The 144,179-nt window shown below is 39.6% G+C and overlaps 1 long non-coding RNA gene across 1 annotated transcript; it reads right to left on the reverse strand.

Annotated features, from left to right (window-relative positions):
- Positions 1-4,632: 4,632 nt before the first annotated feature.
- On the reverse strand, positions 4,633-78,512 carry LOC137097074 (uncharacterized). Its single transcript, XR_010909956.1, has 3 exons — positions 78,447-78,512; positions 37,792-37,844; positions 4,633-4,661 (listed from the first exon to the last, which is right to left on the reverse strand). It is a non-coding gene; the product is annotated as an uncharacterized lncRNA (long non-coding RNA).
- Between the last annotated feature and the right edge of the window lie 65,667 nt (positions 78,513-144,179).

A 144,179-nucleotide genomic window follows, 5' to 3' on the forward strand; every position in this document is an offset into this window, starting at 1 on the left:
TGCCTTCAGTTGGTCCAGAAGTTCAGTGTAATACCTTGCACTGATGCTGGAACCATTCTGAAGGTAGTCCACTAGCAGCACACCCTCCTTGTCCCAGAACACAGATGCCATCCTCTTGGTGACTGATTTCTGCACCCTGAAATCACCTTGAACTTCTTTGGACTAGGAGAACCACTGTGCCTCCACTCTTTTGACTGTGCCTTGGCTTCAGGGTCGTGCAAATAAATCCAGGTCTCATCCATAATGACTGGTCAATCCAGGAAGTTCTTATCAGTCTGGAAACACTGACAAATGGACTGGGAAGTTTACACTTGCATGCTTTTCTGATCTATTGTCAAATATTTGGGTACCCACTTTGCAGAGAGCTGCTTCATGTTCAAATGCTCATGAATAATGACATGAACACATTCACGAGAAATCCCCATGACATCTGCTATTTCTTTAGCTGAAATTCACCGATTCTCCAGTATGAGGTTGTGCACAGTATCAATGATCTCCAGAACAACAACCACTCTCGGTCATCCAGGACATTCCTCATCATTGGTGCTGAAGTGGCCCATTTTAAATTTGGCAACCCAGTTCTTAATTGTAGAATATGAAGGGCAGTGACCCCCCAATGTCTGCGACATATCACCATGAATATCCTTCGCGGACTTTCCTTGCAGAAACAAGAATTTTATCACTCCTCTGCTCTCATTTGCTGTGAATATCGCCTTAGATGCTGCCATTGTGTTTTCCCACATACCTAGATCACTGTTTCCATAAGTTACAAACACAATATTTTGCAAACATATATGAGACACATAAGGCTTTCATGTGATGTAACATTCAGTACACAAAGAACACAAAGCCAAGGACTTATCAGTAGCCCCTCATATAAGAAGGTCCTCCATTGTGCATGTGGCAGGGCTCAGTCTGCATTGTAATAGGTGGCCTGTGTTTTGCTCTTCTCCACACTCGCATGTCATGGACTCCACTTTGTAGACCCATTTCTTAAGGTTGACTCTGCATCTTGTGGTACCAGAGCACAGTCCTTTAGCACCTTCCAAGTCACCCAGTCTTCTATGTGCCCAGTGGGGAATCTCTCATTTGGTATCAGCCATAGGTTCTGGGATTTACCCTGCGACTTTTGGACTCTTGCTTGCTGAGGGGTTCCTGTGAGTATCTTAGAGAGCTATTTCTTGATTTAAGGCATTGGTATGTTGGCTGATATCCAAACAGAGAATGGGCTGGACATGTTACTGCCTTGGTCTTTTCATTATTGGCTTCCACTTCCCGTCGGATGTCACTGGCTTAACAGTGTAATTTCTCCAGTGGTGTTGGGCATAATGTGATAATGTGGCATGTCTCAATAAGAGCCACATCCACTGTTTTAACATGGTGAGATGTGTTCCACACTGGGCATGCATACTTAGCAGCAGAGTAGCAAAGTGAAGGCCATATGTCTTCACTGTGTCTGGTTTTGATCCCCAGGTTGTGTCAGTCAGCTTTCGTATGTAATTATTTCTAGAGTCCAATTTTTGCTTGATAGACAAGCAGTGTTCCTTGTAAGTCAGAGCACAGTCCAAAATAACTCCCAGGTATTTTGGTGTTCTGCAATGCTAAAGTGGGATTCCAACTTGTAACCAGAATTCTAATAATCTATATAAATAAAAAGGTAGTGTTCATTTGTGGGATTAACATAACTCAAAAACCACTGGACGAATTGACACCAAATTTGGACATAATACACCTATCAGGCAAACAAGTGACCATCACTCAAAAAAACACTGAAAAACACAGTGGAAGAGATTTAAAAAGCCAAAAAATAAAAAAACACATTATAACACATGCGCAAAACCACATATATACACATATACACAAATATATATACACACGTATACACATATATACACACACAAAACACATATACACAGACTGGGCTACAGCAACACATGGCAGGTGACGGCTAGTACAATATATCAAGATATAAAGAGCAAAGAACCACAGAGACACACTTTTTAAAAAGTAACATAAAAATTAATACACCACTTTTCTTTCTTTTCGTTTTTTCATGTATGTCCCAGGTTCACAGGATTCTGCACACACTCCACTACTAAAATACCCTAGATCTACCAGTGAACCCCATTTTCAATAATGATCTATGTCAAGGAGCAGAAGAAATGTTGAGCTCCTCCCTGGGGCCCTAGGCATCATCTTGCATTTGTGGTGAGACAGTTGATGTGCTGATATGTCCCTGTTGTTCGTGATGAATAGTTGCCATGTGGGCAGAATAACTGGCATAATTCCAGGTTAATAGGCAACAACAATGTGTTTCCATGGAGCACATATTTTATGTTTATTTTTTCCTCACCTACTGTGCTGAACTCTCTTATAGAGATTAGTTCCTATATGATGCAACATCTGTGCTGCCAGCATAGGAATGTCTCCAATTTCTTGCCCAATTACAGCAAAGGACTGCTCCACCCAAAATACATTAATGAAGGTTTTCTTGAAGTTTATGCAAACAACAAGAACAACCCTCTTGACAATAAGACTTATAAATTATTCAGTACCCTCAATAAATATTGTTTGAATTGCCATTTCCTTCTTGAAGATTTTTTTCACAAATTGTGGGTTCAATTGTTTTTACTTCTCAATGTTTAACATTACTTTCAGGCAGGTGCACTTTCAGATCCATTCTGCATTTCTTTCATAGAAAATTGAAACCAACTTGTAGTTTACTATGTTGACGACTGGGAAAAACCAAATGTTCAATTCTAAATGTCTTTCATTTTAGTCATTTGCATCTCTTAATATGTGCATATATCCTCAAAGACTTTGAACTCAGTAAAGGTGCTTTTGAATAAACATACTTAAGATCGTGCTGTATATATTAACCTGAAGCTATGTTATCAGTCATTAACTATGTTTCTTTTCATTTAAAACTTAGGGGTTTTAAGATATATGCTAGAATATGGCAAAGTAGAATGCCTCTCTTGAATACAGACCAAGGGTATAGTGGGTACTTGGTATCCTGGTTTGTTCCAGGACCCCCTGGAATGATCAAGTCCCATTATATGACAAAGTAAAATGACATCCCTTATATACAATGACAATATCAGGATTCCCTTTTTGTTCTTTTTTGGGAATATTTTCAAGTAATTAATGGTTGGAACTGTGAATGCTGAATCTGTGGATACAGAGGAAAGACTGAACTTGAATCAAAATAGCAATCAAAGTATAAGTCATACCCATGTATAAATCAAGGACTGGTTTGGGGGCCAAAATTATGGATTTTTATGACCCATTGATAGGCCAAGGATCATTCCAACGGGAGGGGAAAGCACCAATGCCATCTCTGGGGGCCAGACTTCCCTGGAATATGCCACCATTTCTCCATCCAGGCACTCCATAAGACATTCAAGAAGCTGCATCATGATGGAGAGCCTGGAGGGGTTGGTTCTCCTAGGATGGACTAAGATCTTGTCTTTTGCTACACTACTCAGAGGAGGGGATGGTTCTTTCTATCCAAGTGTCAGTCCAGGTAGATGCAATTGTCAAGAATGCTTAGTACCAGCTTCAGCTAATCTGCCAGCTGCACCCCTTCCTAGATTTGAAGGACCTAAAGATGGTAGGGCATGCTCTAGTAATGTCAAGGCTGAACTTCTACAATGTGCTTTACATTGGGTTACCTTTGTGTCAAGTTCATAAACTCCAGCTGGTTCAAAATATGGCAGCCAGATTGGTTACAGGAACATCCAGAAGTGAGCATATTACACTTATCCTAAAGTAATTCCACTAGCTGCCAGTTAGTTTCTGGGCCTTTAAAGCTCTGCATTTAGTCCACATTACATAACAGGAACACCTTCTCCCCTACAATCTACCCCAAACACTACGGTCCTCGGGGGGGGGGGGGGGGGATGGGTTATTTCACCTGCCACAACTCGACTGGCGGCTGTCACCCAGGGGACCTTTTCATCAGCCACCCCAAGACTGTGGAGCAAACTACCGGAACAGCTCCAACAACTTAATGAGCTGTTGTAATTTTAAAACCATCTAAAGACGTATCTTTTCTGGCAGGCCTACCCAGCCAGATTTAAGCATGAATTTTAAACTCATGTCCTGTGTGTAATCTATGTTCTGTGTATTTTAATATATATTTTCTAGAAATACATGTTAATATGTATCACTTATATGAATACATTTTAATCTATGTATCTGTGGAATTTTTAAAATGTTTATGTGTTTTAATTATTCTGTAGCCAGCCTTAAGCCATGAGAAGAGGCAGGTAAGATATAAAATTATTAATATTAGTATTAATATTTAGGGTAGATATGAAATAAGGAACTAGTATGAACTTCAGAAAAGGATCTAGGAACTAACTGTAATCTCATATACCAGTAGTTTGTTGCTTGGCAACTCAATTTTCATGTGATTTTGCTAAAAAGTGTTATCTTGCAATAGAACCTAGCTATTCTTTGAATATCATGCCCCCCACCAGAGATTAACAATGCTGCTTCCTGTGTTCCTCTCTTGAAAATTCTGCCAGTTGTTCACTTTATCTTTCCTTCTAACCTCCTATGTTTACAAACTTCTGCATATTTCAAAATGATTTCGGTAGCATACCTGTACCTCCTAAAGACTTCATTGTGTGTTGCTCTTTTGTCTCCTGTCTTGTCTGAAGGGCAAAGGACACAAATAATCATAATTTTACATATAAATATTTTACTGTTCATTGATTTCTGCCTTTAAAAATATGGGGAAAGGGATATTAATAAAAAAGAGGATATAACTCAAGTCTGATTATCACACAGTAATTAACTTCCAACTATTTTAAAATAGAAAAATGTACAGCAATTGTGAAACTGGATCTCCTGCTGTATTTACTGTAAAAGCTATGGACAGTTGTTCAACTGCAATAGTAGAGAATAATTCCAAATAAGTTGAGTTTGTTCTACTTTTGATAGATCCATTACTTATTGGGTTAAAACCTTTGTCTGAAAAAGAGCTTTATTTAAATCAGCATGCTGGGTCCTAGCAAAGTCATTCCAAAGTTGCTTGCTTGTAAAACATGTTGTTATACCAGCTCACAACGGATTGCTTTTGATGTAGAAATACTTCACATTCATCAGAACTATCATAAAGGCACAAAGCCTGAAGAAAGACACGAAACACATCCCTCAAGTCCAGCTTGTAAACACTACCACACTAGGCAGTGTTTGAACCTTATACATTGAATTCATTTCACTATATGCTCTTAAAAGTGTATTGAAATGTTTTATTATAAACAATGAAGAGTCATACAAAACTGAAAATTAATAGATTCATAGTGGCAGGAACAGCTCCAAAATAGAAAACAATGTATTTTCTTTGGTTTGCAATCTACACATACATATACAAACCGATGGCTACCCATCACTGTAGAGCTGGAAGAGCATGAAACGTTTTTTTAAAAAAGCATTAATAGATGTTTCTAAATGAGCCTTTACTGTGCAATTATTCTGTCTTACACTGGTTTGAGTGATTGATTAATTGATTGGATTTATATCCCACCTTTCTCCCAAGATCAAATTATAGTTGGATCTGATGCAGGACCTCTTTATGGGTATCTTTTTTTTTTTGTGGCAGCAGCTGGATTTTTGAGGTTCATCCATGGAGCCAAATGGCTCCCATCACACCCTGGATAACTAATTCCAGAGCAGCTCTGTGGCTGAAGTGCTGCTGCCGCTGAAAAAATTGTGACGATGGACAACAGCAGGCTCCTCGTCCTTCCATAGGAAAAATTGGTCTAGCCACTGAAAAAAAGCTTCCCTCATGTGTGAGTGGGGTGACAGGTTCCCATGCTCCTTGCACAACTGCTGCTGGGACGCAGCGATCCACAACATATTCAGCGGCATGTCTAACAAGGTCTGTAGTCTTCTTGTTTCCCACTCATGTATTTTCACATTTTTTCATGCTTCAGGGACTTCATTAAGGAGGAATTGTTTGTTGAGTCATAGAGTCTATTGAATGTTAAGACACAGTGTAGTATAGTGGTTTAATTGTTGGACTATGATTCTGAAGACAGGTTCAAATTCCCATTTGGCCATGGTATCCCACTGGGTGACTTTGGGCAAGTTGCACTCTCTCCAGCTCAGGGGAAAACAAATCTTCCAAAAAAACCAAACCACTTCACAATAGGTGGGGTGGTTTTTCTGTAAGTATGAAATGACCTAAATCACAAAACAACACATTGAAAGACACACAGAGCTGGCTACCTGAAACACCGAGATTTAATAACTCTACGGAATTGCATTTTACTTTACAAAAGCTTATGCTGCAATAAGCACACCAGTTTGTTTTTGATTTCTGGATAGAGTTCAAACAATTATATATATATATAAAAATACACACACACACAGAGTAGGCAAAAACACAACAATTGTTGGCAGATATTAGAAATATTACAAAGAAGTCAGATTTGTCCATCAAGTAGAGTTCAAAACCTAAAGATACAATTAGAAACAACTTATGATATATTTTCAGAGACATTCACATCATGGTGGTAGAATATAGACTTGTCTATTTTTATTTATACATGTTGTATAGAGCTGCCAGATCTTATAGAAAGCATCAAGTGTTCTGCATTTCTCATCGTTTTAACTTGTTGCATCTGTTTTTCCCCATTAATGCAAGATGCCAGAACTTGCTTCTTCTTACTTGTTCAGTTGAAATTTTTGACCCCTTTTTCTAGGGTCAATTTCAAAGCTTTCAGACAGCCAAATAAAGAAAGCAATGTTTTATGTTGCCGTCCACTAATGCTTCCCAAATAGAGAGAGAATAAACCTATCTTTGGAGCAATTTGTACATCTTGTTTCTGCTTGTTGAAGAAAAAAATCTTACCAGAATAGTTATACATATAACACTGCTGTCATATATATAGTCCAGTGCCCTATAGCTGTGCAGAACTATGGGTGTGCAGAACTATTTATATAAATGAAATTTTAAAAAACCACACTGGAATGAAATGCCAACTTTGAATTAATTTAAGGCAGTTTCAAGTCATTCCTGACATGAAAAAACTTTCCAATTGCCCAGTAAAACTGAATTACTGTGTTGCAAAATGATGCACGTCTACATTGTGTATCAACAAATGAAATGTTTTGAAAGGTCTGTTCTATAGGATAGAATAATGGCAGTTAAAGTGATATCAAACCACTATAACTGTGGACAACCTAATGGTGACTGGCCCAGAGTCACCCAATAAATTTTATAGATGAACGGTGATTGGAACCTAAAGATTGGAACTACACTGCAAGTACAGCAGTTCTTGGAATTCTCTGCCAGAGTATTATAGTTTTCTTCACTAAACCACATCACTATGGCTCTAAAGAAAATAATTCCAAGTATGGTATCTCACCAAATTACAGTCCCTAGGTTTTCACTGGCCAATGCTATAATTGTATAGCATGGACACAGCTCCTTCACAGAATTGTTATGAGGATAAAATTGTTGGCTTTGATCTCCTTTGGGAGGAAATATGGGATGTAAATCAGTACCTTAAACAAACATGTTCCTGTACAAATTTACATAGAAGTAAGCTCTGGAGGGCTTTCATAACATTTGTCAGATTCTGTTGTTTGTACTGCCATTTAGCCCCAGTTTAAAGGGGCAATGGATTTCTCTGTTCACGACTTAACCTTGGAGGTTGTTTGTTGTGTGGTGACTAATTGCTAACACTCTGGATAAATATTCATGCATTCCACAGGCTACTTGTGAACTGTCTGGAAAGGAAAAAAAGACTTTGTTTCTTTGCTTTAAGCATGCTGCCTGCGAATGTAATTGGAAGTTTTGTAGTTCCAGACCTATAACCTGTGAGTGGATAAACAAATGTTCTGTATTTACTTTTGCCACACCGTTCAAAATCTTACTTGTTTCTCCCCTCCAGTCATTTCCTTTCTATATTGGCTAATTTTAGTGGTTTTAATCTCTCATCATATGCAAATTGCCTCATATTTTCCCTTTTAATTACCTTCTCCACTTAGGGGAATCAAGGCTATACGAAGCATTTGATTAAATCAGGACTTTTTCAGTTTTTTCACCCTCAGTCTTCCAAAGACACTTTAAACATGGAGTGAACCTTTTGAAGTATAATGATAGACAAGACTTATAGACCAAATACTTGGAATTAATATCTTGGATTAATTTTATTGTTGTTAAATTAAAAGCAAATAACCCTGAATCAAACCACAACAGTGAGCCAGTTCATAGAAGCAACACACCAAGAAAAGAGACCGTTAAACATAAATTCTTCCTTGTTTAACTCGTGTTATATTTTCAGAAAATAAACAATTTGCAATATGGCATCTCATCCTTAAACAAAGGGAAGAGAACCTGCTGCCGCTTTAAAGTAGATAAGTGTGATTTGGCTAATATTTCCTATGTCTCATGAAATCACTTGTATCTGTCTTAAATCATTACCACAGTAGATTATTAAAGCCTTTGGGATCTAATTATTTTTAGTTTACATGTAGATGATTCTAACTTGTTTTTAATACGTTAGATAGCTTGATAGGATTTTTACACTGTATATTATCTTTTGCAAAATATTTTTTACACTGTATATTATCTTTTACAATATAATATTATTTGGATTGATATTATTCTGCACTCTGCTGAGAATTTTTGTTGCAGGAAAGGATATAAACATTTCAATAATTTTAAAGATAAAAATAAAGATGGCTATAATATATATAACATATTTTCTTGTTGACGTTTTTCATTATGAAGGCATATGCCAAAAGAAACTCACAATTTTCTAGAACCAACAACATGTTTCTCCCCAGAGAGCTGTATGGCAATCATAGGCTTCTGCAAATAACAGGAAAAGCCAATTTACCTAGAATCCACATTGCCATATAATCCAGTTTCCAAATCCAGATTATCTGCTTTAGATTACATGGCAGTGTAGACTCATATAATCCAATACAAAGCAGATAATATGGATTCAAAAATGGGTTTATGTGGCAATGTAAATGGGACATGGGACAAGACTCCCCAGTGTGAAGGCTAAAAGAGGTCACCTGGAGTAAACTTCCTAGTTGTCTCTCCAGGCAGTCTATCTTTGATGGGTTTTCCCATATCTCTTCCCTTAATCTTAGCTATAAATATTAGGCATGGGCAATTCATAATTCTAAATAGTTCTAAAGTACTTACAAAACTAGAGGGCATTGATGCTTTGCTTCTAAAGTGTTGCTAAAGTTCTGGTGGTGAAAATTTCAGAACTCTAACAAAACTTTCAAAAATTCATTATTGGCAATTTTTATGACAGATCCAATTAGGAACTGCCATTTATAACAAAATTTTGAAAGTTTTGTTAGAGTTCTGAAATTTTCACCACCAGAACTTTAGAAACACTTTAGAAGCAAATCACTAACACCCTCTAGTTTTGTAATTACTTTAGAACCATTTAGAACCATGGATTGTCCATGCCTAAATATGGATTTCTGCATAGTCAAGTGTTACTGATTTTAGCATGTGGATGTTTTTCCTTATCAGAATTTTTGAGGTGGTGGTTTGGGAACTTGCCTGAATCTATTTTGGGGAAAATCGAGAACCCATGTCCTGCACTGCATGATTTAAAGAGACTCCCATCCCATTGGGGGAAGCACTGATGACCATCCACTCCCCATTGCTGGTAAGGCAACACAGGAAGGCTTCCATGTTGACATGACAGTGGCATACGCCGTTTGCTCTCTTCTTTCTGGATGGAGCCTAACTAGAAGTACACATGTGTCATGTACTGGGCTCCATCCTGAAATGGGAGAACAAGCAGCATACGACAAGCAAAGTACCCTATCTGATGAGGCAGGAGATAAGCTCCTGAAATGTAAAGATACATCACTGAATATCAAAGTCAGGATCATCCATGCCATAGAACTCTAGTGTCTATACATGAATGTGAAAGCTGGACAGCGAAGAAAAATGATAGGAGGGAGGAGTGGGAAAACCTCTTTTGAAATATGATGCTGGAGAAGAATTAAATAGATTTTCGAAAAGACAATTGTGTCCTAAAAAAAAGCAAGTTTTCGACCTCTTCCACACAGTTGTATAAAATTCACATTGATCAGGATTATGTGGCAGTGTGGACTCAGATATTCAAGGTCAAATCAGATATTGTGGATTTTCTGCATTGATATTCTGAGTTATATGGCTGTGTGGAAGGGCCCTTCATCTTGTTAGAAACCAAAATGGCTAAACAGAGGCTGTCATATCTGTATATATCTTGAGATAGCATGAGTTGTTGGAAAATATTATAATGCTCAGTAAAGTGATAGCAGGAGGAAAAGGTTGGATCTACATTGCCATATAATTCAGTTGAACTGCATTATATGGCTCTACTCTGACCATAGAGGAGGACCATGAGTCAACTGGCCCAATTATGACAGAGAGTTTGCTACACCTGAACAAGGTTAATAGCTGGATCTCTGGGTCCTTCTACACTGTCATATAATCCAGATTATTAAAGCAGATAATCTACATTATCTACATTGAATTGGATTATATGAGTCTACACTACCATATAATCCAGTTCAAAATAGATAATCTGGATTTTGTATAACAGTGAAGAAGTGGCCTCCTAGAAGCCTCCCATTCATCACATTGCCATAAATCAAAGCCATCTTGACAGCACATAACTACAACAAGAAGACCTGCTACAGTTTAACCTTGTCGGTTAAACTGTATTCAAGCAAATATAGGAGGCAACCATAAACATGAAAGTAGTTTCTGTTTTATCTCTGGTCATATTTAGAATTGGCATTAAACTGAGACACTAGGAAAATAAGGATACTGAAGGATTTATAACCTGTCAGACAGGCACAGATTATGTCTTTTAACAACAAGCATGATCTTCAAAGAAAAGAAAGTAAGCAGTGCGCATTCCAGAAAGTCAGTAGATGTTAGTCAGTAGGTGGCACTTACATCACTGCTAATGGGCTGAGCCTTTGCAAGCAATTTCTTTTGTGGCTTTTGTTCTCTAAATCCACTCCAGACCAAATTCTCTGCTTCAGTGTTTACATGGGATGCTGCTTCAAAGAATGACTGAAAACAGTTTTCATAACTAACTGATTTGCAAAATCTTTTCAATACAGCAAAATCCAGATTCGTTTGGGGAATGTGAAATGTCATTCCAAGATAAAGGTATTCCAAAGTGGGGAAAAAGCCAGAGGGAGGTAGGGTCACAAAGGAGATTGTTAAGTGACTTGACTGATACGAGCTCAGGGAGAGGAGACAGCGAGTTATAATTGTGTATATGTATGTATGCCTTCAAGTCACCTTTCCCCGTGAATTTTATAGGGTTTTCTTAGGCATGGAATAGTCAGAGGTTGTTTTGCCAGTTCCTTCCACTGAGGGTGGTTCCAGACAGCACCAAATCATGTGCTTTAATCAGGGGCAAAATAACCCAGGATTTGAGAAGATGTCCAGATACAGACCTATTGCTCCTGGGATTTCTGCCTCCGTTGTCCACACTTGCTGCTTTGTTGTGGGATTTTGCAGCCTCCAAAATGGCTGCCATGGAACTTCTGCTGGAAATTTCATTTTTTAAAAAAATTAAGATCCAAAGATGAGAATCATTGTGTAAGTTATGTTCCTGGGTTATATAAGCTGCAAGGCCATCTGTGCAGACATGGAGTTGTTCCTGGGTTATACATGTCTGTTCCTGATTGCTCTTATTGTGAAAAGATGTACAACATTGACTAGATGGCCACAACTTTGTCTTGGCTAGAGAAATTGTGCCAATCAGGAACAGAAATCTAAAACCCAAGAACAAACCCAGATAAAAAATATGATTTCTGATTGCAGGGACATACAGACACTCAAATATGCAGATTTTTAGCTCAGAACCGGGATATTCTAGAACCTGCGACCAGTTCTCAAACCACAGCATCATATTGTCTTTCATCCAAGCAACTGAAGCTATTATTATTAGGTAAAAAGCAATCCAGGAGTGAGAGTACATCCAGATGAACACATGGTCCAGCTGCAGTGACTTTTGGAATATGTCTCAGTCTTTTAATCAGGCATCCCTCTCAGGGAAAAATTACAGGCATCCTTCTCTGGGCAAAATTAAAGCAAATATTGGAGCTTCTGGTGCAATTTATGGGCAGGTTCCCATTCCATGCACACCATTCATCTTTGTTACACCACTTCTTGCTGGTGCACTCCACTAGACTCTAGGCCAGTGATTCTCAATCTTTGGGTCCTCGGGTGTTTTGGCTTAAAACTCCCAGAAATCCCAGACACTTTACCAGCTGTTAGGATTTCTGGGAGTTGAAGACCAAAACGTCTGGGGACCCACAGGTTGAGAATAACTGCTCCAGGAAAAGCCCAACATTTGGCTCAGAAATCATCTTCTTCATTGTATCCACTCTCTTGAAGGCCCTGCAGGAATAGGACAAAATATGGCATCTTTAGTGTGATATTGAGGTGCAGTGTACTGAACTAACAATAGAGATTACAAGAAACAACTAATATTGTAACAGACAAGGAAATTGAAATAATGAGTAGGCTATGAACTCCGACAGTGAGTAGCCCATGGATTGAAATTCTTTATATTCTCAAGTGAATTTTGCCATAAAAGGAGAGCTCATGATAATATGTATTTACGCTTTTCAAATTATAATTCAGGATAGTCTATTATTAAACTGAGTTTGCAATTTTTAGGCTATTGTATGTTTGAATTCCATTACGGATAATATCCTTTTCTGCAAATTTGTCAATGAAGTGCATATAAATTGCAGCCGTTAACCACAGCGAATAGACACAGTTAAACATAATAACTTCTATACATGAAAAATCCCACTCAGTTATTTTAAGTTTCTAACAATTGTGACGTGTTTTATTATATTATTCCATCCACCTAGTTTCAAGTTGTCCCCTTCCTGACAAGCAATAGTCATCTGATAAATGCTTTGAATAAGGATTTGATTTTTCCATTCTCACCTTTCTAGACTGAAAAAAAAAATAGATAAGATTTTCTGCTCATGCATGTGGCATGAAAATCTATCAATGTCATTCGTGCTGTATTTTTAATAATGTCAACGGACTCTTGGCCCATCCAAATTCTATACCATATTGCAAGACACCCCCATCCGCCACTACCCAAATATTGTAGTATACACTTTCCTCACAAACACGTTTTAATACAATTTTCTTCCTCATGTGCCAAGCAACTGACTCAGCTTTGGGTAGTTTAATATGTATCTCTATGTGGGGGAGGCACCATTCCCTCTTCAAGCTCAGGCAGCAAAATGGCTTAAGTTGAGCCTTCCTCAGAACCTTGCTCTCTTATGTTGTTTCATATGTTTTTCTTTCTTTGCAAGCATTTTTCAAGTCTTATCTACTCTTGAAAAAAAAATTGTTGCTATTTTGCTGGCACGAACAGTCAGGGAATACTCTGTGATTATTTCAGTGTTGGAAAACAAAACTCAAGTGTAGGTTGCTATGATTTGTTCACTGAGCATCTCAAACTTCTTTCCCATGAACATGTCAGATGGTCCCATGATGGTAATTTGCCCTTAACAATTGTTTCCTTATTTTAAAAAAAAAATTGAGCATACTTTGGTGTTTGGCCTTCTCTTGTGGGAAAAGTGTATCCTGTAGACTCCTTTTGTAACATCCAAGGAACATATTCCATTTTTTCCAACAATTTATTTATCCCCAGATGCCCTTTATAGGGAATGGAAGCATTTTCCCATAGGTTCCCCCCCCCCCCCCGATCATTTTAAGCTTGGAGGAGCATTTTCTAAAACAGCAAGCACTCAGGATTTCTTGTAGTTAAAAGGACTTGTTCACTGGGTCTGAAATGGCCCAGTCACACAAAAACATGGCGAAATACCTGCTTACTCCCTAGAATATGCCCTTGGGGCTGAGAACTTACATTGCTGATGTATGACCACAACTCACTCGCCAAATTCAGCATCTTAGGACACTTCCAGCCTGTTTGGGAATGAAGCCCCATGTTGGCCATCACACAACATTGTGTGACTTTTGGCAGAGGCCAAAAGTCACACAATTGGGGTGGAAGTATCATTGGATGCTTCCCTTACAACACAGGATTGTGCTGGCTCCAATGGAACCAGCAAGGATCCTCCCCAAAAGGGCAATGCTCCCCATGTGTGATGAGAGAAGCATCACAAAGAGGGAGCTATGCATGAGGCGATGGATTCACCCCACTGCCCTTCTCTTTCTTCCATGAAGTTAAGTGAAGTGAGACACTTTGCCTGGCCTTTGTGATAAGGTCATTAATTACAAAAGCATAAATAAAGCACAGTCTCCTGAACTGGCCCTGCAATAATCAAAATCTGTTGTCTGGATGCAGCAGGATAATATTTGCAGCCCCTTCCAACCAACAATTTACAATGGAATGAAGAATTGCAAACTTCATGCTATTGTACATTTACATGGAACCGCTTGGAGATGTCATCCAAAATTTTGGGGTATGGTGTCATTTATATGCAAATGACACCAGTTCTACTATTCCTTTCCATCCAAAGCCAAGAAGGCTGCCCAGCTCCTAAACCAGTCTCTGTCATTAGTAATTGAGTGGGTAAGGACAAACAAATGAAAACTTGCTCCAGACAAAGCAGGGGTGCTCCCAGTCAGTTGGAAGGCAAACCAGGTATAAGGATTCAGCCTGTGTTGAATGAGTTACACTCTCCCTAAAGACACCAATCCACAGATTGGGAATACTCACCGCACCTTTGAACCTGACGGCCCAGGCTTCTGTAGTGAACAGGAGTGCCTTCACACATTTAAATCTTAAGTGCTAGCTTCACCTGTGCCTTGAGAGGGCTGGCATGTCTTCCTGTTGTACTCACTAGGAGAACCAAATTCTGTCATTCAGAGTGGCTAGGGTTTGAGATGGAGTTTTGGACATATTCAGAGTTATGGCAATAGTAGCACAATTGTGAATACATACTATAACTAAATGCAGAGTAGTTGTAGAGTTGTGACCACAGGATACAAATTCATAACTGCAGTGCAAGCCGCAATTTTCAGTAAATACGCAAATAAAGGTACAATTCAGCTAAGACTAAACATTTTTAAGATCCATTGATTGCACTGGAAATATTTGCTTGAGTCTCTCAGCTGGAATCAAAGGAGAAGTACTTAAGCTTACTGATTCATCTTTTACTCAATGAGTTATAAAGCTAATAAGCGGCATTTCTTATGCAAAAGAGAAATTCCCTAGGTGAGTTATACAATTTTTAGTCTCATGTAGGTATGCATGGTTTGAGCATATCTGAGGGTTTTTTTTTTGTTTTGAGTTTTTGTAAAATTAACTCTCCATGCCATCATACTTCCCAAATATCCTCTAAATACATGATTCTGAGTGGCAAGAAAAAAAAATCAAAGGCAATCTAATAGCCCTTTTGTTACAGAAACTAGGCAATCATTTTTGTAAAACTAGAATTCATGTAGAACATTTATTGGATGATTTCTTCTGGTGTCAAGTGGAAAAAAATGTTTTCAATTATATATTTCTTGAAAAGTACACGGCTAATGCACCAGCCAACAGAGGATTAACTAATGTCAACTTAATGATTAAGAGACTGAAGGAGAAGCTGAAAGCCTCCTGAGCACATGACTTATGAGCCATATGCTAATGAAATCTGAGAAGGAATTGTGCATTTCCTTATAATCCTCATTCATACCTAAGATATCAAGGAAAATACGTTGATACTCAGTTTTCTTGGAAGATGAGATCTCTGGGAGGATGAGAAATACGTTTATTTGAAAGCAAAGCTATATGATCATATCAGAAATTGTACTGTTGACAAGCTGACAGCTAAGTCAGGTGCAAACACTGTCAGGATGATTTTTGAAAATCTTGGCATCCCCACTATTTATATTCATCGTGTCAAGAAGATGGAAACCTTAAAGTAAGCTTTCGAGAAGGGGCTTGAATCCTAATGTATTTAGGAGAAGGGTGCCCCCTAGTGATTCCTACTAATTTCTCTTTAGTAGAAGATGACAGTAACAAGATGTAATTAAAACATGGCCTTACATTACAATGCTTAGAATATGTTTATACTGGGAAGAAGGTAACTCATTCCTATTTATACATTTTACATATTAGATGTTTAGCAGGTATACTGGAATTTGAAGGCACCTCAAAATTTAGCAATCTGGCATTTTCTATCTGTATGCACTTTTCTTTGCGAACAGAAAGCTTTTGTATATATAAGTTATACAGTTATTCACTAACTGTGAAAAAAGCCAGTGATCTCCAGGGATATGCTGAAGAGTTTATTTATTCAACCATACCTGTATTAAAAGTTTTTATTAAAAAAACTTGGTTGGAAGATCACAATTAAAGCTATCTCATGTTAATTCACACTCCACAAGCCAAGCAATTGGAAGCTAAGACTGATGCCTTCACACAGGCATCCATGCTGTGATTGATAATTATTTTGTGCACTCGCACAAATCGTGCTTGCATACAATGTACCCTCCATGTGTCTGCATTTTGTTTTCATCTTTTATGTCTGAATCCAGATAGAGATGATGGAATGCTGTTGATTTGCTAGATAACAGGCATCCAACTCATTGAGATTACAGGGCCAAAAGCTGAGTCCAGGGCTGGATATTTGTGATAACACAAGGCAGATAAGGATTGAAAAATTGAAATAGACATGAGAGCAATTAGGGAAATTGAGTCCTTCTGGATTAGACAAGGACAGGAAGACAATTCAGAAAAGAAAATGCAGAATTTGAATTAAGCTTGGAAAATAATATGGCAACATGGAGTCAGCTGGTGGGGAAGGGATTGCTGGAAAAATACAACCCTTATGCATCTGACTAAGGGCCCTTCCAGATAGGTCCTATATCCCAGTATCTGATCCCAGATTTTCTGTTTATCCCAGATTATCTGGCAGTGGGGACTCATATAATCCATTTTAAAGCAGAAAACCTGGGATCAGATCCTGGGATATAGGTCTGGAAGGACCCTAAGTCTGATGGGAAAGACATGACTGTCCCATGCTGCTCTTCCTCTTCATTCACAATTCTGTCCAAATTACTTCCCCCCCCCCTTTTTTTTAACTCAATTTGCACCAATTAAAGTAAGTCAAGAACAAAGGGGGGGAAAGTGAAAGAAGAGAGAAACTGAGATATTCAAACAAGAGATTGAGCATGCGATAGCAAAAGATGAGCCAGAAATGGCCTGCAAAATCAGGAGAGCTGGTGGGTATGAGATTGTACAGCTCTTCAGTTGCTGCTGAGATAGGAATGAAGAGGAGATCTGAAGGTTGTGATAAGCAAAAAGGAATTCTTCCAGTGGGGTAGTTAGCAGGTTTCCTACAGACAAAAATTAGATTATTTTTTTTAAAAAAAGCAAAATTAATTGGTAGTAGTAGAAAGAGTGCATCTTGTGTCCACATAATTTTACTTTTGTATTTATTGCTGCTGCTGCTGTTGTTGTTGCTTCATCAGACTACTAAAAAGATGTGCCTCTTATTAAAATTAATGCTTCATTTCTGATTAAAAGAAACCAACCATAATACCATTATTTAAAAAGTTAAGAAGGAAAAACAAAAAGTTCCATCCTCATCTTCTTGAACGACCCTGAGGGTGCTCCCTGGCCTCACCACAATTAGCTACCTCCACTCACAAAACCAATATTACTCCTTTTCCAGTGCTGCTTATTCTAAACATCTATTTCTCTCCCTAAGACGCAGAGACGTTTAGCCAGAACCCATCTTTAAGTTGTTTCAGCTTGTTCTGTATTTCTAAGGAAGCATCTGAGCCATAATGCTTTGTTATCCACAACCCCCGCTTCAGGTTCTACTTAGGTAAAGGTAAAGGTTTTCCTCTGACATTAGGTCCGACTCTGTGGGTTGGTGCTCAACTCCGTATCTAAGCTGAAGAGCTGGGGTTGGTGCTCATCTCCATGTCTAAGCCAAAGAGCCGGTGTTGTCCATAGACACCTCCAAGATCATGCTTTGTTAAGGAAATCCTCCTTTAAATTGAGTCATGCCTGTTATGCCTTGCATGATGTAGCTAGCACAATGGGTTCACCACCTTTCACTTTAGGATTGTTTCTCCATATGCTTTTCCCCCACAGGAAAAGCCTTGAAGAATATAGTTGCATATGCTAATGGCAGTGAAAAGTAAAGAGTATATCCTACAACTGTGGTGAGAGTCTGGGCAATGGCATGAATGTACTCTAACTGTACAATTCCAGGCATATTAAATTAAGAATGCTTGGAATGTTTTAAGGGTAAAGGAATAATATCCCTCCCCCAATAGCACAAGGTCCCTCTCCATTTCATAGTTTTTTTCTCAATACTTATTGCATTGTATTTGATTATGGGCTTTTTTTTTACCCAGCTGATATAGCTTGCCAAGCTTTTGAGTCCTCTTTGTTATTTTCTGTCAAGCCAGTCTACTTGATTGATGGCAATTATCTCCCCTGTGCTCTCTGCCCCTTTGTATGGTCAAGAAATCCAAAGTTACTCAATTATTTATAAGCATTGATTTGCTCCTTAATGCTTACAAAATATTCTGAGTACAGTTCAAACAATATAATCAGTACTGTACACACAAAGCCTCTCTGTATGTCCACTAGCAGCCACTCCTAGGCAACGCATCTTCCTCCCTCTAGAATAATGGACATCTTTCCTTGTGCTTATGAGGAGAAATGTTTGATCTAACTTTCAGAGTAACTTGTAATAATATGCATCCAAGGCTAAAAGGGGGTGTGATAATGAGTTATTATATGTAGCCAATCCAGGGATCAAGAATTTGAAGAGACACAGGAATATGAAGAGCATAGTTAGTGAGGTTGACTGGTTGCTAACAGCAAGGATTCCCATTAGATTTATAGGTGACTCTTTCTGGGTTGTTTAACAGACAGTGCCTATGACATTTCTTTTTCTTGCTTTCTTTGTCATGAAAGGGTAGAGGAATCTCTTTAGCATCTATCAAGTTCTGCTGAGTGTGATCCCTTTAGCTGTTTCAGCCATCAGCTTCTTTCATTCTGAGTGGGATCTTTCTGAAGCACCAAACTCATTGCTATCCAACTCCTCTGCAAGGCATTCCATGGATTCCAGAGGTTGAGTTATGACAACCAGTACTGATTCTTGAATCAGTGGCTGTCATTTTCTAGTAAGCTGTCAAAAAATAAATAATTGTTGCTAATAGGTAGAAATGTATTAGTCAATGGTACAATGTAGGAAAATAATTACCAGTATACCACATTGGGCAGCTTCCTATTATTATCCAATTTCCTATTATGTGCCACATATAGCTTCCCTCTTGCCCTCCCAAACAAAAACAATGAGTGCGAAAAAGTTATCCAATCTAATGCTTTTTGTCATTGGGTTAGTTTTTGTCAATGAAAAATATTGAGACACAACAAAAAGGGTCACATTCTGTTGTTCAGCAAACCACAATGCCAAAAAGAAAATGATATATGCAGTTGTTATGATAGATAGCTGGATGGTAGATCCCACTGCATTTTAGAAATTTTATAATTTTCAAATTTTTATAATTTTATTAATGAGATTTTTATGCACTATTATTATATTTATGTAATTTTATTTATACTTATGTATTGTTGTCTGCATGTGGCACTTGGAGTGCTTCTGTGAGCTCTCCCAAATCCCTTTGGGGAGATGTTGGTGGAGTACAAATAAAGATTATTAGTTGTTGTATTTGTAATTAAGAGTGTAATATTCTTGTTTTTCCTGTAGTCACTGAATATTAAACTCTCAACTATGAATGTAATGTTAACATTACCACTAACTCTTATACAGTAGAATTCCAGTGGGATGAGAAAATATTCCAGAATATTCCAGCTGCACCAGGGCTGTGGCGCAGCTGGCTAGGAGTCAACTGCATTAGATCACTACTGATCGAAAGGTCATGAGTTCGAAGCCAGCCCAGATCAGAGTGAGCTTCTGACCATTGTGTAGCTTTCTGTAGACCTTTGCAGCCTGAAAGACAGTTGCATCTGTCAAGTAGGAAATTTAGGTACTGCTTATGCGAGGAGGCTAATTTAACTAATTTCCAACACCATAAAAATCTCCAGCAAGCATGCAAAGAATGATGAAGTACTCCATCAGTGTCACAAAGGGTCAGTGAAGCAAGAGCTCCCCTGGTGGCCAGAATACCTTCATGAAGCTGGAATGTTAAATGGCCTCTGTGTGTCTGTCTATATATGTTGTGTGTCTATGGCATTGAATGTTTGCCATGTACATGTACATTGTAATCTGCCCCGAGTCCCCTGCGGGGTGAGAAGGGCAGAATATAAATACTGTAAATAAATAAATAAGTTACTTAACAAAAGTATTTTTGCTTATTTTCATCCTGGTCCATAGGGGTTAAACTAATAGTGAAAGTCCACTCATTAAAATATCATTTTCCTTAGAGTATGAATATTGCAATGCTTTCTCTGTAAAATAATTAACACAGCTACGTACTCACTCATACAACTAGTTAAGACCCAACTGTATAATGATAGTTCCTATAATTAGAAGTCTATGTTGAAAATCAATAACAACTTTAGGTTACCAGCCTGTAATGATCATTGCAAAAATGTGAGCATGCAAACTGGTATGTGCCATTTTCTGTTTTCTCATTTCTTTTGAGATTTGTAACCAATTCTCATTTATATCTGTGATCTTATTACTTTCCCCCCTGCGGAGTCAACATGCTGGAATACTTGTAGCACTAATTCTGAGTTTCCATTATTATGTAACCAGGAAAATCACAACAGAAAATGAAAGATACCTATTAATTGCATGTTACCTGTTCATGCAGACAAAAGGAGCCTTTCAGCAACAGAAGAAAAATTTCAGTAGAAAGCTCTTATACTTTTCTGTTTCTTTTTCCCACTGTTATATGACTTTTCTTGGTATTCCCCACCTTCTGATGAGCAAAAATAGGTTGCTCATTATTCTTGGGAAACATTAGACAAAACTGCCATGGATTGAGATCAGGATTTCCCACTACCCCCATAAGGTCTCATATTCAGTGAAAATTATTGTTATTTCCCTTTAACTCTTGTTTAAGATATCCTTTCAAATGAAATAGAATGGGGTTGTACAGCACACAGCACAAAAATAAAACTCCTTGCTTATTTTGGAGGGCGTTTAGGGGCCAAACCACAACATCTAGCAAATTATATATATGGTATATTCTTGCACCTTTCAAGGCACTGATCTTACACAGACATTTCTCCCCTTTGACTGAAGAAGAACTTTGAAATCCTGAGAGCTCGCACACCAAACTGGCAGTTGTTAATTAATGCAAAGATAAATATCAGTTGGATTTTCTAACTTCTTTGCTTTGCGCATATCTTTTCTTGGAAGTTGATTAGATGTTTTCTGATCATTCCTGGGTCTTGATTTGTGCTTGTCTTTGCTGGAGCATTTTTAGAATACTACTGGAACACAGGTTGCCCATGTGTGGATTTTTGGGATACATTTTAGACACATATATAACTTCTGGAACTTTGGGGGGGAGGGGGGAGATGAGTGTCCTTGTCAAACTGACTTCCCTACACTGCTGAATAGAAAAATAGCAATCAATATTAATGCTAGAATATATGCAATCAAGATTAGGGGTGCCTTTTCGTTTCCCCCCACTGTACTAGAGCCATATATCAAAGCATTTTGGGAGGTTTAAATGCCACCCATCATCCAAATCCAATTGTCTGTCTTAGGGAAGGATGCAGAAACATGACAGATATCAGTGTGATAGGCCCTAGGCTATAAGGATGAATAAGCCACCCTCCCTTCCCTCCCCAATGCACACTGCAGCAGAATGCCCCTTGCATAAATGTAACACAAAATCTACAAATAACAAACCACTTTCCATCAGATAACATTTAACTGCTGAAAAAGCAAGTTGTTATATGGTGAAACATTGATAGACACAAATTCCGTTGCAAGAACATAATTCTAAAATATTTTGACTTATGCTTTTTGTGGATAGTAAGTCAAGTTGAGGGTATATAATGGCTTTAAAAATGAGCCTTTCTTGCTTACACAATGAAATAGTTGAACGAATGGAGAAAATACTGCCAAGAATACAGCACTGAAAGTTCATTTTTTAAACAAAATCTGAGAAATGGCAGCATAAAACTGATTTGCCAGGCCTTGAGGCATCTGGCCAATGAATGCTTTTTTCTTCTTACATTAGGGTTTTCTTTTTAAAAATTTGATCTGCCTGAAATATTTTAAATTCAATATGTTATTTCTGTCTTGAATATTCTGAGTGCAAAGCAATTCTTCTTGGTAGAGGGAGATGAGATCTGGTGGCAGAGCAACATACTATGTTCTGTGCCATCCTATTTTGCTGGAAACACAACCTGATCTTGTGGCTGTGGCAACAACTACACCAGTAATGTGACCTGGTGTCATTTTTTTTAAAAAAAAAATTACAACAGCAAAACAACAGAGAGGAAACAAACAAGGACACCTAATCACCTCTCAACAAAAGATTGTCCCAGGCACTGCCAGGCCATCAAATGCTAATCAAGGTGGTCTGTTGAAACATTCACACCTAGCTCCAACAGACAAGAGTCCTTTGTCCCACCCTGGTCATTCCACAGATATATAAACCCTTTTTCCTATTTCCAACAGACCTCACTACCTCTGAAGATGCTTGCCAAAGATGCAGGCGAAATGTCAGGAGAGAATGTCTCTAGGACATGGCCATATAGCCCGAAAAAACCCACAACAACCCAATGGAACAACTGATATCAACAGTATATTTCTCATTTGATGAGCATTATTTTTTCACTAATAAAAATAATCTTTTGTTTGTGTGGTCTGAGTCTGTAACCATCACATTTAAAGTGGAATCACTGCACTATAATTGTTGCAGTTTGTCGATATCCTTCTTGAATAGTGGTGCCCCGAACGGGACACAGTATTCCAGGTGAAGTCTCACCAAAGCAGAATAGAGTGGGATTATGACTTCCTTCGATCTAGACAATATACTCCTATACTTCTGCAGCCTAGAGTCACATTGGCATGTACTACTTTTTTTAGTTTGGTATCAGAGCAAAACAATAGAAAAAGAAAAAAGTGCTAAACCACCCTAAGGCATTTTCTAATTCGGAAACATGTATTTTTAGATATTTAAGAAAACATTGTGGAAAGGAAGATTGGATGCAAGGGCCATTTGAGAAATACATAGACCACACACAGATCATGGTTAGAGATGGCAAGGCCTGGAAAAAAACTGGAAAAATTGGAGGGGGGGGGGGGGGAACGGGACAACAGTTTTTCCCTTGTATTTTTCCAAACTTATTTTTTCCTAGAAAAATTGAAAAGTATGTAGAATATGTTCTTTTCCTATGATAAATAATATATCTCTGACATAGCATTCAAACTATATAACATGAAGATCTTAATGAAAGATTTCTGGGACTTTTTGTTTCTACACACTTTTTTTTCAATTTTTCCAGAAAAAAATGTCTGGAAAATGGGTAAAAATGTGTTTCCCCCCTCCCCCAATTTTTCCCATTTTTCCTAGGCCTTCCCATTTCTAGTCAAGGTCGAAGTGTTTTCCACTCATGTCATAGTAGATAATCCAGACCTTTTAGTCAGAAATGGACAAAATAATCTATTGCTGGACTGTGCCGCTTCTTGTGTTTGTAGTGATTGCTTATGATGTTCTATGCTTAGTTTATAGGTTACCAGGTTTTAAAGTATATTTCATTGATAGAGGTTTTATTGCTGTTTTATGTGTAATGGGATTAATTTTATTGTTATTAATTTTGTCTTTTTGTATTTTGTTGTATTTGTATTGTGTTGCACTATTGAGAGCATTCTGTGAGCCGTCCCAAGTCCCTCCGGGGAGATGATGGTGGGATACAAAGTATTATTGTTTTTATTATTATGCTTTCAAATTCATGTGACTTATCCAAGATTATCCAGTGGAGTTTAATGACCAAATAAAGATTTGAACCCTCCTCTCCCAGTCCTAGGATATGTTGGCTCTCTTTCTCATGTTGTTTACTCCTCTCTCTACACATATTTCTAAACGTATTTCCTTCAAAATGAGCCAAAATGAAATGAATGTTGGTATTTTCTTAAAGGCCAAGAATGATACCATAATATTCAGGAAGTTCAAATAACGATTTTCTAATCCACACATTCATCTGGAGAGGAAGATCACATCAGTTCATGTGGGTATGCACAAAGTTCAAATTCATGCAGCATCTCCACTCTTAATATAATCTAATGTATTTCAACAATAAATTGCAGTAAATTGCTCCAGAAGTGATGACACATGAGAAGACCTTGAGATTGTCCAACTGATTCAGGGGGAGTCAGCTTCCAATTTACATTGTGTAGTCAGAAACACCTGCTATAATTAATAGGAAACCGTCAACATTCCTAGAATGGTCTAGTGTTTCCAAAACAGTTGACAAACTTTCACAGCAAAGGGAAATGGCCTAGCACATTCCAGCAGAATCATATACAGAGTGTTTCAAAATGAGAGATCAAATTTCAAAGCAGCATATCTCACAATGGCAACACCAAGGGTTATGAATGGTTTAATGAGTTATCAAGTTTGGCTATGCATTTTGAGCCAGAAACAAATCTCAAAAAATTACCCAGCAATTTGAGAATATTGTGGAACACCCTCCCTGTTGACATCAGACAGGCGCCCTCCCTTATGTCTTTCCATAAGAGCCTAAAGACATGGCTATTTGAGAAGGCATTCAACTGAGTGCTACATTAACTGGTAACGACAACTGGAACGGAATATGAATTGCGAGATTGGTTATGACTCTACGATAAGGCGGAGCGGATTATTTAGTGTAATTTATATTATTGTGTATTAGTGATGATTGCTTTATTGTAAATTGTTTTTTATATGTTGTACACCGCCGTGAGTCGCCCTAAAGGGCTGAGAACGGCGGTCAACAAATGCAGCAAATAAAATAAATAAATAAATAAATATCTCATTAGGTGTTATGTTGGGGCGGTCATCATCTTGCAAATGCCTTAGGGGCTGCTTGTGCACCAGTGACAATAACTTGAAACTTTATGCTTCAACCTTTCAAGTGGTGAGGTCTTCATTTATGGGCGTTCATCATTTGCAGATGTATAGTGATTTACTCATTAAAATATAGAGTTTGGAAAAAATTTGACTCAAAGTCTCAAAATCCCCAGCCATTCTGGGAGCTGTAGTCTAAAAACAAAAAATCAAAATCCTAAACCAATTATTGTTTTTTTAGATTTATCTTTTAAAATCAAGTCTCAAAATATCAATCTGAAAACTTGAATTTGTGTGAAAAATTTGTCTATGGCATTTACAGTATCTCTTTTTTTTTCTCCTTAAAAGCATACTGAAATATATTGTCGAAGGCTTTCATGGCTGGAATCACTAGGTTCTTGTGGGTTTTTTTGGGCTATAGAGCCATGTTCTAGAGGCATTTCTCCTGACGTTTCGCCTGCATCTGAGGAAGCTTGCCATAGATGCAGGCGAAACGTCAGGAGAAATGCCTCTAGAACATGGCTCTATAGCCCGAAAAAACCCACAAGAACCATACTGAAATAGATTCCATCAAAAGACTGGAGTTCTTGATGAGCTGATCTTGTCCTTTTTTCTTGTCATACTTACATATTATCTTACAAATTGAGCCCCCGGTGGCGCAATGGGTTAAATCCTTGTGCTGACAGGACCGCTGACCAACAAGTTGGCAATTTGAATCTGGGGAGTGGGGGGAGCGCCCATCTCAGCTCTAGCTTCCCATGCAGGGACAAGAGAGAAGCCTCCCATGGGATGGTAAAACATCAAACATCAAGGCATGCCCTAGGCAACATCATTACAGACAGTCAATTCTCTCACACCAGTAGCAACTTGCAGTTTCTCAAGTTGCTCCTGACATGAAAAAAATCCTACAAATATTAGCACGCAGTTGTAGCATGTTATGCCTTTAATTTTTATATGATATAAGAGTGTTTTTCCACCTTAATGTAGATATTCTGAGCCATAGTAAGTCCTCTGATTTCTCAGCTTGCAAATTATCATCTTACCATTATGCCGCAGAAACCTGCAGAGGGCAAAATTGCAGAAACTTTTTGATGACTGGTGCTCCTAGGGAACTGTAAACGATGAGAGAGTATCCCAGTGGGACATTGCATGAAATTACACAGTACAAAAGAATCTAGTTTGGTGAAAATTACAGCTAGGTTTCTTAGGGATATGTCCTATCATTGTCAAGTCACCTTGTGTCTGTTCTACAAGATTGCATTTCAATCGTCTGAAAATGTTGTGTTTTCTTATTCCGCTGCTTAATTAGAATCGCCATCTTGATTCATTCAGTTTGTGATCTCATTGTTATGCCCCCAAACATCAAATAACTTAGTCTCGCTCTTTTCCTCTCAATTTCTCTCTCTCTCCTGCCTTACTTTATGTCATATAGACAATAAACATAAAACATGTTCATATTTGAGCAAATTGTGTCATGGGGATCAGATGTAACTGCAGGCAATAGAATTTTCAAAGCTTTCCCCAACTGGGATGGTTATGTCCTTCTGATAGAACAATTGTGGACTTCATGGATTCACTTTCAGTTGTGGTGTGGGCATTTTTGACTTCACAGTACTGTTACCAAGGCTCACAGAAGGTAAGAGAAAAAATTAGATTTATTATTACAACTTAGCTGGAATTCCTAATATCCCTTTGAGTTTTTCTATTTCTCATTTTGAGTATCTACTATCATCTTTACTTCCAAGATGTATAATCATATAGTGTGAACATTCAAAAAAAGCATACTTCACATTGATGCTTAAATAAATCATACTGCATCATTCAAATAAATTTGGAAATGAATCAGGGCTGCAACAAGGACAACCCAGATTAACAGAAAATACTGGAGATCACCTCCTGAACATTCTCCCTCAATGCTTTCAAGTAGTCATCTTCTTGATGTTCAAGTGAACATCTTCAGGTATTGTAGAGTGCTACTCTTTCACGTCCAGCTAACATAGTTGATAAAGAGATCATAGTACTGACTTCCCAAAACTTCTGGTAGTCAGAACATGGAAGCTGAAAGGTGAGAATGCAAGTACATGATACAGTGTAATAAATGTTTAGTTTAATATAAATATTATATTGTGATCGATTTTTGGTCTCATCTTTTACACAGTAACCTTCGAATTTGCAGTCCTCAATTAATAAAGCACTGTAGCAATATAGCTCAATGGCAGGCAATTATACAATTATACAATTTTGAAAACAGGCTTCTTACCTAGCTTGATTCTGGCATTCATCTGAGTAAACAGGGGGCTAAAACTGAAGAAGGGAATTCAAGTATGCTCTTAAAGCTCCATCCTAAATGTCACTGAGCATCTTGTGGTTAGGAGCACCTTCATACAACAAATGTGAAGATCTGAATACATTGGTTATCACTCCCAACTAAACTCCCTTGATCAGGAACCAGCTTCTGGAAAGAGAAGCAAATCTTCACTTTTATCAGTATTGCATAAAGAATTTGAAAGGTTTTTCTCCTCACACTGGATGAAATCAGAAGAGATTTTGTACTTTTTTCCTTTTTATAATTTCAGAACTTTCTTGGGAAAATTTAACTTCTGCAAATATGTTGTTTGATTACACAGACCTGTGTGTTTTCTGCAAAACATGCTGTATTTTGCCTAAAACATTGTTGAATGTCTGTAAGAAATATATGATGAAGTTTTCTGAGCAAGTCATCTCTTCCCCATTCCAAAAAACCAGGTCCACAAATGGAAAAAAATCTTGTTGAGTACAGCAAAAATTACAAATATTTTTACAGACCTACTTTAGCACATTGACTTAGAGTCAGCCTTTAGGATTATTTTATTTTGAGTTAGCAAAACCAAAACAGAACAACTAGTGATAAAGGTAACAAATTAGAGAACAACACCGCAAATTTCTTTGCAGGAAATCTATTTAAGATTCATTTTAAAAGAAACTAAATAAGCACATATACAATAATAAGAAATTTTACCTTTCTTCTTGCTCCTTTAATGCACTGTTTTATTGTCAAAACTTCAGAAACATTTCAGGCAACCAGAGAAAACAAGTGGTTTTAAAAAGCTTTGCATCTCATTATCCTACAAAAGTAAGCTTGCTTTGTTTTAGACATTTTGTGAGGAAAATTATAGGAATCCACTTCAAAACCATATGAAGTGAGAGCAATTGTAAAACATAAGCTCTTGAGGGAATTATCGTATTTCCTGGAATTAATTTTGGCCAACAGCATTTGTTATCAGACTGTTATCATGCAGTCTGAATCTTTGAACAAGGAGGATTAGAAGTGGTACACACATCCCAAATTGTATTTCATTTTTCAAAGGAAACACTCACTGTGTGTGCATGTTCCTGCATATCAAGAATAGCAGAAGATTGCAATTGCTTCTATTTTTTGTGAAACCCACCATGGACTCCAATGTCTCATGTGAGCTTTTTACAAATTCTCTTATTTGCCTCATCGAATGGAAACCAGGAAATCGGATATGACTGCAGCAGATACTCAATGATAAGGGACAGCAATTCTGACCTCCTTGGTATTTCTCTGGACATTTGAGTTGTTCACCAGAGATTGGAGAACCTAGCAGAATGTGTCACACAACCCCTCTTGCTTCAGTTGACCATCCAGCTAATTTTGGGATGTACAGTAGTGTCTTGCTTATCCAACATAAACGGGCCGGCGGAACGTTGGATAAGCAAAAATGTTGGATAATAAGGAGGGATTAAGAAGAAGCCTATTAAATGTCCAATTATGTTATGATTTTACAAATTAAGCACCAAACATCATGATTTGCAACAAATCAACAGAAAAAGCAGTTCAATTTCATGGTAACGTTATGTAGTAATTACTGTATTTATGAATGTATCACTAAAACAGACAAGGCTTCTTTCTTTCTCCCACCCTGAACTGCACTGGATAATCCAGAACAGTGGATAAGTGAAGGTTGGATAAGTGAGACTCTAATACTTATTGAAAATGTGTTCTATAGGAAAGAATGACTATTTACTCATTGTAAGAAAGTCCTTAAAATATTTTGAAGACATTATTACAGAAGTGAGAGTGTCTCTCCCTGGCTCAGACTGATTATTTCCTTGTAAGTCTGGATATGACCATGTGATGTTTGGATAAGGGCAGAGACTAGTGAAAGTCATCCAGTTATGTTTTGATATCCTGCACACAAAGATGTCAGCATCCCTGGGATCTACCAGAAATTTGAGAGGATGCCTCTTTGTACACAGGTGACCAGAACATAGCTGGATCCCATCTTCCCCAAGCTGATACATGTCCATGTTGAGGAGGCAAGGGGCAATCAAGAATCATTCAGCTATATTTTGATGGCCAATGTTAAACAATGGATTAAAACATACACACACACAGTCTATCTTTAACAGGAAAGGAGCTAACCACATATCCACATATCCTCAATGATGAAGATCAATCAGTGAGGAGCTAATGCTAATGTTCTTCATACCCACTAATAAAATTGTTGCTTACAGTAGGCAAATGAGCAGCTGATCTTTAAGTTCAGGCAATATTGTATAAGTCTTTGAGTAGTTTGAGATCCATTAAACACAGCCAAAGCACTATATTCAAATGCATCTCTCCTTATGAACCTTCCAGGACTTTAAGATCATCTGGGGAGGCCCTGCTCTCGGTCCTGCCTTTGTCACAAGCACAGCTGGCAGGGATGAGAGACAGGCCTTCTCGGTGGTGGCCCCTCGGCTATGGAATGCCCTCCCTAAGGACATCATATCGGCCCCCTCCCATTTAACATTTCGGAAGAGAGCTAAAACTTGGCCTTTTGAGCAGGCATTTGAAAATACAGTGTAACAGACATAAGAAAATGTAATGGTTTGATGATGTGATTGGATGATGTTTTTAACGAGGAGACCCTAATGATACACGTTTTTATTGATTTTATTGATTCTGTTATGGTTTTATTATTCAATTGTTTTATTATATTGAAATTGTATTTTATGGTCTTGGTACCAACTGTAAACCATCTCGAGTCACCTGCAGGCTGAGAGGGATGGTATATAAATGCAGTAAAAATAAATAAATAAATAAATAAATATTTCATTTTAACCGCCTTGGCTGCATCCATGACAGAATTCCCTGGTTCAAATGTTTAAAAGCTCTTCCTGTATTGCCAATGCCAGAATTCCATAGTATATTGCTACAAACGTTGGAGTAGATGCATAGCACTGCAGTTGTGTTTTACCTTCTGGTCTCACAGAGGTAATCTATGTATAATCACAGTCACCAGCCCTAACTAATAAATACTTTTTCTATTGTGGACAAAATGTCATTTTCCTTTATTGTGCTTTTCTTTGAGAAATCAGTGGAGACACATGAACAAGAAAGGCATCTTCCCTACACAACTGCCATTGGCGCTAGATATAGAAAAGCAAAATGTGCAGAAAAGAACCATGTGATCTAAAAGACTACCTAGGGATTGATCTTAAAATTAGGAAGGTATGGAAAGCTGAGCACTAGGGAGCACCTAGCCATAATATTATCATTCAGTGTGAAGGATTCAAATCCTCATGAGTGTAAGTACCACTGTAAACAGCACAACATTGTTTTATTTTATTGCACCTGGATTTGAGAGGATACAAACCACCTGGAGGAAATGTGACCGGAATTCTTTTCTACAGCAAGAATCCAACAGAGCAAAGAACAAGGCTCTTGAAGAAATGCAAAGATTCATTGATATTGATCCAAGTTAAGCCTATACAGGAGCAGAGCACTAGAGCCATTAACTGTTATTATGTGGGGATTTAGAAGAGTAAAAGCAAATGAACAACACAGAGCATTAACAAAAATCAGTTGAGGATGAATTAGATGGGAGGCAATTGAGCAGGGATATCTACCTTAAATACATTATACATTCAAATGAACAGCACCATCAGCTGCAATGGATACAAAATTATTTAGATAGTTTGTTTAGATAGCTGCATATTTTGGTTCACAGCTAGAAAAGTCCCTTCACTGTGATTCATAAGATAAAATTTAAAATGGGCAACCATCAAATACAACATTCACAATAACCAGCTAGAAAAACTTCAAAATTAGTAGTAAAATAGCAGCTGTATTAGAAATTGCAACTTAAGAGCACAAAACCGCATAGTTTTCTATTACATCTAGATATAAATGACCACTTTGAAATCCTCTAAAGGAGTGGTTTTCAGCTGTTGGCCCTTTAAAAAAAATTAGACTTCAACTTTCAGAAGCCTAGCCAGCAGGGTCAGTGGTAAAAGAGATGATGTCCAAAATATCTCTAAGGTTAAACATTGCTTTAAATATTTTTAAATGACTCCTTTAGAATCCTAATTTGACAGAACAGACAAGACAATGGTGAAACTCCTAGTTTGCTTATCAGAAACTCTGGGTTTTCATCCAAACTAAAAGATATCCAATTTGCTGAACCCTGTCCTCAGAGTAGGCTCAGCACCTTGGATAGCTCAAATTCAGAGTAAAATAAAAGCTGATTCACTATTCCATTGACATAGAAACTATCAACCAACAACACCCAGACCAACCACTGAGACAGTCCTGTTGTTTGTTTGTTTGTTTATAATATCAGGAGCAAACCGAGTATACAGTTGTGATGTATTTTAAAACACAAAGTTTAAAAACTTGGCATTATATTAAATGTCCTTTGACCAGTAGCTGGCCATGTGGAGTGCCCCTAGTGTTGTTATAAGAAGGTCCTCCATTGTGCATGTGGCAGGGCGCAGACTGCATTGTAGTAGATGGTCTGTGGTTTGCTATTTCCCACACGCACATGTCATGGACTCACTTTGCGGCCCCATTTCTTAAGGTTGGCTCTGCATCTCAAAGTGCTAGAGCACAGTCTTCCAAGTCCCTCAGTTTTCTCTGTGCCCAGGAGGGAGTTTCTCATTTGGTATCAGCCATGGGTTGAGGTTCCGGGTTTTAGCCTACCACTTTTGGACTCTCGCTTACGGAGGCGTTCCTGCGAGTATCTCTGTAGATCTTAAAGAACTCTTTCTTGATTTAAGGCGTTGGCTTGCTGGCTGATATCTGATCAGGAGGTGGGCCGGAGATGTCACTATCTTGGTCATTTCATTATTGGCTGCTACTTCCCAACCAATGTCAGGTGGTGCAATACCAGCTAAACAATGTAATTTCTCTAGTGATGTATGGTGCAGACATCCTGTGAAATTGTGGCATGTCTCATTAAAAGCCACATCCATTATTCTAACAAATGATTGTTGGTGAGTTTTATTTATTGCTGCTTCTTGAATCATTAAAAAAACAGTGAAAATATTCTCACCCAAAGCCAGAATAGAAAGCGTTATATGCAGACTACCCTACCTTATTTATTATTTATTTATTTATGGTATTTATATCCCGCCATTCTCAGCCCAAAGGCGACTCAAGGCGGCTTACAGTTGGCAGCAATTTGATGCCCCACTAAACATAGAATACAGTTTAAAAGCATTTGGCATATAATATAAAACCATACAAAAACCAATAAAAATATAAATCATCAGTGTCTCCTTACTAAAATCATTTTCCAGTCGCATCATCAAGCCATTCTGTAATTCCATAATACCTAGTACATTGCATTTGTGAAAGTTTGTATCACCCATCTTCATCTTGAACACTTTATAAAATTTCCATTGTAGTCAATAGGACTTTTAAAGTACCCATGACAGAATAAAAACTTCAAGAAGTATATTACTTTATGTCTTTCTGAAATGAAGGTACCATTATGTTCTAGAAGCAACATGTACGTGTAAAAAGAAAGAAATCAATATTTTTTTGAGAACAGATTCTATTGCAAAATATCCTTAGGTGCTAGATTGAAATTGCCACCATATTAATGGAGGATAAATGAAGGCAGCCATTTATTTTAAAAATAGCTTTATGCCAGCTTCTCTCGTGACACACTGAATGGGATCAGCAGAAGTGGCAGGGTGCTAATTACTCTAGTAATGTGATCCATTTTTCCAAATGGTGCAAACATCAATAATTCATCTGAAGTGGCTGCTAAAAAATTTAATGTCTGACAATCAAAGCCTGGCAAATCCAGAGGATAATCTTTTGTGCCTACTAGTTGGCATTCAGAGACTCCCTTTTCATGATAAAATATAAATGCATTGCTCCTACTTGAGGCAGTTTAGATTATAAAAATGGCAGATGTATAATGTGTCTAGCTTTGATTGTTTGAGGTAGCAAGGCAGAACCCAGCAGAGAGAAATGCAGATGTTGCATATTCAATGACTAAAGCTTGAATGATACTCCTGATAGGAACAGTCCAATTATGCAAATAGGTAGAGGCAATGAAAAGATTTGAAAAATATGGTCAAAGTTAGTCATTGCAGTCACTGATTGTTATTTGAAAAATCTCCTTTAGTAGGGAAGCATCTTGATATACTCACACCGCCATTTCTTGCAAAGAATTTTAATTCCTAGCAAAGGAGAAAACAATCCCGTATCCAAAATGTCACACATGTTTATATGGATTCTTGACATTTTGTGATAATGTCAACAGGAACACAACATTATTTTATATCATAGCGCTAGAAGATGAGTATAAGTTTATGAAACTTTGTGTGTGGTCAGGATTCACCCTTTCACCCTCTATGTTAGACATTTTGTCTACAACACACACACTCCAACATTTATAAGCTCTGAATGTACAGTTTGTGCCTTTTACTCCCAAGGGAACATACTGTGCTATAAACTCTGGATGATGACATAGTACTTTGGAGATTGACACATTACCTGGAGGATGGCTCATTGATGATAGGCCTACTAGACATGAGACAAAATCCACATTTATATTTGCACATGCAAAAACCATCTACATAGAGTTCATGAGAAATGTAATTCATTATTTGTAAAAATTAGATGAAACATTTACAATTTGTGGACCAATAAGGCAAACATGGCCCATTAGCCATATATTGTAGCCTATAAGAAGGTAGTTCTTACTATTTCTGCAAATTATGAAGCAGAAAAAATACAGGAGGTTTTTTTCTTCATGTCAGGGGCAACTTGAGAAACTGCAAGTCACTTCTGGTGTGAGAGAATTAGCCATCTGCAAGGATGTTGCTCAGGGGATGCCCGGATGTTTTGATGTTTTACCATCCATGTGGGAGGCTTCTCTCATGTCCCCGTACGGAGAGATGGACCTGCCAGAAGGAGCTCATCCACGCTCTCCCCAGATTCGAACCTGCAACCTGTTCAGTCCTCAGTCCTGCCTGCACAAGGATTTATTCCACTGTGCCACCGGGAGCTCCAATATAAGAGGTATATCAAACCAATAAAGCTCAGCTGCCATGGTCACACATGTGTGTGATCAATTATGTGTTGCACATCACTGAATTAAAGTGATATAGGATGCTTCTACACAGCCATTTAAACCAAGTGAACTAGTGAATTAAAGACAATTGGTTCACTATAGAGCGCCTTCACAAACTCCCCAGGAATGAGTTAGAGATTGGAATAGTGCCACAAAGGTCCACTGATTGTGGATTGATTTGAATACAGGATTATTATTTTTTCTGGAATCAACACTAAACCAAGGCAGGGCATATGAAATGGAGATAAAGGGACGAACAGTGAGTATTCCCATGGGAATGCTGTGGTTTCTGGGAGCTGAGCTGTATTTCCAGGTTTTTTCAAATGCATCAACACTATCCCTATCCTGACGAGCATTCCACATTTCTTGTTCAATTCCAGCCCTGCATGTAATTTGCTGACAAACCAGAGGAATAGCCTAAAAACCTGGCTGTTCTGGTGTACCTTCAATGAATGAACAATAATCCCTGAGGTTGTTGTAGGTTTTTTTCTTCTGGAGATAGGTGTGAATGTTTCAACTGATCCTTGATTAGCATTTGATTGCCTGGCAGTGCCTGGAGCAATCTTTTGTTGAGAGGTGATTAGATGTCCTTGTTTGTTTCCTCTCTGTTGTTGTGCTGTTGTAATTTTAGAGTTTTTTAATACTGGTAGCCAGATTTTGTTCATTTTCATGGTTTCCTCCTTTCTGTTGAAATTGTCCACATGCTTGTGTATTTCAATGGCTTCTCTGTATAGTCTGACATGGTGGTTGTGAGAGTGGTCCAGCATTTCTGTGCTCTCAAATAAAATGCTGAGTCCAGGTTGGTTCATCAAGTGCTCTGCTATAGCTGACTTCTCAGGTTGAAGTAGTCTGCAGTGCCTTTCATGTTCCTTGATTCGTGTTTGGGCAATGCTGCGTTTGGTGGTCCCTGTGTTGACTTGTCCACAGGAGGGGGGAATAATATATCTCAGCTATAATTCCTTTTAGAATATGTATATTCCACTCTTCAGCCACAAAGACTCTCAGAGCAGCTTACAAACTGTTGACAGTTCCATGCTCTTAGGCATATGATCTAAATAAGACACAGCACACAAGGAAAAGAGAATGGGAGTGTGGGAGGGGATTAAGTCCAGCAGATACTGTTGGTTCTTTTCTCCTTGTCTTTCTGGCCTAGATTTGAGAATGCTAATATTAGAAACATATCAAATACATTGGTCATAAGTAGCTGATAAACAAAATATTCAGACATGTAAGAAGTTATGTAGTACAATTTGTTCAGTATCCTAAAGCATTAATGGGAAATTAGTCAGTTGGCATTCTTTACCAGTATTCAGTTATCTCTAAAATAAAATGTGCATTTATATAGAAGTATATAAAAGTACATTACCACATTAATTTGTAATTTAACAAGTTATTATAGGACTGCTTTACATTGATCCTTTATCTTGGGGCCAAAGCATCGGCTATGGGAGATTTACAGTCCAAAAAAATACCTGGAAAGATGTAGTTGCCCATCCTGATATATAGGCTATTAAATATTGAAATATATGAAAGATGAAAAATATGAAACCTATTGATGAAAATAAACATTTTTGGAACTTAGGGAAAAATGAAAATTTCATCCAAATAAAATTGCAACTCATTTGGTTTATTTATAGCAAATTCCCAGGTGGGATATAAATTCTTAACTACTCAAGCACAGTTTTAATAAAGATCAGTGATAGAAAGAAATGTAAACCTGAAACTACTAAGTCCTTAAATCATGAGTATTTTAATCTTCTTGTTCCCACACAAGATAAGAGCACTTAATTGTTTTGCAGGTCTCTTGTGTATTTCTTCATTAAAAGTTAAGGCTGAGCACTAAAGACAGTATCATATTCTAGAATTTAATTTATTTTATTGCAATAACATGTGTGAGAGATTTGAATGATGAACATGTGCTCATACCCATCACCTCAAAAATTGTGAAAGTTTCTTTTGTATTCCTCTCTTTTTAAAAAGCAAGGAAGATATTTCCAAATATTTCATGTCAGGAGCAACTTGAGAAAGTGCAAGTCGCTTCTGGTGTGAGAGAATTGGCCATCTGCGAGGACGATGGGACTTGCAAGACCTGCACTCCCCTCCTGAGACCATTACAACTGCCAACAATGATGGATCAGGACCACAATTCACACAGAGAGCCCATATGACCCACTCTATATCCTAGTGCAGTTTGGAAGAATTTGGAGATAGATGATGGGACTTACAGTAACTTCACTCACTTCGTGAGACCACTGACACCCTTGCCAATGAGTGATCAAGACCAAGCTTGGCACACAGAGCCCCCATGACACACTCTACATCCTGATGTTGAGGAGGACAGACAGTGGATGATAGAACTTCAAGTACCTCCGCTCACTTCCCAAGACTGCTGCAACCCTTATCCAATGACCAATAAAGACCAAACTTGGCACACAGAGCCCCCATGAGCCACTCTACATCCTGCTGTGCTTGGAGGAGGGTGGACGATGGATGATGGGACTTCCAGTACCTTCACTCACTTCCTGAAACCACAGCGACACTCATCCAAATACCAAGAAAGACCAAACTTGGCACAGAGAGCTCACATGGCCAACTCAACATTCTGGTGAGGTTTGGGGAGAACAGACTATGGATGATGGGACTTGCAGTACCTTAACTCACTTTCTGAGACCACTGCGAGCCATATAAATAACTGATAAAGACCAACCTTCATACACAATTCCTTTCTCAAATGACCTAGGCAGTGCCGGGTCCCCAAGCTAGTATAACTATAAATTAAACCATTAAAATCATATTAAACATAGAACATAAAAAGGCATTTAAACACTTAAAACATAGAATTAAAAATATCTTAATATAAGATCAGAATCACATAGTTCAGAATTGTAATCTGAAGACATTCCTATGTCAATTGCATTTATTTCTTATTCATTTCTTGTACTGCATTACTTTACTGCCTGAAGGCTTGATCCCATAGCCATGTCTTTACGTTTTTTCTGATGCCAGGAGGGAGGGTGGCTGACCTAATTTCACTGGGGAGGGACTTCCGGAGCCGAGGAGACACCACTGAGAAGGCCCTATCTCTCGTCCCTACCAACCCTGCCTGCATAGGAAGCGAAACTGAGAGCAGGGCCTCCCCAGAAGATCTTAATCTCCAAGATTGTTCATAGGGGGAGATGTGTTTGGACAGATAAGCTGCTTTTAAAAAGCAGACACTGTCAGTGAATATGTGCTGGAATCCTTTTATGGATTTAATCCCAAGTACATGACTAAAATATCAATAACATTTTTGTAAAAACCTTTTTCATTGTCAGCTGTTCAAATTCAGATAGCATGACTAACTTTTGAATTAAACAACAGTTATGTAGTAAGACTGTTAGAGATAAATTATTCCCACATATTTACGTTGAAAACCCAATCTAATTTTTACATTGCAGTTGTTCCTACCTCCAGATAGAAGCTGTGAGATAATATTCCTGCCATCATTTGAAGTTCTTTGCCTGCAGAAAAATAAATCATTTTTGAGATTTCCCTGTGCAATGACTGATTAAGAGAGTAGTCATAAGGTCGGATAGATGATGTGGAAAGATTAGTTGGATGACATAAAGAGATTGGTTTATCTGTAGTGAGGAAGGTCCTTTGTCAAATCTTTCAGAGGAAGGCATTGGCAAAAACACATCTGAGATTCTCTTTCCCAAAGAAAATCCTATAAAATTTAAGGGATTGTCATAGGTTGACAGGAAATCTGAAGGCTTACACACACACACAACTGTTGTTTATGTTCCTGAATGCAGTATTACCCTAAATCTTTTTGTTGCTGGTTGGAAAAGAGTTTCACACTATCCTCGATATGCATATTTTTCCCATCATTTGAAATGTGGTTAAGTAGTGATGTTCAGATGTTTCCCTCCATCCTATTTTCACAGTCTCCATGTACTTAATACCTACCCTTGTTTGCTTCTTCTCCAGCATACCCACCCCAGGAGCCCCCGGTGGCGCAGTGGGTTAAAGCACTGTGCCAGCAGGACTGAAGACCGACAGGTTGCAGGTTCGAATCCGGGGAGAGGCGGATGAGCTCCCTCTATTAGCTCCAGCTCCTCATGCGGGGACATGAGAGAAGCCTCCCACAAGGATGATAAAACATCAAAAATCATCCAGGCGTCCCCTGGGCAACGTCCTTGCAGATGGCCAATTCTCTCACAACAGGAGCAGTTGCTCCTGACACGACAAAAAAAAATCCCCATATTCCCTTATTTAACGTATTTATTTGTTTCAATTGTTGCAATTTATTTTAATTCTTATAAACAATATATAATTAAATATAACCAGAAATGAAAGGGGAAATGTTCAGTTTGAAAGAAAATGAGTGAACCAAGGCCATAGAAAAACTTCTATTGCACTTCTAGTGTCATTAACCTGAGGATGTGGTTTTCCTTCAGTTACCACCTTGACTCATTCCTTGAATTCCAATCTTGGCAAAAAGTCAGATATAAGTAGTTTCCCTGTCTTGCACATTTAATTTTAAAATGCTTTACCACTTTTGCACTATAACAGGAAAGCAAACAAGCAAGCAAGCAAGAAGGCAAGCACAAATATTATATCTGGCAACCAGAAATGTCATGGGAACTAGATTAGTGTAAAACCACCATGACAAAGGTCATACCTCCATTTCAAACGTCATCAATAGGACCTTGTAAAAGTACGATGGATAATTTATATAGATGTATGACATTTACTCCAACCTGTATCAGAAATTCCCATGGCAGGAAGAAACCACACCATGTAGTGGGTTTAAAAAGTTGTGTTGATACTGAATTCACATGAAGACCTTGTGGCGATCATTAAAACTTCCCAAATGCACAACTGTTACTCCTGGTTTTTGGACCTTGTATCTTTTAATCTTGGCCTGATGCAGAGAAGTTAAGAGTATAGTAGTGCTGTCAGAACAAGAAAGTTAGGAATTTCAAGATTGCTCACAGATGCCTATCAACCTTTGAAAGTGAAGGCAATGCAGCTGCAGACAAGATCACACAAAAGTGACCTATTTAGGATACGCATAAGCTCTAGACCTCAGTTCTCTGTTGAAAACCTATTTTCGCTGAAATCTTGCCGCATTTTGGTAAGGCAAAAAGCTTGAAATAGTACATTTCAAGCATGACATTCCTAACAACTTCAGATGACTCCCAGAAAAGCCTGTCTCAAAGATCTCAAGCCAATGATAGCACCTGAGTGCCTCTCTGAATCACTCAAATACTTTTTTCTCTGCTTCATTGATTAACTGTTACTGTGATTTTACATCTGCCCGTCTCTGCTCTTCATCACCAGCTACAAGTGAGAAATGAAAGAGTTTTAATATTTCCCATTCTTACCAACAGCAGGTTATCACTACTCTATGTTACTAATATCAAAAGACAGAGGATGTTTATATGTTTCTGTGATGAATATCCCACATTACCTGTCTAGAGATTAAAAATGCCATCAAGGCCAGTATCAAATAAAACCAGCATCTTTACAGGGAACATATGTGTGTACACATGTTTATTTGGTTTCTTGGTTTTTGCTTCCAACAGCAAATGTCATGACCCAGTCCTATATGGCAAGACTAGTTTGTCAGATTCTGAGCCATTTTTTATCATGATGGAAAGTCATGCAAAGAACTACTAATTATTTGTGGCTCCTTCTAAATTACTAGCTATGAATGGCTCTTCCACATCTCAGTCATGGTACTTCCCTATCTGAATATGCCAATTATGAAACCTTCTGAGTATAATCCATCTACTCTACTGCTTAGCTATGGCCATCCACTCTCTAGAGCAGTGATTCTTCAAGTGTACTCCATGGAGCCCTTGAGGCTCCATAAAGCATCCTGAAGGCCTCAGTGGTTCTGTTCTCCTCCCGCCTTGAAGTTTTCCATCCTATTTCCTGCTCCTCCCCTTGCCTGTCTCCCTGACCCCCAAAAGCCCCTTTTCCTCACCCACAGATGGCCCCTGGGTTTGCTCTTATTACTATTATTATGGTTACAAAGGTTGGGGTGGTCATCTGTTGGGGGTGCTTTGATTGCGCTTTTCCTACATGGCAGAAGGGGATTGGACTGGATGGCCCCTAGTGTCTTCCACTGAAATACTGTTAAGTTTATGCTGGTTAAAACTGTTCTTAATTTTAAATAATGTATTGTTCTTTCTTACCTTTTTGGGCACTACAAATGAGATATGTGTAGTGTGCATAGGAATTCTTGTTTTTTTCTCCAATTAGTTTACAGACACTCTCCATTTATCTGCCACTGGCCCAACTCATCTGTCAAACTTTAAAATACAATGTGTCAAAATGTCTGCCCATGTGCATATATATATATATATGCACATATATACAGTATATATAATATAATATAATATAATATAATATAATATAATATAATATAATATATAACAAAGCATATAAACATTTATTGAGGCTCCATGAGAAACTTTTACTTCAAAAAGGGCTCCAAGGCTGGAAGAGTTTGAGAACCTCAGCTCTAGAGACTTACACACAGATTGGCTCATGGGTTAAGTGCTTATGAAATATTATGCGTACCTTGGGTATATGGGTAAGTGCATAACATTTAAATCGTCCTTTAGGCTGCATCACAAGTCATCCTTTCTTACACTGCTTCTTGTTATTTATTACATTGCTTTATATTTGGTGGCATAAATTGTCCAAACACCAACAATTCATATCAAAAAGATTTATCATTCTCACTTATTTTATTAATAAGAGTAAGAATTAAAAGAAAAGATGTTTCCACATGCCAGTGAAAAAAGAAACCCATACCTTTTCTGTCCCTACACCACTTTCTCTTTCTCTCTCTCTCTCTCTCTCTCTCTCTCCTATATGCTTATTTATTTAGTTTACAAAAATACATCCAAAAGCTAAGGTATATTTAAATAACAATTTTAACTCTCTTTCACAGAAATGGATTAAATCCATCTCCTTACAGACTTAATGATATCTTTAAACAACCTAGGATTTAAAGCCGTGAATAATTACAGCAAATCAAGATGGTATTACACACCATGACAGCTTCAAAGCAATGATGGATGAGTGTTAAGTGAGAAAACTGTCACCTGGTTTCTGTTGTTCTAAAAACATTCCCTAGTAAATAAATCATAGAGAAGATTAGTTTTTTGAAAACATAGCAATATGGTTTGGAGGTGTGATCATCATGTCTTCAATTCAAGTGTCAGTAGACTCTACTAAAAAGAAAAAAGAGAGAGAAACAGAGTTTGTAGTGGCGGAGGGTGGGCGGGCGGTTATGCAGTCTTCTTAAACATGCTGTTTCATGGAAATGCAAAAGAACATAAAAGTAGACATTCATAGACAGATTTACAGTAGACGGTGTTATAGTTACAATGGGACCCCTGAGGTGAAGGATCCAAGACCAACAGCCAGAGTTTTACCCACAGAGTGGCAAAACAAGGGCTTCCTCTCCCCTCAAATATGAGTTCTGGCCAATGAAATATTATTCTAGCCCCCAGAGTTTTAGTATTGCAAAAAGTGGGATACTGAAAAATCCCCTCCTATTTTTTTAAAGCCATACATCGAGGGGCAAACATGTTGCACAATCATGTCCCTAATGGGCATTTGGAAGCAGATTCTTCAAACAGCTCTGGGAGGCTCCATGCAACATATGGGCTGCATTTTGCCAAACTCTGAAATAAAGAGTCTACAGACTGCATTGAGGGAAACATATATCAATAAATTTCAGTTCAGATGGGAGACCACTGGAGGGGAGGGGGTGCATGAAAAGGGTGTCTTTCCTCACCCATTTTAAAAGGAGTAAAGTTGGAAACCTCATAATAAAAGTATCTGTTGCTAACTTACCAAAGCACTGAGTGAGCATCCACAAGCTGCAATAAGAAGCTACAGCTTGGCAGTTTCTTTCGCTAAATCACAAAATGTTACTAGATCAGCACTATTTTTATATTTATATACACTGCTTGCCTGAGGTTATTAGTTTGGCTGAGACAAAAAGACAGCTGTCAGACACAAATGGAAGCCGGGGAGATGGAAAAGACTAGTTCTTTATCACATTGTGAATCTCTACTTCCTTTGCTTTTCTTCCAAGTTCAGCGGTATTTTCTTCTATTTATTTACAAGTGTCATCTATATACAAACAGAAGGAGAAAAAAGACAAAACGTCTGAGGATAACATCTATTTGGCCATACTGACTGACTTACAAAAAAAATTGGACCTGAATCCTGATAAAAAGAAACATCTGTGGACTGGTAGTTCCCAGGTCTAAAAATTAGTTAAGTCATTTTCCCTGGATAGGTTTTCACACCTTCTGAAGGAGTAGGTCTGTAGCTTGTTTCTAGTCACTGGAGGACCAAGTGGACTTCATGGTTCAGAATGCTTGGAATCAGCTTGAACTGGTCTGCCAGGGGTACAGAGATAACCAGACCACAATAGCCCATGCACTTGTACCCACCCAATATAATGCACTCTACAGGGGGGCAACTCTTGAAGATGACTTGGTGGTTGGAGCTAGCACAGTATGCAGCAGCTTTGACTGCTAACAGGAACAGCTTGTAGATGCCACATAAAACCAGTTCCAAAGGAACTGGACTGATTGATGGTGTGGGATCTCAACAGGAGAGAAAGTGTCAATTTCCATATAAACCTGCCCCAAGACTGAGATGATCAAACCACGTTCATTTTACACTGCAGATGCACCCTAATTACCTCAACACAATGTGCTAAAATCAGTGACATGTACCAATTTCAGCCCAGGTCACCCATGGAGCTGGCCAACTCCCATCATGAGGAAGAGGGCCTTCTTGGTGGTGAAGTCTAAGATTTGGAATTATCTTCCCAGAGAGATTAGGCTGGCACCAACCCTGTTCATCTTTCACAAAGAGTTAAAAACATGTCTACCGTGTACCATGCAGCTGTGGACAAGTCTACATAGGGACCACCAAACGCAGGGCCAAACAAGAATCAAGGAACATGAAAGGCACTGCAGACTACTTCAGCCAGAGAAATCAGCCATAGCAGAGCACCTGATGAACCAACCTGGACACAGCATTTTATTTGAGAACACAAAAATGCTGGACCACTCTCACAACCATCATGTCAGACTACACAGAGAAGCCATTGAAATACACAAACATGTGGACAATTTCAACAGAAAGGAGGAAACCATGAAAATGAACAATATCTGGCTACCAGTGTTAAAAAAATCTAAAATTGCAACAGCAAAAACAGCATAAAGGAAACAGGCAGGGACATCTAATTACCTTTCAAGAAGAGTTTGCTCCAGGCACAGTCAGCCCATTGTATGCTAATCAAGGTGGTCAGTTGAAATATTCCCACCTAGCCCAACTGACAAAAGTCCTTTGTCTCACCCTGGTCATTCCACAGATATATAAACCCTTTTTCCCAGTTCCAACAGACCTCACCTCTGAGGATGCTTGCCATAGATGCAGGCGAAACGTCAGGAGAAATGCCTCTAGAACATGGCCATATAGCCCGAAAAAACCCACAAGAACTTAATGACTAGATGGCCATCTGCCAGAAGTGCATTAATTGTGTATTCCTGGATGGCCCTTGTGATTTCTTCTCTATGATTTTATAATCTTTCCCATACCTGCTTTGCCTCCTGTCACTCAGCTGGAGAGGTTTTCTGAGCTCAGCTAAGTAAGTTTAGGGATCACACAACTCCCTTTCCCACAAAGCTTGTGAGATTCCCTAGCTGTGCCCAAAACCAGCTTGAGAACTATACATGATTCCAAATGTTCTTTAAAAGTACTGTTTTCTCGCAGATCTGAGCTGTGATTACTGTCCGTGGCTTAGCTGAAAAATCAATGTCACTTTGAGGAATAGTTTAAAGCTCACTGGACAATGGAGAACTTTTTGACAACAGCAGCGAACAATGCTGCAAAAATGCATCAACATCATGAGCCAAAAGAAAAGGCATGGAAAACATATGAGATTTTCCAAAACATGCTCCTGAAACACCAAACTAAGCAAAGGGAAGCTTTTCTATTACAAGTGTGGGCACCATTAATTCTAGACATGTTTTCATTAACCTAGTGTATGTTTGCATCCATTTTTCAGGCAATCCCAAGCTTTCCATTCTGCCAAATTATCTCTGAAAGCAATATACAAGGATAATGCAACAATAGGAAACAGCAGTACAAAAATAAAAAAATAAAAGCCAAAAAGATGGTTCTTAAGAGCCTCCAAAAACATACTAGATCAAGCAGTCATTTTGTCTAGGAGATACCATATCCTTCTATTGTTCCAATTTGGCAGGTAGAGTTCCAGTTAATCATCATTTCTTTTTCTTTTTTTCTGCTGCTTTAAAATGTCTCGGTTTTTCTCCCTCCCACTATGTGCTTTAGTCTTCAGTATACTGCAGTTGCTGCAACTGAAATCCAAAGTGCAAAAATAGTATGGTTTTACCTCAGGTGGATTCTGGTAGCCCCGGAAAAGTTAGTTTCCTAAACTCTGAGATTGAATTAAATAAGGATTTTTCTCTATGTGCATTTTCAGGAGCAATACGTTGGGATATAGTGTTCTAAAATATTTCTCCTTATTTTTTTCTAACATTAAGCCCCCATGTTTCTGATTGCTTTTCAAATTCCACCTCTTCTTTCCTCCACCCACACTCCACCTCTGGCTGAGAACTACTGCTAGCTTCAAATCAGGTTTCACACTTGCTCTCTCCATACAGACTTTTTCTCTTGGGAACATTCCCCCCTCCACCCTCCGCCCTTGCGCATACTGTGCTACATCTCAATCAGCAGACAATCCGCGGAGGAGATTCAGTTTGAATGCTGGCTTCATCTAGTCACACTCAATTGAGCATAGATGCCTGTGATCATTAAAGGGCACAGCTTTTCTCTTGACACTTTTATGGAAGAGGTCCAGAATCACTCAGTGCTTGAATTTCATATTTTTCCAAACCTGGAGTGCACACTGTGAAGCAAGATGACCTTTTCTCTTTATTTCCCACAAAATGAAGGCTTAGAATGACACCAGGAACACACACATCTCTATCGAGCTTACAGAATAAAATGTAACTGGAAGAGTCATGGTAGATGAAATGCTATTTACTAAAAGGTAAGCATCAACTGACTTTTATTTAGAGTTCTAGATATTAATAGCTCAGTTTGACATTTCATTTATCCATGCTTTAGAGCATGGATAAAGTACAAACCAACAAAAATACATCAAACTGAATGAAGAAAATTAAAATCCAAACCTGGACAATAAGTTTATTACAGCCAGCCCAACTGACTGGCACAACCTGGGGATCACAACCAGATACAGTGAAGGCATCTGCCCTTGCGCTTTGCTACTCTGCTGTTAAGTACACATGCTCAATGTGGAACACATCTCACCACACTAAAACAGTGAATGCGGCTCTTAATAAGACAAGCCACATTATCACAAGATGTCTACACCCTACAACACTGGAGAAATTATACTGTTTAGCCAATAATTCACCCCCTGACATCCACAGGGAAGTAGCAGCCAATAACGAAAGGACCAAGGCAGTGACCTCTGTTCAGATATCAAGAAATAGTTTTCTAAGATCTACAGATATACTAGCAGAAACACCTCAGCAAGCAGGAGTCCAAAAGAGGCAAGCAAAAACCAGAACCTCAACTCATGGCTGATACCGAATGAGAGACTCTACCCAAGGCACACAGATGACTGGGTGACTTGGAAGGCACTGAACAGATTGCATCCTGGCACCACAAGATGCAGAGCCAACCTGAAGAAAAAGGGCCAATAAGTGGAGTCCATGACATGTGAGTGTGGAGAAGATCAAACCATAGACTACCTATTACAATGCAATCTGAGCCCTGCAACATTTACAATGGAGGACCTTCTTATAGCAACACCAGAGGCACTCCAAGTGGCCAGCTAGTGGTCAAAGGACATTTAATATAATGCCAAGTTTTTAAAATTTGTGTTTTTTAAATACATTACAACTGTACCCTTGGTTTGCTTCTGATACGATAAATAAAACTATAGCCAGCCCAACTGCTATAGGTACATGCACACTGAGTTCTTGTGAACCTTTCAACAAGCTATGTATTACAAAAATGTAGAGAATTAGGAAAAACAGAAAAACTTTAAAATTGGGCCAGATGAATTCTGCACTTTGCAGTTAAACTCAGGCCCAAAATGGAGATTGCAGAATGAATGAATTGCTGTATGGGTATGAGCTTAATCCTAGCAATGCATGCTGAGAGAAAATACTCAATGCCTAGTCTCCATGTCTGAAAAAAGGAAGTTTTGTAGTTTCATCATTGCCTTGGGCAAAACACAAAGGTTCTCAAGTCTGCAAGGAGCCGAATCGTGGAAGACATGTCAATCTGAGCAGAGTTGGATATAAAGTTTTGGAAGAGGAATGGGGGATGTGTAGCCCTTAAGATACTATTGGATAATGATCCCTAATCATTGGTCAAGAGTGATGAGAATTGCAGTCTAACGACATTGAGTGGGCACATTTCCCATCTCGTATTTCCTTTAATACAAGGGGTCAAAAGTGTCCATGCCTTCTCCTTATCCAACCTCCCACTGACGATGGAGTGATGTTTCTCCACTCAAAGCAGGCCCACTGACTGCTCACTGAACACTTAAAATCAGCATAAAAGTACAACTGAAGTTTTGGCACAGGAAATTGTAGCACAAGAGAAACAGGGAAGGAGGTCATTAATGGATTTTGTGCATGTTAATAAAAATGTTTTCCAAACCATCTCCCACTTGAGAAGAGGGATGATACAATTCGAGAAGCTCCAGGCATTATTATAATTGTGATTTATGTCCTCATATGATAAGATTCTAAGTAGCACAAACCAGTGTTGCAATATTCCTTGGAATTACATTTTCTTCTAAGCATTCACCAATGTCCTGGAAACCCATGACTGTTCAGAGAAGAAAAACTTGTTTTTGTATAGAGTAAATGGAAATGGAAACATACAATTAACACGGATAAGAAGAGATAATGACATGCAATTCCTCCTTCCTCACAGAAATAGTGCCTCAGGTAGCTTTATTTTGACATCTGCAGAACTCCTAAGCATTGCAAGTATTTGAATACATGAGTGACTGAACTAATTAGCAAGAACTTGAAGCAAATGGATTAGCAGCTCTCACGATGAAATTAAAAAAAAAGATGTGAATGGAACACAGCATAGTTAACACACTGTGAAATATCACTGAATGCATTTCCTGCTTGTTTCTTTCCCCACTTTTGAAAAACATGCGTGTCTTTGAATGCTAAAATTCATTCCCTTACACTGCAAAAAGAAATGAAAAGAAAGCTCCCAAATCCTTCATAAATATACCTCAGTCTGGCAGAATAAAAGAGTATGCAATCCACCCAAACCACAGAACAAATTAATAAATGATATGGCTGTTTTGCTGTAAGATTATGGGCTGTGAGAGGAATATTTATGATCTTTAGTAAAATGCTCAAATGGAGTAATCTGTAGAAACAGAAGACTGGGGAACTGTAAGGGCTGGCACATTTGTATCTGTTTCCATCCACAAATGTAGTCATTTGACCACATATTATTTATACAGTCTATGGAGGAGAATTGGAAATGATGGAAGAGGCTGCCAAATCCCATACATTGCCATCAGGCTACAAATGATACCTTTAAAGCGGGTGAAAGACTAATTAATCTTATTAAATGGCTCATGATCTACAGGACTAGGTTTCAGATCCAAAAAGGTTGAGAATATAGACAAAGCAAGGCACAGTTTTCATAGGTATACTAACTCTATAATATAATGCTTAAGGTGTGACAGTTCAAATAAAGAACCTAAAATAGCACCTATGAAACATGAGGTGCAAAACAAATGGTACTTATAGTTGGCTGCTTTACAAGAACCACCAACTCTGCATGGATGAGATAGAACAGGGCAATTTTTGGTGATGACAGCTTCAATCCTCATAGCCTCAACATCAATTTGTTATTTCCCATCATGTCCACTAAAATGTACGGTGACCCTATGAATTAGAGGTCTTCAAAAGCCACAGTCAGTCATTATCAGTCCTGCTCCAATCATATGAACTCAGCACTGTGGATTCCCTTATTGACTCATGACCACATGGAGCTAAAACCAGCGGCATGCACTGGTTTAGCCCAGGTCACTCACGGAGCCCACCAGCTCCCATTAAACAATGCTGATGCAGTTTTGTAGGTGAAGGAGGGCAGATCCAGCACAAGCCTCCACTACGGCAACACAGGAGGGCTCCCATGTTGCCATTGGAATCCATGGGGGGAAGCCACACGCTCCACACTTCCCTCCATCTGATCACTCTCAGCTAGAGTCAGGCAATGTGGGGCATGGGGAGCTGTGTTCCCTACACTCCTTGATGAAGCGGAACACCTCCAGCAGCCGTGTGACAAGGTCTCCATCTATAATACTGTCTTCTTCTATTCCTGCTGTTTTACATTTTACTAACACAGGTGTAATGTCATGTATCATGTCCCGAAGTTGATGGTGGTTGGTGGTGGCAGACCTAGCAGTTGGTGATGAAAGGGTTAATGTAAGTCTTAGTTCTAAAGGGCTGAGTAATTTGTAAGTAACAGTTTACAGGTAAAAGCAATTAAGGGTGGAGGCATGCAAGGGATAGGTGTTACTGGGTGTTGCTGGATTTCAGGAACTAACCTTAGGGATGATCTTTGGGAGAAAAGTATTTATTTTATCTTGGTGGTAGATGCTGCTGGTTTTCCCCCAGGTTTCTGGATTTTTGGTGTTCTGAGCTGTTTCCTGAACTCTTGGAACCCTGGCTCTTTGGACTGTCTTTTGCCTATGGTATAGACTCTTGATCCCTGGACTTTGCTCATTGAACTCTTGGCATTTGACCATTGGACTGGACCCTTTGATTACAGTGTAGCATTTGCTATCCATTTTTGTTTTATATTCTGTGGCTGAGTGCTATCTTTATGTTTTATATTTTGGACTGTTCAAACAGCCAGAAAGTAAGTTCTGCTTTAATTAAACTGTTTGATACAAACTGGGTGTTTGTTTGATTCACCTCTACCTGAATACTGGCAGAGCCCTGGTATCGTGACATGTATATTCCAATCAGTAAAGCCATTTCATGGTGTGTCCAGTTCAATACGGAGTCTTTTCATGCTATTTGAGGAAAAGGGAAAAAGTTTGAGAACCCCTGGCTTAGACCATTCTGATAGAATTTCAGAAGTTCATTGAGTAATCCTTCCTTCTTTTTCTCAAGCAAGAAATAGACTTATGTAAAGTGGCGTGGAGACTCCTGTTTCATCATTTATTATAAGTATATTGCTTGAGATGTTTTGCACAGATAATTTTCAGTGCAGTTAGAATTCCTGTGTATTGTTATTCTATGGATTCTAGGTTATTGCAAATGAGATATATGTACATGTAATAAAATATGAATACAAAATAGCACCTACAAAGAGTTACTAGCTGTAGCTTATACCCCCAGTTACTAGTTGCAACTTTTCACATACAGTGATCACTTATTCTACAACTCCTTGACAACTATAAAAGGAAGCAAGTGTCTTATGCAATGGAAAAGAGCTCTACATTTTTATGACTGAATTCATGGCACCTCGGTGTACTCACTCATCGTGACTAAAAGTTTCTTTTGCAATATTTTAGTAAATTATGACTGTTTACCTTATGAGCAAGAGAAGAAATGTTATGTCATAAATATAAGAAAAACCTTAGGCAAATAATGAAAAAGAAAGGGATTTATATGCAAAACAATACTGAAATATCCATGCGTCTTTCTCTTTCTCTGACCAGCATACAATTTAGCAAACAAAAAAGTGTGTTACTAAATAAAAGGGGGAATATTGTATTCCTCATTCAGCACTACTCAGAGTTTTAGTTACAAAGTCAGAGTTAAAATATTTTCTCATAGAAGTTATTTAATATTTTGCTCACAAATATAAAAATGCAATAGGTGTTTATTATTGATCCAATTCATTATTCTTTTTACCAATAATCATATGCAAAGTTGTGACATTCATTTTAAAACACTTGGACAACTACAATTTGAGGCAGATGGAGTGAATTATGCTTGATTATATAATCCAAAGACACTACATCTTATCAAAGCTCCTATCCTCAATAGTACGTCCAAAATCAAATGACAACTTTCTCATAAGTACCAGACCTAAGCTAATTACTTTGCTTCATTTTCTTGTTTTTAAATATTGCAATAACATTTCATCCTGATTCTTAAAACAGCACTCAGTGTAGGCACAGACGAATGAAAAGCTAAAAGTAAAATTTCTGTTTCCCATTTTTTATCTAATTTTGATAGTTCTGCTTCAATCAAACTAAAATCATAGTAACATTTTATTCTTATGCACCTATTATTGTCATATCTCTGTATAATGCATACAAACTAAAATCTATGGAAGGCTTTTAAATAAGGAAGAATTTGTGATTAAATGGCAAATATGCGAATTGCTTAGACTTGCATGTGGGCAGAATTCAAACTGAGATAATGGCTGCTTTTCCAAATAAGGCTTCCGCATTTTTAAAAAAGAAAATGCATACCTTGTTCAATAAGAATAAAGTGATCTGATAAAAAAAGTTCCAAACTTGTTCACAATTATTCTGTTGAATCTATACAATATTTGTTTGTACTGAGCATACCAGTAAAGAGAATTTGCCAATAGACTCTTCTTTCATCCTTTCAAATGGAAGAAAGTGCTGTATATAACATTCTGAGCTACTTACTTTCTTAAAAAAAAAAAAAGTACTCCAGAATGGGTTTTATCTTTATTTCTGAAAGTAATGATTATAATTTTCTCTGGGTTCTAGGTCAGTAATTTATTCTAGTTAGCAAGTTATGGCTTCATATCCATTTTCACCTATTGAGAAAATGCATACATTATAATCTGTAATTGGTTGCTTCTAAACCCTGGCTTACTTTATTTGAAACATTGTTTGGATTAATCAATGTGACTAGGCTTATCATATGGGTGCAATACTCTGGTCAGTATCCCAGAGTATTGCACCCAGTAGTGTTATTCCAGAGTAACTCTAATGGAGTGGGTGACAAAAATCTACATACTCCTAACAGTAAAATCAGCAGCACATTAGCCACAAGTGGAGAGTCCTCCAATCCCCAATAGCAGGCAGCAGTCACAAGGTGGGCAATTGGGAGGGGGGTTATTAGATAGAAATGGCATCGTATTTCTAATCATACAATATCCAAGGGAGTGTGGTAATGTCTGTAAAGTAATGGCTGTAAGGTTGTAAAAGGGGTTGCATCAGCCAGAGTCCCTTACTGATAACTTAGCAGCAGGTGGCTATATAAGGAGGATGAAAGAATCCATCTTTCTCTCACCTGTGTGACTCAGTGTGAATATCTACCTATGCTGTATGTGACTATCTGATGACTCAGATTGTTTGCAAGTAAAAGGAATGAGGATATGTAAATTCTGACTGTATATTTGTGTATATTGCAACGGTGAAGATTAAAGCCTCTAGATATTTTGGATGAAAACTTGAATCTATGAATTTACTAAACAGTGTGTAGATATGGTCAGATGCCAGCAGTTGAACTCTCCTGATAGACAGGTTGAAAAGGACTCTGCTCTATTTTTGCTTGCTCTGGGACACTTGTTATTCAGCTTGCAGTGGTACAGGGAAGTTGTGATTATCCACCTTGCAATAGTTCAGCGAGGTTGTGAACTATAAATCACTTCAAGACCAGCATTCCATGACAGAGGCATGATTCCAGCCAAGGTTCTCTGCCAGTTTTCAGCATTGACTCATGTGCTTTCATCTCTTGCCCTGACCTGACAGAAAAACCTAGAGTATTATTGCCGGATTTTGTAAGCTGCCTTGAGTCCCCTGCAGAATGAGAAAGGAGAGGTACAAATGAAATAAACAAACAAACAAACAAAGAAAGAAAGAAATATTTGCTGATAAATTATAATTGGGTGGGTGTGGGTGGAGGTGTGGATAGGGTGTTTCCATCTTTCAGAGTGTGAGCTTTGGTTTCCTAAAGTATCGTTCTAACTGGTGAAGATGTCCAAGGGCCAGTTCAATCCAGATGAAATTGTGCTAAACAAAATTCGCTAGGAAATATTGAAAATTACCCAGGACTACTCTCTCTGATTTACCTTTTGGCAGCATTAGGGTTTTATTCCTTGGCTGAAGGAGATTTAGAATGGATCTGGTTTAGCTCAGCTATTTAACCCTCTCTTTGACATTTCTATTGGCAGATCATAATCAGCAGCAATTCTCCTGGTAGATCCTTCTGTTCATACATTTCTAAAACCTCTAAGGTCCATTAAGTCATTCATATTATAACTGGGAAAGAAAAGGCCTACATTTTTTTCTTTACAAATAATAGTTTGTAAAGATTATGTTGCAATACGCTCAAACAATGGGCATCCATACCAAGTCTTCATCAGAACAGTAAAAGTAATCCTGAAACATTTATAAAGAATAGGAAAGAGATCTATTCTTTATTTGCTTTATTAGTTCTGTTTTTCTGTCATTGGCAGAAGGCATATATACAACTATTAGCTGTAGGGCACTCTCAAAACCTCCTTGTCTGTATCAGTTCACATGATGAAAAAGTGTCAATAAATGTGTTAAACCACTTCAGGCTCGGCCTTAAAAATGGCCTAACAATCCCAATAATGCATGCAGGATCAAGAGTAGTGACAGGTGGTATAAATGTCCCAAGGCAAGAACTCGTAGAGGCACAGCAGTACTTGATAGAATCAACTAAAAACATTTCCCATCAAAGCACTTCTAAATAGTTATAAATATCATGCTACATCTTTACCATAGGGTCAACCCACTAACAGTAAAATAAAAATCAGCCTTCTGGATCCTACAAATGTCTATCCAGGTTAGTGTTCTTCTTTGAAGAATGATTGTGTTTTTCTGCATTTTTCCATTTCTACAAAATCCTTTCTGAAGTGCAGCAGCAACAATGCAAAATATACTAATGCTGATTACATCATATCATATTATGTAAAAATACAAAATAATATCAACAGCTTTGTTTTCAATTTTTCCCTTAATGATCTCTAATATGGAATTCATCTCTTTCATGTTTGTTGCATGATGTTTTCACTGAGCTATCCACCATGACCTCAAGAAACCTTTCCTGTCACTCACTGCCAGGTCAGAAACCATCAACGTATATGTGATATGAGAGTAAAGTTGTCCAAGTCTACATCATTTTATTCTTAAAATGAACTGCCTTTGTCATGTATTACTCATTCATTCAGTTTGGAGACATCTTTCAGAGGGCTCTTTTCAATCATGTTGTGTTTTATCATCTTAGGGCCCTTCAATGCTGCCCCTTTATCCCAGGATCTGATCCCAGATTATCAGCTTTAAACTGCAATATATGAGTCCCCACTGTCAGATAACCTGGGATAAACAGATAATCTGGGATCATATCTGGAATAAATAGATAGTGTGGAAAGGCCCATAAATAATCTGATCTCGTCAGAAATGATGGCTACCACACTGGTATATTTATGTGAAGAAGGAAAGAAAAAGGAAGAAGGAGCAGGGGATGACACGAGGATAGAAGAGAGGAGGGCAAGACAAAAAGGGAAGGATAGAAGGAAGAATGGGATAAAGAAGAAAGGTAAGGAAAGAAAAGAAAAGAAAGAAAGGGAAAGGTGGAAAGGTGGAAATGACAGAAAGACAGTTAAAAAGGGTGGTTGTGTGGGCACACAGAAGAGACAGTGGGAGCACACGCTGGCCTCCCTGCCTGGCCCAAGATGCCATTGACATTGCCTCCTCCTCTGCTCCCAGGACACACACTCTTCACCTCCACTCGCCTCTATCCGCACATCCCCCCCCCCAGAAAGCGCTTGCCTTCTGGGGTGAGTGTCCAGATATTTCTTCCGGGACTGGCCCGGGAGAACATATGGAGACTCAACCCGTGCCCAAGCAATAAAAAACTCCTTTTAAAAGTAAGAAAAACTTACCCGGCCTCCAGTAGTGTGTTGCCTAAGCTCTCCCAGTGCATAGAAATGATGTACCAGGAGAGCAGGGCGAGGGAGCAATTTTCCTCACACACACCCCCTCCGACTCTCCTGGTGCATCATTTCTATGTGTCGGGAGAGCTCCAACAACACTCTATTGGAGGCCAGGTAAGTTTTCCTTACTTTTAAAGGGGGTTTTAGGGCTTTGGGGGAGGGGGTTGGGATTCCCACAGTTTTCTGGAGTAATGTAATCTGGAAAACTGTGGATATAATGTCTGGACTGCAGTCCAGACACCGGAAGCAGTGGGTTTATCCTACACCTTCCAAGACGGCCCAGAATAAATCCACTATCTAATTAATTTGCCACAAACCAGGTTATTCCTGGTTTGTGGTGAATTAATTGCAGGTTGCCCAGAATGTTATCTGGACAGTCCCCTTTTTATGTGATGTTATCAATAATCATTTACTTTGGATTTACTTTTCATTAACATCTCAAAGTTTGATGGACCTCGCCCCTGACTGTCAAGAAAGAGACCTATCCAATCCCGCTAGCTGAACCAACATTCAATTTAAGAACAACTGAGAAACTGACAAGAAACTTTTGTAACTGTCCTATCAGTGGGAGATTTAACGTTTTCCCTGAAAATAACCCCATTTTGTAGCCCATAATTTTACCACCTATTGCCAGGACAATACTCTTTCCTGTAGTTATACAACAAGCAAGATGTTCACCACACTTATAGAAAATGTCAGCTGTATGAATAAGCACTTGTTTGTTACATATCCCTGCCTTCAGAGTTCCATAAAATTTCCACAAGTTTGTACTTGCTCTTTTGATCATTGAGGTCAGCCAACATAACATGATGTCTCAAAATGATACAAGTCTAGAATCACACAATCTGTGGTCCTCTGTCCTACATATTTTAAAAATGCTCTGGACAGAATCCAAAAATGAACTTATTCGAGCTAAAACGACAGAATTCTGGGTAATTGGGAAGGACAGTCTTCCAAGCCCCTATTCTGCTTTGGAGGCTTGAGCAAGCCCCTTGATGGTTTTCAGGCAGCTTCACAAATTGCAATGGGAATAAAAATGGAAAAAAAATCTCTGCTGTACTCTCACTGCAATGTATTTGTCATGTTCACATTACATCTTTGTGTTATTTTTCCCCTTCATGCAAGAACCATATAGTAAAAGTAAAGGTTTCCCCTGACATTGAGTCTAATCATGTCCAGTTCTAGGGGGTGGTGGTCATCTGATTTTCAAGCTGGCGTTGTTGTTGACACCTCCAGGGTCATGTGGTCAGCATGACTGCCTGGAGCGCCGTTAACTTCCCGCTGGAGTGGTACCTATTGATCTACTCACATTTGCATGTTTTCGAACTGCTAGGTTGGCAGAAGCTGGGCCTAACAGCAGGAGCTTACCCTGCTCCCCGGATTTGGACCACCAACCTTTTGGTCAGCAAGTTCAGCAGCTCAGCGGTTTAACCTGCTGTGCCACCAGGGGGGCCTCAAGAACCATATTATTATTATTATTATTATTATTATTATTATTTATACGCCGCCACCATCTCCCATTGGGACTCAGGGCAGCTTACAAAATAGTACACAAAGATGCCATGTATAAAATACATACATCAATATGAAAACAATAATACATTACATAAACCAGGTATATAAATCAGATAAAACAACCTCTATTAAAAATAGAATCAGTTTAAAGATCCATGTAAGATCCATATACTTATATGTCCTGTCATGTACTCTGCATGTGAAAAGATTCCATGTAATGCTTGAAGAATGTTGCCATGCTACTGATAGTACTTATGTTATCATTGGTCCAAGCTTGCCTTGTCCTCTGAAATCCCCCAAAATGATGACATTTGACAAGGAAGCTCAACATGGGAGCTGCTATTCACAAACAGAGAATTGACCGGGGTATGTGGCTTGAGGGCGGGTCCACTCCTCCAATCACTTCTTACTCTTTCACATAACACATGAGGGAGGTTTATGTGAAGCATATAAAGAAAACAGCTGAAATAAATTGAAGTATAGCCTTCCATTTGCTTTAGTACTTCTTCACTGGCAATTTGAAGTGAATACCTTGACTTCCAAGTCATTCCCATTTCTGATTTTCATACTAGTTGTCTTGATCTTGACAAGTTGATCACCTTATTGCTCCTCCCTCCCTTTTATATACCATGCAGCTACTTGATCACATTAAATTCGTGGTGGAAAGAATAAATACTAGTTTCAGGCAATGTAAAAAGAAACAAATGGATATCGTTCTGTGCAGCCTAATAAAGTTGGCAGAAGACAAATGGTCAATGAACAAAGACCCTTAAGCTCACTGATTCATAACAATGGCCTATAAAACATCCAGTAAATAGTCTTGTTACTTTATTCATAAATATTCTTATTATTGAAAGATAATAGGAATTGAAATTGAAAAATGTTCAACACTCATATACTTCCACCTACACTGATTCCTGACTAATGGGTCATGTTATATTAAAATCAATAATAATAAACCATTTATATGGTGCTTGTGAATGAGCCAAGAATTTTACATGCATTATTTTGTAATACTTAGAATACTTAGTATTTAAATACTAAACTTCTTGATATGCCAGTACAGGACAAGCTCATCCTAGTGACAGGAGACAATGATGAAAATTGGATAGGGATAGTGATTGCCATCCCATGTCCTTGGGCCATTAATGCTTGATGAATGTGGGATGGTCACGTAAATAGTTGTGTCTAGTTTCATCTTGGAACTGGCCTAAATGCTAACACTAGCCCAAACACACAATTTGCTTTGGATTCTTGGGGAGAATTCAGAGCAACTCATAATTTTTGTTAATTTAATTCAAGACTGTATTAAGTGGCTTTAGCTGCATTAGTCTGGTTTGACTGTGTGTGTGGTTTAGCCATCATGGAACCGATTGGACTGGGTGGGGAAAGTATTGCGGTTAGGCACAATTAGGGAAGAGTGAAAGAAATCTGAAATTTGATTGCTCACATTTTGATAAAGTTAAAGATAACTTCTTGGAGCCACAAATCTGATTCAAAATTATACTGGTAAGGCAAGGTATTTAAGTTTTTTTTTCTAATTCCTCTCATATTTCTGTTCTGAAGCAGCACCCACATGTGATGTCCTGCAGAACATAAAGTAGTTCAAAGTGCAATTCAGACTGATACTCTGGCGATAGAAAAAGGAAAATGTATTACAAACAAAGGATATGTATGTGTATATATACACACACACACACACACACACACACACATATATACACACATACACATACTGCACACACACTTAAGGAAATATCTATTTTTTCATGTATGCAACAACAGAAAATAATATAGTTATGTATGTTTAAAAGCAATGCTTTTGGATTTGGAAAGATTAGCCATTTACAAGAAACGTTGCCTGGGGGACACCCAACTGCATTTTCTGTATTTACTCAATCTTCGAGGAGGCTCTTTCCGTGTCTTACTCAACTGCTGAGTATGCCTGCCCCGTTTGGCATAAGTCTGCCCACGCAAAGCAGGTGAACATAGCATTGAATGAAACATGTAGAATGATCACAGGATCTCTTAAACCTACACCTGTTGATAAATTCTACAAGCTAGCGAGCATTGCCTCCCTTGATGTGCAACAGGAAGTTGCTGCTAAATGTAAGAGAAATAAGATTGAACACTGTGAAAGCTATCCACTACATGGCTACCAGCCTCCTCCCAGTAGACTCAAATCTAGGAAAAGCTTTTTGAGAACTACCACTCCTCTTGGTGTCCCCCCAGTAACAGCAAGGGTATCCTTCTGGGCAGCTAAATCAGGAAATCCCAGTTGGATGGCTCCCCACGAGGGTCTTCCTTAAGGGGCAAACAAGAATGGGCAACTTAGAAGTCCCTGAACAGATTCAGAAGTAGAGTGTGCAGATCAAAAGTCAACCTGGTAAAATGACACTACCTAAAATAATCCCACACCTTGTGTGACTATGGAGCAGAACAGACAACTCCACATCTGTACGCTTGTCCACTATGCCCTGCCTCATGTACGGAGGAAGAATTGTTGGAACCTACAGACTGTTTTTGGTCAGAAGATATTTAGCCGCCTGTGCGCCTTCTATTTTTATCAGTTTGATACTAATTTATGCAATGCTTTTGGTACAAAATAAATAAATAATATAGTTATGTACAGCCACTGTGAGATACCACCAAGTGGCCTTCTCGGTATTTATATGTATCTATTGAGCCAGAAACTTGATCTTCAGGTTGGAATTATTCCAGGGAACTTATTGTCACCTTTTGTCATTAGAGGACTTTTAATGTCAGCATCAGGTACTATTGAAAATTTAATGGTTGTAATGCAGCTTCTTTGCTGAGTAACTTCAATTTTTGAATTTTTGTGCAATTAAATTTCCCCTAACTTTCCATAGTTCGATGATAATGACTTTTAAAATGATAGAATCCAGAGACAGTGAATAAAATGGCCTGAAAATAAGCCCCATGTGTGTTTGGTTATACATCCTAGGTAGCTCAATTATTCTACTTTTCCAACAGCGAGCAGAATTTGTGGAGAGAAATAAAAATTGCTAGTGGATAATGAATGTGATGCCTGGTGATCCTCTAGCACCACTTTATAATAATACTATGCTCAATTAGGGTCACCTTGTGATATAATAAATGTTACATAGATCAAGAAGGTACATTGTAGAATGAACCAGAAAGTGGAACTAGGCCTATTTTGGGAAAAGGAGAAACTGAAATGAAATGGGATACACAAAACCATGAAGGTAAAAGGAAGGGCGAATGTTTTGAAACCAGCCTAGCTATTTCTTGCTTTCTGAATTCATTGACTTAATTCACATAAATTGCTGGCGGTCTATTGGGGTGCATGGTTTTGGCTTTTCTCACAGCCAAATAACTCACAGATGAGTTATAACCTGACAACATTTGCATTTGTTTGACTTCTCCAAGCCTGGCAAATATCCCAGTGCAAAAGAATTTGTTAATTATAATAAATGGCCCATGATTTATTAGCAAGCACCTGAATATATTGCCTCTGAAGGGATCCGTGGAATAAGGATGAGTGTTGAGAAAAGAGGGTGACTTGAGCTGAAGGATAGAATTTTGTCTGCTCTTCATATCTAAGCTAACAGGTTAGTTCTCGTCCTCCTAGAAAAACATGTGGATAAAACTACAACTATTTGGGACTTTAAATTTCTCCAAAATTTCAGAGCAAAATGCATTCTATAAATGTGTGCTTTGAGGGCATTTTTAAATCATATCAGAAGCAAACCAAGGGTACAGTTGTAATGTATTTAAAAAACACAATGTTTTAAAAACCTGGCATTATACTAAATGTCCTTAGACTAGTAGCTGGCCACTTGGGGTGCCTCTGGTGTTGCTATAAGAAGAACCTCCATTGTGCATGTGGCAGGGCTCAGGTTGCATTGTAATAGGTGGTCTATAGTTTGGTCCACACTCACATATTGTGGACTCCACTTTGTGGCCCCATTTCTTAAGCTTGGCTCTGCATCTCGTGGTGCCAGAGCACAGTCTATTCAGTGCATTCCAAGTCGCCCAGTCTTCTGTGTGCCCACGGACAGTCTCTTATTCAGTATCAGCCATGGTTGTGGTTCTGGGTTTTTGCCTCCCACTTTCGGAATTATGCTTGTTGAGGTGTTCCTGCAAGTACCTCTGCAGATCTTTGAAAACTATTTTTTGATATAAAGCATTGGGGTGCTGCCCGATATCCGAACAGGGGATAAGTACATTTTAGTGTAAAATGTACTTAAAATGAGTATATTGTAATTTTTAAAATTCAGATTTCAATACATATTTCAATATGATTTCATCTTTTTAAAAAAATGCAAATTAATTGACTAATGGGATGGGCAGACCTCAAATTAAGTATGCAGAAGTGAAATGTATAAAAAAAACAAAAGTAATCTCTTGATCTTTATATATTGTGGGGCAGTAGGAGGTCAAAGAATGTGATCCTCACTCAACATTCTTGAGCATCTTCTTTTTAATTTTGTACCAAACCTGGCTTGTTCCTTTCTTCAGGGCCTGCTTCCTTTTCCCTTTTGTACAAATTAGGATACGATCTGAAAATTGTAAGAGCAATCCTTTCTCCCTGTCTTTTTGTTCTCTTTGAAAAGACTGAGGAAGAGTTCTCTAGAGTAAAATAAATTCACATTTGATTGGGAGCATGCAAACATGAAAGTTGCACTATGGTGTGATGTAGAGTTAGAACACAAATTCCGAAGAAATAATATTTCAAGCAGATTTCCTCAAATCATTTCAAATGACACCTTGTATAATTAGGTTAACACTTCTGTTGAAAATGATAAAATACGCTCACCAATGTTTAGGGTTGTTATAATGTCACACAAACAGTGCAGAGTTCCAGAAAACATCAATTATTTCTTTACATCGCTCTCTTTCATGAACAGTTTGGGCCACACTAATTAGCTTTTTCAAGCTTTATAAGAAGGATGCCAAATGAGCGGATTTTACATTCAAAAATGGCATTCCAAAACTGATACTGGGTGCCCTATTAAAGTGGCTAGCTGCTACAAGATCTGAATTCTTTTGACAATTTTTACAAACCCTGAAGAAAAAAAAAGATATGACAATTGTTGGGATGGGGGAGCCATAAGAGTATTTGTACATTAATAATGAATTTGGAACAGAATTTTAGGAAATATTTTAGAGCAGGATGTTTCCTTTGAGATAACAGCACTCACTGCAGCTTTGGCCACAAATAATTGTTTTAAAAAAGAAAAAGAAATTCTCCCAGTAGGGACTCAAGGAAGTCAGGCTATCCCCTCCTTTCCCTAAACCACTGAAAGTGGTTAAAAAATTAAACAAACACCTCCAATGCCCTTTCACAGTCCCCCCTCCAAATGCACACCCACCCTCTCTTCCCTAGTGAAATGCTAAAAAAGAAAGACCGAAAGATATTAAACTAAGACAATTTAATAAAATTGCCAAAGGAAAAGATTGGAATTGAGTCCAAAAGCAATCCTAAGTAGCGACGGCATTGAGATAGAACACAGAGCTAGCTAGCACACAATCTCTCTCTGAGAAGCCAGGATGCCTCAGGAAAATAGAGGAGTTTGCCCTGGTGTATACAGAAGAGTTTGGCAAAAACACATGTGATCCGCTTTCTTGCTCTGCTTGGCTCTGGCAACTCTAAGGGGAAAAATCCCTGTGCGTGCATGGGTGCTGCCACAGTGCAACCAAAGGCGGCCAATTTCTGTCACTATGGTCCATTTCAGCCAAGTCAATTCAAGCCCGTCTCCTGTCCCATTTCTGGGGGTTTGGTTGTGGGATCTGCTGGATTTCTCAGAGCTTGTTTTGAAAAATGGCACTATGCACAAAATAATATTGCCCTCAAAATGCAACTGGAACAGTTGTGATGATGAAACACCCTTTACTAAGCTAATTTCTAGATTTCAAGTGATGGGCAGGCTGCCTGCTAAGATATAGCAGTTTCCAATCTTAGTGGTTTCAGATGAGTTTAATGTGTATTTCTAGAAGGTTCTGGACCTGGTCTGATGATGAAACAATCAGATGTCTTTTCTGGATAATTTGCAAGAGGAATGAGAATCATGTGGCCCTCCAGGTTTTATGGAGGGCTCATGCAAACTGGTTACAAACCTTGGAATTTGTTGGGAGTTGTATTTGTATTTATTGGGAAAATCTGCATTATGTACCTCCTGTTCTGAACTACTTCTTATGATTTTTCAGTACTAGTAATCATGACCTTTTAACGTAGTACAGGGTGTGTTCTAATTCCCTCTCCGTTGTCCTTGAAGTTTCCATTTCATGCAATGATAAATGCCCAGTTCTTTATGTACTTCTGGGTGGTCCTGCTGATGACATGTTGAATGGGGTACAACCTTTGCTACAGAGATTTTCTTTTCACCTTTCTGTTTGGTTACTAGGTTAAACACTTCCTTTGCACTATAGTCACAATATAATCTCTTCTTATTTAGTTTTTCTGCAACAATACTACTAAACTGCTGTAGTATTTTAGCTCTACTGCACTTTTGTACTATGACCTATCTATCCATCTCTCCAGACCAGGAATGTAAACATTGGGGAAGGAATATGGAGGAGAGGTGTTGAGTTCATAGAGGAGAACGATGGAGTAGAAAGGAAATCCCACCCACCACACAATTAATCATACCTCAAGAAAAAGAAAAAAAGAAGACTGGATACAACCCTTGCAAAATGCCATCAGAGTTTACCATGCAACCTATGGATTACCTCTATTGTTTATCCTGTTCTATAGTATTAAAACACTGGTGAGTACCTGTCTACACCAAAAGCCTTTGGTGACTCAATGTTGAACAGACGTTATTTATTTACTTCATTTCTATCCCACTCTTCTCACCCCACAGAGAACTCAGAGCGGCATACATCATACATCTAGGCAAAAATGCAATGCCTCATTATACAAACCATATAAAACATAACATAAAACCACTAGAAACAATAAGCATATACATACAATTTAAAACTGTTAAACATAATAAACCATAATAACCCAATACACAAATAACACATTGTACCAATCCTTTAAGCACCCTACTAGGGTCTCCCCCTTCCCCAGTCATGAACCTAAGGCAGTGCCTCCCAACACAAAGGCCCCTAGATGCACCAGCCCCAGCTCCCAAAAATCCCAATATCTGGTAAATTGGCTGGGATTTCTGGGAGCTGGAGGCCAAAACACCCAGGGACCCACAGGTCGAGAACCACTGTCCCAAGGTCTACTTTGGCTGTCTTGGATAGTGCTGTGTGACTGGGCACCATACTCTTTTTATGGCCCAGCCTCTGGAAGCAGCAGATGTTTCTGATGGGCCTTGCTTCAGCCAGGAAGTCAGAGCCTGAGTCCCCAGGAGCTGAGGTCAAAGGCAGCCTGCAGCAGACAAACATTTTCCCTCAAGCACCATGCTGCTGATATTCTTTGGCTGTCTTGGATGGTGCAGTGACCTTGCTTGAAAACCAGTAGGGTCTTTGTGAGGCAAAATATATGTGTCTTGGGTCCAATTTTTACTAGCAGAATATGTCAGAAGAGAAATTGAAAAGATGAGCAATGACCTACAAAGAACCCCATCATAGAAGAGACAAGACAACAAACGTAAGCAAGCACGACAAGACAGCAGTTCCCAGAAGCCTTGGCATATTGCCCTGACAATTGTTATGATGAATTTCTTTTTTTCTAAATGTGTTTAGAATGCAGATCATTTGATGAACGTAGGTCTGACACAGAGGAAAGGGGGAAAAGGAACTCAGAAGACATACTTCAAAAAACACTGTGAAGTATTTGGCTTAAGTAAGTTGCTTACTTTTTTTCTGTGTATTCAGATCATCGATCCATCTTTCTCATATTTGACATTGCTGGATGTATATGCAGCAGTCCTGTTGTTCTCCCAATGATAGGCTAATGCCTTTTTATTCAGGGGGACATTTGACGTCAGTTGAGATGGGGGCTTTAAATGTGTGTGGGCTATGCTTCTTTCATCCATGTGGCTATGAAACTGCCTTTAAATATATTGTGCTTTAATATCTTTATTATTTTTTTTATCCACACATATATTTAATCTTACTATAAACTGCTTCAGAACCCAGTGGGACACAAAGTCAAATAAAGAAATAAATATCCAGATTCTGAGGAAGAGCTAAATTTGTGCCACTTAGCATATTTATATGACTCTAATACTACTTCCAGGAGCTAGGAAGTCTCATAGGTAATGTCCTCTCAAGGGCCTTTAATCCCATGTTCTGTAGACTTCATTTCCTTTCCATTGATAACTAGACTGTCTCTTCCTTTGGACACAAAATATACCACTTTCCACCAAGACAGGACAAGATATCAGGACATTTTTGCTCCTTCTCATTCCTATCATTACTTTATCTCTCAGAGAAGTTATATAAACAAGCAAAAAAAGAAAAGCAAGAAGAACCAGGATCTTGTAACTAGCCAGGTTCAGCCCCACTTTTTTCTGCATGAGAAAGAGCAGTTAATGGCTGCCCCTTCAACCCAGTAAAATTACATAATGCTCAAGTTGAGTCAATAATTTAGAACCTAGAATGCAGCCACTACAAGCAACGGGTCTCTTGTCTCATGTTGATTACTCAACAGGAAACTGACATTTCCACCCCTACCCTTCAGAAATCTTTGTTGTGATTGCTTAGATGCAAAATCCCTATGGCATTTCTACCCCACACAATGTAGGTGTGGGGTGGGACATCAGTCTGCTACATCCCTATTGAGAACCTGTTGCTCAAAGTGGTTGCTGCACAGAAAGCCATGACTGGGAGGCTTTTATTATATCTATGCATTCCTAAAGCATTTAATATGTAAGGATCATGAATATGAATTAATTATGAATGTGTAGTTCTAGGTTACACATTTGTTAACTGTGATTACACCTTCCAGCCAAGGTCTGCATATCTGTGGCAGCTATAACTCATTGGAATGTCATGTAAGACGTTTGGGTTGTTCTCCAAGCTGCAATGCCCAGTGCCAAACAATGGCTTCTAGAAAGCAACTAAAAAGTGTCTGTTATAAATCATTAGGAAATCATAGCACCTCTTTCAAAATCTGAAGGAGTGTTTTTCATTATTATCTGTGATCCAGTGATTTCTTTCAAACTGAAATTTGGAATCAGAAAGGGATCCTGCCATGACTCATTGGAACATTTTGTTGCCATCTGATCTACAGGCATTAGATAAATATGTGTGCATGTTTAGAACTGGGGATAAATCCAGTTGTTAGTCTCAACTAGAATAGACTATTTCAGTGAGACTGTCAAGAAGTGCTGACTTTAAAAGTCCCAACATTCAATGGATCTATTCTAGTTTGGACTAACAATTGGATTTATCCTTGTGGCCAAAAAGACCTCTGGAGAATGGGCTCCCTGAAGTGACATGTAATCTTTGGACAGGCCTGTAGTCATTTGATAAGGAAACAAACAATAAGCTAGTGCCAATTTCTACATGTTTTGATAGCATGAGAACACCCATAGTATGGCACGAAAGCTATCGCAGGCTTCCACGAGTCTACCCAACAGTGTTGCCACTGAGAGAGAGTGCAAATTAGTAGCTGTAACTAGTGGGATGTTGTGACATCTGCTCTCTTCTTCAGCATTATCTGTTCTCGGTAATTGAAAGCATTCCAGATTATCTTTTCCTATTACTGATTAGCCAGCAGGTAGTTGACCATTTCAGCAGGAGGCAAACTGATTCCGTTTTGCTTCTAATGCTCTAAACAGAAAGTGCTTTTCCCTTTGGCTCACAAAGTCACTTTTAGAACAGAAAAGGGCAGAGGCAACATACAGCCTCACCATATTGCACATTAACTTAAGGGGGAAAAAAGAGAATTCTCTAATACAGACAGAAATATTCAGAACAAAGCCTACACACAAAACAGGATGTTAGAATTCTTGCTAACACACTTTGGTATTAGGAGAATTTAAAGTGCTGTGTTACTTTCCTCCCGCACCTTTGATTGCTTTATTTTGCAGTCTTCACTGCTCATGGTGCCTTGTGAATTATTGCAATCGCTTTATTTAAAATAATAAAGTTGGTTTATCAGGTAAAAGCAGATGCTAATGCTAGATTCAGTAATTATCACACAAAATGGATCCATACATATGTATGACTTTATCAGGTAATAACAGGTACTGAATATTTATCCCTCAAGCCACAATGACTGCACATTACAAATTTATGACTCTTCTACATCTTCCGTACAGTTAGTTTTTTCCAGCAGTCTCAAATGGACAAATCTCATCTCACTCTACTGAGGCTATAATGGGTACTTTTTATTACCTGGAGGTTATATAATCATAAGTAATCATGGAGTTGTGGTGCCCCTTAAAAATGTACTCTGTGTATCAGTATGCGCATATCCATAAGCCTGCATCATGTGCTGCTAGAGAACTGTATTGTGTCAGGAGGTTAATAAACATAAATTAAATCCACTGAACAAAGATAAAGCATTTGCAAGAAGCTTCCTGGGTCACCTTGAGGTGTAACACTTTAAACATCTCATAAATTTTGTCCAGGATGTTGGTTGGAATTAAAATCCTCCAAACTCAGTGTGAAATGCAAAGCCGCCTGTTCGCAGTCTCTATAGGATTACTTAGCTTTTGCAGAATGTTAAAGATAGCTCTGTGTCAAGAATTGGGAGGGGGGGGGGAGAGAGTAAATTTGTAAAATATTGAACCTCAACTCCTGATTTTCTGAATACCTGTAAATATTAATAACTTCACATTCTACATTGGCAGAGACAGGTAGAAAGAGATTGTTATGAGAGGAAAGGCTAGCTTCACTCCAAGGTAGTTATGTTGACAACAGGGAGCTTATTATTAATGTTGAGGTGCTTGGCATTGTGTCACCCTAGTATTTTCCCATATAAATTCTGAGGAAGTAATCATGTAAATAAAAAATTAACATTCAATGAACAGCACAACAATAAGTATTTTGTGTGAGATTTGTAGTGTAAGGCAGAATAAGGTGAGTGCACATCCTTTGAGTAAAGGCTGGTGGTTTGGGGTTGTTTTGAAGCTTGTTTGTATATTTTGCACATTTTCTGTGCACTATTCAAGTCTAATACCCTGTTTCTCCTCAGAGGAATTGAGTATTAATAATCAGGGTTACTGACTTGGTTAAGGCAGAGTTAGTAGCCAGAAAGCCTCACTATAGTTGTTTCATTGGTCTTTGGAGCTTAGTTAACGAGATGAGAAAGATGGATTCTTCTTAGGGCAGAGACTTTGAGTTCTATGACACTGTCTTTATGGGACAATGGATGACAGAACACCACTCATTGTTACCTATAGCTCTCAGCCAGAGCCACTCAAACATATCACCAACAAACTGCAACCATTTTTGCAGAATAATACAGTGCTACTCACAGTTTCTGGGAATCAGCCCTTTATTGGCTTATAGATAGACTCCAGACCTTAACACAAACCTGTATGACTACTCTGTCTGAGGACTAATTGATAGAGACTGCATATGTACTATGATGATGAGACATTGACACCAATGGTTATACCGTCTCCAGGTGCAACATGGGTCCTGGAAGTGGGCAATTGTTTTTAGTGATGCCAAAGGGGCAATTGAGCAGTTGCTGAAGGGAAGGGGAGAGGGGGCAATTTCTTCTCTCCTCTTCCCTGATCAGCCCATTATACCAGCCAACATCCTTCCAGGTGATCAGTGACTGGCAGGATCCATCATGCCTGGATACACCCAGAAGTCTGATCTGGCCACAGTGGTCCATGCTTTTGTTACATCCTGAATAGATTACTGCAACACGCTCTATGTGGGGTTGCCTTTGTTCGGAAACTTCAACTAGTCTAACAGGCAGCAGCTACATTACTCACCAGAGCATCATAGAGGGAGATACCACCCCCCTGTTATGTCAACTCCACTGGCTGCCAGTCCAGTTCCGAGCACAATTCAAAGTGCTGGTCTTGACCTATAAAACCCTATAGGGTTCCAGCCCAGCTTACTTGTCCGAACGTATCTCCCTCTACATCCCATCTTGGAGCTTAAGATCTTCCGGGGAGGACCTGCTCTCAATCCCACCACCGTTGCAGGCGTGCTTGGTGGGGACGAGAGACAGGGTCTTCTCATTGGTGGCCCCTCGCCTGTGGAACTCGCTCCCCAGCAAAATTAGGTCAACCGCTTCCCTCCTTTCCTTTAGGAAAAAGTTGAAAATGTGGTTGTGGGACCCGGCATTCAGGTAGCAGGCTGATAATAAAAATTATGACTATGCTATGGAAAATGGACTATGGACAGGCTTTGGACTGAGTCATTGGTCATAGAATTCAGATTTAGATATAGCCAACCAATTTAGTACTATTTTAAATGGATTTTAATTTAATTTAATTTAATGTTTTACTTATAATGTAACTGCTGTTTTATTTAACATCAGGAGAAATGCATCTAGAACATGGCCCTACAGCCCGAAAAAACCTACAAGAACCTAGTGATTCCAGCCATGAAAGCCTTCGACAATGCTGTTTTATTTGTTTGTATATGGGGGCATTGAATTGTTGCTGGCTGTAAGCTGCTGTGAGCCCCCTCCGGGCTTGAGAAGGGCAAGGTACAAATAAATAAATATATAAATAAAAAGAATGGGAGAGGATGCTAAGTTTGGCTGTACGAAAGAGGGTTCAGTGCTGCTGTGTGGTCAGAATTTCCTCCTGGCTCTACAGCAACCAGAAGGTAACTCTGTAAATAATCTTGGGGCTGATCCTCTGTGTGCTATACTAGATCAGCTCTGGATAATGGGTCAGTGTAGATCTACCTTATGTTAATTATACTTTTGGAATTATGAAAAAAGACTACATAATTGGAAGCAGAAGATGGAGAAGCCAAGTCTCTCTGCCATACTAGGATTAGGAGCAGATTGTGGCACAGAGCATGAACTGTTAATCTCAAAACAGAGTAAAAATAAAGAGAAACACTAAACTAACTATTGTGCCAAAATACAACCTGAAGAATGTAAAGATAATATAAAAATACACTTGTACTATTAAGTCTAATTGACTGGGAGCAAAAATCTGGAATGAAGCCAAGGATACTGTCAGGGAGGAATGCAAAAAAAAAAAAAGAAGTCTCGATGAATAAACAATAAAAGCTTGTAAGGACAGATAAGAAGCAAACATTCTCTAAAATAAGGTTGTAACTCTGGATCAATGATTTGTGGGCAGGTGCAAGGAGGCCTATTATAATAATCATTGCAGAGAAATAGAAGATGACAACAAAAAAGAGACCAAGTATCGTTGAAATATTGTACAAAACTTGAAAACTTTAGGCTCAAGTGACAGCCTTGTTCATGAAATGTCTTGTTTGGTTTTATGGCAAGATTCTAGCAACACTATCAATGAATTAAATGATAGAGACTCAGACAAAAATGTTTCCTTCTAGATTCAAAATGGTAGAAAAGTTATTTTAAGCTCAATTTATGCACAATACTACTTTTGAATGTGAAATGGTAGCTGAGTTATTAATTTAAGAATTGGGCTAGCTGTCTCCCAACCAGAAGAAAACCCATAAATAGCTTGTGCCTTGGAAAAGCTGCTAGAAACAGCAAAGCTGAAGCTCAATCATTCTGGAGCATTGTATATTAGGCAGGGTAAATCATCGTCTTCCTAGGAGATGAAGAGGAGTGAGAGATGGATTCATGGTCTGTTGCACTCCTGCCATATAAATTGGCTGAAGGCCTTATGAAGGTCTTAGAAATTGTTTGCAGCCATAGTGAAAGATGAATATAAAAAGAGAGGCAGATTTCTATTTTAGTAACGGCAATTTCCTTTCATTTTGCATTTTGTTGAATGGTGATCAAAAGGAAATATCTGAATGTTGAATGTTATTTGAATTATTATGTGGCATTGTATGTTCTTGAGAAGGAAAAGAAACAATGTTCAAAGTTAATGCAGATTTGGGTCTCATCCTGGAACATTAAAAACCATGGCAAGATGATAGATGGCAGACATGATACAGAGATCCAGATAAGTTGATACTGTTGTACAAAGAGTTGGACATAAGGCTGAGGACTGTGCAGATTAAAAATAAAATATGTAATAGGTGGTTCATTTAGTGCTATGGAGACATAAGCTGTTTTGACTGGAAAGTCTTGTGACGTATCACTGAATTTTAAAACACATAATCTGTTATAACTGGAAAAATATACTATGACTATTCTATAAACCAGGTGATTTAGCACCCTTCATATTCCATCAAAATATTGGGTGAGTTGGTCTAGTGGAAAATGGTCCAGAAAAATATTGAGAATCTGTCTTATACTGGTGTGCCTCGAAAGATAGACACAATGATGAACATAGTAACAGAATAGCCATACACCTGTCTTCTCATAAATAAGCCCGATTAAGTTCAATTAGATTTCCTAACATCTTAATGTGTACAGGATTGCAGCCCAAAACAGTAATGTAATCCATAACATATTGGCACACTCTAACAAGATATTTAGTTATGACCATCTCACTTCTCACCCCAAGCTCATCCTTATTCATCACATATTTAATCTTTCATATTCCGTGAATATCTTATTCAGTGTGTATCATATGTTATTGTATTGTTATTTTAACAATACTGGCATAATAACTATATTAAATGGCAAATAAAAGCATGCCCTTAATTTAGTATTTTTATGTTTAAATTATTAAGTATTCAAAACATTAGGCTGGCCAATGTATTTTTAAAATCTGCTTGATTTATTTCATTGGCCCCTAATAATAAAAACTCTATCCGAAGTAGAGGAGAGAGTCCTCATTGAGCCACCAAGCAAATTCAGTCTGGCATCTGGGACATCAGATTAAGCCCACTGCAACAGTGAGTCTACAACCACCCCTAGACAAGCCATCTCATCACAGTTACTGCCAGTACAGTTCAGGCACACAGTCCTATGCTGCACAGCACATGACAGAGGACGACTTTCTTTGAAGCTCTGAACCCGAATTGTTGAGGAAGCTTGCTTCCAATGACCTCCATCCAACATGGGAGACTTCTAGTGTTCTGCTGGCTCCAGGAGCCAGCATGGAGGGAAGCCCACAGCAACACTTTCCACCATGTGATCTGGGGTGTGGAGTGAGGGGATTGCCCCACTGCCCTGCCATGTAAGTGCAGCACTCTTGCTTGGCTTTCTCAGATTTTTATCTTCCATCCCCGACTTCCCCTGTCTTTCTCCCATCCCTTGGCCATTAGGAGAAGGGAGAAAAATATTAAAATAAAGATGATTTTTTTAAAGCTCCTCATGGTGAGAGCAGGGAAGGGCTGGGTGCCTGGTTTCTCTCCCTGACTCCTTCTTCCACAGCAAACATTAACCATTTGCAATCCATTTTTGCATTGCCCTTTTTCTTTTCCTCCATGTCAATCCTGCCCAAAACCTGCAGAACCTTGGCAAGATGTAACTGTATGTGCGGAGCCGATGTCTAGTGATACATTTGTAGGGTTCTCTGGTAATGAGGACTGGCAACCAGGGAATACACCTGAGTCTTGGGGGGATCTAAGTCTTCACAGAAGATGGAGAAGTTGGAGAGATGGGAATAGGAATTCACATGTGGAATCAAGAACAGCTGCAGGAGATGATGATGGGGCGGAAGTCAGCTCATCTTATGATGATGATGTGTAAGATAAAAGTAGGCTCTGAAATGGGGAATCTTTGCAGAAGGCAAGGTGTTGGTATATGTTTGTGCATTGGGTACTCTCTGGACTTGTCGCTGCCTGTTTCGTGTTGGCATTGGGTTTGGGATCTACAGGTTGCTGCTTCCATTTGTGTGTGCTTTCAACTCGGCTTGGATTCTTGTGAGTGTGGATTTCCTCCTTCCTTGACCTTGGACCGGTTTGACTACGACGCTGCTTCCGTGGACTTCACTACTTTGGATTCTGCTTGCTATGACCCTGGACTTTGCTTGACTACGCTTTCTTCCCTGTGGCTTCTTTGTTTTGTTAACCATTTGCATGCTATGCTGTTTTGTGTGACTTTCGGAGTACTTTGTTTAATCTGGTTCTTTTCTCCAGATAATCCAGATTATTACTTTGGTTAACCTTTTTGAACCAGCACTGGTTTTCACCTTTGAGTTTTGACCAGAGACATTGAGTTAAGTGTCTCTGAGTCTTTTGCCTTTGTTTAATAAACTCTGTTTTGGAACTAACTCTGAGTCTGGCCCTTTAAGGCGTCTGTGTTCCAACACAGCCATCACCTGCCATGCGTTGCTATGGTCCAGTCTGTGTATATGTGTTTTGTGTGTGTATGTGTGTACATATTTGTGTATATGTGTATATATGTGTGTTTGCATGGGTGTGTGTGTGTGTGGTTTTGTGCATGCATTGTAATGTATTTCTATTTTTAAAATTTTTTTAAATCTCTTCTGCTGTGTTTTTCAGGGTTTTTATGAGTGATGGTCACTCATGGGTCTGTTAGGTGTGTTGTGTCCAAATTTGGTGTCAATTCATCCAGTGGTTTTTGAGTTATGTTAATCCCACAAACTAACATTACATTTTTATTTATATAGATAAATAACGATGACTCCCAAACCTCAGATCATGCCATTCAAGTTCCAATGATCTCTTATTAATTAGCACAATCAAATATTTGTAAGTAAAATACAGTTTCAAATATGGTAATGCAATCCACCTCTTAGTTTTGCATCCTGTAGAATTTTATATTTTACTTATAGTTTCTTCCTTTACCATATCAATTTTGATAAATTCTTCTGTCATTGCTTAAATGGTGTATCATTCATCAAGAGCAATATACTAAAATTATAATAACATTCTAGAATTTTGAAAAATAGTATCCAGCAGTGCAATGCTGGCCCCCTTTGCACAGTGGCCTAATCCTTACCACTCAGCATCCATTGTTACCTTTTCAGGTCTATTTTTTTCATGTCAGGAGTGACTTGAGAAATTGCATGTTGCTTCTGGTGTGAGAGAATTGGCTGTCTGCAAGGATGTTGCCCAGGGGATGTCCAATTACTATTTTTTTGATGTTTTACTATCCTATGGGAGGCTTCTCTTATGTCCCCGCATGAGGAGCTGGAGCTGACAGAGGAAGCTCATCCATGCTCTCTCCAGATTTGAACCTCCAACCTGTTGGTCTTCAGTCTTGCTGGCATAGAGGTTTAACCCATTGTGACACCTGAGGCAATAAAAGTTTTGTCTGCTCCAGTTCAATGCTAGAGGTTTCTTATTTTCCACTCATGTTCTCACTAGCAGTCAGTGACATTAATTGGCAGTAAAATAGTATCTCATGTATTTGAAGTGAAACACACTTGTTACATTGGCTATGTGGCCATTTCTAGAACAAACAAAAGATGGGATGGAAAAAGAAAGCTACCCACCACAAAAGCTTTCCCAAGGGAAGTAAAAATGAACTAGAAATAATGTAATTAAATATTTATTATGGGCTCCAATATGTGGGTTTTGCATTTTCCCACATGGGGTTTCTCTGGAGAAGAGAACTGACTGAGCCACAAGTGTTATTGTGTACTTATGAGGTCTCTGGTGACTACTTTATGCAAAATATGTGATATATTTATGATCCATGGGTGATTTCGGTCTGTTTGTCAGTGTTGAATTTGATTGCACTATATTCATGAAACAGGATTGATAAGAAAATAGGACAGACATTTGCCTGCTTTTGATACTTAGAATTGCAATAAATAGGAGGTCATAAGCTATTTTAACAAATTACTTAAGTACATCACGTGGATTTAAAGTTACATTTGTGAGTCTGCTGACATATCTAAATAATGTTCTTTTCCCCAAGAAACAACATGTTCAAGTAGAAAGTTCTAAAATAATTCAATGAGACATTCTATTCAGCTGGGTTTTGGAGGAAAGAAATATTTTAATGTCAATGTTATACATAATGTATAGTAGATCCAGTGCTAACATCTGACATACTTGAGATATCCACTATCCACACTGACCTCTGGCCTTTACCTTTCTTCATTTATTCACTCACTCATTTTAAATTTAGTACTGAACAGAATCTGGGTAGCAAAATTTTCTAGCATCATGTCAGTTTCTGTTACATACTACAGACCCCAGGTCATGCCTATGTAAATGGATTTAAAGGCATCATGTTATTTCCCACATAGCAATGTCTATAGCATACACATTGCAGGCATTGCATCACAAAATATAAAAACAGCACCAGGTTTGGCAACTAAGTGCCAAGTACTCAGTCCTCCAAGGAGGCAGCATTCCAGCAACTACCTGATAAGCCTATTTCTCCACGGTCATAGATTGGCACCCTGCTTGACAGCACCACATAATTCTTTTGCCTAGTATAGCTTCCTGGCGTTTAAAGTAAGTTTATGGGGCCTTTGCAGTCATGGTTATAGTGTCATGATTTTAAATGTGAATACAAAACAGTTACAAGGTCCTGTGTAGCTGGCAACCTTGCTACCCAGGCTGCCAACCTGTAGTTCTAATTATAGTTAGAAGAAGAGCTGTCTTGTGTATATCTGAAAAGATATAAGTGCAGCCTTGGATGAATCTCGTTGCCTCCTTTTCCATGGCAACAGTGAAAGTGCACAATAAGTTTTATTTTTTAATTCTCAGTCATAGTGGATGGAAGATTTAGAAGCCATGCTCAACTGCACAGATGGGGCAAGTGTACCTTGCACACAATTCAAAAACACTTCATCTTGATGATGTGTGGGGCCGCGGCTAGTACTGCAAGTTAACTGCCAGCTACTGTAAAGCCACTGGTGGGGTGAGCTCCTACCATCAGCCCTAACTTCTGTTTACCAACCAGTCTGAAAACCAAGCAATGTGAGTAAATAAATAAGTACCACTTCAGAGGGGAAGCCCCTGAAAAAAATCTGGCAAAAAAAAAATCAATCAGGAAGGCTTCAAAGGACAAAAGCCTCATCAGCATGGAAATGGGAACAACAGCACCACCCCATGGCTAAGTTGAGCACAGGCTCCAGATGCCAAGAATGGAAAAAAGTGAGAAGTCTTGCCTTCTACTGTCTGTCTTTGTCGTTAATTGTGCAACATCATTAAATGTTTATCATATATGCTTCTGTAATCCACTCTGAGTACCCCCAGGGAAATAGAGAGAAATATACCTAAAATACATTAAAGTATATTATTATTATTATTATTATTATTATTATTCAATGTCTATCTAATAGAAGTGCAGTGTGTGGCCCAGGAGACCTACCAAATAGCATAATGTCTAAGGACAGGGAGGCATCTTTTCCTAAAGTATAATGACCCCCACCACTTTTCTCAAACTACAGCCTACCATTTACAAGAGTAGCCATAATGCCAGAGAGAAAATTTAAATGGGGTCCTACACTTTTAATGGTTGTTTAGAAGAGGGAATGTTATCATATATTGGTTGCCTAACAAGAAAGACCTACCACAAGTATGATTTTTGTACAACCATTAATGATCCAAGAGCTCCCTCCAGTTTTCATTATCAGACCCCTATTTACCAGTGCTACTTTGAAGACAGTTTGGAAAATGCAGCTAGTGCAAAGGTCAGCTGCCAGATTACTAACTGGAGCTACCTAGAGGGAACATAGCACAAACCTGCTGAAGCAGCCCCACTGGCTTCCAACAAGTTTCTGGGCTCAATTTAAGGTGCAGGTTATTACATATAAAGCTCTATGCTCTTCAGGTTCAACCTATCTTCGAGACTGCATCTCTTTCTACAAACCTGCACAGGCTCTGAGATCGACAGGGGAGGCACTCCTCTCAGTCCCACCACCATCTCAAGTGCAGTTGGTGGGGACAAGAGAGCGGGCCTTCTCTGCCATGGCCCCTGGCTCTGGAATACCCTCCCAAAAGAGATTAGATTAGCCCGCACCCTTCAACCCTTCTGTTCCAACCTGAAAACATGGATGTTCAGACAGGCCTCGAGTAGGCTGAATGGGCCCATATCAAGCACCTGTGAATGGACAGCAGTTAGTTTTATCTACTGTTATTTTAAAATTGTATTATTTTGATTTTACGCTAACACGTGTTGACGGGGGGTTGTTATAATTTTATGTGACTTGTTTTATACTTTTGTACAATTTTTACCGGTTGTATGTTATATATGCACCCTGGAGTGTTCTGTAAGCCACCCCGAATCCTTTCGGGGAGATGGTGGCAGGTTATAAATAAAGTTTTATTATATTATTATTATATTATTACTTCCACTCCAATTACTCAACTCTACAGTCAGGCTGAAACAGTGGTTCCATCGGGAAAGTCAAGAGGCAAGTAAAGCAGTTCAGTTGTGTGCCTACTCATTGAGACCATCTTTAAGTAGCAGGTCACAATAAACCTCTTGTTCCCCTGCATGAAGCAAATTGCTGGAGAGAATAGAAGTCCTAGAGGAAGAGATGGTTTGTACTTAGGACATCAAAGTTCCCGCCATCCCTGTAGTCATCTCTGCTCTCCTTGAGTTTTGGATGAGAGTGAATGGCTATAGAGCTATCTACCTACCTGCCTACCTGGAGGTTCTTGACAAACCTGACATCATGAAGTAGAACACAGTTTCAAATATGGTAATGCAACACACTTCTTGGTTTTGCATCCTGTAGAATTTTATATTTTACTTATAGTTTCTTCCTTTACCATATCAATTTTGAGGAGCAGCAGCCTTTGAGCCAAAAGCATATCCCAAGTCTTCTGCAGCACCAAGTAAAGGATAATGGAGAGACGTGACAGGGCATCTCCATATAGAACTCCTTACAATTCATTAAGTAAATATTTCCTTTCTTCGTTGTTCTTCCATCTATTTCCCACTCATTTTCAAAAAGCAAACCTTTAAGAAACTTCCCACTCAAAACTTAGCATCAACAATAGCTATACAATTTTCTCTGTGTTTAAAAGGTCTCTCTCAAGGCCTCTACACTAATACCATACATTGCAAGATATACTCACAATAGCAGTAAATAATCTATACATCAGAAAGAAATGTATAGCTGCAGTGGCCTTTAAAGAAAGCGCTAGGTAAATATAGCAATTAACAATATGGCCACGGGTTGGTAAATACATGGTCTTTAAACCACTTTAGCTGCCCACACACCACTAACCCTTAAATTATAAGCAATAGACATGTCATCTATCAACCAATGTGGGTGATGACAACAAAGCAAACTATATGTTTCTGATACCTATACTGGGATAAAACCACACTTTGATATGTACCTTGATCAGTACAGCTAATTTGCAAGTGTTCGCATCTTATAAATCACGGAATTAATTTCCTAAGTTAAAGATCTTTCTTACTTTGATCATTTTTATTCCTTTTTTAAAATATTAAAATCAAATAATCCATTTATTTCAACAGAAAATCACACTGAAGCTTAGTTTTTGCCTGATGTTGCTTCTTTATACTTTATAATGGTTTATAATAGTTGCTAAAAGTTAAGAGTCTTGACATTGCATAATTATATTTGTTTGATATCGTATTTCCATCCTATGAAATCCTGGAATTTATAGTTTGTTGTGCTAGCAGAGATTTCTGAAAAAAGGGTATTTCACAAAAATGCATATACCAGAGTTAGATAGCAAATTAATATGGTGCCAGACTGCAATAATAATAATAATAATAATAATAATAATAATAATAATAATAATAATAATAATTGTCACACAGTCCTAAATGCTTGAGAAGTGTTTGACTTGTTATTTTGTGATACAAAATCCAGCATACATATCTCATTTGCTGTGTCATACTGTGTGTTTGTGTCAGAATAATAATAATAATAATAATAATAAAATTCTGCAGTGTAGATACACCCTTAAGTGCCAAATTAAGATGCTTAAAGTGTTCTAATGAATTAGGGCATCTATAGGGCTGAAAACTGTGAAGATATCCTTCTCTCGCTGTATGTTTTGTGTGATTTTATTTTCTTGTAGCAAAAAGCACCTGAGACCCACAGCTAAACATTAACAAAAGGGAATCAGTTTCTGAACATATGGTCAGATATATTGGCATTACTATACATATACTGTGTTCAACCTTAATTAAATTCATCCTGTTGCTTCCAGATAAAGGAGAAGTGAATTATTTATTTTCATTAGGCATAACACTTCGTCTTAATGTACATGGCTTCTACATATAATCCACTCCAGCAAAAATTGTTCAAACCTTTATTAACCTTCCAATTGCGTTGAAGTAATGTGGATATCACCATTACTAAAAAGGTGATATTTGCTCATGCAGTGTTAGACTTGTGTTAAACAAAATCCTTTTATGTATTGAATGGACTTTTTTTAAAGTACCAATTTTCTATCGTATTGTTTCTTTTAAAAAATTCCATTGCAACTCAGAAATCAAATTGCTTCTAAAACAAATGAAAACATAGCAACATTTTTGTCTTGTGTATAATCTCACTGCTCTGAAAAGTCTTTTAAATGGGTGTAATTTCTGAGTTGAAAGCAAGAATTTCCCCTGGTAAGTCATTTTACAGTTTTAAGAAAACAGCAAGGAATATTTGCCAATTATTTGGAGGCCTATAGAGCAACATTTCTAGCTCCATTCCCAATTATTTGCAACAGAATATGACTGTAAGACAGGACAGAACAATTGTTCAAGATGAAGTTAAGTGGAATCTCACCTGATAACTGCATCTTGGAAAGTCAGCGTATGGAACCATTCTTGGAGATTGTGTTATACAAGCTACATATACTGGGGGTTTGCTCTTCGAAATACTACTCATTGCAAATTGCAATTCTATTTTAGATAGCGATTTTGGCTGTAATCCTGTTATTCTACTTAAATCTCACTGACCTCAACAGGATTTAAAGGGCATACTTCTTTGTAAAAGTGCAGCCTTTGTCAGACCTCTTCTCCTTTACACCATCTGATGAAAACTCTTCCTTAAGAAGTAACTCTTAGGTCTGGTTCAGACACATACAGGAAAAATGCAGTCTTTGTAAGGCAAGCATCTCTAGCCAGCTTGTTCAAAGGTCAGGAATTCTGGGAGTTGGAGTCTCAAACAGCTGGAGGGCCACAGTTTGGGGATACCTGTTGTAAAGTGTGTAGAGGACTAAATGTGCACCAACCTTAGTCTAGATTCCAGTTCAGTACTTTGGAAAAGTAATGATGCAAGACAGATTTATTATGTGTAGAATTGAATTTGAGTATTCAACTTTAATTAATGTTGAGACATCTAAAGGAATCTTTCTTTCATATATCCTATTTCCCCACATCATTTGAATATTTGGGGATGTGGAATAAAAAAGAAAAACCTAGATATTGTAAGCAATATTCTTTTGGTATGAAGTTATGTGATACTTAGTAAAATGTACCATTCTTTAGAGATATGTTAACCTCTTCACATTTCCATTAACTCAAGAAACTGTCAAGCTGGCCATGAAACTCTGTCTTCTACAGTTCTTTACCTTTTACCTTTAGTAACATGTTTGGTAGACCTTAGCAATTATTTGCTACACCTACTTTGTTCCTGCTACTATAATGCTTTTAAAAATAATTCATTGTTGTTAATAGTGTTCAGAAGGTTATTCATTGTTTTACTTATTGTATTACTTATTTGTTTGTCTTAATTTTCATTGCTTTGAGGAGACCAATCTTGAATGATAACAGACTGGCATAAAAATGGAAACATTTTTGTCAAAATGCTTCTAACAATGCATTGTCAAAGGTTTTCATGGCCGGAATCACTGGGTTGTTGTAGGTTTTTTCGGGCTATATGGTCATTTTCTAGAACATGACCATATAGCCCGAAAAAACCTACAACAACCCAGCTTCTAACAATGCTTCCGCTCACCCATTCAAGGTAAGTAAAAAATGTGTTTGTTGTATACCAGTGAAGTATCTTCACTCTCATTCATTACACTCTTATTGAAATGTGAATAATAATAATAATAATAATAATAATAATAATAATAATAATTTTGCTCTATCTCCCTTATGGGGCTTAGGGGGGGATTCCAACATACCAACAGCAAACATTCAATGCCTTCATAAAACAAACTGACATAAAATCCCAGATAACCCCTTCATATGAAAATAACAGTTTTTTAGTATTTCTCCATCCTGAAGGGGACTCAAAGCAGCTTACACATAGGCAACTTTCTATAGACTTTCTATAGACTTGCGGCAAAAAAAGCCAATGGGATTTTGGCATGCATCAATAGGAGCATAGTGTCTAGATCTAAGGAAGTAATGCTACCCCTCTATTCTGCTTTGGTTAGACCACATCTGGAATATTGTGTCCAATTCTGGGCACCACAATACAAGAGAGATATTGATAAGCTGGAATGTGTCCAGAGGAGGGCGACTAAAATGATCAAGGGTCTGGAGAACAAGCCCTATGAGGAGCGGCTTAGGGAACTGGGCATTTTTAGCCTGAAGAAGAGAAGGCTGAGAGGAGATATGATAGCCATGTATAAATATGTGAGAGGAAGCCACAGGGAGGAGGGAGCAAGCTTGTTTTCTGCTTCCTTGGAGACTAGGACGCGGAACAATGGCTTCAAACTACAAGAGAAAAGATTCCATCTGAACATTAGGAAGAACTTCCTGACTGTGAGAGCTGTTCAGCAGTGGAACTCTCTGCCCCGGAGTGTGGTGGAGGCTCCTTCTTTGGAAGCTTTTAAGCAGAGGCTGGATGGCCATCTGTCAGGGGTGATTTGAATGCAATATTCCTGCTTCTTGGCAGGGGGTTGGACTGGATGGCCCATGAGGTCTCTTCCAACTCTTTGATTCTATGATTCTATGATTCTATGACTTTCTGTATATATATATATCAGACTCCAATATTAATGGCAAAAATATGTACTGTGTTCTCTCACTTATTGCGGGTGTTACATTCCAGGAACACCCACGATAAGTGAAAATCTGCAATGTAGGGAAGTTCCTCCACTCCTCCCTCCCCCTCCCCCTTCTCTCATTCACTCACTGCTGGCCAATGAGGAGGAGGCAGCAATGGTGGCAGCAGGAGCAGGAGGCTGAGCATGGAAGACCAGGCCTCAGCCCAGCCTGGCAGTGATGTCAACGGCACCCAAGGGGCCTCCGAGGAGGGGGAAGGGAGGGGGAGCCAGGCGCTAGGCCTTACCCTGGGATGTGTCTCCAGACTGGGCCTCAGCACGGCCCTCTTCGGTGGTGGCCTCCTCCTATTCGCCACCTCTGCTACACCCCGCTCTTTCCTCGGAGGCCCCTTTGCTCTTTGAAATACTACTCATTGCAAATTGCAATTCTATTTTAGATAGTGATTTTGGCTGTAATCCTGTTGTTCTACTTAAATCTCACTTGACACCACTGCCAGACTGGGCTGAGGCCTGGTCTTCCGCACTTGGTACTGAGACCTCAGCCCATCCAGGCAGTGGCATCAACAGCACCCAAGCGGCCTCCAAGGAAGAGGAGGAGGAAGAGGCGAAGGAGGAGGAAGTTGCTGCTGCTGTGCTGTCAGTGCCTGCTGCAAGTGCTCTGGGGCACTCTGTTGGCGGCTAACCTCAAAAGTGTTGTGGGAGGCCTGAGGAGGAAGCCGGCAATGCTGTTAGTCATCTGGTCTGGGCAACAGGCCTTCCCGTTGGGCGGGCTCTTCCCGGCCCAGTAGCACCTCAGCTGAGACCTGTGCTTACCCTCCCGACTTTTCCTGGCCCAAACGGAGCAAGGCCCCACCACCTTCCGGGGCTCCACCATCCTCCGGCCCCACCATTTGCCAGCGCCTGGCTCCCCCTCCCCTCCCCTCCTCCTCTTTCTCCCCCCCTGCAGCTCCCCAGGGGGGAGGAAAATGCACGAAACAACAATGCTGCAATATGCGAACGCTGCAAGGGAACACTGTAGTATGATTTTACATAGGATTTGTGCTACATTAGAACAGTAAAGACAAATATCACTTAAGTATAATAAACATTAAATATTAAATAAACAGAAAACTAAAATAAGGTATAAACACTAAACTAATCTGGGAATCTGCTATTGCAACAACACAGGACAATGTACAATTAAAACATTTAAATAGAGTTACAAAATACATTAAAACAATTAAAAACATTTAAAACAATACATTCACAAAATCACATAATCCTCAAGCGTAATCCGGGCCGTTCCAACAGTCATTGCACATCAATTCCTTATCTATCTAATTCTCAAGTTCTACAAAGGCTTGGTCACAAAGCCACATTTTCACTTTTCTGTGGAAGGTCACAAGGGAGGGGGCTGATCTAAAATCTAACATCAAATTAAAGCCTAACACCAGTAAATTAATCCTAACATCATTAAATTAAATTTCACATAGTCAAACAAAATTATATAATAACATAAAATCTAAACAAACATCCACATGAATTTATGTCCTTAAAATGTAAATATGGAACTTTCAAGTTAGTCTTTGAGATAGCTAAGATGGAATACCATTGAAAAAACATTTAGAACATGGCCATATAGCCCGAAAAAACCCACAAGAACTGAGTGATTCCGGCCATGAAAGCCTTCGACAATACATTTATAGTACTGTTGTGAAATATGTCAAAGAACTCCCATTTCCTAATATGAAACTGTAGTAAGTGGTTGTCAAGGGATACTCACTAGTGTAAAACTTAATGTCCTTGTTCACTGATCTCTTCCAGTCCACATTTGCCATTTTAATTTGCTGAAAATCTTTTCCTGAAACGGGATGCTTGAAACTCCCAATAATTAGCAACACACAATGTTTTGGAATGATACCTTTTGCTTCCTTTGTTTGAGTTTGGAACAATCCATTTTTTAATCCTTGGCTGATAGAGCTGGTACACTGGGTTGAATACTTTTCAAAAGCTCCCACTGAAACAAATTCTGCAAAACTTGGCATGGTTGATTTTCATCTGAGCAGCAAGCCATTTTTATTCAGAATAAATATTACTCTTCTCCATTTTCCCCTTGTTGCTAGGCTACATCAAATCCTCTTTGGGACAGATTAAGGGTTTAGTGGCATTTTGCTGGACCTCTGTGTGTCCTATTGGGATATGATCCAACTCCCTGTCAAAGTTAAACTAAAATGTTCTGTTAAATGGACCTGACTTAAGAAAATGGCCATCTCTTAAAGATACAAGCTGATATAGGGGAAGAATACATGCTGGGTATATCCCCAAATGTCACAAGCGGTGCCCCCCCCCCCCATGTTAAGTCTTATTGAGTTGAATAGCAAGGGCTATATCAAAATCCCCAGCTGTGCAGAAACTCTATTCATGTTCACATAGATATGAATTGAAGTTTCCTCCACATTTTCCTACTCATGCTGAGGGACAGGGACTAGTGTTGTGACCAAAGTGAATGTAAAAAGATTAGGGACACAGTGATTGCACATACTCTGTACCCCTTGCAGCCCAGCCTGTTGAGACACATCTCCAGAATCGAACTTTTGCTCATAGTCCTTTATCAAACAAGATGAAGGCAAGACAGCAGAGGGATGAGAACCTAAGTGTTGCACTTCAGCTAGAGTTCACCTTGCTCAAGTACTCACCAAGAAGCCAAGCATAGTAATAAACAGTTTATTGATAAAGCACACACAGTAAAAGAGTAAAAATCCAAATATGTAAAGAAAGAAAGAGTCCCAAAAATCCAGAGATAAATCTCCAATGCAAAGATTAAAACATGAACATTTATCCAAGGTGAATGGAATAAACATGAGCTTGATTAATCCAAGAGATAAGGAATAAAACATGAGCTTGGGTAGTCCAAGAAACAAAGAACAAAACATGAGCGTGAGTCCATGGTAAAATCCCCCAGACTGGTAGCAAAACTTGACTGGGAAATTTGGTTTGAAACTAAGACAGGACCAGGAACAAGGCAGGAGCTTCTTGCTCTATTTGCTGCATTGCTTGATCTGAGACCTGAGAGCTATTCTTTCCCTAATTAAAGACAGCAATGCATGAAGGCATTCCGTTGGCCTTGAAAAGCCTGTCTCGGCCTTTCCCCTGGCTTGGAATTCTTGGAATTCTTTCCCCACAGGAGCAGTCTTGATTCTCTGTCCAACCCCCCTTTCTCGGATGAGCTCATGTCCTCCTCCCTTCTCTGCCTGTCAGCTTCTAAGACAGTTTTATTTTCACACAGAGAATCAACCAAATCCTCCTCCATTCTCCCAACCGGGGAATCACCATCCTATTCCAACATCCCATCTGTCTGAGCACCTCCAGAAGCATCAGGCCCTGCAGGCCCTGCATCCCCAAACCCCTCATCATCATCTTCAGCTGGTTGAACTACAACACTAAACTTCTACTCAAAGAAATTCTATCTAGGAAATGTAGACTTGGAAAACTTAACGAGCTTCAATGGGACTTCACTGAATCCCTCATACCCTCAAGAATAGTCATTGCTCTCCATTCAAACAAAATCTTGTTCCCAACAGTGTTGTTTACAACTTTGCTACCTATCTGTTGAATAGGCCATGTCTACAGAGGCTTATGACATAAGCAAATCTATTAATCTCTCAGATGATAAATGTTTTTGTTCTTATGTTAACTCTTATACCATTCTGTCTGCAAAGGAAAATTTTTGTAAGAAGGGGAAATGGAACCCAACATCCTATGTATGCATGTGCTTGTATGAGCACATTTATGCGCAAGCACAAACTCATAACTAATAAATACATGTATGTATTAATTTTGACTGTGTGGCATAGAAATAAACAAGGGAATATGTTTAGGGATGGATAGAAAATATGTTTTCCTCTCAGCACCTAAGTGGGTGAAAGGAAAATAGGTGAGACACCATCTTGTTTGTTTATAGACTGCTTTCCATCTCTAACGATGTCTTTATATATATTATTTCACATATCTCGAGTGAGTTTAGAAAGGTTAGATATGGCATAAATAGAATGTTCATGGAATGGCATAAAGTGAATATTTATGAATATTTCATGATTATGAAGATGGTTATACAGTATGAGAAAATAATCTCTTAAAATAAGAAGCATGGATAAGGAAAAGTAATATATGAAAATGACTAGGCAGAATTGTGCCAAACTACATTATTTCTATCGTGTAATTGAACTCTTTAGTAAGATTATTTGGTTGCAATGCCATATTCGTGAATCTCAAAATAATTCCCATTGAAGTCAAAGGGATTCAGTTCTTAGTAGACATATTTAGAACTTCAGTTTAAAACACTGTTAAACAAATGTAACTGAATTTTATGGTTTTTAATGTTTCAGACAGATAAACTTTCAAAATTTAGATGACCAGATAGGAAGAAAGTTCCATATAATGAAAAACTGTGACATTTGGGGCGTGGTAAATACTATACTAATATAGCATACAGGTATCAAGATACAAACAATACCTAACATTTGTCTACATGCCTAAGGTATCCTTCCCTTTTCCCTCCCCCCCCCCCCAAAAAAAAAAAGAGTCATATTCATTTGCAGAGCAAAGGAAATGTTCACTGCACCATTTCTGGTAAAATTCCAGAAAATCTATTAGATGCAATTGTTTAAATGAATTTTCTCCTAATATGCATCCTACTCTACAGAGGACAAACTCCTATTAACTTTGAAAAGAATCCTGTTTTTAATGCATATAAAGTATAAAAGTTTAAACCATCACAATCTTCTTCATTTTAATATGGGGGGCACAATTGGAGTAACGTGAAGAGTAAACATCTAGCCATTTTAAACCATTTGCATTCTGTTGAGATAAGTTATCAAGAGTTCAGTAATTGAATTTGTTTCTAATTTATCTGGAGTCTGCCTGTAGGGGAGACATTAACTGCTAAGTTTGGGATTACATAAACTTTAAAATGTTCTGCCAGAGATCAAATAGCAGCATGTCACACACAAACAACATACACTAAGATAATTTTTATATCTACTTTTAAAAATGCAAAAAGTCTTTTCCCCAATGTATGCCTATCCTTAAAGGATCCTAAAATAATTGCTAATTAGAAGCAATTCTTATTTAGGATTGTAATTTTAAATGGCTTGTTGTTAAATGGGCATGAAAGTCTCGTTTTGTCTTTGTTGTTGCATGCATTCAAGTTGTTTCTAACTTATAGCAACCCTAATGCAAACCTAACACAATATTTTGTTCATAATGGGGTTTTCATTGAGAGTTTATGGAATCATAGAATCATAGAGTTGGAAGAGACCTTGTGGGCCATTCAGTCCAACTCCCCTGCCAAGAAGCAGGAAAATCCTATATGCTTCATGTCTAACCTATCTTTGTGACTGCATCTCTTTCTATGAACTGGTGCAGGCACTGAGATCAACAGGGGAGGCCCTTTTTTGGTCCCACCACCTTCTCAAGCATGGTTAGTAGAGATGAAAGAGAGGGCCTTTTCTGTGGTCCCCCTCCCCCCCGGCCCTGGAATGCCATCCCAAAGGAGATTAAATTAGCCCCCACACTTCAATCCTTCCATTCCAACCTGAATACAAAACCAGGCCTTTGACCTTGAGTAGGCTGAATGGGCCTATATGAAGCTGACACTTGGCACCTTGCGAATTGACAGAAGTTAGTTTTATTTACCATTGTTTTAAAATTGTATTATTTTGGTTTTATGCTACATGTGTTCATGGGGGTTGTTGTTATAATTTTATGTGACTTGTAACATACTTTTGTAACATTTTTACCTGTTGTATGTTATATGTGCACCTTGGAGTGCCTTGTAAGCCGCCACAAGTCTCTTTGGGGGGATGGTGGTGGGATATAAATAAAGATTATTATTATTATTATTATTATTATTATTATTATTATCTTGCATTCAAAGCACCCCCAACAGATAGCCACCCAACCTATGTTTAAAAGCCTCCAAAGAAGGAGACTCCACCACACTCCAGGGTGGAGAGTTATGATTTGTCCAAGGTCCCCCAGTAGAGTTCAAAGGCTGACTGGGGATTCAAACCTTGGTTTACCGATGTCCTAGTCCAGCACTCCTTAGGATCCCCAAGAATTGAAAATAACCTGAAGGCACACAACAACAAACAACAAAAGGCCCAGAACAGACATCTGTAGAATTGCAACCCAAAGGATTAAAGAAGACACATGTCTTCCTGTTACTACATTAGATGACTGATATGAGAGGTATGATGTCAACCAGATACCAATTGAATAAGTAAACCCTAGATCATGAAGCAAATCCAACAAAAGTGCATTGTCAACTGCATTAAAGGCAAGAGATATCATGGAAAATAAGGATTGAGTTAGATATTTTGACTTAGCTTGTAGGAGATCATCTGTAATTTTTAAGGGCTTTCTCTGTAGAGTTGAAACAATGAAATCCAAACTGAAAGAGATCTATTAGAGAAATGGGAGAATGAAAGTCAAGGCAAAATCCCTAAATAGCACATTCTAAAACTTTCAAGAAGAAAGGTGAACAGTAAAACAGGATGATAATTAAAAAGAGAAAAGAGGTCAACTAAAGGCTTATTAAGAATTGGAAAAAAAACTAACATGTTTAAACTCTGAAGGAAAGGGACAGATGAGTAATATGAAGAAGAGAAGGGAGAATAGTAGAGATCACAGTAATTAAGAAACAAGGAACAGATCAAGAGAGCGGGTAAGAGGATTTGAAGATTTCAATGTTTTGGTTCATTCCTCCAACAAGATGAGGAGACTAGAGCACAGAGAAAAAGTAGACATCCGGTATGTTGGTAATGAGGATAGTTCATGAAACATAAAATCGTAATAGTTTCAACTTTAGTATTAAAAGAAATTGTGAAATCTTCAGCAGAGAAAGATGGAAGGACATGTGGAGCAGAGATCTTTACAAGGGAATTAAAGATAGAGAAGATATGCTGCATTAGCACAAATAGGTGAAGTATAGTATTTCTATTTGGTCAAGGAGATCGCCCAAGAGAAAGAAGAAAACATGAATTCATAATGAGTGTAGTCTTCCCACATCCTTGTCTTCCTCTACAAAGCTCTGGGGGAGCAGGAGCAAAGATACTGAATAAAAGAAGTAAGCCAAGCCTGAGGTTTGGTAGCAGTACTATACATGTTAACAAAAGGGCAAAACTGTCAAGAATGAAGGATAAAATTGAACTGAGTAAGGAAACAGCTGAATCCAAGGAACCAACAGAATTAAAGAAGACAGAGAAGAAGACGAAACAGTGCCTTAGAATTAACAGAATGATGTTCTTGAAAGGAGTGAGTGACAGATTACTGAAGAAATGGATTCTGAATAAGTGCAAAAGAAACCAGGGGATGATCAGATAAAGGAAATTCAGTAATTGTAAAGCAAATGATAGAATAATTCTTAATAAAAACAAGATCAATAAAATAGCCAAGGGCATATATAGGTGAAACCGAATAAAAGTTTAGTCCAAAAGATAAGAAAGAAAGAAAATGTAAAACAGGAATATCTTTGGAACTTATCCATAGTAAGAGTGTAAATGGGGTAAAGGTAAAGGTTTTCCCCTGACATCAAGTCCAGTTGTGTCCAACTCTGGGGGTTGGTGCTCATCTCCATTTCTAAGCCAAAGAGGCAGTGTTGTCCGTAGACACCTCCAAGATCATGTGGCTAGCATGACTGCATGGAGCTCCATTACCTTTCCACTATAGCGGTACCAATTGATCTACTCACATTTGCATGTTTTCAAACTGCTAAGTTGGCAGAAGCTGGGACCAACAGCCGGAGTTCATGCCGTTCCCCGGATTCAAACCTGCGACCTTTCAGTCAGCAAGTTCAGCAGCTCATCAGTTTAACCCACTATGCCACTGGGGCCCCTTAAAGAGTGCGAATATCATGTGAGAAGAAGTTGACAAAAATCAAAATCAGAAATAAAAGCAGAAAATCAGTCAGGTGGATGGTCAGACTGCACTCCGCAGGAAGATAGATAAAAAGTCTCACAGTGCACACTTCAAAAGAAGAGAAACAATGACTTGGTGGAAAGGGAGGGGAGAAAAGGAAAAAGTTGACATTGAGATGGCCTCGTGCATTCCCATACTCCCATGGCAACTTGAATGAGAAGGAAAGTTCTCCAAAGGAGTTGTCAACTGAACTAGTAGTTTCATAGACAGGAAGCTGGGTTTCAGTGAGAGCAAGAAGGTGAAAAGGTCTAGTGGGAAATAAATCATGAATAGTAGGAACGTTAGAGCAATTGAGCAACAGCTCCATAAGAAAAGGGAAGCTGGGAAGAAAGAAGACAGCAGATAGGTATCAAATTAGAAATGGAAAAACAGTGGCCATTAAAAAGAAGAAGAAAAGAAAATTAAACAGAGAGTTACCAATGAAAGGACAAATAAAACAGATAAGTCACAAAGAGTATGGAACACAACTGACAAATAGCAGTTCCCAAATTTACCTTATAGATGAGCCTTTATAGGCAGACTATATATGTGAATAGCCATACAAATGCAAAATGTGTGGGTATGGTGATGAGGTGTCAAGTTTGTTGGGGAACAAAGACGGTTCCTACAAGCAAGATGAGTAGATAGATAATAACCATATGAATGGTGGATGAAGCTATTGGAGTGTGATGTTGGCCAAGAACCAGAAAGGAGATGTGATGAGTGGCCAAGGGTGCCCTCATGAGGCTGGTGTATTCTCATTGATCACATAATTTTAGTTCAACGAGACTGTAAAAGACTACTCTTCTGGAAGACTTAAGCAAAAGCTGAATATATAAATTATGAAAAAGAATCTGCTTAATTTGAGTACTGTTTGCACAGGTATATATTGATAGGCAGAAGATATGGAATCAATCTACATAAGCTAAATAGCTCCATAATCAGTTCTGGAATACCAGCAAACTGTCAGTTTTATATATAAAAAAATGGAGAATCTTATTGAATATGAATAGGTCTTCGAAAAATCTCCTTGACCAAATAGAAACACTATACTTCACCTATTCATGCTAATGCAGCATCTCTTCTTTATCTTTAATTCCCTTGCAAAGACTTCTGCTCCACATGTCCTTCCATCATTCTCTGCTGAAGATTTCACAACTTCTTTTAATACTAAAATTGAAATGATTACGATTTTATTTTTCACGAACTGTCCTCATTACCAACATATCAGATGTCTACTTTTTCTCTGTGCTCTAGTCTCCTCATCTTGTTGGAGGAATGAACCAAAACGAAATCTTCAAATCCTCTTACCCGCTGTCTTGATTTGTTCCTTGTTTCTTAGTTACTGTGACCTCTACTATTCTCCCTTCTCTTCTTCATATCACTCATCTGTCCCTTTCCTTCAGAGTTTAAACATGTTACTTTTTCTCCCTTTCTCCACTTGAATTCTCTTCTCTTTTTAATTATCATCCTATTTCACAACCTCTGAGGATGCCTGTTATAGATGCAGGTGATACATCAGGAGAGAATGCTTCTAGAACATGGCCATAAAGCCCAAAAAACCTACAACAACCCACTGATTCCAGCCATGAAAGTCTTCAAAAAGACATTTTCTTTTCTGCTATTTTCTCTGAATTATTCTCAAGAAGCATGAGATCAATATAGAAATGGGACTATGTATTGACAATTTTGATAATTTATGGGCAGTATACTGTATTCTGGAACCTTTATGCCAGTCATCAACTATATAGCCATGCTATCATTGTGTGTGTCCCAAAAACCAGAACAATTAACTCAGCTGACTTCTTTGAAATTGATATTGATCAGCTGGTTTATGGGTCATTGTAAAATAATTACATGTGAATCAACGTTTAATGAATTCCCATTTCTGAGAATGGAATGTAGTTGTTTTCTAGATGGAAGGCTGCATATCCCTAATTCTTTATACTGGGTTAAGTTATACTGATTTGTTCTTTATTTTTTCTCTCTCCAGAATGTTCATTCATTTTAATGAATGCATTTGGTCTGGTGATTGATTATATGCATAGTACTTAAAAGTATTAGGTTTGTGTAGCTTTGCTTTTCATGTCTCTGAATTACTTTCTATTTAAAGCTGATCTATTGCACAAAGCACATTAAAGATCTTATTCAAACCCACCCTCCCTCCCATTTTCTCAAGACCTGTTTGGTTTTTCAAAGTTTGCAACAAATAGTTTGGGTTTAATTAATCTGATTAAACTAAATGGAGTCCTCAAAAGTGAAACTCTGATATGACAAACTAATAATTATAAATACACTTTATTTATATTCTGCCCTTCTTCCCTAGGGGGGTCAGAGCGGATTACAGCATTTACAAACATAGACAAACATTCAGTGCCTTTGCAATCATATACAATGAGAAAGACAAAGGCAGAGGCTTCTACTTTCATTTCCGGCTTCTGAAGGTGGTGCTCATTTTTGGCTCTGGGGAGGTGTTTTCTCTATTTTCAAACTGAGAAGCCTGCATTGTCGCCTCCTAGTTGTGTGGCTGGAAAGATTGCTTGGAGCATCTCTTTGTCTTTTCCTGCTAAAGCAGTACCTATTTATCTACTCAATTTTGCATGTTTTCAAACTGCTAGATTGGCAGGAGTTGGAGCTTTCAGATACTGCCAACCTTCAGATTAGCAGTCCAGTCAACCTTCACGTCAGCAGTTCAGCAGCAAAAGGGTTTAATCCACTGTGCCATCACAGACATTGCTTCTTAAACTGTGGGCCTGGACACCAAATGGAGTCCCCTTAGGTCACACAAAAATTGGCAAATATATAATTTAGTGGCTGTTTTAGTCATTTATACAAATCTGTTAACAACAGCATGCAGTATTTACAGTGGACACTACAGAAAATGCTTCAGCTGTACTTCTTTAAAAAGAAAATCAGTCTGCTTGGCAAGCCTTGCAAATGCTGATTTATTGTCAGCAAATGTTTGATTTTATACCTAACTTTTCAGGTGGAAAAGGTTTAAGAACCGCTTGCTCAATTACCACCCTTGCCACTACCCAGATCTCATCCTTCAGGTTTTTATTTTATTTCATTGTTGGTTTTATAGACATTGAGTGGAAGCCATTATAATGGTAACTTCACAGTACAATGGTGGCCCATAACCCAGGTGCCGATACCCCATAAAGCACAACATAATACTGCATAAGCCAGTGGTTCTCAACCTGTGGGGGGGGGGGGATGCAGATGTTTTGGCCTTTAACTCCCATAAATCCTAACAGCTGGTAAAGTGGCTGGGATTTCTGGGAGTTGTTGGCCAAAACACCTGGGGACCCACAGGTTGATAACCACTGGCACAAGCCCTTGTGAATTATTTCTTTTTTTTTCAGTCAAGTCTCACAATTGTGTCATGATGCATGTCAGGCTAAAAATTTTGCAGATTTTATACCGCATTCAACTCTTTGTGGCATGAAGGTCCCAAAGCCCAGGTATTTAGCCACTTTTTAGACTACAAATGTTGAAGAGAGTGGGCTTATTTATTCTCACTAAGAATAAAACCCTCTTTGTGAAGTTATTCACTGCTGATTTGATGTGCTCCTCACTCCAAAACCCACCCATACAAAAGTTTTAAAAGTGATAAACGTCATATTCCTTTTGCCAGAATGGTGGTCATTGGGGCACAGCCATCTTTGCAGAGCTCTAGAGAAACCAAAAATCTAAAAATGCAGCCTTCCAGGTTCTGAACTTAGCCCTCATAATAAGTGGTAACAGACTGCCGGCATTTTGATGCTCCTTTTTCTTGGAACAGTTTAGAAAATAATGATGAACTTTTAAATGTCTTTAAAAGCATCTGTAATTATCAGATCACTTACTTCCAATCAAAACTAAATTCAAGAGCACCCTGAAATATTTCCCATAGAAAGTCTTTACATGGCATCAGAATCAGTGCCATGCATAGCAAAGACTTGATATAAAGGGCATCAAAAAGTTTACAGGGTAATGTTCACTATCTGTATGTGACAACAATAAAGAAGTACCTGGAGGTTTTTCACTTTTATTTGAGAAAATACATTCATGTTTATGTTATGATAATAGAGAATGCTCCATGAAGATGTAATAAAATATTTGAGAGACACTAATTGCTATATATGCAGCACTTGAGGGAAAATCTGCTGAACTTATTCTGAGAAGGCTGAGAAGAAAATAATCAAATAGAAACAGTAGAAGCAAGTGCTATGCAGAAATGAATGGTTAATCAATTACTTCTTTAGAATTCATTTTTCATCCCCAGTGTATTCAAGTGACTATCAAGTTAATTTTAATAAGAAAATAGTATATTACTCCCGGATGGTTGTACAAGACTAACACTGTTGTAGAATTTCTAAGGCAGTAATTTGGGATGATTTCCACATGAAATATATCATACTACACGCATGAGTAGAAATGCAGTTAAGCAACTTTTCGGGCTCAAATGTCTCCTTCTCTTTTTTCTTCCTGTATGGACCAGAGAAAGATTTGTGCAGCATTTAGTTTCATTTTCAAAGAGGCTCATTTTGTTGTCACATACAAACCAGAGACCATGGTTTGTGACACACTCCATTTAGTTAAACAAGGAGTTTTAACAATCATAAGCCAAGGTCTAAAGTTTGGGAAATGATCAGAATTCACTTGAAACTACAATTTGTGATTGTATACAAAAATCAATTTGGGATTATCTGAAAGCCACACAAAAAGAAGAGAGGAGACTGCACAGGCCTAAGGCTTTGCTTAATTTCTTTTTCACATAGACATTTAGTACTGAACTATGACATACCAATTGGGCCTATTATTGTGTGCCTTCAAATCATTTCCAATGTATGCCCATTCTAAGGCAAACCCATAATGAGGTTTTCTTGTTCAAAGGAGGTTTCCTTTTGCCTTCTTCTAAAGCTGAGAGAGTATGGCTTGCCCAAGTAAAAGTGGAATTATGTAACTGTGCAGGGATTTGAACTCTGGTCTCCAGACTCGTTCTATAATGCTCAGACCACTGCACCATGCTGGCTCTCAGCAAATGAGGGAATGATTGGTTTATTTCATGCATTGCTTTTCCTCTTTTGTTATTTTTTTCTTTTTTAAGATCATTTATTTCATATGAGATCTCTCTGGGAAGGAAGGACTTAAAGTTAATACCAGAAGTCTTTTCAGTAGTCATCTGCTAATTTCAGACATTGCGAGGAGAATATACTTTCTCTGTAAATCGAGTTTCAGCTAAATTACATGGAGTTTTTTAGAATAGTATACCAGGTGTGGGCAAACCCAGACCCGGGGCCTGATGCAGCTCCTTGGTCTTTTTTCTCAGGCCCTCCTCTCTCTCACCATCCTATCATTTCTTCCTTCTTTCTTTCCTTCCTCCTTCCCTTAACTTGCTCTTTCTCCCTCCCTCCCCAATCCTTCCCTTCCAACTTTCATCCTTCCTTCCACCTTCCCTCCCTCCTTCCCTCCCTCTTTTCCTCCTTCCTTCCTTCCCCTTTGTCTTTCCTTCATTCTCTCTTTCCTCCCTCCATCCTCTTCCTTCCTTCCTTCCTTCCTTCCATCCATCCATCCATCCATCCATCCCTTCTTTTCTCTTCTTCCTTTCTCCCTTCCTCCTGTTTAGCTGGGAGAAGAGATGATAGAGAGGGAACATGCAAACCATGGTTCAGGATTTTAAAGGGTGGAAAACTGACTTTTTGCTACTTGAGAGACCAGGGCACAAGGGAGCAATGGGTTCAAATGGCAGGAAAAGATAGTTGACTGAAAAGATTAGGAAGAACTTCATGAGAGTAAGAACTATTGGAGAGTGGCATAAGCTGCCTCAGAGGGGTGGAACCTCCTCTAGAGGCTTTGGACTGGGGTTTGGCTGGGGTTTGGATTGGATGGCCCTTGGGGGTCTTTTCCAGCTCTAGTATTCTAGGATTATATATCAGGAGTAGGCAATATGGGGTCTAATGGATACACTTTTTTGTCTCCCATCCACCATCTCATCCTGATGAAGGCTAAACCTTTTGGGATCCAAAAGTTTCCTGTCTTTCGTTCACTTTCTGCCTCCAAAAGAGAAGAGGAAAAGGAGGAAAGGGCAGCCTCTCTCTTGGCCTGCCCATCCCACTCTGACCAGCCATGCGGCCCCCAAATTAGAAAGTTTGCCGATGCCTGTACTATACTATTCCTGGTACAATAGAACATTAATTTTAAAGATTTGCTATGGTATGCCTTGCTGTGATACATGGTTGCATATCTACCTTGATATAGCTACACAGAAACATTTTAAAACAATTTCAACTATACTGAGATACTACCAAATGCAACAAGGCTTAAAGAGCATCATTGCAGTGTAAAAGTGTGTGTTGCAGTCTCTGAGTCACTGTATAAGCAAATTACAGTTTTTAAAAACTAAGATATTTCCCTTGACAGGCTAAACCAATATTATAGCCATACCAAGCAGAAAATAATGCATTATTAAGCATTTGCTGGAGAAACTGGAAGCACAGGGTAGGTCTGACTCATAAAGGCCATTCTCAGTAGACTAGGTTTTACTACCTTTGTTCTTATCTCATGGAGGATGTCTAATATTTATGACCTGGACCTTTCATAGAATATGTGATGAAAGTAACGCAATGGAGTCTGAAGAAAATGACAGAATCATATATTTTATATTTTGATTGCCTCTACACTGCAAAAATCTAGAAGCTTCATAAATTATGAATTCTTATTCAGCTAGCAGATATTAAAGAAGCTGTTGAAAATATGGCCAGAGAACCACTGCACATCTATCCATATTTGCTAATGATTTCAAAAGAAATTTCTCTTGAATATTGGAGGAAAATCTGAGCTCCTTGCTGCTCATATATGGCATAAATCTTTTAGAATTTGTATCAGTTACATAAACCTGCATTACTAAAGCAAACTTTGACAAATATTGTGCCCATTAGAAACTGTTTATTTATCAGATTTTGGAATGCATAAGTATTTTGTGTTGTTTAAAGCTTTGTTTGAATAAAGCTTCCAAAGACTGAGAGCCAGCATGGCCAATGACTCTAAAGAGGAAACTTTTCCATGAGCAGATTTTGAAAATATTATTCATTTAAGGCCTGGCTTGTATAATGTATATATGCTACCAATTGCCCAGGTAGTGTTGACACTTCTGAATTGATCTAAGAAAATCCCCAAGGAAGTTGTCCACCATATTGAATTGTTTATATCCAATCTCCAGCATTCCATTCTTGGTCAAGGTGCTGAAATATTTGGTGGAATTTGAAGCCCATGTGTTTAGGGATTATGTGGATTATCTAGATCCAGTACAGTTTACTTTATATAACACAGATTGCTTTGTTTGACTATCTATATTTGGGACTAGATAAAGAAAATTATTTTTGTTCATTCTTCCAAGCCACTCAATAGATTTGATGCCATCCACCATGATATGCAGTTTGACACCACTTGAACCACCATGGTTCAATACTATTGAAACATAAATGTAAAGGTTTCCTGACATTAGGTCCAGTCGTGTCCGACTCTGGGGGTTGGTGCTCATCTCCATTTCAAAGCTGAAGAGCTGACATTGTCCATAGACACCTCCTAGGTCATGTGGCTGGCATGACTGCATGGAGCACCATTACCTTCCCGCCGGAACAGTACCTATTAATCTACTCACATTTGCATGTTTTCAAACTGCTAGGTTGGCAGAAGCTGAGGCTAACAGCAGGAGTTCACGCTGCTCCCCGGATTTGAACCTGCAACTTTTCAGTCAACAAGTTCAGCAGCTCAGCGGTTTAACCCACTGCGCCACCGGGGGCTCCATAGAAACTGTAATTTTACAAGGTCTTTACCCTTCTCTACCAAACTACAAATCCCAGAATACCATAGCATTAAGCCATGGCAGTTAAAGTGATGTGAAACTGCATTCATTCTCTATAGTGTAGATGCACCCCGAGTTACCTGTTTGGTAACAGTTTTATAGAGGCTCTAGATGGAACTAAATATTCAACTGGATTTTATCGTATCTATCATGCTATTTTCCCCACACACATACCCACTTACTCTCAGAAGATCAGTTCCATTGGTATGCTGGTGACACCTAAATCTATTTCCTTTTCATTTAAATATAAGACAACTGCTTCAATTCTAAATCAGTGTCTAATATTCATAAGGGACTGAGTGAAGGTGAATGAACTAAAGTTTTCTCCAGACAAAAGAAAGCAACCTTAGTTTATGGTTTTTAAAAAAGTTAGATCAGAGAATATGGATTCTACCTGTTTTGGAAAAAGTTCCCTTAATTTTGAAGATTCAAGTTCATAGTCTGGAATTCATAGTCTAGATGAACTCATGTATTTGTTCATGCACCTGCATTTGATGACCATAGCACAGTTCAAGTTCATAAACCAATAGTTCAGATTAGTATGCAATTCCTGGAAATCTCTGGTCTGGCCACAACAACATATGCATTCGTGGCATCCCATTTAAATACTGTAATTCTTTATGTAGAAGTAGAACATTCTGAAAAATGTTTAGAAACTTCAGCTGTTCTATAATACTTAGGCGATCCCTTGTTGTCCGAGTAGGATTGGTGTACTGGCGGTGAGTCCGTAGGTGACTGTGGAGCCCTATTCTTGATCTGCATGTTCTCCTGAATGAGGGCATTAATTTCCAGGTGGAATGTGGTCCCGGTCGGGGTTGGCTTGATGCCTCAATCAGACTATTAACAAGGTACACATGGAGCATGGGATTGCTTTAAATAAAGATATATGTCCCTTTGTACCTTACTGTCAAAATCCAGTTTTTAATTATTATAGCTGCAATTTCAAGAGGGACAGTTAAGGCTCAATGACCCTAAGAGAGATTTGGAGAGCTACTTGTGGTTGAGTTTTTATTCAGACCAGCTAGAGCCAATATTGTTCAAGATGGACCAATTGTATAACGTAATTTCCCATGTTGTCCCACAGGTTAGGTCTTATAGCATATGCTGTTACTGAGAGAGAATTGTGAATATATATATATATATATATATATATATATATATATATATAGAGTAGGTCAACTAAGAATGAAGTCCAGGCGTACAGTGGCAATTAAATCAATGGAGGATGGGTCAGCAATAGATACAGTGATTATTTGAGGATTTTTAAAAACATGAATCAGACCACTTGATCACATCCTTAGATGGCAATGAAAGCACAAAGGTAGATTGTTTTCTTCTTTACAAAAGAGGAGGGGCACATTGCTAGCTTTCGCTCTCATAGCTATAAGAGCTCCACTGTTGCAGTTCAGCCTGTGATTGCATCTAATGATCAGGGTACTCTGGATGTTGGGAGTGACAATGAGGTTCATGTATCTAATGATGTTCCTAATGATGAGGTTGCTCTAAATCCTGAGAATGACAATGGAATTCCTGTTCAAAGTGACTTTTCTGATGAGAATGTTCCTGAAGGGTATGATGGTCCCTGGAAGAGGGCCTGAATTGCTACCAGAGAATTCTGAAGGCTTTGAGCCTGAGAAAAGCTCAGCACCTGGGCCATCTGCAGAAATTAATGAGCCAGTAGATAGGAGAAATACTTTCAGTCAGTACAGACAAACAAACCGATCTCTCAGGTGCTCTGCCAGACTGAGAGAGAGACTGATAACAGAGTCAAGGCTGAAACAAAATCCGTTCCTGGCTGCTTGGGATATAGAGTAGATTAGGGGATAAAAGTGGCAAGTACAGAATCTGTAGCCAAATGGGGCAATGTTGGAATTGTGTAAAGACTTCTTCCCAGGTCCCTGGTAGCCTTGCCTTGGATAGATTCATGTGCCTTGTTTGATTCATTATTCAAGTTTTGGGGTTTTACCTTGGAAGTTTCAGTATTTGTTTTTCATGAACTCTGATGGACTAATTTCCTATACTATTTGTTTCTACTTATCTTTCTACCTAATTGAATTTACCTGTTTTTTATGGATTGCTTTTTTCTGCTACTGCTTTTAAAATATCTTCAATAAACTCATTTTTACTCAGCTGTGTGGTATTTGAAGTCAGAGGGCTTTCCTGGCCTGGATTGCAACATCCACCTGTTAACGACTCAGCCACATACCTTATTTGTGATAAATAAGACCACAGCTTTTATTGGTTACACCTGCAAATATAGGCTTACTGTCAGCATGGGTCCAAATTCAGGCATTGCTAACCCACTGATGACCCACAATTAGCCCAGTCCACTTGCTGGAGAAATGGGGAATACGGGAGTCCACAGGGTAGAATGTGAATGTGTGGTTCCCTTGCCACCAGCACATGGAAACACAAAATGGGAGTGGTCCTAGTTGCCCCACATCCTATATCCCCCAATAGAAACCATTTTACAAATCCCAGCAGGCAACCCAACCCATTTGCTAATTAAATGAATCTGGATTCCATGCCAATTCACTTAAAATCATAACAATATTGCAAATATTAAACACAATCCAAGGGTTGGTGGGGATGAAGTCATCAAACTGATTGAAGAGGTATACGAATGGGTGAGTTATATAGCCCAGCCTGCAACCAGAGGGAAAACCTCCCCTAGTTCCCTCTGGCCCATTCTTAGAAGGTTTAATATTTACTTGAGTTTTTAACATTGTCATTTTAGCATATACATGTTTAATGCTGTTTTAACTATCATATTCAATACTGGGTTTAACTTTGCTTTTGATATTGTTTCTTAATGCCTGAATATATACGTTCTTCTTCTGATGTTTGTACATTTTTTGGTGCTGGTCATGGATCGTAAATAAATGTACCTCTGGCCCTTCCATACTCCAATCACACTGACATGAGTCTTTTTGGGAAGAAAAACCTGGTGTGTCACGAGAGAGGTGGCACCAGCAGACTCTGTCCACAAGAACCTCCACTCAGTAAGTTCAGAGCTCCATTTTTACGTACAGAACAGGAAAATGTGCTTTCAACAGTGTAATATATTTCAAGAGCTCAAAGATTTCCTTAAAAGTATTTAAGGTCTGTTTCTTTTCTGTGTTATTGGCTTTTGCCAAAGAGTTGACAGGAAGTCCTTTCAAATGCCAGCAGGAAACAGGGTTGCAGTAACATTATATTAAAAAGTAGATATAAATTGATTAGTGTTCCCCATTGTAATGGAATTGTCAAGCAACTAAACCATCCATCTCAGCATCAGGACTGGCATTGATCTGGTTATTGCTCAGGAGAGTATGTGTGGATGTTTGGCTTTAATCAGACAGTCGTTTTTGATGACTTGATATTAAACAGCAAAGAAATTGCTCGGAGAGATTTTCTATTTTTTGTTTAAAGGTTTCCCAGATGCACAAGAGACACATTATTCTTACAGCAGAATGAAAAGCCAGCCAATTTGCACAAGAGGAAGAATCTATTAACAAAGCCTGCAAATTACAGGGTAAAGGGAAGTATTACTGGGGTGAGCGGAGTATAGAAAAAGTTCCTTTGTTGCCTGCCATCTGCAATCTGTCATAGGAGGCCTATACTTCACTAAACAAATAATGGTGACTCAACATTCTGAAACCTGGAGAGAGAGAGAGACAGAGAGAGAGAGGGAGAGATGCCATTAAAGAAAAATCAACATCTGTTTTCTAGAATGGAGTCCAGTTTCACTAAGTTTTTAAAAGCTTACTCCAGAGATCACCAGAATCCCTAGTTCATTATATAGTAAGGAATTGCTACATGTTCTTTGACATCAGTTTTTAAGACAAATGACAAATGTAATGATAATGATAGTGAAAAAATAAAACTCAAAAACAACAGTTTGTAGCTGCATGGAGTGGGAGGGAATCAGATATATAATATAGCTAGGGCTGTAATCATAAACATATTTCGCATAATGGAACTTATTAAGATTTTGCAGCCATATAGATAGATAAGTAAAGGTAAAGGTTTTCCTCTAACATTAAGACCAGTCGTGTCTGACTCTGGGGGTTGGTGCTCATCTTCATTTCTAAGCCAAAGATCCGGTGTTGTTGGTAGACACCTCCAAGGTCATGTGGCCGGCATGACTGCACGGAGTGCCGTTACCTTCCCGCTGGGTTGGTACCTATTGATCTACTCACATGTGCATGTTTTTGAACTGCTAGGTTGGCAGAAGCTGGGGCTAGATTCGAACCTGTGATCTTTTGATCAACAAGTTCAGCAGCTCAGCAGTTTAACCCACTGCGCCATCTGGTGCTCCACACACACACACACACACATAAGTAGGTAGGTAATTATTTATTTATTTATTTATTTTTATTTATTTAATACGCTTGTATACCGCCGATATCTCAGCCTAAAACGGCGACTCATCGCGGTTTACAACAACAATAATAAAACGACAATATTCCAGTTAAAATATAAAAAACACAACATGTACATTTCACAGTATTGGGCCACCAATACAGACCAATGCATCTCTTAGTTTAGCCATGATCCTGATTCGTTGTCGGTAATTGCCGGTCCTAGGTCGAAAATTCCTTGCATCGGGTTAATCGAAAGCTTGCTCGAACATCCAAGTTTTCAGTTTTTTACGAAATACCATCAGTGAAGAGGCTGTTCTTATCTCTATAGGGAGGGCATTCCAAAGCCGAGGGGCCACCACAGAAAAGGCCCTATCTCTCGTTCCCGCCAACCGCACCTGTGAAGCAGGCGGGATTGAGAGAAGGGCCTCTCCTGAAGATCTTAGGGTCCTGGTGGGCTGATAGGTCGAGATACGTTCGGATAGATATGTTGGGCCAGAACCGTTTAGGGCTTTAAAGGCCAAAGCCAGCACTTTGAATTGGGTCCGGTAGCTAATCGGCAGCCAGTGGAGCTGGTACAGCAGAGGAGTTGTATGCTCCCTGCGCCCTGCTCCTGTTAGTACCATGGCTACCGCCCGTTGGACTAGTTGGAGCTTCCGGGCCGTCTTCAAAGGCAACCCCACGTAGAGAGCGTTGCAGTAGTCGAGGCGGGATGTAACCAGAGCGTGGACTACCGTGGCCAAGTCAGACTTCCCAAGGTACGGTCGCAGTTGGCGCACGAGTCTTAACTGTGCGAATGCTCCCCTGGTCACCGCCGAAACCTGGGGATCCAGGCTCAGCGATGAATCCAGGATCACACCCAAACTGCGAACCTGTGTCTTCAGGGGGAGTGCGACCCCGTCTAACACAGGCTGTAACCCTATACCCTGTTCGGCCCTGCGACTAACCAGGAGTACCTCTGTCTTGTCTGGATTCAGTTTCAATTTGTTCGCCCCCATCCAGACCGTCACAGCGGCCAAGCACCGGTTCAGGACTTCGACAGCCACCTTAGTAGCAGGTGGGAAGGAGTGACAGAGTTGGACATCATCTGCGTACAGATGACACCGCACCCCGAAACTCCGGATGATCTCGCCCAGCGGCTTCATGTAGATGTTAAACAACATGGGGGACAGTATTGAACCCTGAGGAACCCCACAAGACAAAGGCTGTGGGGTTGAACAGGAGTCCCCCAGTAACACCATCTGAGACCGACCCTCGAGGAATGACCGGAGCCACTGCAAAGCAGTACCTCCGAGTCCCATTCCCGCGAGGCGTCCCAGAAGGATACCGTGGTCGACGGTATCGAAGGCCGCTGAGAGGTCGAGTAGCACCAACAAGGACACACTCCCCTTGTCGAGCTCCCGACGGAGATCATCCACTAAGGCGACCAAGGCTGTCTCAGTACCATGCCCCGGCCTGAAGCCAGACTGTGCCGGATCCAGATAATCCGTGTCTACCAAGAATGCCTGGAGTTGTGAGGCCACCACACGTTCCATGACTTTGCCCAAAAAGGGGAGATTGGAAACAGGCCGATAGTTAACCAATTGAGTGGGGTCCAGTGATGGTTTCTTCAACAGCGGTTTTATCACAGCTTGCTTTAAGCTGGCTGGAAATATGCCTTCCCGAAGGGAGGCATTAACCACCACCTTAACCCACTCGGCCAATCCCCCTCTGGCCTCCTTTAGAAGCCAGGATGGGCAGGGGTCTAGGATGCATGTGGTAGCTCTCATTCCTCCGAGCACCTTGTCCACATCCTCGGTTTGAACCAATTGAAATGAATCCATCAAAATTGGACAAGCAGATGCTCGTGTTACATCCTCAGAGACTGCCGTTAATATGGTGTCCAGTCCAGAGCGGATCAAAGCGACTTTGTCTGCAAAGAACTGAGCAAAGGCTTCACAGCGAGCCGCCGAGTCATCAGGGCACCCATCCTGAATGGTGGGTTTTAACAGGCCTCTGACAACTCGGAACAGTTCAGCCGGACGGTTCTTTGCAGACGCAATAGTGGCCGCAAAGAAAGTTTTCTTTGCGGCTCTTATTGCCGCGGCGTATGACCTTAAAAAGGCCACAAACCGTGTTCGATTTGGCTCGCTCGGATCCGAACGCCACACGCCCTCTAGTTCCCTCTTCTTTCGCTTCAACGCTGCCAGCTCCTCAGTAAACCAAGGAGCTGGTTTAGTTCGGCTACTTGAGAGGGGACGTTCTGGAGCGATCGTGTCTATTGCTCTGGTCATCTCCCCATTCCAGAGAGCGACCAGGGCATCAACAGGATCGCCAACCAAGGTGGCGGGGAATTCCCCAAGAGCCGTCAGGAATCCCTCCGGATCCATAAGCCTCCTGGGGCGGACCATTTTAATAGGTCCTCCACCTCTGCGGAGGTTAGGGGGTGCAGTAAGTCTAAAGCTGACCAGATGGTGGTCGGTCCATGGCAACGGAGAGATGGATAACTCCTCGACACCGCCGCCTTCCTCCCATCCCTGACAGAAAACTAAGTCCAATGTATGTCCAGCACAGTGGGTGGGGCCAGATATTTGTTGGGACAGCCCCATGGTTGCCATGGTAGACATGAAGTCCTGAGCCGCTCCCGTTAGGGCAGCCTCGGCATGGACATTGAAGTCCCCCAGCACAAGTAGCCGCTGGGACTCCAATGCCAGGTCCGAGACTACCCCTGCTAGCTCAGGTAGGGAGACTGTAGTGCAGCGAGGTGGACGGTACACTAGCAGAATCCCTAATCTGTCCCGGTCACCCACCCTCAGGTGGACGCATTCAAAATTTGTTGACTGCGGGATGGGGGTCCTGGTCAGAAGAATGGAATCTCTATAGACTACTGCAACCCCGCCTCCCCGCCCTCCGGATCTCGGTTGGTGCTGCACAGAGAACCCGGGTGGACAGAGCTGGGTCAAATTTACACCTCCCGCTTCATCCAGCCAGGTCTCTGTGATGCACGCCAGATCTGCCCGTTCATCCAGGATTAAATCCTGGATAAAAGTTGTTTTACCGTTGACAGATCTGGCGTTCAACAGCACCACCTTCAATCCGGAGGGACCGCCAACCTGGTTACACCAACTTACCGTATCAGGAGACCGATTTGGGATTACTAATGTTGTTCCACGTTCCCTAGGCCGAATTAAAGGTCTCCCTTTCCCGTATCTCCCCTTCCCCACCACGACTTCTATGGGGGCTCCTCGACTAACGGAAGCCTCTCCCTCCTCCATGACGCGTCCAACATCCATAATCGTAAGCCAAGAATCATTATAGACTGTTTGATAGAGTACAAATCCAGTTTGCCAAGGCTTTACCCTCCAATCGTCTCCTGCTCCTATTATGTTATAATCAAGTCCCCCGGAGCTATTCCATTTTCTTTGTCCCCCACATGCAGTTAGTAACCAAGTTAACAATTGCAAGAAGTTAAATAATAGCATGGATAACAGTTGATTATACAGTCAGGGGGTTTGGTTAAAGCTCTTAAAGTGCAATTGGGAGTTATGTCAACAATTAAAATGCAGTGACTAACAATTAATCTCAAGATGCCTAATGAGATGCGTCATGGAGGCCTGATTCAACGCTGATGTATCGAGTCAATTAAAGTGCTAGGATTGATTAAAGTGTCCCCGAGATAGAAAGTTTAAAGTGCTAATAAGATAAGATAAAGTGCTAAGCTTATGAAGTTGCTATATTTTGCCCAGCCTTACTGATCAATCAGCTCACACACTGCAATTAGGTAGGTAGGGGGATAGGGATAGGGAAAGGGACAGAGACTGAGGGATCGAAAGATAGATATCAATTTGCCTGAAATAATGAAATAAATTGTAGTTGGCACAAAATAATAGCATCAGAGGCTCTAAGAAGGCTTCCTATTGAGAACGTTCTAGGGAAGAATGACAAGGACAAAGAGTTTGAATGTGGACTTGCATTTGCTTCCTCAATTTAAGTCCAACTGTATGGAACAGTGCTTTCCCAAAATACTTTTTTTCTTTTTGGAAATGCCCCCTTATACCCTTTGACTAGTCTGTCTTCTGAACCATACCTATAATGACTCATTGAGAGAGGACATAGGCACACAAATCCCTCTGCGGATCAACTGAAATTTCTTCAAGTCAATGGATCGCTTAGGGCACATCTACACTGACACTATAGTGTAGCATAAAACCACTTTGTGAAGAACTGCTTTTGCTGTGCAGGTGATTTGATTGACAGGCCTAGAAATAGTTTGAGGCCAAGTGGGTGATGACAATACCCATAAAACTAGGCCTTACACCACTGTGCTATTTCTATAAACCACTGATATGCGCAACAGTGGCATACCAAGTGGGGGCGTAAAGGAAACATAATGGGTAGGAGTGGAGGTAATCTAGGGGATCAGTTGCCTCCCTGCTGGCCAACCATGATGATGGGGCACTTTTCAGCAGCCCCTCTTCTGGTATCTATGATGCATTGCAGTAGGGAGAGATATCTACAATGCGCTCCATATTTTTCAGAGCTAATTTCACCTTGAATCTGGGATACACTGGAATCTGCTGCAGCACATTATTTGGCTGGTTGAACTTTCCTGTGCCTTTTTGAATGAGCTGTATGCCCTTATATATTCACTGCAGCACACATTGGTGCTGTTTGTTTTTTGGCCACTACTGTTTTGAGTTGTCTCAAAGCCACATTATAGTGCCTATGTAGTTGGGGCCTTAGTTAATGCTGGCAACCAGATGCTGGCAACGTACACAAAGGACATAATAATGTTAATATATTTTAAATATGATGTTCCAACCCTATGATTTTATGAACATGATTATGAGCAATCCTGGAGAATATTTCATTTCTGTGTCGGATGGATTTTTTTAAAAGACAGTCAACATCTATGTGTTATACCAACCTGTGCTGATTGGTCACTATCTCAGATGCCTAAGCAATAGTTTTCAGGATTGCTACAGACTCTAGTTTCTATAGTTTGTTGTTCTATAGGGATTCATAGAAACAACTAATTGCACCAAATCAGTCAAAAGAGTGACACTTATCATTGCTTTCTACATTATAAGCAGCCTTCCTGGATTGCTACTTAATAAGAATGGTCTCTAATCATGTATGGTATACTAATTCAAATAAACATATCATATTTACACAATTCTAATGCCACCTTTTTGTACTAAATTGCTTAGCCAAAATTAGGGTGTGCATTATATTTGATAGCTTATTAGAATCATGCCTAAACTGGGGGTGAGGGAGCCAGTGAGAGGACAAAGGAGCCAATAAAGGGATGAGCCAGCAAAGGAGCCAAGTAGAAAAAGATGAACAACCAGTGAAGTCACCGCAGCTGCTTTCACCTCTTGCTCCTTGGCTTGCCAGGGCCACCACCACACCAGCCAGCCACAGGCCCAGATCCAAGGAAGAGGAGGAGGAGGAGGAGGAGGAGGAGGAGGAGGAGGAGGCGGTTTCCTTTGCCCTGACTCTCCAGGGGCTCCCCCCAGCAGAGCTAACCTTACTTCCACTGACGCAGAGCTCCTTTCCTTCTTTCTCTCTCCCTTTAATTTTTTGTACTTTCTTTCTATTCCCTTTCCCTCTCTGTGTCTTTTCTTTCAAGGCTTCTTTCTTACTTTCTTTCTTGTACCTTCTTTATATTATCTTTCCCTCTCTTCTGCCTTTACTTTTGAGGCTTCTTCCTTCCTTCCTTCCTTCCTTCCTTCCTTTCTTTCTTTCTTTCTTTCTTTCTTGTTCTTTCTTTCTATTCTCTTTGCCTCTCTGTTTTTTTTATTTCAAGGCTCCTTTTTTTCTATTCCTTCTTGTACCTTCTTTCCATTCTCTTCCTCTTTCCACATTTGGTGGCAAATCCTTTTTTGGTTTCAGGGTCTTGAAAATTGAGACACGCATTAGATTCAGTGACACACTAGATTCGAGTAAATACAGTAATTTGGAGCCTTTTATTCCAGTTTAGTTCAGTTTAATTACAGGAGCCTGACAAAAATGGCATAATGGAAATCTTCATTTCAAAGTAATGTTGATGGATAGTGCCACCTCATGCTATCTTTCTATTGGTGTCTTAAAGTTGAGGAAGTTGGCATTTAGTGAGCATGAATAAGAAAAAAGTGGAAATCACAGCTATTCTAGCATGGATATTCCACGCTAAATTTCTGATTTTTTTAACACACAAAGCATAGGTCACTAAAGCTCTTGAAAAAAATGAAAGTGTCAAGTGCTTTGGGCCTTCATAACATATCCCAGTGGGGAAAAATCTGTCACCATGGCTGTCCATAAGCCCCTACTCGCACACCTTGTTAGAGCTCACTGAGATAACAATTCTCATACTCTAGAGATTCAGCACATGTAATAAATCACAAAGGAATGTACCTTTTGTCAGTGTATTTAGACAAGTCTTGGTAAACTTGGTTAGGTGCACTAACAAGAAATAAACTTTTGATGCAGAAAAATACCCTTGAAAATAAGAACAATATCTAAAGGTGACTAGAGATAACAAATTATCATCACCATCATCAAAATCATAGTCTACAAAACTTATTTTGAATGAAACTGGCCCTGTTGACTGGAAGATGCAGTGACAAAAAGTAACTTTCCCAAGCTCTATTTACAATTGTAAAATATTTGCACTCTGTTCTCAAATTGAATGGCTACCCATAATTACCATGACTCGATGCTATACAATCCTGGGATTGGTAGTTTGGCTAGGCCCCCATGATCCTGTAGCATTGCGTGAGAACAGTTAAAGTGGATTTATTCTACAATATAGATGCTTTCCAAAGTTTTCTTTTCCATTGCAGAAAGCTTTGGTGTTCCAACACTTTGGTTTTTAAAGAAGGAATTATAAGCATACAGCCACTATAATGTGCACCTTTTTTGGCCAAATTGAAAAGAGTGCACTTTTTGTTTCTGCACATTACAAATACTGATTTCAGGGTTTGAAAACTGAGGTGTGCATTACATGCACTGGTGCACTTGATTCAAGTAAATACTGTCTTTGAACCAGGATCAATGACTAGTCTCGGGAAGATGTAAGGAACTTTTTAACTTGTTCAAGTGTTATACAACGTGATACTTCTACATCACATAGAATTGTTTATACCCTTTCCAGGTAGCATCAATAGCACACAGTGTGCTGTTTTCATGTATTGAGAAGCCATATATGTTGTTGAAAAGATGAACTAGTCAGTTTGTCACCTGGGCAAGTTATTGCGGATTGCTGGATTTACTTCAGACAAGGGACTCTCCACACCAACCCAGTTGGTGGGGAGAGCGATTTGCCCCACCCCCTGAAGGGAGAGATTAGGAGGTTCCGTTCGAACCTCCTGGAAGAGGGGCGGGGGCTGGCTTATCACGTGAGCCAGCCCCTTACCTTCAGTCTTGCTTGACTTTCCGAGAGGCAAGATGCGTGTTTGAAGAGCTCCAGGTCGGTCTTGAGCTGGTTGGGAAGGAGGGCGCTGCTTCTCCTTCCCCTTAGGGAGCCGACTTGGAGCCTTGGCTTCGTTGGATCGGCGGCCGCCGTTTCCTTCGCCGCCCGCTCTTTTAAGCCGGCTGGCTCGCGAGTCGAGCGGCGCGCGATTTGCGCTGGGTTTTGCCGCCGCGGCCGCCGGCCTTTGGTGTTTTTTTTTGCCCTTCCAGGAGGGCGTTGGGGGCTAAGGCTGCGCGGGGAGAGGCGAGCTGCGCGCTCCAGGCGCTCGGCCTGTGCTTAAGGGAGCGCGATGCCGGGAGCACGATGCCAGATGGCTCCCTCTGGGCAGCGTTATTTTAAAGGAGCGCGATGCCGGGGGGCTCCTTCGCGGCGTCGCTTACGCGCTCGCGCCGGGCGCTTTGAGATGGCGGGCGTTTGTGTGTGGCGGGAACGGCCGCCATTTTGGGGCCGATTTTGGTTGCGCATTGCTGGCCGCCATCTTGGGAGCGCCTGTGACGCAGCTTGTGGGACATAGGCGTGAGAGCCTTTGGCGTTTGTCCCTTGGTTTTTTAGTGTGGCTTGGGAAAGTAGTTTGATGCCTATCATTGGAATAAACCAGTAACGTGCATACAAATAAAAGAAATGATTGAACAAGTAATATACTAAGACTTACTTAGTTGAGGGAAGGATAACAACACACACACACCCCCCACCAAACCTCCCCCACCATTTATAGGGGTAACCCCCATACCCTCTCCTCACCTTATGGCTGCTGTTGGTCACTTATGGTTTGGAGGGATCAAGCTTCTTCATGATAAGGGGTTGCTTAATGGTGTAGGGGGTTGGTGGGATTTATGTTACGCATTCTTCAGTTGCTGTTTATATCACAGGCGACAGTTAGGAATTAAATGAATAAAGAAAATAAAGAAATATTGCGGCCAGGAGTCTGCGGCTGCAGACTACGCAATTCTGGGGGATCTTAGAACCGGTGTGCACTCCTGCTAGATCATAGTCATAACCACGCATTCCTGTTTGATTATTGAGCCCATGATTTGTCAACTGAGGTTTATCAAGCTGAGTAAATTAAGTGCATGGGTCTCTATCAACTCTTGGATTCTATTATCCTATAGCAGGAGAGAGTGATGGAACATGGTGCCTCTTCCAACTCTTTGATTCTATGATTATATTATCCTGTAAGCAGGAGAAGGATTCTATTATCCTGCAGCAGGAGAGAATGAGGGAACATGGTGCCTCTTCCAACTCTTTGATTCTATGATTCTATTCCACTGTACGCAGGAGAGGGCGATGGCACACGGTGCAGCTTTCAACTCTTTGATTCTATGATTCTAAGGCAGCTTAGGCATCATAAGCTTGAGTGGAGGAATGCCACAATAAGAATGCTTGCATTTATAGGGGGGCAAGGAATGGAATGGGCCGTCTCTTCCAACTCTTTGATTCTATGTTTATGTGGAGCTGTGGGCGATTTTGGTTCATGGGAGGGGTGTTGCCAGGAGGGCGTCAGCGCTCGGCAGGTGGTGCAGGCTCTCATTGGCATTTTACCCCTTTTATTTTGTAGGATGCCATCAAGGAAGAACAAGGGGGGCCCTAAGGGGAAGGGTCCCGCTGAGAAGACGGGTCGCAAGCGCCCTTTACGGCAGGATGGGTCGTCGTCGGATGAAGAGGGGGTGTCCATGGAAGATCTGGAGGCCCTTCTTCAGCGTGTCAACCAAATAGAGCAAAATAGGGGGGTTGGTTTGGGTGGGGCTGGTTCAGGCCCCACTCGCAGGGCAAGTAAGAAACAGTTGTTCAAATCTCTGTTGTCCCGTGTTTCTATTATAGAATCGACCTCAGCCGCGGGGGCGGAAAGGGCGGTCCGGCTTCCCGAACAACTGGCGGATCCGGGGGCTGCTGGGGGCTCCTCTGTGGTGTCTTCGGCTGTGCAGACCATCACTAGCCCCGAAGTTCATCCGTCTGTGCAGGTTTCATCGGGCTCCTCAGCGGCTGCTGTGGCCGGACCCAGTCAGCCCACGGCATTGGCCTCTACGTCCAGTGCTGTGGCCGGGTCCACGCAGGCGGTTGGGTCGACTGTTGCTGCTGTCAATGTCGCAGGGCGTGAGCAGTTGGTGTCGGCTGTCCCAACAGGTACTTCCACCACACTCACATCAGCATGTGCCACACTCACATCGGCATCTACTTCTGCCTCACTCACTTGGCCATGGAGCCAGGGGCGGGCTCAATCGGTGGTGGGGACGCAGTCACATGTTGCAGTTGGGACTCAGTCTGTGGGTAGTTTGGACCCCAAGATAGGGGAAAATTCGGGGGATGCCAACGCTCAAGCGGTTAAGCCAGGTACTGTCACCTTAGAGTCGGCCAGAACGGGGGAAGCAAGCAAATTTTGGGGGACTGCAAAATGGCCTCCACAGGCGACACCTACGGTGAGCCTTTCAGGTTTGGGTTCCCATTTGGCTTCAAAAACAATGGAAAAGATATTAAGAAACGAATATGTGGATATCTTTTCTTTATATTTCCGGGATATGGACAAGAAAGAGAAAGAGGATTTAGATGAGGACAGTAAAGAGAAGATCAAGAAGCGCAAGGTTGAGCAGAATTGGGAGAATTGGCTCCCTTGTTTCACAATATATGCGAACCTGCTTTCTGATGCTGCCCCGGAAAGGGCTACAGCTTTGTGGCAGTATCAGAATATCATTAACAAAGCTTACGTCAGTGGCCCTCCTAACGCTTGGCTGGAATATGATAGGCGGTTTAGGACCGAGGCGGCTTCCCATCCGGATAAGCGTTGGGATTTAATTGATGATCAGATCTGGATTGAAGTGATGAATCCATCTAGGGCTTCCTCTGCCTTGAAAGCAGATAGTGGGCACACTATTCAGAATAAGGCAGGGCAGCCCTTTCGGCAGGGGGCTCCCCAGCAGCAGTCTCAGCGACAAAAGCCTCTATGTTGGGAATTTGTTGCTCAGGGAGCCTGTTCACGAAGGGGATGTCGGTATGCCCACTCGTGCGCAATTTGTTATGGCACGCACCCGTCCAGAAATTGCCCTAAAGGGAGAGCTGCGAGAGGGAATCCTAGGGACACCCAATTCGTTAAAAAGCCCTCAGGACAGGCCCCAGTTCCAAAAGGGCCCCAGCCCAGTTAAGTTAGATCAGTTGAAGGTTTGGTTAGATAGGTACCCGAATAGGGGGTCGGCCAAATACCTATGGGAAGGTTTTTCGGAGGGTTTTCGCATTCCGGAGTTAGGTCCCCGGTTTCAAACTTTATCCCCAAATTTGAAATCTGTTATTGGGATGGAGGAGTTAGTACAGCGTAAGATAGATAAGGAAATTTTAGAGGGCAGAGTTCTGGGCCCATTTAGGGTGCCACCAACGCCGATGTTGAGGGTATCACCTTTGGGGATAGTACCTAAGAAAACCCAGGGGGAATATCGCCTCATTCATCACTTGTCCTATCCCAAGGGCAGGTCGGTGAATGATGCGATTCCCGATGAGCAATGTTCTGTTCATTACGCATCGTTTGATTCGGCCGTGCAGCTAGTTCGTCGGTTTGGGCTTGGGGCAGAGCTGGCTAAATGCGACATTAAGTCGGCATTTCGTTTGCTTCCCGTTCATCCGGCGGATTTTGAGCTGCTGGGGTTTCAATTCGGGGGTTTTTTCTACATGGACAGAGCACTTCCTATGGGGTGCTCCATTTCCTGTGCGGCCTTTGAGCAATTTAGCACCTTTTTGGATTGGGCCGTTAGGACCAAATCAGGAATGTCTGGAGTCACCCATTATTTGGATGATTTCCTTTTTGTGGGGCGTTCCAGGTCGGGCAACTGCAAGGGGTTGCTCGAGTCATTCCAGGGGCTGGCACGGGAGTTAGGAGTTCCCTTGGCGGAAGAAAAGACAGAGGGCCTAGCAAAGGTTTTGACTTTTTTGGGGATTGAATTGGATACGGTTCAGCAATATTCCAGGTTGCCCCCTTGTAAAGTGGCAGACTTGACGGGCCGGGTTCAACAGTTTTTGGGCCGTAGAAAGGCCACTTTAAAAGAATTTCAGGAGTTAATTGGCCATTTAAATTTTGCTTGTAGGGTGGTTGCCCCGGGGAGAGCCTTTTTACGTAGGCTTTGTAATGCTATTTCAGGAGTTAAAATGCCCCATCACAGGATTAGGGTTACTCGTTCAGTTAGAGAGGACCTGTCCATTTGGATGGAATTCTTAGATGGTTTTAATGGAGTTTCATTCTGGAGGCAGGAGTTAAGGCTGCAGGACGCTCTTAAAGTGGCGTCCGATGCTTCAGGGGCAATTGGTTTTGGGGTGTTTTTTCAGGGACACTGGTGCGCCGAAGTCTGGCCGGACAGTTGGCACACGCAGGGGATTACAGCAGATTTAACGTTTTTGGAATTTTTTCCCATACTTGTTGCTGTTACAGTATGGGTTAAGGCCTTTGCCAATGCGACTGTTCATTTTTGGTGCGATAACCTTGCCACCGTTCAGGTTATCAACACGTTGACTTCCAAATCCAACAGGGTGATGGGGGCGCTCAGGCAATTTACGTTACATTGCTTGAGGCATAACATCTTGTTTAAAGCCTTTCACATAGCGGGAATAGACAATTCTTTGGCTGACGCTCTATCTCGTATGCAGATGGAGCGCTTCAGACAACTCGCGCCCAACGCCGACGTTCATCCACAGCGTATGCCAGGCCATCTTTGGCAGGTTGGAGGGACGAGGCGGTGATGGGTATGGCTTTAGCTTTAGCCCCAAGTTCACGGAAGTCTTACCTGAGGGTGGTGGAGGAGTTTCACGATTTTAGACAGTTTTATCAGTTATCGCCTACAGTACCGATTCCTTACGAACATTTGGCGCAATTCTGTGTGTACTCACACAGAAGGGGCCTAGCGCCGCACACTATTAAGTCCCAGCTGTCGGCGCTGGCCTACTGGTCAAAAGCGCAGGGTTTTTCAGATCCCACAAACGATTTCCGCCTCCATAAAATCATTACGGGTTGGGCACGCCAACGGGGTCCATCGCATGATAAAAGGGAACCTTTGTCTCCCACAATTTTAAAGGGATTGAAGGGAACATGGCCTAGGGTGTGTCAGTCCGAGTATGAGCAGCGGTTATTCCATGCGGCAGCCTTGACGGCCTTTTTCGCTGCTCTTAGGATAAGTGAGTTACTTGCCATGTCAAAGCGGGATGTCTCTCAGCAGGCATTGGTGTTGTCGGATATAAAACTTACACATGACAACCTCCAAATTTTAGTACGTTCGTCCAAGACGGACCAGCAAGCCAGGGGCGCTATAGTTACATTAGCCAGATGCAGCGACCCTGAGCTTTGCCCTGTTTCGGCTATGGCACAGTTCTTTCAAGTCAGGGCTCAGGCGGGAGGATATTTGTTTTGTCATCAGGATTCCACCCCCCTCACAAAATACCAGTTTTGGGCCATCACTGACAGGGCGCTGAAGATGCTGGGGTTGGGTTCTCACAAATTTGGCACTCACTCCTTTCGAATTGGAGCAGCATCTTCGGCAGCGCACTTGGGTTTCAATGAGGAGGCCATCAAATCAATAGGCAGGTGGAAATCGGACGCTTATAGGCGTTATGTTCGCTCGGTACTTGTGTGAGTTTGTCTGTTTCTCTTTCAGAGTTTGCCAGGCTGGCGCATAGATGGAGAATCCTTGTTTGTGGGCATAGCTATGTCCACTGGGCGGAGAGATACGCCAGGAACTCGTCCTTTGGCCAGCATCTGGGTTGCGCTTCCACTGCATTGGTCGAGTGGAAGGGTGTTCGGGGCCTTCGTTGGGACGGTTTGGTTCCCTTGTTGTTCCAGGACAGGAGCAGGCCCACTCCTGATGTTTTGGTGCTCCATATTGGAGGTAACGATCTTGGCCTGCTTAACGGCAGGGCCTTGTATCTTCAAGCCCGTGCTGACATTTTGAAGATCTGGCAGGCATGGCCTCGGGTTCACATCGCTTGGTCGGCCATTATTCCACGCCTTCGGTGGCCAGGAGGTGGTGATGTCAGGAAGCTCGAGAAGGCCAGAAAGCGTGTGAACCGGGCCATGCGCACGGCTTTAGCACGGGGCAGGGGGTCTTACATTCCACATAAGGACATCACACATGACAAAGCACAGTTTTATCATTCAGATGGTGTACATTTAACGGATTTGGGCAATGCACAATTTTTAGCGGATTTGCAGTTAGGCATTCAGGAAGTTTTAAGGGGCTTGGTGGGGGATGGGGGTGAAATGGACATTTGCCCCCAATCTGTGGCATAAATAGTTCAGGAAAACACTGACATGGAGGTATACACATGGCACCCATCAAGGGTGGGGGGCACTGTACAACAAACACTCACCTAGAAGTCATCAAATGGGTGAGGGGACATCCATTGGCCCAGTAAAGAGAGAAGCTGATATCAATAAGCGGACACAGGCTTCTCCAGACTTTTACCTTCAGGTTGCCCGGTTGGGGATCCAGGGCACACTGACATCACACACTCAGTAGCTGGGGACGCTGCCTCAGCTTGCCACCAAGTTCCTTGACACTTAGTTTAGTTCAGGTAAAGTTAAATAGGTAACATTCAATAAAAGTTGCCCAATTTGATTCCATACTTTTGTAGTCTGTCTCGTTATTTCAGGGGTTAAGGGGCAAATACTCTGATTGAATTTGGTTAGTGATAATCTCAGTTGTGGTGGGAAGGAGCCAAGGTGAACACTCAATTCATGTAGTCCCTTTCTCACTTTCTTATTATGGCCACAAAGAGATAAGAAGCCCTTACTTCCATTTTCTATTTCCATCACCATTTATTACGGAGACATCTGAACTCTAAACTTAGATAAATTCAAATTGTAGTTTGTTGAAACAAGCCAGCTTCACAACTCAGTTAAGATTAACCAACTGTTCAAAGTCATTGGTCTGAAAAGCTGAATTCTTTGTAGTGTCAGTGGAAACAAAGAAGGAGAACCAAGTCTTTTGTTTGTTCCATCACAATCAACCATGACATATTCTGATATCCAAAAAGTCATGGTGTTGAACACTTTGTCCCAAATTCTCTTAAATTTTGTTGAGTTTTCAGATCAACCGAGTCTAGAAATGTACTTCTGAAATTCATAGTCTGACAGAGTTGAATGTGAGAAATATAGTCACAGAGTTGTTAAAAACAAAAACAAAACTCTAACCCATCAGTATCAGTGAATTCCTGTCAGTCACACTTACTTTTGATTTCTCCAAAATATTTGTTCAACCTCTTCTGTTCATTTGCTTGTCATGCTTGTTTTGATATTCAGTTGACAATCTATTCCAAAATGACTGACACCAGCAAATGCCACCGGGTGCCAGTGGGGAAGTGAGAAGACGGCTGATTGTATTACCATTTTAAATGGTCTTGTCTTACTCTGCTGAGTGCTGCGATTTTCTTCTTTCCTTACCTGCCACAGCTGATTAACTTGATCCTACTGTAGTCTTACGCTGGTTCAAGTTGCATGTGGCCCTCCGCTTAGCACAGCAACTCTGTTTTCTCAAATTACTGTGGCAGACTGCTTCACTTTTCTCTCCTTCAATAACTCCTAAAGTTGAAAAAGGTCATTGGTGCAATGGGTTTGTGATATTCTTCAGAGATGAATTCTCGCTTTGTTCTTGGAGGTCATTTGTTGTTATCTGTTTGCAAACCAGAAAAATACAGAATGCCTTGGAGAATACCGTCTTGGTTACCATACTGAAACTTTCTGTGCTATTTTTTCAGCTTCAAAGGGGTTTTGTTTTGTTTTGCTTTGTTTGTTTTGTTTTGTGTGTGTGTGTGTGTGTGTGTGTGCAAAAAGAAAGGCAGACCATCATACACAGCTATACCTTATCTGTCTCATCAGGAGCTTGCAGTATCAAAACATTGCCTGCAGCCAAACAGCAAAAGATTCCTCCCTCTTTGAATGTATAATTTATGAAATGGTAGAACAAATTAAAATGGGGCCATGAAGGGGAAATAGATGAGCAGGCAGCTTATGTGTATAGCAACTTTTGTTCTCTATTAGTCAGAAAGATTTTCTTGAACATACAGCATCCTTTTTCTTTATTTTCATTTTTCCACAACTGCTTGTAGGTTTTTGATAGCATTCAACTATAACCTGTCATTGAATACAAACAAATAATGTAACCAACTAATTGATTGCCTGATGTGTGCCAAATACAGAACTGAGCAAATATTTACCTTGGCTTCTTTTTAAGCACTAAGGCAAAATGCATCAAAAATGCATGTGTATACTTAAAACCATTGATATCAGTTGGTTTAAGTGCCCACTTAATACTGTGTTGGATTGTGATGTATATGCTCAATTGATTTTGCACCTAAATGAACTTTACTTTAAAGTGGTTTTCAATGCCAGTAATGTTTCTCTGAGCTGCTCCAAATATGTTTGAAAGAATAGCTATGCTTCTATATTATACAATTGCTGGATGGGGTTACACTCCCCCTGAAGACACATATCCGTAGTTTGGGAGTCCTCCTGAACTTGGCATTGAACCTGGAGGCCCACATATCTGCAATGACCAGGAAGGCCTTTGCACAATTAAAACTTGTGTGTCAACTATGCCTGTTCCTTGAGAAGCCAGATGTATCCATGATGGTACATGCCTTAGTCACATCCCATCTGGATTACTGTCACGCGCTCTACGTGGTGCTGCTTCTTGCTCTTGCAGAATACACAAAATAGGGAAAGGTTGGGAATTTCAAAACGCTTATTTATTTGTTCGTTTTTTGCATATTTTAAGTATTTATATGGACTGTGCTTGTGAACCTGAAAAATGCAGAAATAAATAACTGTGCAATTGCAAAATTGCACAGAGAGAAAGCCCTAGTCTCATTAGATGCTAAACCCTAACAATTCCAGAATGTGTGTGTGTGTGTAAAAAGTTGTGTAATTCATGGGTTGGGAAGACTTACGTATCATCAGCTGTGATTATGACGATGACAACAACAACAGCAGCAGCAGCAGCAGCAGCAGCAGCAGCAACAATATTTATTTATATCCCACCATCCATCTCCCCAAAGGGACTCGGGGCAGATCACAAAAAGCACACCAAAGTGTTTTTAAGAATAGCAGCTACCCTAATGTTCTCCACCTCTCAGTGAGATGAGTTTGTAACACCGTAGCCTGTTTTTAGAGCCTCAGAGGTAGTCCTTTATGGTCCCCTGCTATGCAGGCTGATGGTAAATGTATGTTATATATTGTTCTCTTGGAAAGGATCTTAGGTGGAAAACACTTGGATGCTTTGATTAGTTTGTTTTCAGTTATGTAGGACTTCATCTTTTGTTACCACTACTAAATTTTATTATCTGAAAATATCACTTCACACTTGAGTTCAAGCACTGTATCTTCTGCAAATGTAAACCATTCATTCAGATGAGTTTAAACAGTTCATTCAGATGAATGCAAAGACTGCAAGTCTTAAGGAATGAAATAATTCTTCTCTTTTTGTACTTCTTAAGTTCCTTTGTCACAAAAAACTTCAACTGTAAAACTGTGTTGGCATGCTTTGCATCTAGTTTGCATGTTACCTTCTAGAACTCTAGGCAAAAGCATATATAGCCATATAAGTTACATAAGCATATATATTGCCATAATAACTTTTTTGTTTTCATTTGTCTCTAACATACCTCAATATTGTCATCTCTTTTTTCTTTACTATTAGATGTATGTTTGATTTTGAATACATATGTATAAGTAAAGTGGCTTTTATAAGTCAAAGGAAATTAAACTTTCTTATTTCCCTGCTATATCCTGCATGTGGATGTTGTGATTCATTGTTGTTCAGCTTCTGCCTTGTCAACTTGTTTATGCTGTTTGAGACATTCAGTATGAGCTTTCATATTTCCCAATAGCTTTCCTTGCTGATTTTCTGCTGCTGATAGCCTGTGAAATTACAATAATCAAATGATTATTGGATAATCGAGTGTTCTCCTGCATCAAAGGATACATTGTGGTATTTAACACCAGAAATATTATCAAAGATTAGTAAGGGTAAAACAAAAGATGAATGTTGTAAATGTGAAAAACATAAAGATAACTTTATCCACATGTGGTGGAAATGTAAGAAAATAAAGAACTTTTGGCACCAAATACATAAGAAGATTGAAAAGATCCTACATATAAAATTTGATCCAAAACCAGAATCCTTGTTATTAGGAATTGCAGATTTTAAAGTGGAAAAGAACATGGATAAGGTCTTCTTTTACCTTACAACAGCTGCAAGAATGACCTTGGCCAAAGTATGGAGATCTAAGGAAATACCCACGGTCGAGCAATGGGTGATAAAAGTAATGGATATAATGAACATGGACATACTGACTCAACATTTTTCACATAATAATGTAAAATCTTACAGAACTGGTTGGAAAGAATTTTTGGAATTTGAAAAAGGGGAAAATAAAGAAATTTATATCAGAAACTTACAAACGAAGCTCAAAGGAATTATCAATACGAAGCCGGTGAAAAAAAGCAAACAAAGATGTGAGAAATGTGATGTTTCTACATCCTGGGAGACCTGGAAGTACTACCCACCCCCACCCACTCTTTTTTTAAAACTGTGTTTCTTTTCTTCCTACTTTACTTTACTGAAACTTATTGTTCTCACTCTTTTTATGTAAACAAGATAAAAATAACTATATTTTACAGTTGCTCTCTTTTTTTCTGCTCCTAATCTTAAGGGGCTAATTTTTATTCTCAATAAAAATAACTTTTAAAAAAGGATACATTGTGTACTCACAAACACTTACAAATTTCTCTTGTAGTGACCTGAAGTTTTTATGCAGAGATGAATCCACATCTACACATTTCTACTGGGATGTATACAAGCTGAAACATCACACTTCTATTGTGTATCAATTCAAGATGAGAGGAATAAGGACTGGAGGAGCTGTGAGATGGCATATCATTCAAACTTGAAGAGGTTAATCTAGAATTACATTACACTGTTTGATATGAAGCCACGAAGATCTCCTGCAATGAATCTGTGTAATGATGGTCTCTTTGGTAAATATGAGATGTACTGTAACATTTACATCAAAAAGTATGCTTTATCTTCTATTTTAATATGGAACTGTCATTCTGTAGTATATGAGTCTCATCCTTTAACATCAAAAAAACAGTTACTGAGTCTGAGTAGATTAAAGTTTACGCTTTTCAATATGAATGATAAAAGATTCACACTCTCCCCCCCCCCCCCCCACCTTTTCATTGCAATGGTAAAAGGCTAGTAATGGCATGAATTACATTAAAATAGAACATTTTGAGAATGCCTTACCAGCAGCAGGGGGAATGGGAAATGGCATATTGATGTGCTCATGCATTTCTATGATCTGTAACCATAGAGTCTCTCAAGAAGTATGGGGTATTCCTTGCATCAAAAGGGAACTTTGCTTTAATTTTTTGAGTTAAACCTACACTGGCATCCTTTTTTGCCAAGTGCAGAAGCTGCATAGTGTGTATCTGTTCTACTTCAGACATTTTACTCTGATGTCATGTTTAATTAAACAGAGCCAGGCCCGAGGTCCAGAATTTAATTTGAGCTCTTCAAAACCACATCACTTGGTCCTGTTAAGAAAGAAATGCCCTGTGGGATGAAAGATGAATGGAAAAGCTAAGTCAGATTATCACTATTATCCTGCCTGATCTTTGAATAGTTCAAACTAGACCTCCCAAATGTTTCCAGTCCTGTGTTTTCCAGATATTATTATATATATTTTGCAGAAAGAGTATAAACTTTATTGGAAATGAGAAAGCAGTTCAAACCACATTTTTTAATTTGATCAATTACATTACCAGCATTTATTAATATTTTAATTGATTAAATGTTAATAAATATTGCTTTTATGTTTTATGTGATTGTGCAACTTGATGGGTTTCTTTCTACTTATTCATAGATGCCTAGACAATTGTGAAGCTAAGGCTAATATACTCAGAAAGCTGAAGTGAACCAAACATATGGTCAAGCAAGCTGAATGCTATCACCCATGTATGGTGGCTCACCAGATTCTATATTGATCACTTTTTAAACAAGAATCAGGTATGCTACAATATATGGCTATAAAATAGAAAGTCAGCATTGGATCTAGAAGTTCAAATCCCCACTCAACCATGGAAAACCACTTTGTGACTTTGGGCAAGTCACACTCTCTCCGTTCAGAAAGGCAACACCATTCTGAATAAATCTTGCCAAGAAGCCCTGTGATAGGATTGCCTTAGCATCAGTCACTATAAATTGCAAATGACTGAAGGGCACACGATGGCAACAATGGATGTAGGATATTGCCGAGGAATAGCAGATTGATTAGGCCTAAAGTAATATTATGTTTGCATGGCCTACCATGTTTCCAGAGATTCACTACATCTGCTACAGCTGGGAGTAACAAGTGGATTCAAGCCAACGACTTGCATCTAAATAGATTTTAGTCCTGCTTAGAGAAAAATAATTGAAATCAATGGAACTTATTTAGGTCCAATTGATTTGAATTGCTTCATTCCAAGCATGACTATTTAGTCATCCAATTATATTACCCTAATGCTCTTGTTTCCCATCAGCTGGTGAAATAAAAAATAGTGCCATGGAAAAATAAAGGGATAAAACTTTAGATGATAAAATGCCATATAATGCTGATGGGTTATCTCTCCAAAATTAGTACCAAAAGGGTTACAAATAAGTTTTTGGTCAACTTTAGATTTTACTTAGTTATTTTTGGTGCTGATTCAGAAAATTGCATTGAATAGAACACATCAGCTTTAGTTTCTGATACAGAAGATATGCCATCCAGTAGTCGCCATCTGCTCTCCCAAAGAAAACTAGATGTAATAATTAGACTTGTTTAGGTTCGCTTCATTAAAACCTTAAATTCGTTAAAACCTACTGGATTTGGTCTTCCGAATCAATTTTGAACCATGCAGGAAAAGTAAGAGGTGTAATTATGATTTGAACCACTTACCCTTTTTATTCATAAATATTTCATAATGTTCAGAAGTCTCCCAAGGTTATTTTAATTTTCACAAGCATTAAGCAACTTTTGTAAAGTTTTGCTTCCCCTCCCGGGTGATGCAAGGGAGGGATAAGGTGGACATGCCTAAGCACAGCCATTGTTGTAGTTTGTGAAGGGAATGCCCCCAATGGTAGAGAATTGCAAAAGGCCCTGTTGTTAAACTACATTTCCCACACTGCCTTGCTGTGCATTAGCCAAAATGGCTGAGGAGCAGGCTCCTCCTCCTCCTTTTCTGCATTACCAGCTGGATTCTCCCTCCAGAGTTTGCATTCAAACTGAGTTTTCCTCACCCCCCCCCCCCCTTCTCACCCCAATCTCAAGGTTTGGCAACTGGGACTTTAGCCAGGCAGGAGGCAGCCTTCACTCAACAGGATCAAGCCAATGCTGGGTTTAAAAAAAAGGAAAGGGAGAAGGCGGGAGAAAATGGAGAAGGGAGAAAGGAGATGGTGCTTTCTGTCATAGATCAGCAGCACTAAAGGTTGATTGGGATATTGGTCAAAGCGACCAATTTTGGAAAGGAAGGGCAACCTGTCAGATGCACCTTCCTTCCCTTCCTCTCTTCCTTCCTTCCCTCCTTCATTCCTTCTCCTGCCTCCCTCCAGGTGGATCAGGCAGATCTTATCGAGGAACCACTTCCAACTGCTTTGCCTCAATACTACACAATCCTCGGAGCTATAGTTTTGCATGGTTTTTTAGACTCCTTTGCCAAAGAGCACCATACTACAAACCCCAGGATCCCATAACATTGAACTGTGGCATGGCTGCATCTAGAGCAGGCATGGACAAACTTTGGCCCCTCCAGGTGTTTTGGATTTCCACTTCCATTATTCCTAACAGCCTGAAGCCCGGCAGCGCTGCTTCCTGAGGGGACATCGCTGCCTCCTCCTCCTCCCCCTCCTCCTCCTCCTCCCCCTCCTCCTCCCCCTCCTCCTCCTCCTCCCCCTCCTCCTCCTCCTCCTCCTCCTCCCCCTCCTCCTCAGCATTGACAGCCAAGGCAGGCCTGGAGTGGAAGAGCCCCTGAAGTTTCCCCAGTGCCAATGCTGTTTTTTTCCTACTGCGCTTGCATATCTGCCATTAACTAAGCTGTTTCGAAGGTTTCGGAAAATTTTGAATTTTTTTTTTAAGGAAGTGACTTTAGAATTGAACCACCAGCACCCCCTACATCCGAAATGAGTTTTGAACCATTTTTTTAATCAAACAAGCCTAGTAATAATCAAAAGCTGATGTGGTAGTAGTAGTATTTGGTGGGTAGTCAGCCTCTCCCCTCCCAACATCCCCATTGCTTCAGCACTATATGAGGGTTTCGCGACACCAGTTGCTCTTGTTGCCAAGCGGTTTCAAGGCAACAGTGTAGTAATGGTGAGGCCACGGCCCATATTTTCATTATTGCAGGCCACTGGTGGACCATGGACCACATGTTGGGAACCACTGGTTTATCTAGTAAATGTCTTTGTGACAATCAAGCTAAAAAGTTACATTGCAGTTCTGTCCCTTCTCTAACCTGTTAGAAGTGGACATTGTGTATTAATATGTTGAATAAATAGGGAACCTTTCCATAGGACATATTTGACCAAAGAAAGAAAGGCCCTTTCAAGTGATTCTCAAGTATCTTGTTAGGTGTACACATTTGCATCAGAATTTAGATGGCATTAAGCACAACAGTTGTTTTAGTCCTATATATGTTTTTGGAAGTTGCACGCACAGATATAAACCCATAGATACAGAACCAATGCCTTCATACATCCTATCCAGAGTAGTCTAGAGAAAAAGATTCATAGCAGATAATGAACAAGTGTTTATTGTCTGGTTCCAACATATTATAGAAGAGCCAAGGTGTTATAATGGTTTGAGTGTTTGACTAGGACTTTGTGGAACCAGGATTCAAACCTCCACATAGCCATAGATAGCTTAAGGCCCTGAGTGATCTAAGGCAAGTTACCCTTTCTTAACATAAGAAGAATGTGCAATGGCAAATCTGCTCTGCATAAATCTTGCCAAGTAAACCCTATGTGAGGGTCACCATAGGTTAGAGTCAATCTGAAGGCATTCAAAACAATAAAACATAAAGGTTTCATTTGAAAAACTCTATTCCATCAGCCAGGTGCTTTCAAACAAATTAGTCCAAATGTATTCTTTCGTGCAATGTGATATGATGCTATAATGCTTTTGGAAATAAAGCCAACATAATAAATAATCAAATCTTGGCATTCAAACCCAAGCAAAATGAGAAATGTTTGTTTATTTTAAATGCAAAGGTGTTAATATGGACCATCTATGGAGCTAACCTCTCAGAGCTGCTAAATCAGACAAAGGGAAACCAATTACAATAACAACATTACATCTTAACATTTTGTCACTGATTAATCGAGCACTTAGGAGAAGCAGGAATTGGAGACATTTGTGATTAGCTCATTAATAAGAATAACGGAAAATTTATACGTCCGTGATTGGAATGCCTAAGTTCATTCTGGCACTCAAAATACACACATGTGCACACAAAAGGCAAAGCCTAATAATTAGCTACATTTCAGCTGAGATTTTTGTTATGTACTGAGAATAGTTATATTCACTCCAGAAAGAAAAACCTCTATGCAAATGGCAGTTGCAAAGATAATAAGACCTTCTCTCCAGCTCACAAATAAGTAAAGAAAAGATGAAGAAAAATATTTCTTGTAGGGGGTTCTTTACTTCTACGTCTCTGCACTTTTCATGCTGATCTCTCAAGGGAAACAATGGGAAATCCACAAGAGAAAAATTGTATCATGTAAAATAATTGTTTGACATAGGTGCTTGACTAACAAAATTGAGTTCCTGTCAACATGCATGCTAAAATTGTTTGAACAATATTCCAAAGGGAAAGGAAATAATCGAGGAGCTTAGATGTGTTGTTATCATGCAAAATTGTCTTCTTATTTTAATATTTACATAGATACTTTTCAGCTCTCACCCATCTCCTGTTCTCTTTTGAATGGAGCTCGTACAAGATGGGGAGGGGGAGATATTCCCTATAGATTCTGCCCGCTCTTCCTAGGCATACCCTGGAGACTCCCTTCATGATGAGCTTATTGCAGGATAGCCTTTTAATAATTCAATTTAACAAAGCTTTTCTCACAACCTGTAATATCTTCCACTTGTTCAAAAGCTCTCATGAGGGTGAAAAATGACTTTCTCACTTTGAACTAAAAATCCTTTATCACAGTGAAGTATCACACCATGTTTAAAATGAGGGAGGGAGTCCTTCTAGGGCAGGGCTTCTTAAATCTTTTCCACTCATGTCTGCTTGCCATTTGAGACATTTTTAAGTGACCCCAGATATGTAGGTATATAAAATAGGTGTGAAATCAAACATTTATTGATAATAAATCAGCATTTGCAAGGTTTGCTAAGCAGACTGATTAGCACATCTGATTTTTGGGGAATTTTGACATTTTTTTTATCAGTACAAAAGGGATCTTTCTCCACTTCTGAATTAAGTAAATCATCTCACACATTGCCTATAGGAACTTAATTAAAGAGAATGAGACTAGGGCATCATCATCCACCAGGACCCTCCAATGACAAAACTGACAATGGGATTCTGGAATTATAGTGGCACAAAGGATTTTTTTTCTAAATGCTGACATAATCTTTATTTGAGTATTTCTTTTTTACTCTATATTCCATGCAAAACAGACATCTATCCATGATCAAACCTGCAATCCAGGACTATTTATTATTTATTTATTTATCGTGTCATCTGCAACCAGAACATTGTATTACATTTCTAACAGAACAAAACAAACAAACAGATAAAAAAACACAAATTTTGCAAACCTGGTAGCTGATTAAATGTCCTTTGACCAGTATCTGGCCACTTGGAGTGCCTCTGGTGTTGCCGCAAGGAGATCCTCCATCGTGCACGTGGCAGGGCTCAGGTTGCATTGCAGCAAGTGGTCAGTGGTTTGCTCTTCTCCACACTCACATGTCATGGATTCAACTTTGTAGCCCCATTTCTTAAGATTGGCTCTGCAACTCGTGGTGCCAGAGCGCAGTCTGTTCAGCGTCTTCCAAGTCGCCCAGTCCTCTGTGTGCCCAGGGGGAAGTCTCTCATCTGGTATCACCCACGGATTGAGGTGCTGGGTTTGAGCCTGCCACTTTTGAACTCTCGCTTGCTGAGGTGTTCCAGCGAGTGTCTCTGTAGATCTAAGAAAACTATTTCTTGATTTGAGTCATTGACGTGCTGGCTGATACTCAAACAAGGGATGAGCTGGAGATGTCTCTGCCTTGGTCCTTTCACTATTGGCTGCAATTTCCCGGCGGATGTCAGGTGGTGCAATACCGGCTAAGCAGTGCAATTTCTCCAGTGGTGTAGGGCGCAGACACCCTGTGATAATGTGGCATGTCTCATTAAGAGCCACATCCACTGTTTTAGTGTGGTGAGATGTGTTCCACACTGGGCATATGTACTCAGCAGCAGAGTAGCATAGCGCAAGGGCAGATGTCTTCACTGTATCTGGTTGTGATCCCCATGTTGTGCCAGTCAGCTTTCGTATTATAGGAACGTGATTAAGAAAAATAAATTTCCAGTTATTACAAGTCCCAGAATCCCTGTCTACTGAGACCCAGAATCCCTGTCTATTGAGAGAGCTTTGCTTGCCAACAGCTGCTGCTGATAGGAAAAAATAATTGCCTGTGCTCAGACACAAGCAGATATACTCCCATACTCCCACAAATTCTTTCTGCCTTGGATAAGCAAGCTTACAGATAGGTAAAATTACAGCTCAGGGTCACACATTCAACAGAAACATGAATATGCTGTAATGGTAGAAACAAAACAACCAATCAGAAGTTGCTTACGTGTTGTTTTTACAAGTTTGATATAAAACCATTGTTAAGTACGCCACAAAGGTGTGAATGGTCTTTGTTCTTTGACCAGGATGGTCAAGAGGCTATTCATCTCATGTTGATCAACTTGAAATAAAGCCTTGTTGGAAAACCTCATCGGAATCTCATTTCCTCCCTTGCCTTCTGGGCCTGTCACCATAAATTCCCAGTCTCTAACAGTATGATATTGCTTCTAGTACCCACTTTTTGTTTGATGTTCAGGCAGTGTTCAGGCAGGACTATACTGCAGTGGAGAGAAAACAAGCAGCACGGAGAAGGCATAATTTGGAGTGGTCATACAGAAGACTGCATATCTACTATGCACCATCTCTCTGTTCTTGCAGAGACTTTTAAAAATTCCTTTCCTGCCTTCAGCATGATGGCGGGGAACAGCTTTGCTCCCTTCCAGTGAAGGGAGAGAAAATAGTCCCGGCTGGGACTCGTTGTGGGTGAGCCCAACAGATGCATACTCCCCGCCCTTTACCTGTACCTCATCCTTGGAGTTGGGAATGAACTCTCCACCCTTTCTCTGAAGGGTCACCTTGGAAACAAGTTGGCTTGTATCTGAGAACCATGGTGTCATGTCTTTGTTTGAGGATGAGCTGGGCTCTGGTGGCCACTGTCCTATTTTATTACTCCCCAAGTTCAAGTTCATGTTCATGTTCACGTTCATGTCCATGCCCTACATTAGGTTGGTAGATCACACAGAGATTGATTGATAACATATAATAAAAGTTGCCCATAGTTAACCCACACAGTTGTGTTGTCTCATTATTTCACTAGTTGGAGAGCAAAGAGAAGGGCAGAGGTGGGAAAAGCCACACTTTATCCACCTTGCCCTAGAGCTTAGTTTCTCAAGTTGGCACATCAACAAAAAAATCCCATCACTTCACTAGATCTTCAGATTATGAGCTAAGAATTTAATTTATTAACACTACAAGGGTAAGTTGCCCTAGGGAACATCACTTCCATGTGCATATATAAGTGACTTGACAGTTCGGGCCACATTATGAATGGGGAGGTCACCAGTAATGCAAACAAGCAAGATGTCAAAATGCAGCATTGCTTCACAGTTACACTTCTAAAAGGAATATAAATTTCCATCCTCTACACTAATCCTCTGATGACATGCTGATTCACTACTCTGTCTCCATAGCCAGAGGTTTTATAACACATTTAGATGTGATCTTTGACAGCCGTAGAAGAGCCTTGGGGCTGTTTTCTTGGTTGCTCCTGATTAATAAATCAAACTAAAATTAAACAGATTACAACAATGGATTTAAATTTGATCATTTCTAGGTTGTGTTATAGCCCCAAACTCATCATATATCATTGGTACTGAACGTGATTATTCAGTGACAGCGATTGTCTTTGTTTTTGGAGGCAAAGCAAATTAAAATCAAGTCTGGTTAGTACTTGAATGGGAGACCACTGGATAATTTTCTGCTAGGCATGAAAAATATACTGCCAGAAACACTGGTGAACTCTTGACAGACAATCCATCCCATCAGTAGAGTAGATCGAACTTTGTGCCTTTATCCATTGTCATGTGTTTATTATCTCTCCTTAAAAGATTAAATAAATTATGCCTCAGGTGCTGTAAATAACCTGGCTGGCTCTTTGCAATACATTAAGATAGGCTGATTTGGTGATATATGACATAATGATAAGGAAATGATACAAAATGATACAGCTTACTCAAAAGCAGTGAGGTCAGATGTCTATACCTGATTTGTTGCTCCAGCTTTTCTCCTCATTATCCACTCCTTTGTTTATCTCATATAAATGCTTCTCCTACGCATTGCTGTAGTTTTACATATTCATAGGTACCAACATAAATGTTTCTCTGGGTCACAAGAATATATCAGTGTATGTGTTTTTTTTCCCCTCTTTTGTGTCATTATATATATTGGCTTACATTTAAATGTTAACCAGGTTGTGGTGCAGTTGGTTGGGAGTCAGCTGCATTAAAATCACTACTGACTGAGAGGTCATAAGTTCAAAGCCATCCTGGTTTGGAGTGAGCTTCTGGCAATTTGTCTAGCTTGCTGTCGACCTTTGCAGCCCGAAAGACAGTTGCATCTCTCAAGTAGGAAATGTAGGTACTGCTTATGCGGGGAGGCTAATTTAACTAATTTACAACACCATAAAAACTCTCCAGCAGCATGCAAAAGAACAAGGAAGTACTCCATCAGTGTCACAAGTGGATGGTGAAGCAACAGCTCCTGTGGTGGCTGGAATTCAGAAAGCATAGCCTCATGAAGTTGGAAAGTTAAATAGTCTCTGTGTTTCTGTTTATATATGTTGTGTGTCTATGGCATTGAATGTTTCCCATGTCTGTGTGTATTGTGATCCGCCCTGAGTCCCCTGCGGGGTGAGAAGGGCAGAATATAAATACTGTAAATAAATAAAATGAATAAATAAATAAACCTTGCACTAAAGTGAATTCTACTTCTGTCAGAGACTTGTTAAATCAGCAACAACTCTGAATGATATTACTAGAGCATCACAGAATGAGTTTAGATTTGGGAAACATGTGTTGGCTTCCTGTTAATCTATTATATTTTAGGTTATACAGGACAGTATAACTGCTTCATATTCTTATTTGCAACTGTTGATCAATCACAACTCTTCATCATAGAGTCATAGCTGATTAATTTTTAAGATTGGTTTCACGGGTTAGATGGGGAGTTAAAGTATACCTATAATATTGTGACTAGATGTTCAGGATTTCAGTCCATGTCTAGGGGAGAAAACATCAACACCATCCTGTTAATTGGAGACTGTTATTATCCATCACTATCAGCTTCTACTTCCACCATCCACTATTTGGTTCTTGCTCATATCAAAACAAAAGTAGCTGTACCCAATTCATTTCTATAGATCTCCTGAAACTATTTAGGTCATTTGTTTCAAGTTTTAAAAAAGCTACATCACAAGCTATTAATCATTTGTGCTAATAAATAGTGCTCACATTTGTCTTCTAAGGTAAAAAAAAAAAGAGCAAAATCTGCATTGTAAAGCACAAGGCAGAACAGTTAAAATATCAACTGATAAAGTGAATGGCAAGGAAAGAACAGTGACTATGTTTGTAGAACCTGGGAGAAGTGGCATACACAAAAGCTGTGGTGGCAAGCTAACTCGGTCTCCAGAAAAGGTGAACCTATCTACATTGAAACATATGCTGACAGATGATGATGATGGTGATGATGATGATGATGGTGATGGTGATGGTGATGGTGATGGTGATATTATAGTCATGAGTGGTGGTGACTCTAAGCTTCTGAATAATTGTGTAAAAATGAGTATTGTGCTGGAACTGCACGAGTTCCAGATCCCTTTGTCTGGCTTCCTTGCCCATAGTTTTAGAGAAGTTACTTTTATGTTAGCTTTTTGAGGGTGGAGTTTAGGAAAACCCTTCCTGGTTTGTATCAGCCATTTTGTTTGCCCTTTGCCTGAGGAAAAAGGAGCCATTTTTGTGCCAGTTAGTTGGCCACGCCCCTTTACCCAAGGTAAAGGAGCCATTTTAGATTATAGACTACCAGGGAATCCTTGAGGCAGTATGTGTCTTCAGTTGGTCCTAGAGATTCAGACTTGGCCAAGCCATTTCAAGTCAATACTTTATAACCAGTCGCCTTCCAACCAGGAATACAACTACTACCTTCAACCAGATACTCTTTATCCAGCTACTTCATAACCAGTTGTACTTAATAACCAGTTGTACTGGAGCCCCTGGTGGTGCAATGGATTAAACTCTTGTACATGCAGGACTGAAGACCGACAGATCAGAGGTTCAAATCCTCTGAGGGAGAGCGTGGATGAGCTCCCACTGTCAGCTCCAGCTCCCCATGCGGGGACATGAGAGAATCCTCCCACAAGGATGGTAAAACATCAAAGCATCAGGTCGTCCCCTTTGTAATGTCCTTGCAAACAGCCAATTCTCTCACACCAGAAGCGACTTGCAGTTACACAAGTCACTCCTGACACAAAAAAACCAGTTGCACTTCATAACCAGTTGTACTTTTAACCATTTATATTACCTACAACCAGTTACTCCAGACCAGTTACCTACTATAACCAGTACTTCAACCAATTAGTGAAACAATGACTGGTTAATGCCTTGGGTATTGGGCACCTCAGAGGGCCCTATACCAGAGACTGAGAGCAATACAAACTGTCATCAATTCTGCTTAGAAACATCCACGTCTAGCAGCTTCAGAGTCATTAAGTTATCGTTCAAGTTTTAAATATGAACTTTGTTGTGGAGAAGTCAAGGTAATGGCTGGCTGGAGTTAGACCCAAGATCTATTAATAAATCATTACCTTTTCCTCAAAACAACAGCGTGGACATTAACTCTGTGGGCTTCCTTGTTCCAGAAGAAGGCAATCCAGCATCCCCCAAGCTGACAGAGAGTTCAGATATGTTAATGCCAAAGAGACCTTAAAATCAGCTTGGAGGTAACAGCACAAATGTTCCTTAGTACAGTCTGACTACTCTGATTGTTAGCTGGATCAATCTGTTCCACAGGCAATGACATCTGGATTCTTAAAATGTTATGCTGCCTATACACTCATGGAGTATTTATATCTGGCTAGTGCAATTTACCATGTTATCCTTCCAGAATGGAGAAACTTTTTGTAATGGAGACATTTAAACTGAGCAGACATGCCAATCCCCTAGTCATCAGAACATGTTTGAACAACTTTGTCAAAACACTATACTTCAGAGGCATTTTTAAGCTGTATCCTTGGTTAACTATGCAATCTACTGCAACTATATAATAAATTCTTTAAAGAGTAAGGAAAATTCATATGCCAACTCTCAAAAGACATTTGTCGTAATCTGTGACTTTCTATAAAATCTGTCTTTTGGGTACCAGGCAAGACAGTGAAGCAAAATTGAAAATGGCACATCTTTTAGTTCATAAGTACTTAATACAATCAAAGAACAAATTGCAAATTATATCATGTAATTTAACATAATAGCACTTTACATTAATTGTCACCAATTATATAGTAAATGCTTTAAAATTAAGAAATCATTGTAAATGTCATATGGCTATGTATAGTTTCTGTCTAGTAAATTCAGTGCATGCTAGAAGTCCACTGGTATTTTTTATCTCAAAACAGAGGTGGCCATTGGATATATCAGCATTCAAATATTTCCTTTGTTCGCCATTTAGCCCCATACTGCACTGAAAGGGAAATGTGGGATATATTTTACTGCAGAAATGATAGTTGCTGCTGGTACACATCACAGGTGTGTTCACCTGTGTCACTTAGGTGATCCCTCATTGTCCAAGTAGGATTGTCTTCCAAGATCAGTGTACTGGTGATGGGTATGTAGATGACTGTGGAGCCCTATTCTTGATCTGCATGTTCTCCTGCAGTGAGGGCATTGGTTTTCAGGTGGAAGGTGGTCCTGGTCGGGGTTGGCTTGACGCGGCATTTTCTTGGCACGTTTCTCTCTTTCACCCTCCATTTATGCCTCTTCAAATTCCACAGCACTGCTGGTCACACCTGACCTCCAGCTGGAGCACTCAAGGGCCAGGGTTTCCCAGTTCTCAGTGTCTATGCCAGAGTTTTTAAGGTTGGCTTTAAATCTCTTTTCCTGCCCACAAACATTCTGTTTTCCATTCTTGAGTTTGGAGTAGAGTAACTGCTTTGGGAGACGATGGTCGGGCATCCAGACAATATGGCCAGTCCAGCGGAGTTGATGGCAGAGAACTATTGCTTCAGTGCTGATGGTCTTTGCTTCTTCCAGCACATTGACATTTGTCTGCCTGCCTTCCCAAGAGATTTGCAGGATTTTTCGGAGGCAGCACTAATGGAATCATTCTAGGAGCTGCATGTGATGTCTGTAGATTGTCCACATTTCACAGGCATATAGCAGGTTGGAAGGACAATAGATTTATATACAAGCACCTTGGTATCCCTATGAATGTCCCAGTCCTCAAACACTTTGTGCTTCATTCGGAAAAATGCTGCACTCGCAGAGCTCAGGCAGTACTGTATTTCTGTGTCAATATTGACTTTTGTGGAGAGGTGTAATGGTTATCTGACTATTGAGCCAGGTTCAGCCCTAGATTGTTATGCAGATGTTCAGTCCAAAATGCAGGACTTACTGAACTTTTATTCAAGCAGGGACTAATATCAAGGTGGGAATTATTCAATATCTGAAGAATAAAACTTTTCTTGTCTTTTCTTGCTTTTTTTTGAAAAGAACATGTGCTTTGTTTCCTAAGACAACATTTGCACTATAACATTTTAATGATTTCATAGTACTTTAATATCCATGTGTCTGCCCCTACATAATTCTGATTTCTGACATTCGGTGGGATATTTATTCAGATCATGATCACTATCATGAATTATAATAGTAGAAGACTCTAGTAAAAGATTGTAAGTACATCATTAAATTAAAGGGATGGAAAGGATATTTGAAAGCCAGCGTGGTATAGTGATTTGAGCACTGGAGATCAAGCTTTGAACCACCATTCAGCCATAGGATACCATTTTAAGATCAATGCAGGGGGTGGTATGGTTTTAAACTTTGATTATGTTATAATGGTTTTTAACTGGGAATTTTAAAATACTGTTTATATTCAATCCTGTTTTAATGTTTGCACATTTTAAATTGTATACTGATGTTTTTTATATTAAGCCGCTATGAGTCTCCTGCAGGAGAGATATCATGGGGTATTAATAATAATGATGATGATGATGATGATGATGATGATGATCACATTTTTGGAGTTCCGATCTATAATAGCAATTCATAACAGTTTGATTCTGTGACACTGACAATTTCTGTCACTTTTGTAGTTGTTTTGCTTACAGTTGCCCTACTGGTTGCTCAGCAGTGGGATCTGGTTTCCGTAGCCCATTTGTTGGCAGGTGCCAAGGAGAAGCATCCCTATCATCCTGGGCAATGACCGAGCCAGTATAGACTCTTTTGGCTTTATTTCACCATATTTAAATAGAATGGATGCACTTAGTTCAGCTTCTCAGTTGAGACTACTCTGGCTTGGTTGAACCTACTGGTACTTTGTGCTACTACCAGCACAGTTCTCAACATCGTAGAAGTAGTTAAGGCTTTCCCCCCCCCCACCCCCACCCCCCCACCCCGCCAATGACAAGGCAGCACCGAATGGGGGATTGCAATCCCAGGCAACAGCAGAATTGACAAGAAGCAACTGGAAAAGTTTACACAATATGATAATTTAAAGATGGAACTGCAAAGACTCTGGCACAAGCTAGTAAAGGTAGTCCAGTGGTGATCAGCACACTAGGTGCAGTGCCTAAAGAAGGACGCAGATGAAACAATAGATCATATCCCCAGCTGCTGCAAGAAGATTGTGCGGACAGACTACAAACAGAGACATAACACTGTTGCTCAGGTATTTGTGCCACAAATACCATCAGCCTGCAACAAAGAACTGGTGGGATCACAAGCCCGAAAAGTTACAGAAAATGAATACGTCAAACTACTCTGGAACTTTCAAATTCAGACTGCCAGAGTTTTGAAGCACAAGACTCCTGACCTCACAATTGTGTTAAAAAATAAAGTATGGATCGTTGATGTTGCAATCCCAGGTGACAGCAGGACTGAACAGAAAAAACTGGAAAAGCTAGCACGATATAAAGATTTAAAGATCAAACTGCAAACATTCTGGCACAAGCCAGTAAAGGTGGTCCCAGTGGTGATCGGCACACTGGGTGCAATGCCTAAAGACCTTGGCCTGCACTTAAACACAATCGGTGCTGACAAAATTACCATCTGCTAGCTGCTAAAGGCCACCTTACTGGGATCTGTACACATAATTCACCAATACATCACACAGTCCTAGACATTTTGGAAGTGTCTGACGTGTGATCCAATACAACAGCCAGCAGAGTGATCTTGTTTGCTGTGTACTAATCTTGTTGTGTTTCTAATAATAATAATAATAATAATAATAATAATAATAATAATAATAATAATAATTTTCTAAGCATCAGAGGATGGCAAAGACGAATCCCCTCTGAACAAATCCTACCAGGAAAACCTTGTCATAGGCTCACCTTAAGGTTGCTATAAGTAAAAAATAACTTGAAGGCACACAACTGTTTGAAAAATGGTTGGAAAATCCTGAAATCGAAAATCCTGGACAAATGAAGATCTTATTCAGGATATGTTTTGTGCAAAATTTACATGTGGAGTTTTGTGCAGAAAATAGTAATTCTGTAAAGAAATAATGTTCAATTGTGGTGAAGCATACACAGGTCCAATGTTACATCTCTGATGCAAAGATGAAAATACACCAGGATGTGATTAACAATAGTCACTTCAATGAGAACTGCAAATCATTACTCCTTTCTTTTTAAAAGACATTTTCAAATCTACAATAAATGCACAAAGAAAGAATAAGATTATCCTCTGATGAGTGCCACACCACACATTTATGAGATCAGGAAACCTGAATGTGACTGATTGCATAGAGAAGCTCTTTCCTTTGACTGAATGTGAAGGTCAGCAACAATGCAAGATGTAAGGAAGACAGATTTTATAAGAGGTTTATAAAATTGCATATGATGTGAATATAGATTTTTTTCTCCTAGTTTCATGTGCCCAAAGATTTACTACGATCAAAATGCATAAATCACTTTTATCACCTAACAGTGATGATGACTGGGAGATTCTGAAAGCTATCATTCAAAAAAAATTAACATTTCCAAGATCTTATTTCTAACAATTGTACATAGAATTTTTAAAAAGCAAAGCAAGACAAAAATATGAGCAATTGTGGCACTTAACATTAGTACCTCTCAACTTCACTATACCCCTTATTTACCTATGACCTGTATTTATTTATTTATTTATTTGCTTTACTTCTATACCGCCTTTCTCAGCCAAAAAAGGCGACTCAAGGTGGTTTACATAGTAAAGGTTAACACAACAACATCAAAAAGCAGTTAAAACACATTATACAAAACATATCAAATCAAGCAATCATTAACATAAACGTGCGCCTCAGCAAACAAATCAAAATCAGAATCTGCAATCACAATCCTTTATACCAATTCCTGTGTTCGATTGTACCATCTTACTGTATTTCATTGCACAATTAGCCAAACGCTTGTTCATAAAGCCAGGTCTTGACCTTCCTCCGGAATGCCAGCAATGAGGGGGTCTGTCTGATGTCCACAGGTAGGGCGTTCCACAGCCGGGGGGGGGGGGGCACCACCGAGAAGGCCCTGTCTCTCGTCCCCGCCAACCGCGCCTGCGATGCGGGCAGGACCGAGAGCAGGGCCTCCCCAGATGAAGAAGGTTCTTCACATTTCCACTCCTTTTAGAGTTCCCAGAGACAAAGTGCTTTATGTTTATATATCATATATAGATTGAGTAGTTCTTATCCAAAATATTAAGGACCAGAAGTGTTCTGTATTTTTTCAGATTTTAGAATATCTGCATATACATGATGAAATATCTTGGAAACTGAACACAAACCTAAATATAAAATTCATTTAAGTTTCATATACATATTATACACATAAGCTTGGAAGTAATTGTATACACAATATTAACAATTTTGCGCATGAGACAATGTTTATGGATACTGAACTATCAGAAAGCAAAAATGTTGTGATCTCAGCTACCCGTGTGAACAATTTTGGAATTCTGTATAAAGATATTCAACCTATATGAACACTGTGACTGGGAAAAATTTTGAACACAAAGAAATTGAAAACATAGTTTATTTGCAGAGGTTTTTTTATATAAAAAGATTTTGTTGCCTTTCGACAATACTCCATCTCCCTGAATTCCTTAGTTATTTTTAATTTTGTCTGTAGCTATATTTTGGGGACCAATATTAATTATATACCTATTATGTCCATGCATATCAGAGTCAGAGGCTAATAATAATAAAAATTAATCATCTTGTGATCAGCAATGTTTTTCAAACATCATGAAGCTGCAAAACCAGCAGAAAAACACTTCTAGTCATCGATCACTAGGACAAATATTGGCTCATGTGGGTAATCCTTTGCCTCCTTCTAGGCATAGAAGGAGATTAAAATTGTGTCCAGAAGTACAGTCTCTGGAACACAAATTGGCATACTGGTGCAACTGTATGATTGAAAAGCAGTTTAATATCAAAGATGCTAATTCCTATATATATCTACTATCAATGACAGGCCATAAAAAAGACTCCAGCAAAGCATGTGGGGAATGAGGAAGTATTCATCAGTATCGCAGATGGACGATGAAAGCTACAGCTCCCCTGGCGGCCAGAAATGTTAAATAGCCTCTGATTGTCTGTCTATATGTGTTGTGTGTCTTTGGCATTGAATGTTTGCCCTATATGTGTACATTGTAATCCGCCCTGAGTCCCCTGTGGGGTGAGAAGGGCGGAATATAAATACTGTAAATAAATAAATAATAAATAAACTGTAATTGAATAGTTTCCCCTTTTACTATTAGCGCTTTCCTGAATATGATGAATACAGTTGTGTCTGTGTTCCTGGCAGCTTTCCGAGTTTTTGGAGATCCTGAAAGCATGAGTGGGAAACAAGATAGGAAATGTGTACCCTTACAGATGTTAATAACTGCAGTTCCCCTCAACTGTAGTCAGAAGACCCATGATGAAGAATGTTGGGATTTGCAGTTGAACAACTGGAAGCCCATACAATTTCACTGTCATAAATGGAATGGCTTTCAAATAGAAAAGCCGTGATAGAGAAAGCAAGTAAATTTTGTCACTGTATTCAATAATATTCACACACAATTCCAAAATCTTGAAAAGTATGGTTTAAGTTGCTTTTCAGTTTAGTAATTCTGTATCACACTAGAGCGGAAAGAGTAGGCAAAAAGTATGCCTCCCACCCGAAACCCTGTGACTGCCTCCTACAGAATCATGGGGCTTGTAATTCAGGGGAGAGGCTTTATACTGTTCAGCCAGAGAGGTCCTGGATCTTGCTAAACTACAAAGCCAGAATTCTGCAGAAGGTCACCATAGCATTTTAAATGGGATGCATGCTCTTTTCCTACTCTTTCAGTTCTAGTGTGATAAAGCAGACTATGCAAAGCTAAGTATCTTTATGTCCATTGATTCAAGTAATCATAACTACATTTGTCTTTATTAGATTGTATCTTCAAATTTTAACTGACTCTTACAACATTTGCTCTTAGGCTTAAATCTCACCCTACCTCCCAACCCAACAGTTATTGCATGCTTTGAAGGCTGCATTGTTTAGTAATATGTGTAGTATTGCTATTGGGTTTTTTTTTCTTTTTCAGTAAGAAGTGGATAGGCCATGCTTTTCTCAAATCCTCTTTCCCAATTTACATTTATATGGAAAAAAAAAACATTCCCAGATATTTAAAATATAACACTGGGGAAAATACTGAGTGTCACAATTTGCCAGGGAGAGCTATCTTGGCAAGAATCATGTCTAAACTCATGGTTGTATATTGTTTTGTATGTAAACATTTGCTGAGAACATATTGTTCTTTTTTCTGTTTTCTTTTAATAAGAAGAAAATGTCAGCTCAGGGAAAAGGGAAATTGTCTGGAAAGAGTCAGGAAATCATCTTCACTTTAATGAAAACAATGCCTTGCAGACACATCCTTCGCTTTTACATTAGTTTTATTAAACTTATTGCTTGCTTTGGAAGCACCTCTGGCATGAAGTGTATTCTTTCATGTTGTCCTTCTTATTAAGCCACAGTACACTTTGTGTATTGCAGACATCTCCAGGAATTGATGCAATTTGCTTTGGGTACATTATAATTTTAGACTATATATGTACGTGACATACTGGCTTAAATCCAACCCATAGGCAGATAATTCACAGCAATGCGTGTAAAGTTCTATACAATACCTCCATTGGCCAACACCATAAAGAGGAAAACGACCTCCCCTTAAGAAAGAACCACATGTTGCATTTGCTATAAACTTATGTATAAGTCTAGATACTTTGATTACAAAAATTAACCCACAAAACTCCCATCCTGGGAAAACCTAAAAGAAGCATTGGTTCTTTCTAATATCTCTGCTGTGGCATCACGTCTGACATTTTTGAATGCCTGGATGGAGAAATGGCAGTAGAAAACAGGGATGTCTGATCCCTTGAGAAGGCATTGGTCCCTCCCTGCAGAGTTATCCTTGACTTATGCATGGGTCATACAATCTTAGCCCCCAAACCTGCCCTTGATTCATATATGAGCTCAACTTATATATCAGTATATACAGTAGTACATATGTTTCAGAGAGATGGTTCTTAAAAAAAATGTTCTATAGATGAAAGTCATATGGAAAGAACTGACCACTATTTCACAATCACAAAGACTACAATGAGGACAGCAACCACTGAAGGATCACAGAAGAAAACATGCATTAAATGCAATCCAGTCTTGATGTGACAAGGGTGTGGACCATCATGGCTTTAAACCAATGCACATAACCCTTGTGCCAAATGAGGTGGAACAACCAATGGTTCCTATGCCACCCTTTGTGAACCCTCTATGATGATATTATTTGATTCTATATTTATGGTCCCACATCTACCCCCTTCCCTCCCCCTAGGGGCCAGCCATGGATTATTAGCCCCCTCTCAAAGTGTAATTTGTAATATTAAAGTGGCAACTTGCATCATGATAAAGTGCTTAATAAGTGATGTCAAATTCTATGGTCTCTTTCTGGTCTGTAAAATAGCACTCGAATAGGGAGCAACAGTAATTGCAAGTCTCTTTAAAATTGAGTTTGCACTTCAGGGTCTTACTGTTCTTAGTTTTGATCTTAATCCAAGTTAATGACAATGGTGGCAGCTTGGTCAAAAGCTCAACGGAGGTAGCAACTATACATCTCACAACCGCCTGCTCCAACCTTCAGCTCTGCAAGCTCCAGCTCGGGGAGGGGGGGGGGGCTGACTCTGAGTGAAAGAGGGTCTACCCTAGCAATCCTTTTGTATCGTTACCCCAATACCCCCATGCATATGGGATATATTGAGTATGGTGATCAGATCATGATATGAATAAGCATAACAGTTTCAATAATGCACCAGTAAGGCCTTTTCACGGACCACCATGAGAATTTCAAGGGGGGGCTGAAGCCCCTCAAGCTACATGCCTGCCTGGTGGTATTCAAAAATTCTATCATCTTTGCCCACTCCCCCAAGTACAGAATGGAAACAGCCAGGAGAAGGCCTGCCAGTTCTAGCAAGAGGCAGCCCTCTCCTGGCCCAGCACAAAAGATGAAAAACAGTGCCAATAGGGAGTTAGCCTAACAGAGCCGACTACAGGCAGCCCAGCAGCAGGCGCCTGGTCCCTGGAAGTCCAGCATGACTTTCTCTCTTTCTCATACACACATACACACCAGCTAACAATCATAAGTACACAACAGGTCCAACAGCCTCCTCTTTAAGGTGATTTTCTTTAAAGCAAAAGATCCTAAAAATATTGTATATCTCTAGGTGCAACTATAGATATACTCTCACCTGCTTGGGAAATGGATTCCCACTTTCAACTCAGCAATTGGAATTTGAAGCATGGAAGACAATTTAGACACCATTACTTATTCTTAACTATGCTCTGAGCACCCTTATTTGTGTTTATAGTATTTAAAGATGTGTTTCTAATATGGAGCTTTTTGTTGTATGGTGCATTAATGTACAAATACCTGCAGCTGAATGCATTGAACAAACAAATTTCTTTCCTACCTCACAACAAGAAAAGGTATAGAAAAAGAGTGGGAAATTGCCTAGATGACCTCCATATTTCCTCCTGTCTTACAATTTTTTATTTCATTTGAGTGTCATAGATGGCTATGAACTGTGAGCAAATCATTTAAAGCATTTCACTTTGAAAGCAAAATAAGTAAAGTAAATGATTGGGTATATCAGCAAAGCATGTGAATGACTGGGTAATGCATTCATAAATTTCATTCTGTGCAGGACTAATGATTTATGAATGAAATTTAATGCAATGTGTCTAGCGATAGACATATCAAATGATTCTGTGTGGGAAAATCCTATTATAGTTACCAGGAGTCCAACAACTTTGCCTCCAGTTTTATGATTTGATCAATTTACCCTCTTATAAGGATATAGCTCTATATTCTGGAAGTGCATCCCATCTATTTAATTAATTACTCAAATATCTCATTGCATTCATTGTTTTAATTCAAAACAATGACCTACCCACTTGGTGATGGGTTTAATATGTGGGTTTGGCTGTTGCCTTTATTTACATTATTGACAGCTCTAATGTCTTCCATACTTAGCTTAGATTAATACTATGACCTTCATTTGGAAAATAGTCCTTTGCAATTGAAAATATCCATGGTAAGCATGCACTCAGGAATGCAAAACAATAAGCAATAAATTGCTCCTTTGAGTGAAAAGGTAATGATTTCCCATTTCAAGATTATTTATCCTATTGAATCCTTGGTATGCCCTTCTGGCAGGTACTAGGTAATTGGGCTGGAAGGTCTGGGTTTCTCCGCTCTTAGGGGAAGGATGTGAGCAATAACTATCTAGTAAGAACAGATAAGGCCTTGGAATCAAATTTATAATGGTGGATGGACAAGAGACGTATGAAAGTGAAAGAAGCCAGGGGATTCGAGTCACATGTCATCATACTTAGAGTACCCCCACTAAAATCAATGGAACTCAAATTAGTTGTGGCTACCTTACAAGTCTTTTTGCTTTCAACATGTCTATTCTACACATAACTAGGTCTGGATCCAACCACAGGTGAGGAAAGGTATGCAAGGCATAATAACTACTGTAACTTTCAATCCCATGTTAAACAATGTTGACTCCATACATCTCATTTCCATTGAGCAATACTGAATATTAAGTCCAGGTCAGTTAAAAATAAACCATATATTATCCATTGTTTGAAAGTGGAAAAGTTTCATCTGGTCTACATTATCAAAATTTACCTGTCTGAAGAACCTGAACCAGTTAAGCACCTCCCATTACAGGCAGATTTTTGAGAGTACAGTAACCACCTTATTATTTTGAGAAATTTCCCAGTCGTGGGACACTTTAGCCTCTATTCAAATATGGAGAGGCACTGATCTCATCATATGAGTTAAACTACTTCTGGCTGTGTCATGTATAGCCCTCTGTGGTTGAAAAGAGGCAGAAGTTCGGGAAAGGAGGGAACTCCAACAACCAACTTCATCACATTGAGAAATTTTCCCCTCATGGGAAACTTAAGCCTCTTTTCAAGTATGGAGAGGCACAGAGCTCATCACATGTTCCAGAGTTTAAAAGAGGTTGAAATGTCCTGAAAGGAGGAAACTCTGAACACGGCCCAGCAATCATGTTCAAAGCTCTATTCTCTTATCACATTTTACTTCCATCTTTACAACTGAAAAACAGGTGTGATGGGAACCATCAAAGTTTTCCATTCTGTTTCATTGCCCAGCTGTCAACAGTCTCTTGTATCCCAGTGCAGAACAATAGGATCCCATGGAAAGCAATTGTTTTAACCTGGATCACTGTCTCTTGTATCCTTTGGGGTTTGATGCAGATTTGGAGCAGAACATTTTCCCCGTGGGAATATGAGGTTTTAAACTGGTGTCAGTCTCCTTTAATTCAAGGGGCTTTGGGCAGGGCAAGAGATGGTTTTGGGGTATTGTTGCTTCTCCTGATTAAAAACAGAAAAGTAATTGACCTTGTGATGAACGTAAGATGAATGTATTGCCAGGTGTTAAGTTTCCATGTATGAGTGTGCTGAGGAGACAGAACTCAAAACAGGACTGCTAATGATGTAAGAGGGGTGAATTCTACTCTTAAAGGGATAGTCACCCATGCTTTCCCCTCTCAATGCGATGAGGTAGTTAATCTGAATTCAAGGTCTGCCAAATAAATAGACATAGGATACAATGGAATCACCTTTATTCTCTAGCATCCCCTATATGTGGTTTGTGGTAAACCATAAGGACTTGTCCTGAAGCATGCACACTGACATATCTTGTTAGGTTAGCAGCCATATGCTCAAGATGGAAATGTCACATTGGTCAATAATGGGTGGGAAATGCCTTTGGGGAAAAACAGTGCTATCTTTAGTGTGCTTAAGATAGGTGGGCTTCTGTGTCCAGGTTAGTGACTCAATATGTGTCAGATTAATTCAATAAATAAAGAAAACAGAAGATAATTGGAATTCTGAGTAAATAATTCATTAAAAGAGGAAGCAATCCCAATTTACTCATGAGGAAAATGTTAACACAAAAATGAATTTCTCAGAGAAAGTGACATATGAACTAATTGTAGACATACCAGGGCACTGACTGGGTATCTGACACTCAAGCAACCCAAAAGGGTACACCCATACTTCTGCCCCTCTTCTTTTCTCTTACTTTGCTCAAACTTATTCCAATGTCCTGACCGCACAAAAACATTTTTAGGACAAATTGCCCTCTCTCTATCCCTGGTACAGGCTTGAGTAAGGTTTCCCATAATTCCTGTCTTTTCACTAAGCATCTTTCCTTTTCCAATTCACTTTTCTCCAGTGGCTAATTGGCCTAGTTTTTCCAATCTTCTTATGATCTCATCACAAAGGGTGGATTTTGGCTTGGGTGAAGTAGGGCGGAGCTGGGCAATGTGGAGGGTGGGGTGACAGGTTCTTCATGCCCCACAATAAAGCGCATCATTCTCGGCAGCCTTGTGATAAAGTCATAAGTCTGTCAACCCCATTTAACCATTTCAAACTTAAATCCAATTTTATTCCAATCTACTTCAGCTCTTCGGCTCTTTGTCTCAGGCAAACTTCAAACCTTTGATTCCTGACAATAGATCCAGCCTCATTAAAAGTCTTCAGAACATTGCCCTCTGCCACACTCATATTTTGATTATGATTTTATTCCCACCACCCCTGCTTTTACATACTTCCCCGATTTATTCTGTGTTCAGCATGGTTATGCACATAATCTCTACAAAATCTTCATGCAGTTATCAGCAATGGTGGCAGCTTGGTCAAAAGCTCAATGGAGGTAGCAACTATAAATCTCACAACTGTCTGCTCCAACCTTTGGCTCTGCAAGCCCTAGTGGCCTGGTGGTACCAAAAAGTTCTGTTCCTCCCCCCCCCCCCCCCCCCCAATGTATCTGATTTCATTGTGTTGTTTCATGAAAACCAAATGTCCCAATTAGGCATGGACTTACACATTTTTAAATTTGATATGGAGTTAAATTTAAATTTCCAATTTGTACACCTTTTTCCTATTTTAGGAAGGAATAAATTAGCATCTGTGAATATATTTTTCCCTTTTTACACTTCCTATTTAGCCCTCTGATGCCCAACATTTTCAGTTTCTTTTAAAGTAACCCAGTTTCTTTTCTAAGACATTCCTGCTTTGCCTTTGCTTTATTTTACTGGTGCAAACTGAGTTCAAAATGCAAAATTAGTTTGCATTCACTGAATAGAGAAAGATAGGAGAGGAGTTTGTGCATTCTTTCTCTTCCATTTACTCTCAGGCAAAAGGAATCTGCTTCAGCCTCACTTAGCTTGTATGCTCTTCCTATCAATTTTTGCCATCTTGATTACACTCTGATGTTTCTGGTGTATTCTGGATCTGATCCTAACCAACAGTGAGGATCTGGTCAATGGAGTGGAAGTGGTGGGATCCTTAGGTGGGAATGACCATGTGCTCCTGGAAGTTGTGATACAAAGGAAGGATGAGACTAAGAGAAGTCAAATATGCATTCTAAACTTTAGGAAAGCTGACTTCAGGAAATGTAAGGAAATATCGAGTGTGACTCAATGGACAGGAAAGCAAGAAGTGAAGGTAAGTAGAATCATAAAAAAAAAACTAGTAAACTGGTATAGAAGAAGTGAAGGTACCATCACCAGGGGCTTTGAGGGAAGGGGCAGCATTTGTTTCTTCTGTTGCCTCTGGCAAAAGGACAAAATGAGCTCAGGCTTGCCAGAGAGATTAAAACCAATAAAAAAGGGTTCCTTGCTTGTGTTAGTTGAAAAAGGAACTGGTAGGGCCTCTGAGTGAAGAAGGTGATTAAATGCTAATGAGGAAAGGAAAAAGGTAGAGCTGCTACACCTTCTTTGCCTCAGTCTTCTCCCAAAAGGAGATTGAGGTTCAATATGAACAGTATGAAGCTGAACAGGGAATAGGGGAAATGCAACCCAAACAGGCA

This window comes from Anolis sagrei, chromosome 5, assembly GCF_037176765.1.
Source record: "Anolis sagrei isolate rAnoSag1 chromosome 5, rAnoSag1.mat, whole genome shotgun sequence".
Taxonomy (NCBI): Eukaryota; Metazoa; Chordata; class Lepidosauria; order Squamata; family Dactyloidae; genus Anolis; species Anolis sagrei.